General features: G+C 37.0%; 1 pseudogene; it reads left to right on the top strand.

The window, feature by feature from the left end:
* Positions 1–12,611: 12,611 nt before the first annotated feature.
* Positions 12,612–102,370, top strand: LOC148840822 (zinc finger BED domain-containing protein 5-like; annotated as a pseudogene).
* The last annotated feature ends 41,809 nt before the right edge of the window (positions 102,371–144,179 follow it).

Below are 144,179 nucleotides of genomic sequence, written 5' to 3' on the forward strand. Positions count from 1 at the left end.
TCCATGATTCTTCCTGTGTTTTTATGGGAGGGAGAACAATGAGCAGAATTAAGAAAACAATTTAGTACAACTGTATGCAGACAGCTGACCACATTGCTTTTGTAACAGTGACATTGAGCCTTTTGATGACTGGGGAAAAACTGAGAGCACACAATTGTCTGAGACCTCACAGAGGTCTCTCCATTTGCATAAAAATCTGTGAAAGAAATTGAACAAATAATGCATACTAGGCAGATGTACCTGGACAGATAAGACAATAGATTTGTGACAAAAACAGGCATAATGCACTTATTGTATCGAGATGGCTGCCTGAGCCATATGAAAAAAAAAATTCTTTGGAATTATTTTGAATATATTTTTTAAATTGTTAAAGCAGAGGTGAATGTAATTTTACTTTGTAAGTATTTTGGAAAAGGCAGTAGAGAGTGGTTAGCATTGTTGCCATACAGCACTGGGGCCCTGGCTTCAATTTCTGGGTTTCTATCTTTGTAGAGTTTGTATGTTCTCCCAGTGTTAGCATGGGTTTTCTCCCACAGTCCAAAAACATACTTGTAGGTTAATTTGTTTCCATTTAAAATTGGATTTGGTGGGAGTGTGTGTCTGTTTGTTTCTGTGTGTGCCCAGTAATGGACTGGTATCCCGTCCAGGGTACACCCTGCCTTGTGTCCATTGCTTGCCCAGATAGACTACAGCTTTATATTGGATAAAGTGAATAGGAAATGGATTGATATACTGTATTTAGGAGTTTAAATTGGGATTGTGCATACACCATTCTAAATAATATTATGTTTTGCTCTATACTCAATAGTCAATGTATCTATTATATAATTATGATTCATTTAATTTGTGATTTATTGACTTATAAGTAAAACAAGCTACTGGTGTTTGATGTGACAAAGTATCCCTGCAGGACTAGCTTCTTCCAAGCAAACCTAACAGGAGGTTTTTGGGCCTCGATTAACTTGTTTGTGGGCCCTAGCAAAATAAGCCCATCCTCTCCTCCTACACCATAATACAGTATAATACTGTAGCATTCCGGAAGTGGGCTGCCCCAGAAGCCTGAGGTATTGACCCCTAGCCCACCAACTCCAGCAGACTTACTTCTGCTTTTCCCCTTCTGTATAAATAGGGGGCCCTCTTTCACCCTGGGCTCATTCTTGCTCCAAATCCCTGACAGAACAGTTTGCTCCGCACACTTTCCTGCTTTTGCTACCTGCTTTTCTGCCCCTATTGACTAGTCCACCCCTGTATTATTAAGGGCAATAAATTAGTGAGATACACTCATGTCTCCTGCCCCTCTCTTTGCACTGCCATCGCCTTCATAGAGGAAAAATTTAGGGAGGACTGCTACAATTCATTTGTAAACCTCCAAAACCATGTGATCACCAGTATGTTAGCTTCGACAGTTCATCACACAGCATTTTTAAATTGTCTATTTCCTCTTAGTTTTAAGTTATGAAGCGCTGATGATGAACTATTAAGGTAGTACAAATTGACTTAGAGCAACACCTTTCACACATGGGTTTCAAATAAACAAGTTGGACGAGCGCCCAAGCAATATTACTGTTAGTGAAATTGAATTTGAGGTGGTATTCATGAGGAAATACATCCGAAACACAATAAAAGCATACAATAGTTGCAAACCAGTTGGACTAGAAATTATATTTGCGTTCACTAAACCACTGTTTTTCTTTCTTTTTACTTTGCTGTCTTCAATAACGTCATTGAAATCCAAGGAAGCTAAGGTAAAGCTGTTGCTCAGAATTGCTGATCTCAACATACTGTATTGAGTTTTTCTTCCTTGGAGGCATTTTTTCACACGTTTCAACAAGTTAAACAACAGTTCTCTAGAACAAAGAGCATACAGTGTACGTAGCTAGCTTGTGTACCTGTACATTCAAATTTGTGAGACCTGAAGAAAGCTCCACAGCCGATTTGTTGTGTTTTCTTTTTTCTCTTTTCAACATGGAATAAACCTATTACTTGTTCCTTTGCAGCCTATGCATGCTGACGCAGCTACCCATCTGAACTACTTCAAATACAAGCGTTCACATACAGTATGTCCCCAAGGCCTAGCTTGAACATAGTTGTTATTGATGTTTCTGCATTTCAGAACATTTAAGTGTTATTTTAAATGTTCTGCAACTAAACAGACCTCATGAACATTTAAAGAATTACATTTTATTTATTCTAGTTCAGTCATCAGACTGTCACAGATTGTGCCTTCTAATAATGGTTCTCAATGAATTTGGCAAGTTTTACACTTACTTGTTATTCTTTTTAGTTTTTGCACTTTGCTGCTTCTGAAAGAGACATTGCTTAGTGATAGTCCAAACTGAGTCAATTTAGTCAAATTTAGTGCATTTGTATTTGTAGCTAGCAGCATCAGCTAATGAACCAGAACTGTTAAAACCATCTTAGTGCGCTTCAGAGGCAGTAGACATAACATTACGAAGTTTGCATTTATGCGTAAATAAATTACACCTCTGTACTTAACACTTGGTAAATCAAATCCAACTTGATTTTAAATAAGATGCATAATTAGAAAATAAAAAAATGAACAAAAGTATATCTGACAGAGACCCTAAATGTTAGGGTCCCTACACTAATTTTCCTATGCTTTCATTCTGTGCTGGTAGCTATAGATTTCAGAAATACATTAACTGTACAGTATATCTTGGAAAACCAAGCACCTCCACGTACAGTAATATTAGCTCTAAAAGAAACTGATCTTCCAATGAGCTTGATGCTAATGAAGAAACTGGCAACAGAACCAGGACCAAAGCACAACCTGAGAAACTAACCAATCAACCTAAACCAACTAACTGCAAACTCTATAATTCTAAAATATACAAATCTACTACCACTAGTATGAACATACCTAAAAATTCTGCATAAATCAAAATGGTCATCTGACTGTTTGTGCAGAATTGTCAATATGTGTCCCAGAAAACTAACTATTTAAGTTATGAAACTGTCTGGACAAGTGGCAAGTGTGACAAGTACCATTCAAGGGAGAATACTATTTAGAACTGATGATTTATAAATCCATTCCCACCAAAATGGTTGCATGAGCACTATTTCTTACAACTCAAACTGCCTTCTCTTGGGATCAATTCTCTGCATCAATTGAATTGAAATGTAGGAGGTTTCATGAACAACCAATGCTACATCTGATTTACACATTACACATTACTCATTAGTTGCTATGCTTATTTTCTCACCTACAGTGGGTTGTAAACCTCTTGGTGAAAAATGAACATTTCTCCACAATAAAAGGTGTTTGAGACTTCCACGTCACATATTACACTGACAGGTCATTGACTACTTTGAGAATAATAGGCAACAATCTCTTCTTTGGGACTTTTATTACAAAAAGCCATAAAAAGCATAGGAAATCTAATAAAAACTATAGATAAACCTAATAAATCCTGCACACATGTGCATATTACAGATTTGATTACTGTGTTGTGTCAGTTTTTTTCACCTACACTGTATATAGCTTTTGACTGATATCTGTTGTGGTGTTTTTTTATTCATTTCAATTAACTTAGCCAGGTTCTTAGGAGTCAAGTTATATATTTTCAGTATCCAAAATCTGCCACAAAGGATTACAGCGATGACATTCAAATGAATTAATATTTTCCATACGCAATAACCGAGGGCATGTGGAACACTCTTTGTGCAACATCTGCCCCCACTGTACTTCTTTTATTAAAAGTGAATTAAAAGCACACTCTGCATGCCATGCCAGTTGTTGCTGTTTTAAAAATCCTGCACAAAAAATACTTTAACATGGCCTCCATGGCCACAGAAACTATTGTTTTGCACTGTGTGACCAGACTTTGAATACAGAGATGTGTTGCTTTTAAGAGATTTAGAAATGAATCCCATTAGCGCTGCAGGACATTTACTGGCTACAAGATATTTCCTATTGTTTTTGGTGAACAAATCTGTACATTGTTTTTGCCATTCTAATAACAAAAATAAAACTAAAATGGTAATCTAAAAATGTCAAAACAGGTAGCACATTCTAAAAATGACATTTAAAACAACTTTGGGAGGATGTCAAACTCTAATTTTATCCACCTCTGCCTACCTGTAAATGCAGTTAAAACCATGCGTCTTGCCTACTCGCATACAGTTTGTGCTTTGATTTTGCATTTGGAGTTTGCCTTTGCCAAAGACAGAAATTACCATGCTACGCTCTGTGGCTAAACTTTATATGCCTGCATGAAAATAACCCTAAAAATTCCAGCACTTCCACTTGCTCAGTAAGCAGCAGAAATCCAGCTGTTTTGAAATGAAACTAAACACAAAAGCAAAATCAAACCAAAGGAGTTGCTTTCTTGCAAGTGCTCGGTCTCACCACACCAGACTTCCATCTGTTCCTATCCTGCTGTGGCATTTTACTCCACTTTTCTAGCAGCTGAATCTTTCATTAATTCTTCTCTTCCTCTATCCATGGGAGCCCTTTTTCCTCCTGACGCTTGCCTCGCTCCTGAATGCCCTGCATCTCAGTCTGTATCATATCTGGATTCCTCTTTCACAAACCTCATTGCCCCTTGCAGTGATGAGCCCCAGTTTCTCCCTCTCCCTACATTCCTCGTCAGTGTCTAAGTTGGTGCGGTGTTATCCCTTGACTCTCGCACCAAACGTTGTCTAGAAAAGAGCCTTAAAAGCATACACACTCCATTTTGCATGCCAGCTAGAAGAGGCGTCTGTTCTATCTCAACCTCTCCATGCTTCACAGAAAATAACTAGCTCACCTTGATATTTGCCTTTCTCTTCCACCTCTTTGTTATCCCTCCTCTGAGTGGATATGTTATTCATCCCGTAACCTTTGGGCCATTTCCTTTTCTTTCCTACAGTATATGCCTATATCTTCTCTCCCCTCCTCTCTGTCTCTTTTGTGGTTTTAAACATATTTTGCAATCCCTGCCTAGGTTGCTCTCGTCCTTCTCTGTGGCTTAGGATCTGTTCCTACGGCTGGGAGGTTGCCAGATTCCTGCTTCACTTTGGATACCTGTCTCCTTTACGGGGTTCATTTGCCTAGCTCTCTCCTACTTTTGTGCCTTTGCCTGCCTGAATCATTGGAGTCATTATGCATACCGAGACTCCAGGTCTGCATCACTACCGACCCACACCTTGGATAGAAGTGCAGATAATGAGCTTTCATGTGACTGACAAGTTGCAATGCCTCACTGCACAAGCCGTATTGCTGGTCAGAAGGCTTAAAGCAAATTGACAACTTTTTGTGAAAGTACTGTACATAAGTATACAGTTTGTATGTTCTCCCCATGGTTGTGTGGGTTTCCTCTGGGTGCTCTGGTTTTCTCTAACAATCCCAAAATATATTGGTAGGTTAATTGGCTTCTGGAAAAATCCACCTTGATGTGAGTGTGTGTGTGTGTATCTACTTTCTGATGGACTGGCTCCCTGTCCAGGGTGTACCCTGCCTTTTTGCTTGCTGCTTGGCAGGATCGGCTTCAGCTCCCCTGCCACCCTGAATTGGGTAATGTGCTTAAACAATGGGTGGATGGATATAAGACAGCAGTCACTCTTCTCAAGGTTTGCCATTCTTTATAGTGCACATAACATGGATGGAATCCAGTTCCAAGTGCAGGACGAGTGATGATTATGAATGATGGTGTTTGTTCTAACTTCTTCTTCACCATCTTTTCCCTTTCTTTTCTTCTTCACTCCCTCTTGCTGCTCTGGTCTTTATTAATTACTGTACCTCAGTAGGAATGGTCCAGTCACTCTTAGAGTGGTTTTAATTACATAAAATGAAGTTAATTGACCTGAATACATGATAAGGACCATCCCTTTGATCATTAGTATGTCCCTCTATGTTAAACATTGAGAAGTCCAGCTAAAACTCAACTGATCGTCAGCCACAATGATAATTTATCTCCTATTTATAAAACTCAAAGAAAACTTTGAATCACAATGGAATGTCCTGATGGTTGCCAACATACAGTAGTAGCTGGTTTATTGTTAAGTTTCCTATATGTGATAACAACTTATAATTAACAACTACAAAGTCAAAATTGATCATCTTTTCTCTAATGACTCTATACAGTACATACAAATAGTTTTGTAAATAAAAAAAATATCTGAGCATATCAAGATATATGAGCAGAATGAGATTGCTTTTATACCATTATTAAGTAGTTTCTTATTCTTTATGAACAGTTAAATTAAAGAATAATAAAACTGCAGCATATAAACTGGACACGAATGAATGCGGGATGAATGAATGAATCTCCATTTAAGTACGGAGTACCTCAATGCTCAATTTTCTTTTCACAAAACAATATATTTTTTGTGTTCTTCCACCTGTGATGAAGACTTTCTTTGATTAAATACTCTTCTGTCATTTTAATTGAACTTTGACATGGGTTGTGATACAAGGTACAGCAGGCCTTTGAACTGACAGTGTACTGATGACCTCTGGGACATCTAACTACATCATTGAACTGCAGCGAACCACCAAAAAATGCTTACAGTTTAGACACAGATGAAACTAAAATACCTTTCTGTCATCAGCTTTGCAACTAAGCCAAGCAATTCTTGCTTCACATAATGAATGTCTTCAGTCGTGAAATGAAATATGGCTTTTCTTTCCAAAAGTTCAGTTTTGTGTACATTTCATTTGACCTTTAACTTCGAAAAAGACTAAAATGATATTCAAGGTTGGACATTGCCATGTTAAATTAGGGGTTTATCTCCATCCAGGACAAGGGAAGTAGCTGTAGGGAAGAACATGATGAATCACACAACTCTAAGTCAAGCTAGGTGTGATTAATGGTGTGCTACTTGGCACAACAGACCAGCTGTGCAATGAGATAACTACTACTACAAAGAGCAAATTATTGTCTGTGCTGTAGTAATTAACCTTCAGACTTTACTATGGTTAGAAAGCAGATTCTTATGAGTCTTGCTCTTCTATGGTATACAAAGGGATGTCTATTTACTGTACATTATGTTTCAGAATTTAATGTAATGTTAAAAAATTGAAATGTGTAACCAAACAAACTTACTGCATGTTGACTTGTAATGGCACCTTATTAGTGGGTACCAATTAACCAACTATACTATTTTCTAAGCTGTCATCTAAAAATTATATTTGCAATAATAAGTTGCCACTTTAAAAAAAATCCCTGTGATAAAAAGAATGTATTTGCAGTGTTTGTAACAGACAAGCTCTTGCATTTTTTCCACTTTATGCAGATCAATTTCTTACATATCAAAAATGGCTGCTGGAGTTGTTTTTTAGTGTAGTCAAATGAAAATGTAACCAAAGTTTTGAAAAACTTTAAAAACCTTTTTAAAAGGTTACTATAAATAAACAATAGCTATAAAGAAAAAAATAGATATAAAGAACATATTACATGAAATACATTGATATTTTGTGTAAATTACATTTTAGTTAAAGTACATGGAATAATTATTGATTTATTTAGCTGATGTTCCACTGCATACCATATAATCAAATTTTTATGCTGGTAGATATTTTACTGAAGTAATCTGAATGATGTACTGTACATTGCTTAAAGGAACAGCAGCAACATTGCCTCACCTAGAAATTGGAAACCCAACATTCTACATCTGTAATAATATATGACTATCACTGTTAATAAACAATAACTTTTTATGATTGAATTCTTGCACCATTCTCAAAATTCTGAAAAGTTTCTGAAATGCTTCCAAGTGTTTAAAATAACATGATATGGCCAATGTTCCATTTAATAAATACTAATAGGAATATAACTAGGTACTTTGCAGAATAAAAGAAAGAAAATGTGATGATGATAGCTGAGTTGGACCTAGGCCCTTTTACTGTATTACAAGATGAACATTTTTGTCATAGGAAGCAGGAATCACCCCTTTCTAATCTTCCACCTTCTCCATGGAGACAGCCTGGAGGGACCTCAGTACTGACAGTCCGTTATTGAATAAGTCGCTTCACTTGATTCTCACAAACTAACAAAACTCCCTTAGATAGGTCCATTTGTGCTCCACAACATAACAGTCTTGCTTTTATTCACTGCATTAATTCAATCAAACTAAATATAAACCCAAAAGTTTAAAAAGGTGACCTGGGTTTGTTGTATGTGAATATACAGTATTTAAGAATATATTTTTATCAGAAGATATCCATTTTCCCTTTACAAATATGTTTTCCTAACAATATGTACTGTATGCAGTATGCAATATACAATATATCAATAATATTTGTCAATAATAAATTATAACAGCGCTTGACGCACTGCAGTGTGAGAATAACAAAAATACATATTTTACTCCTCAAGCACGACTCTTTCAGAAACAGAACCACATCAGGGCAACACCAGAGAAATTCTATTTTGTCCTGCGACACAGAGCAACCAAAAATTCTCTAGGCATATTCACCCAGTGGTGTAGCCAGGGGAGTTGTTTGTGTGGTCTCAGTGGTTTCAAACCTAACACGCTCAAGCATGAAATGTCAATATGTCTGTGTCGTGTGAAAGACAAAAGGCCAACTACAGCTCTTAGGCTATTATGTGGTTGTTGAAGTAATTGTATGTTTGAAACATTTTTTATCCTCAAAAACCACCACCCATCCTGTGAAACAAAATGCTGGCTATACTACTGCATACACTTAAATGAACCAATAGTAAAAAAATACTGGAAAGATGCAATGTACAATATACAGTAATACAATAAGGTATTGAAATATGCTGATGTTCACGGTAAATATATCAAAAATCACTAGGAATGGTGAGAAAAATCCAAATTAAATTGCTGTGAACATTTCAGAAATTAGATACAGAACTTTGCAAATAGACGTTGAAGTCTGTTTCATGTACATTTAGTCAAGGCCTGCAGATACAGAACAATCTGTAAAAGTTATCTTATATACTGTATACAAGAAAGATTAAAATATTGAGAAGTCATTTGGAATATTTGACACACTTTTTCAAAGGTAAAAAAAGTCAACGCCCTGGGTGAGGGGATGGAAGTACCAGTGTGAGGTTAGCAGGGACCAAAAATAACACAAAAAGAGGTAAAAAAATAAACACAAAGAAAGTGTACCTCTGTGCCTCGTGACCTCCAGGCTGTGCTTACCCTATTAAGCGGGGTCTAGTATAAAATAAAAAGTGCGAAAAAGGAACAGCCTGCCCCGGTAGTACTGCACAGCAGGTCAAGCACAAAAAAAGAAAAAGAACACCTTATGCGGGTACAATCCCCCACTGGGACTGTCTGTATAAAACTCCCCCTTCCGGGGGTGGCCCTGCTTGTCCCTTTGGAGGGTGTACAGTGTGCCTTTATAGGACCTGCCCAGCTGTGGCTCATCATCCAGAAGCTGGGACAGCTGGGACTACAAAGGCAAGGCTCCGCCCTTCTACCAGGGCTCCGCCTACACACTAAGCATGCCCCCGCGTAATGCCCAAATGTAGTCAAGAAAATAGTTCACAGGATTAACATAAGAAATGGGTGAACTAAAAAGATTCTATTCATTCTAAAATATTTTGCTAGCATTTTATTTATTTATTTTCTTTTTCTAAAACACTACACTTGCAATTGTATAATATTTTGTATTAGCTAATATCACATCTAATATGAAAAATTTAAAGTTGGACAGGAGAAGTAAACACTCCAGCTGCTGGAAGAGTAAGCAACAAATGTCAGGTCTATGTCATCTAAAAGACAGTTGTGACCTTCACAGCATCCAGGCAGGCATTCGCAGACAACAGCCATCACAGACATGGCTGCCCATGCTCAGGGGTGAAAAAATGTCACGCTAATGAAAATCTTTCTCACAAAACCTTCAAATATTACAGAACTACTGTTCACTTAAACCACCATTGTCAAAAAATACAAGGCTTATCAGAACAGAGAATTTCCTGAAAAAACACCTCCAAAAATAGCTGCCAACTTTCATATTGTGGACAAACTTTTCCACGCAACTAGAGCTTTACATAAAAAAAACATATATTGCTCTGTGTTTTATATTTCTGAAATTTAATGCAAAACTGAGTGTCATACTGTTCAATCTGATCACTGAATACATGCTGAAGAGAAGATGAAAGCACATTTCAGGCATTGTGCCTTGAAGAAGACAGTGTGACAACAGTTCTGATGTACCTTGGAAGGTACCATATGTTGGAGTCTTGAACACAGATGTATTTACATGTATTTGACAATACAATTAGAGTAATAGTAACAGTATCAAATTGTGGTGAAGTTTCTGCATGCTGATAACAGTCAATCAAATTTAGTGGCAAAAATTCCACATTTTAAACCTTGAACACTTTTAATATGACAGATAACACTTAAAAGAAGGTAAGGCTTGTTAACAATGCACTAATTTAAAACCAGGCTTCACTTAATTTTACTGCATGTGTTGATTTCCATAATAGGCTAATCACAGACTCTGTGAAAGACTTTTCTCTAAATCTGAAAATATATAGACCTTCTCCATGAATTGTAGAGCTAAATATTTACACAGTATAGTTTATTTACTTAGTCTGTAGGGAATGAATCAATAACACTTTTTTGGAACAAAAAGAATAATAATCCAAATAGAAGTAGAACAGAAAATTGGATCTAGAAAGGTAGATCTTCCTTAACTATCTTGTTAGAGATATTTAAGGAGCAACACCAGTTATGCATACACATAAACACTGAAATATATTTAGTTGTTCTGAAAGTTTGACAAGTTCTAATGAATAATTAAGACTTACTGTATATTGCAGGCTATAGGCAGGAAATTAAGTGCATGCATTGTTATTGGATAGAAAACAGACATAGATAAATAGAGATAATGGGTAAAAGCAAAAATTGTGGTGATGTCTGTAGCAAATTAAAACACAGACCTCTATTAAGACCTCAGTGCTACTTCTAATTCATATCAATGGGTTGGATTCTGATATAATTAGTAAAATAGTCAAGTTCACCCATTATGCCAACATTGAAGGATTATCAAACACTGTAGAAGCTGAAAAAAGAATTTCCAAATTACTTTGACAAGCCCAAGACTTGGCAAACACTTAACAGTTTTAATGTAGACACATGCAGTGTTACATAAAGACCACAAAAATATCCAACCAATTTCTAACCCATTTCATCCAGTACAGGGTCGCAGAAGGAGACATACTGTAGCCTAACCAGCCAAGTAAGGGGTGCAAAGCAGGATGCACTCTGAAACAGACACCAATCCGTCATCCGTACAGATATGGACATGCACACACTCACACTAGGGCAAGCCAGTTAACCTACCAGCATACCTTTGGACTGTGAGAGGAAATCCATGCAAACATGGGGAGAACATACAAATTACATACAGATAGCACCCTAGGAATTAAACTCAAGGTCCCAGAAATGCTAGCCACTGTGGCATCATGTACAAACTACAAACACAAAACATAAAACTCTGAGCTTGAAAAAAAAACTCTAAAAAATTATGTTGACACATTATATACGTCTTTAGGGCACAGTTGGAAAGAAATTAAAATGCAAAATGTTGGGACATGAAGTTAAATGCAAACAATTTGAATCAAGGGATGTTATACAGCAGATCAATGATTATTCACTGAATGATAGTTCTGTTTTTATCATTCCATATGATGTCATAGACCGTGACATCATACAGTATTTGCCAACAATATTTTAATTCTCATTAAACAGGTACTATACAGTATTTTATATGCTGTATTAAACAAGCTGAAGTATACACTGTTTACAACACTCTCTGTAATTCTGTACTTTAAACAAGTATGCAGTCTTTGTGTATTTTTAATTACTCCATGAGTTTTTTTTATTCAAAATCCTAAAAAAAATCAATTTTACACTCACTTAGAGTTCTAAAAGGGGGAGAAAAAACAAGTTACTATAAAAACCTCAATTTGTTTAAAAAAAACTGGTTACCTCCATCTCCTCTATGTCACCAGAACTTTGTTGATTGACTGTATTACAATTGAATAATGCACTGGTAAGACTTAAATTTAAACATTACAAATGCATTACAAAAAAAAATACTTTTCTGTTCTGGAATCATTCCTGGAAAAAGTAAATGGGTTGAGTTTGTCTTGTAGGAATGTTCTACACCAGTGGTTTTGAACCTGCAGGGGGGCCATCAAATAATTCATAAATATAAAAGAGTCATAAATATATTACATAATATATATAATATAAATAACATAATATAAATATTTTAAAGATATAATGGTAATGTATTTTTAAATAGTTTGGTAAAATATAACACATCCGTTTTTAGCTAAATTGCCAGCAGCCATATCACTCTGCAACTCACAACTGGCAACCCACTGAAGTTAAGCAGCCGTGAGCCTGGTCAGTACCTGGATAGGAGACCTAAGAAAAACTAAGGTTGCTGCTGGAAGAGGTGTTAGTGGGGCCAGCAGGGGGCCATGTGTGTCCTACTGCCCCAGTATAGTGATGAGGACACTATACTGTAAACAGGTGCCGTCCTTCGGGTGAGATGTAAAGGCCCATCTACAAGTAAAGAAACCGCTTCAGTGTCTCATACAGATAACCAAAAATCCAAACCCAAACTAAAAAAGTGAAAATATAGCAGTGAGTACCTGGCTCTTGGCTTTACATGCATGGGAACTGAGAATGAGCTGCTGCTGCTGTGTGTTATTTGTTCAGAAGTTAAATGAGGCTTTAAAGCCAAACAAATTATTTCGACACCTGGAGACAAAACACAACGAGTATGTGTCCAAACTTATTGAGTATTTTGAAAACAGATTTAGAGAATACCAGAGCAAGAAAAAAATTATTGAGTCAGCTTGTGCGAGAAGTGAAAATACTAAAGCAGTTGAAGCTTCCTACCGTGTAGCACAGCTTATAGCAAAGGCTGGAAAGCCTCATACAATTGGGGAGAATTTGATTTTGCCTGCTGCTAAAGAGATGGTTGGTGTCATGTTAGGAGAGAAGGCCCGCAAGCAGCTAAGTCTAATATCACTTTCAGACAGCACTGTTGAACGAAGAATTAATGAGATGGCACATAATGTAACTCAGCAGCTGCTGCAAAGAGTGCGAGAGAGCTGCTTTTATGCTCTGCAACTGGACAAATCTACAGATATTGCAAACCTTTCCAACCTCCTTGTGTATGTTAGGTATGAACATAATGGAGAAGTACACAAAGACTTTCTCTTCTGTAAGCCTTTACTTACACATTCAACTGAAGAAGCCATTTTTGATGTTTTGAATGCGTTTATTGTGTCAAAATGGATAGAATGGTCAAAATGTGTGGGAGTGAGTACTGATGGAGCCCGAGTAATGACGGGGCAACACAACGGGCTCATTACGCGTGTGAAAGCTATTGCACTGCTTGTGACATCTGTACACTGCAGTTTACATAGGGAAGCATTGGCTGCCAAAAAAATGTCAGCAGATCTTAAGACTGTTTTTGATGAAGCAGTTAAAATAGCCAACTTCATAAAGACCAGACCTGTACAGTCATGCTTATTTCGAGTGCTATGTGAAGAAATGGGTAGTGATCATGTTCAGCTTCTTTTCCACATCGAGGTACGATGGCTTTCTCGGGGCAAGGTGCTTACTTGGCTTTTTGAGTTGCATGATGAAGTAAGAATATTTTTATCCGACTCAAAATTTGAGCTCTCAAATCGTTTCAATGATTTTGAGCAGCTCGCTAAATTGGCTTATCTTGCGGACATTTTCAGTCACTTAAATGGATTCAGCCTTGGTCTTCAAGGTAAAGCAGTGATGATTTTTCATGTCCAAAATAAAATAGAAATAAACTGGAAATGTGGGCCAAATGTATCGACCGGTGAAACTACGACTCGTTTGAAAATGAGTCAGATTTTCTTATGAAAGAACAAATGCAGCTACCAGCCTCTGTCACAAAGTTAATTACAGAGCACATGCAAAGTTTGAGGACCCAACTACGTGACTACTTCCCGGCTCCAGATGTTCGGTTCAGCTGGATTGAAAATCCTTTTGTAAATTTAAGCGAAGAGGCTCTCGCAAGTTTGAGCACAAAGGAGCAAGACAGCCTTGTGGAGCTATGCTGTGACAGTGCTTTAAAATTGATTTTTTCACAGAAATTCTTAACCAATTTTTGGCTTCATGTTACTTCGGAGTATCCTGATCTTTCAGACAAAACTGTGAGATTTTTGATGCCGTTTCTGACAACATATCTTTGTGAAACTGTATTTTCTGCGCTGGTGGCAAATATAGGAATAATCTTGATGTTGACACAGACCTCCACTTGCAGCTTTCTTCTCTGCAGCCCAACATTTGGTTTCTGTCAAACAGCACCAGCCCTCTCACTAAGCTAGCCGTAAAGAAGGTGCGCGAGTTTACTGCCAGGCTGGCTGTAGGCTATTGAGTAATTGTTCTGATAGTTATTGTGCATATTTTTTCTCAACGTCTTCATAAGTTCATTGGCACAAACCGGCTACCCCGCACTTCTGGAAAAATCTTCAGTTCGTTTTGATTCTGCCTGTTCAGTTTTGTTTTTGACAAGGCTAGCATTAAGTATGTGAGATATCATTAAAAAAAGAGCTGTACTGGTGCCTTAGTTTTTAAATATTCTTTTATTTTTATTTTAATTAATTTATTTTTTGTGAAGTGCTGACTGGACTCCTTCTGTAATCAATAAATGGTCTTTGTAAAGCCATGTTTGTAGCTTGTACTGTATATGCGTATTTTCTGATTACCAGTGTTGACTAGGCTACTGCTGAGGTATAAAGCGAGCCCATTTCAAAACGGTGAGGACAGCCTGGTCCTTGTATGGGCCACGGAAGTTTTTATGGTCGGTCATGTGGGCCACGACCTGTAATAGGTTGGGAACCTCTGTTCTACACTGACAAAGGTAGGAATGTAGGAAAAAAATTGAAATATTTTTGTCTTTAATAGAGAAGATGACAAAGGAACTTGACCCAAGTGAAAACCATGGGTAACCAAAGTATGTTGAAACTATAAAAAGGCAATTTTATACACAAGGGTCTGGAATAAACTACCTACCCAAGTTGCTGAAGCTGATAACCTGACTTTTTTTCAAGAAAAGGCAGAATCAATTAACTATAAGCGATCAAAAAAGTTAGATTAGCCACATGGCCTCTATGTAACCTTTCTCATCTGCTTATGATATTTGAAATTCTGTACAGTATATATAGTTAAATAAACCACAAGCAAATGTCATTTGAACTGAAAATAAAATAGATTTTTTAAATTGTGAAAAAAATCAGCTTTCACAAGATAAACTGTACATATATATAGGTTTATAAATGTCCTATTTTTACTTAATAGTGTTATAAACGCTGCAGAAAAGTCCTTTATATATTGAATAAGAATAATTTTAACATCTGTCTATACACAGATAGATGGGTATGGCATTATTTGCAAATTAATTTTAAATTTTATGTACAGTTCTTTCAATGTTTTAGGAAACTCCAGGAATAGTTATTGTAGTTTTTTTTTATTTCTTTGTATTTATTTTGCCTTTTTAAATGTATTTTAAGAGTTTTTTGTAATTAATCCTGATCAATACATTGTTTCCGCTGATGAGCAATATAACATTGATCTGTATGTATACTGCCATGGTGGGTTGACACTTTGTGATAGATTTATCTTATTGAACTTTTGACCTGAAGTGTGCTGAACATCCGCTTGTAATTTTATACTACACAGCGGGAGATATTATTCTGTATGTTGCATAGCAGTTCTTTTATTGTTCATTGCAATAAACCAGTGCTTCTTTCTGAGATTGTGCAGAAAGAAAAATAAAGTCTCTTTTGTAAGCTATTTTTAAATACTAAATACAACCACTGTAAAATGTTAAATGGTAAAATCATTGGCCAGTGTTATTTCAACTTGTAGGATATCTACCAGTAAAAAAATAGAACATTTTTTTAACAATGTCTGGTTAGCAACTTAAGATATTAATAGTTTTATTTTATACTCTATTAAAAGTATAATAAGATCTTTGTATAGCACAAGCAAATATTACAGCACATAAAATGTACACTATACAAATTAAACTCAAAGGCAAAAAAAAGAAAAGCAGATATAAAAAAGTAATCACAAAATAAGCATTCATAATCAATTAATTTGTTTGACTAGACTCTGAAACACCCAACAGGATTAGACGTGTTCCAAAACTTTGTGGTAATACAGAAGGCTTTGAGTGCGAACAGTGGAAAAACATAGTGTAAACTAGAATCAGGTAAGCGAGGATCAAATCAAAGAGCACTAAACATACACCTCATGTCAAGTTTAGTACCAACATAGTTTTGAGTATCATATGTATAGAAATGGTATGAAAGACCATGTACAGATGCAGCCATTCAAAGTGCGCGGTACAGACACCGCGGTACAGATACCGCAGGTATGATGACACGGGATACCGCGGTGCGTGATTGGTTGACCGACAGGGGCACTTGTGGTCCGTTGGTCTGTCGTAGAAAGACTTACTGTAAACGTCTTTACTGTGCCCGTTGTAGATATTGAATTTTACCACTGAAGGGAAATCTTAGTAGCTGAGCATAAAAAGAATAGGAGCATACTGTAACGCGTGTGAAGGCCATAAACGATATTAATTTTGGAAAATAAACATACAGTATATAGCTGGTCTTGGTACTTTAAAGAAAAAAATACACACCGGTATTCCATTTCTCCCTAAACATTGTAAGCTTCGAAGTCTTTAACTAACGTGATACCGGAGTCAACAAGCATACTTTTAGAATTTGATTAAAAGGGAATATAATATGGAATCGCGTATCTCAAGAATTTAATAACGGTATGATTATATCCGTGTACTGCGGCAGGGCTGTGTAGGGCTGTTTCGCCTGCCTGATCATGCGAGCTCTCTTGTAGCCTACTGGTCTAGGTGCGTGACTACCAACTGGCAGGTTGTGTGTTCGAATCCAGCTGGTGCTGGACTTTTATTTTAACAAACATTTCTTCGAAAAAATAGGTAAGCGATATTATGGACAATCAGTTGACAAATCCATTTCCTTTTTCTGATCACTCGCTTTCTGGCTACACATCTCACCTGTCCTGTTCTTTGTTTTCCTGGTTTGCTGATTATGCCTGCTGCGGTCCACTCCTACCCTCACACCTAAAGAAAACTATTTTAAATTTCTTGGCGCAGTTCATTAACCCTTGTATGTGCTGTCCGCGCCCAAAATGCAATTTTAAGAAAGTCAAAAACCGTGCTCAAATGCAATTTTCAAAGTGCAATGAAATACAATATTGTTGTTGCTGCTGTTCTGGTTGTTTTTATCCCGTAAAGCGTTTTGAGAAGCCACCTTTAAAGGCGATATATGTTGTAGAACCGCTGATTCTTATGGAATGTGTTCCGCAGGAGATTCAAATTTTTATTTATTTTTTAATCGCGTATCTAAGGAAGTCTCAGTATAACTTTGTTCATGAACAAACAGTGGCATGTTACATTGTCATTGTTTTTTTTAACAAGGCTCGCCAGCTAATGTGAATCGAAACCTGTCTTGCTAGCTTTTAAAGTCGTGCATGTGTAAACGACAATTGAAAAAGAGAAAAAAAGACCTGACTGACAAGCCGATACATACTCTTAGAGTTTGATTAATAGGGAATATAATACGAAAAAACCGTAAGGGACTTAAAAGCTAAAGGAGATGCTTCATATTGCTTGACTAATTTTAAAAACTAAGTTATAAATGCAGACGCTCCCTCGGTGACGCGCCGGGTGTAAATATCAAAGTATACATTCCCAACAAGAATTGTACCCATCTGTCATGCAAATAAAACACCTTGAGTTGAATTGAATTGAGGGAGATAGGGGGACAAATATACTGTAGACAGGCCTCAAGGCAAATAAGATACTTATGGGTACGCAGGCATTCAAGACAGCAACATACAAAACGTTTGCACGTACTGAGTTAAGTTATTACTTGGTTTTCAAAGTGCAATGAAATACAATATTGTTGTTGCTGCTGTTCTGGTTGTTTTTATCCCGTAAAGCGTTTTGAGAAGCCACCTTTAAAGGCGATATATGTTGTAGAACCGCTGATTCTTATGGAATGTGTTCCGCAGGAGATTCAAATTTTTATTTATTTTTTAATCGCGTATCTAAGGAAGTCTCAGTATAACTTTGTTCATGAACAAACAGTGGCATGTTACATTGTCATTGTTTTTTTTAACAAGGCTCGCCAGCTAATGTGAATCGAAACCTGTCTTGCTAGCTTTTAAAGTCGTGCATGTGTAAACGACAATTGAAATAGAGAAAAAAAGACCTGACTGACAAGATTTAATTAATGCAGATCAGTAAATCAAGGGACAAAACAACTATTGCGCCCGGGTCCTCAATGCGCTTTGACGTGCTAATGCGTTGGTTTAACAGTCCGGGTGTGGCAAGCCCCCAATGTCTCCCGACTTCGGCAAAAGGCACCCGCCTTTCATTGGAAGACAATGAACACACTCTAGCCGTACAGGTGAATATAGCATAAAAGACACCAAGGGATTGGGTGAGCTCCCATCGCAAAAAAAAAAACTGCGAACCTGCACTACAGCGACCATAGTACAGTATGGAGACCAAGACCTTTTACGGGAAGAGACGAGGTGCTTCTGCCGCCCCAGCTTCCAAAGAGTGAAGGGTAAGCAAATACAGCAGACTTCATCTGAAATATGCGATTACAGCGCATATTACAAGGTATTATTGCCGTTTTGAATTTTAAATTCAATTATAATTATTTCTTCGTAGCCTGTTCTTCAAGAAAACACCGCACGGGCGAAACGATCTACCACAAGGACAGTAAAAAAGAAAGCGGTAAGACGGAAAAAAAGAAAAGTTTATTTTGACTTCTGTTCCGCGACTGATGAATACTACTGTGTGACTTTATTTCTTACATGAATTATGTTATTTTGCCACAGGCCGTGGGTCTCTGCTCTCGGCCACTGGCCAGGGTGCCAACCTGTAGAAGCAGCACCTGTATGGAGACATTTCGGCAGCAGCGGGAGCAGTACGATGCATTACTGGGGAGGACTGGGAGGCTAGAGACACTCCTGAAAATGCAGAGGAAGGAGACAGTATGTTCCAGCAGTCAAACAGTTGAGCAGCTGTCTCCTGAAAAGTGCCTCTCCCCGCCGCGCAGGTTGCAATGCCTGGCGGAAGCTCTGCCCCCCGCAGAGCACACACCGCCTCAGGACACTCCATCCCGGCCTCTCAGTTCACCACCGCGCAGGACTCTGTTGATGCTGTCCCCGCCGGCTATCTCCCCCCAGGAAGCACAGCGGAATTCACAGATGCCAGTGGGACGAATAATTCTCCCAGATGTCCAACTGCTACCCATCACCCAGGAGATGGAGGGGGGGTTGTACTTGCAGTGCATCAGCATAGACGGGAAAGCAAGAGCCGACCGCTACGCCGCCCTCGTGTTTCGAAATCTTGTGACTTTTGAAATTTACTGGGGGTGGACCACGTCTGTAAATTTCGATGGGTCCAGAGGCAAAAGTGCCTTGCCTTGCAATCTCCGGGAAACCATTAGTACGATGGTGAATCGGAGATTCTCAACCCTTGCTGCGTACGACTGGAAAAGAATTCGTGATCGGATCAACGAAATGCTTCGTAGGAGGAGGCGGTCTTTTCCTCTTGTCTAACAGTCTGTCCACAAACAAAACATTCCTGTTAGACAAGAGGAATTGAAAAAAAAACAATGTTGTCAATGAAAACCGGTGTGTGTGTCTCTCCCTGCTGGATGTCCCTCTCACAAACTGCTGAATGAATAAAATAATTTTATTGAAAACGAGTTTGCGATTGTCTGGTCTTTAAATTCTGGAGATACGCGATTCCATATTATATTCCCTTTTAATCAAATTCTAAAAGTATGCTTGTTGACTCCGGTATCGCGTTAGTTAAAGACTTCGATGCTTAAAATGTTTAGGGAGAAATGGAATACTGGTGTGTATGTTTTCTTTAAAGTACCGAGACCAGCCATATACTGTATGTTTAAGTTCCAAAATTAATATCGTTTATGGGCTTCACACGCGTTGCAGTATGCTCAGGCACTAAGTAAAAGGAGATGCTTCGTATTGCTTGACTAATTTTAAAAACTAAGTTATAAATGCAGGCGCTGCTCTGGTGCGTCGGCTCCTACACAGTGCCTGTCTGCTGTAAGCGTTACAATATACATACCCAACACTGCTTGTACCCATCTGTCATGCAAATAAAACACCTTGAATTGAATTGAATTGAGGGGAGAAGGGGGGGATACTAAAGCCAATACTGGCTCAATGGGCTTTGACGTGCTAATGCGTTGGTTTAACAGTCCGGGTGTGGCAGGCTTCCAATGTCAACTCAACTCGATTGGAAGACAATGAACGTATTTTAGCCCTAAATGAATTAATAGCAAACATGGTTTACATAAAATACATTTTTCCAAGAAAGTTTATAATAATACGATCTATAGTTGAAATCTGAGCCTACTTTAAAAATAAAGGAAAAGCATTTTCAGAGAGCAATCACGCTGTGTTTATGTAGAAAAAGCGATTAGGTTTATAAGCAATCTAATTACCTAATCGCTTAAAACGCTATATAAAATAAAGTTTATTTAGAGATGAATGATCAGTGTGGTAGTTTAAATAATGTGAGTCAGGAAACTAACACAGCGCCACCGGATTTAATAACGCAATAAAAACGCTATAAAATAATGTGACACAGTACAGCACAGTACAATAATACTGACCATGACTTTAGAAGCATAAATTACCTTACACTCAATTTAAACACAAGCTGTCTTTCTGTATGAACCTCTAAGCTGGTTCATACAGAAAATGTAGAAATGCATTAGCCTGATTATGATTAAAAACACATAATTAAACACGCGTTTGCGATTTAAATCAGAACACGATTTAAATCAATATAAATGTTTATATTGTAACGCATACTGTCCAGCCTCCATTTCTCTATAAAAATTTACTGTTGCACACACACACAATAGAAGCAGGAACCGCTGTCAGAAGGGAAGATATGTTCAAAATATCGCAAATATCGATCATGTTGCGATATTTTGAAATATAAAAGTCAACTGATTGTCCATAATATCGCTTACCTATTTTTTCGAAGAAATGTTTGTTAAAATAAGAGTCCAGCACCAGCTGGATTCGAACACACAACCTGCCAGTTGATAGTCACGCACCTAGACCAGTAGGCTACAAGAGAGCTCGCATGATCAGGCAGGCGAAACAGCCCTACACATCCCTGCCGCAGTACACGGATATAATCATACCGTTATTAAATTCTTGAGATACGCAATTCCATATTATATTCCCTTTTAATCAAATTCTAAAAGTATGCTTGTTGACTCCGGTATCACGTTAGTTAAAGACTTCGAAGCTTACAATGTTTAGGGAGAAATGGAATACCGGTGTGTATTTTTCCTTGTGATATTTTAAGCTCTAGTTGAATGATAGGTGTCGCATTTTAAATCATTTTCGCAGCTAGAAATTATGAAACGCCCTGTTAAAAGCAAGGAAGTTTTTATGCCCGTTGAAGTAAAACAAAATGCCTGACAAAGTATGGCTTGGACAGATTCCAAGTGCTTGTACAAATGTGCTAAAGAAATTATACTTTGAGTATACAGCTTGTCCAAAGTCATCCATTATTAATACTATTAGTAATATCTTCAGTAAAGGCTTTGATATTTCTGATAAAGGTAGGTTGTGTACTTTTGTCCAACTGAGCAATCTTGCTTTCATAAAATATACCAACATTTTAATGACTGATGATTAACATGCTGTAATACACAGTTCAAAATTAAAGACTCAAATGCTGTACATGAGAGGTTAAGCTCCCCCTGGCGGTTTTACAAGGCGACGCCGGATAGTTAACCACGTGACACCACGTTAACTGCGTCATACCGCGTGATACTGTGACACGCCCACCGGGGTATGCCGCGAAATACCTCACGCATTTTGAATGGCTGCATCTGTATGTCTAGTATTTGTCACAGTTGTCATCCCTCCTCTAGAGGGTGCTCCTACCTTTCTTGTACTGTTCTTAGTTTCATTAGTGTCAGCTGTGTTTCATTCCCTTTCCCTTATTTAAGCCCGGTGTCTCCGTAGTTCATGGCTCAGCTTTGGAAGACGGATGCCCGGAAGCCCGCCTACCACCGGGCACAGGAGTGGCCCGAGGGCACAAGCTTCATCACGGCGTCAGAGCCCCTTGTCCCGTTATGCTTTAAACCTTTCATGTTCCTGGTTCCAGTTCCCTGTTCCTGTTTTTAACCGCCTGTTTCTTCGATGGATCTCCCGGTTTCTGGATTTTGGACTGCGCCTTACTATCCCTTTGGACTTCCTTTGGACTCTTTGGCCTGCATTCCCCCCCTCAGTCGCCCCCTTATTCCGACCTTACCTTGCTGTGCCTTCCCTGACGTCATCCTCCAGATACTTCTGTATTATACCGTTTAGGAGAAACATGCACGTATTGAAAACCAGAGGTTCCAGAATGTAGCACTGTGGAGCAGCTAATGTAACCATCCCAGACTGAGAACTAAAACAATCAAGGAAAATAAAATAAATCAACACTCAGTAATGAAAGATTTAAATAACTTGGGGGAGGTTTTGAAAGTAACAACAACATTAATGCAGCACTGAAATCTAAGAGAGTAAAAATAGTATGCCAGAAGATCATTAGCAGTGTTAATAACAGCAGGGAATGAAGGGATTTGAAAAGTTTATGTACAGTGGTATGACAAGTTGCACAGCATTGTACTGAAAAGGCACTTCTAGTATCTTCACAAGTTAGGTAAGCACTGAAAGTTATCAACAATATCCAATTTTGAATCGGATGCACCAAATAAGGATGAGATGCTTTGATCAATTAGCTGTGAAAAACAAATAAACAAACAAACAAATAAATTTTATTATAGTCTTAAGATCAGGGGAAAGGGGAGAAATCTATGTTGATTTTGAAGAAAGGAAAAAATGGAACTGCACCAGTTATGCATATTAGAGTATGTTTATTGCAGCACAGAAGTAAAACTATGTTTTTTATAAAACCTGTCAGATATGTTTATTAAAAGGAAATAAAAGGCAAATGGTTATAAAACAAAACATGGAAGGAGATATGAAGGTCACTACATACAGTATAAAGGATATTTCTATTTATGGTCCAAGAAAATCAAATCTTAATAAACATCCTTATAAAGACCTCTGTGCTGTCCAAACACTATGTTTTTTTAAACGTTGAAGGATCTTCTAATACCAGAAATTGAAAAATTGTCTGTTCATTAAGACAAAGAAGGACCTCCTTCAAATAAAAATGACTGTCAGTTCAACCATTCCTGAAACAGGAGTAGAATAGTTCTTTATGATGTACACCATGCTTAGGGCTATGTGTGAGCTATACACCTGAAAGACTATACTCAGAATTACAGAACTGTACTGTATATGTGGTAAACCAAGACACCTTACAAAAGCATATAAAAGCGAGACAGTGAGTATTTCATTTGTGCTTGCTAGTCTAGTGCCTAGAGCTGATGATAACACATTTCTGTTACCTACCTCCACCCATAATATACAAAACACAGAATCTGCACTATATATTTTTTGTTCATCTTTCCATTTTCTATCTGCTTCATCAAATTCAGGGTCATGGGGGAGATGAAGACTATCCTGGCAAGCAATGGGCGCAAGGCTGGGTACGCCCTGGATGGGACACCAGTCCACAGCAGGGTACACAGAGACACAGACGCACACATTGATACCAGGGCCAATTTTTCCAGGAGCTAATTCACCTACAAGTACCAGTATGTCTTTGGACTGCAGGAGGAAACCGGAGGACCTGGACGAAAAGTCACGTGAACATGGGGAGATCAAACTCCAAGTAGATAGTGGCTCAGGTCTGGAACTTAACCCAGGGCCTCAGCACTGTGAGGCAACAATGTTAACCACTGTGATAATATATTATAATATATTCTATATTTTTTCTATATTTCTATTTACTATATTCTATATTTTCTATATTATAATAATATTATATTACATCACTTTCCCTTGCAAAAGAGCTCGCTGTATCACCTGCAAGTACACATCTAATACCACACTCATTCAAGGCCCCTCAGGACAATTTCGTATCTCCCAGATGGCATCTTATACCTCCAGCAACCTTATTTACTGTATCTCTTGCAGTAAATGCCCAGCCATCTACATTGGAGAAACAGGAAGGAGACCACTTCAGAGAACATGTTAGGGCTGTGAAGATTAAAGATCTCTCCAAGCCCATTGTTTCTCATTTCGCCTCCGACGGCCATGACCACTCTAATCTCGCCGTCTGTTCTCAAAGACGGTTTTCCAAACTCATACATCAGAAAGACTACAGAAACCAAAATTATCCTGCAGCTACTTTAGGATCACACCTTCCCCCTTCTCTTAACGACAGACTACTTTTCTTCTAAATTCTCTCTATTCGTTGTAGGTTTCATTTCACACTTCTCTTCACCTATCCTGACTTCACACCTCCTGACTGGCCTCTCTTTCTGTCCCCTGCTCCCGCACCTCGCTCCTCCTCTCTCCCAGCTTTTGTTCTCTCGCTACATTGCCTTTGCTTACTGCCCTGTCTTTCTCACACCTGAAGAAGGCTCCACGGCCGAAACGTTGTGTTTTCTTTCTTCTTTTTTCAGCATGGAATAAACCTATTACTTGTTCCTTTGCAGCCTACGCATGCTTATGCAGCTACCCACCTGAACTATTATTATATTTGCAATATTTTAAACTGCCCAATGAAGGAAAAGAAAACCAGCTGATCTATAACATCTGCAAAAGTATTAACTATAACTTCAATACTGTACAGTACTGAAGGATTTTAGCTTCGTACCCTCTTTCAATGTTTTCTAAACTGACATTAATTCAAGTTTAACAGACTTCACTTTGAAGAATGAAGCAAGAATTGTAAGACCAGCAGACTTATTTCATAGTAGTACAGTTAAAATCATTTTCAAACATCTATCAATTTGGACATACAGTGTACTGTAATATTACTATAAAGATTGGTGACAACAGTTTATGTTTCATCTCATATTGATCAATTCTTTGCTAAAACAAAAAGATCTAAAGAATTCATATGAACGTTCTATAGAATACAGTTCTACAGAGGAATATTTGAAGTCTCTTCTTAAGATGTGCAGTAGGGACATATTTTGTAATACTGAAATTATCAGTGCCTTAAACATTTCAATATATATTAAGTGTAGAAGATTCAATTCAGCTTTGGCCACAGTGCTTAGTTCTCTCCACTGTCTACCCATGGTGTAAAAGAAACTGTGGTACTATCTCTCCTTATCTAATTGAGTTTTCATTTGTCCAAACATTTTGCGCAACACCCTGTGATAAAACGTGCCTGTAATAATAATACATGTAAGATAACTTAGCAATCTTAGCAAGGTGATTGGGGAAGAACTACATTCTTTAAATTATGGAAAACCTTGATTGGAGATAAGACTAGAAAAGATTTATATACTTATAGATTGGAAAGGTGACTTATTTTTAACAATATGGAACATACTGTTGTAACAGAAAGAATAAGGTTCTTGATCCCGAGATGAAGTAAAACAGATGAGTTTATTGCATGCAAGGAACAATGAAGCTGAAGTCTTGTTTCCCGCAAGAAACAACAAAACCGAAGTATTGTTCGATGTGCCGGTACAAACTTTTAGGTTACAGATGCAGCCATTCAAAGTGCGCGTTACAGACACGTACTTCAGGTGGCGTCGCGCATTGTGATGCAAGATGACGCGAGGCACCGCAGCACGTGATTGGTTGACCGACAGGGGCACTCGTGGTCCGTTGGTCTGTCGAAGAAAGACTTACAGTAAACGTCTTTGCTGTGCCCGTTGTAGATATTGAATTTTACCACTGAAAGGAAATCTTAGTAGCTGAGCATAAAAAGAATAGGAGCATACTGTAACGCGTGTGAAGGCCATAAACGATATTAATTTTGGAACATAAACATACAGTATATGGCTGGTCTTGGTACTTTAAAGAAAAAATACACACCAGTATTCCATTTCTCCCTAAACATTTCAAGCATCGAAGTATTTAACTAGCATGTGAAATAGCGTGTGAAAAAGTGGTAGTTTTAAGCTTTTCTGCTAATATAATATGGAATCGTGTATCTAAAGAATTTAATAACGATATGATTATAGTCGTGTACTGCGACAGGGCTGTGTAGGGCTGTTTCGCCTCCCTGTTCATGCGAGTTGTCTTGTAGCCTACTGGTCTACGTGCCTGATTAACAACTTGCAGGTTGTGTGTTCAAATCCAGCTGGTGCTGGACTTTTCTTTTAACAAACATTTCTTCGAAAAAATAGAATAGCGATATTATGGACAATCAATTGACTTTTATATTTCAAAATATTGCAACATGATCGATTCCAAGTCATTTTTGATAACAATGAATAGTCACCTTCTTCCCTTCTGACAACGGTCCCTGCTTCTGCTTCCTGCTTCTATTGTGTGTGTGTGTAATAGAGTAAATTTTTATAGAGGAATGGAGGCTGGACAGTATGCGATACAATATAAACATTTATATTGATTTAAATCGTGTTTTGATTTAAATCGCAAACGCGTGTTTAATTATATGTGTTTTTTTAATCATAATCAGGCTAATGCAACATAAATTGATACAGTATCTCTGTGTTATTTTTAGTAAATAAAGTGCATTTTTGCACACTATATGTGCAAACGTTTTATGATATGTCACTGTTGTGAATGTCTGTGGACATGTGCTGGCTGGACAGGAGGCTCCACTGTACACAGAGAGCTTAGAAGACAAAGATATCAATTTATTTTAGTCAAAAATTTATATATCACCTTTAAAAGTGGAATCTCAAAGCAAAGTAAATACCCAACACTGATTGAACCCATCTGCCATGCTAATAAAACACCTTGAATTGAATTGAATTGAGGGAAAGAGGGGGGGAGGGCGCGCGGCAAATAAGATACACTCCACAGGCATCCACAACAGCAACATATGAAACGTTTGCACATATAGTTAAGTTATTACTTGGTTTTCAAAGTCGGGAGACATTAGAGGCTTGCCACACCCGGACTGTTAAACCAACGCATTAGCACGTCAAAGCTCATTGAGGACCCGGGTGCAATAATTGTTTTGTCCCTTGATTTACTGATCTGCATTAATTATGGAAATCGAGTTCCTGCTCTGTGCAGACGACCTGGTCCCGCTGTCGCCCACAGAACAGAGGCTGCGCCAGAACCTGGCACTGCTGGAGCAGCACTGTCAGACCTGGGCGCCGACAGTCAATCTGGACAAGACCAGTTATGGTTTTCCAGAAAAAAAGCCAGACCCCAGGGAAACAGCTACAAATTCACACTTAACAACACATTAACACCTAACAACGGGAGCAGGGACGAATTAGGCCAGTACCCACTATTGTTAAACATACAGAAAAGGATATTAAAGTATTGAATATTAGTATTGGCTTTAGTATTAGCCATACAGAACATTAAAGTGCCCCTTTTCCATTCAGCGGGTGCCTGAGCCGCTGTGTCCTATCTTCTGACAGTCGCCGTTGTGAACAAACATTTCTTTGAAAAAATGAGACGTTTCCCTTGGTCAGAGATATAAATATATAATATATAAATAAATTAAATTTAACTAACATGTGAAATAGCGTGTGAAAAAGTGGTAGTTTAAGCTTTTCTGCTAATATAATATGGAATCGCGTATCTAAAGAATTTAATAACGATATGATTATATTCGTGTACTGCGACAGGGCTGTGTAGGGCTGTTTCGCCTGTCTCTTCATGCGACTGTACCAGGAAGAGGATTTCTTTCTATTCGAAACGTGTATTTTAAAAGTTTAAGAAGTAAAAACCTTACAGCGTACACAGATTTCTAAACTGATCAGGATCGTTATCTTTGTCTTATGTATAATAATGTTCACCGCTCTGTCCAGCAAATTAATAATAAACTTTATTTTATATAGTGTTTTAAACGAATAAGTAATTAGATTGCTCATAAACCTAATCACTTGCTTTTTCTTTTTATTTAGGCTCAGATTTCAACTATAGATCGTATTATTAATAACCATAATAACAACCAACCAACAAAAACAACCATATAAACATAATACCAATCAAAAACATAGATAACGACCACAATACAAAATCAAATATATCAAACCATTATACTCTCGCAAATTCCTCCAATTATCATAATCCCACCCCTTATGCAAAACCAAACCCTCCTCCCATCCCAGTTCCTCCTCTTTATCATAAACAAAATCCACCTCAATTTTCAACATAAAGCCTTACTGCTTACTGGGTTTTTGAGGTGGGGGGGGGGGAGGTGTCTTTCGCTGGAAATCTCGCCTGCTTCTACTTTATGAGTACAACCCCCTCTCTGCAGGAGTGCTGGCTGTGACGAATTAAACCGGTTTCACAAGTATTTTTAAAGTAGGAAGTACAGTGTTAACTGGTAGCTGGGCACCTCAATTAAGTCGCTTTAACATGCTAATGCGTTGGTGTAACAGTCCGGGAGTGGCAAGCTTCTAATGTCAACTCGACTCGATTGGAAGACAATGAACGTATTTTAGCACTAAATGAATTAATAGCAAACATGGTTGACATAAAATACATTTTTCCAAGAAAGTTTATAATAATGCGATCTATAGTTGAAATCTGAGCCTAAATATAAAGGAAAAGCATTTTCAGAGAGCAATCACGCTGTGTTTATGTAGAAAAAGCGATTAGGTTTATGAGCAATCTAATTACCTATTCGCCTAAAACGCTATATAAAATAAAGTTTATTTAGAGATGAATGATCAGTGTCGCAGTTTAAATAATTTTCGTAGGAGGGCTTGGAAAGATTCCAAGTGCATTTTTGCAATTTACGTTGTAATACAGTTTAGAATACAGTTAGTCTAAGCTTTATCAGCTTTATTTATGGGTTGCAATTTAGAAAAAGTCAAAAACCGCACTCAAAATGCAATTTAGAGCTTTCTGGCAAGGGGAGACACCCAAATTATAATGTAACATGCCACTGTTTGTGCATTAACAAAGTTATACTGCAATTTTCCTTAGATACGCGATTAAAAAAAATAAATTTTTTGAATCCCCGGTGGAACACACTCCATAAGAATCAACGCTTTTATACCGTATATCGCCTTTAAACACATATATTTAAACAATTCAAATCAATATAAATGTTTATTTTGTAACGCATAGGTGACTATTCATTGTTATTTAAAAGACTTAAATTCGATCATGTTGTGATATTTAGAAATATAAATTTGTTTGGTGCGAGTGAGGTTTTATTTAATCAATGACCAAGGGAAACATTTCATTTTTTCAAAGAAATGTTTGTTAAAAAATAAAGTGATACTGTACAGTAGTTCCATGGGATTCAATCACAGACCATGTGACATGGGAGTCAGGAAACTAACATACAGCGCCACCAGATTTGATAACGCTATAAAAACGCTATAAAATAATGTGACTAGGCACAGAACAAGTTTACAGCACAGTACAATAATAAATGCTGACCATGACTTTAGAAGCATAAATTACCTTACACTCAATTTAAACACAAGCTGTCTTTAGCCTTCTAAGCTGGTTCATACAGAAATGTAGAGATCCAGGCTCAGAACACACAGCTTCATTAGCGAATACATATGCAGGACAACTAGAGAAGACGTTTTACAGAGGATGGATTTTTAGAAACATCCCATCAGTGACATCACTGAAGTCAACTCCTACTATGGGTAACTGTCGTGTGGATAGTTTCACAAGAATCAGACAAAGGTTTAAGCATCGCTTGTTCTAGATAGAACTGCAAAAAAAAACAACAACCCATAATGTACTTCTTTGCGGCTCTGTTTGCCCAAATCATATATTCACAACGTTAAATTAGAAAATAATATTACGTAACCAAAATCCGCAATATGGAAACAGAACCTGTGTAATTGTTGACAGATGATGTTCTCGTAACATTTTTACAAGACAAACTACAACATTTAAAAAATGACTTGTATGTACTTGATATCTCTAATCAATCCACGGCGATATAGTTAAAGCAGCCCCCGCACAAAACGAAACTAAAACGCCCTGGGCATACCGTTTCGCGCTTCTTATCAGTTGCTCAAAAGTAATTTGACCGTATGAAATGCATAATATAAACCTAGAAACATATACAGTACGTGAGCAGTACTTACAGTACGTAGTATCGGTGTCAAGACATACCTCTCAAATACTGTAAATCAAGTTAAAAATATCTCAAGACCGATTCTGGTCATAATGAAAGCATGTTTCGTGTATGTTTTCTTTAAAGTACCGAGACCAGCCATATACTGTATGTTTATGTTCCAAAATTAATATCGTTTATGGCCTTCACACGCGTTGCAGTATGCTCCTATTCTTTTTATGCTCAGGCACTAAGATTTCCCTTCAATGGTAAAATTCCATATAAATATTCAATACTTAAACGGGCACAGTTAAGACATTAAATATACATATACATACTGTATACAGTACAGTTTGCATACGGTAATATGTTTATGTTCCTAAATCAATCTCTTTTATGAGCATGTGTAAGGCATGGTGAATCGATTCTCAAAAATTACTGTACTTTGCATGATTGGAAACAAATGCGTGATTGCGAAATGCTGTGGTGTTACTTTTACAAAGACTGTCAATGAAAAAAAGAATGTGGACCAGGGCAATACTTTGAGTTTACAGCTTGTCCAAGGTCATTTATTATTAATACTATTAGTAATATCTTCGTTAAAGACTTTGATGGCTACAGCTCAAACATGAGAGGTTGAGCTTTATTAGCTCCACCTTGCGGAAATTCCGGATACTATTATTTTGCTAGCGGTATTTACCGGTAACTTGCGGTATTTACCGGTAACTTGCGGTAGACTGCGTACAGCGTACCGGAAAATAATGCGGTATCGCCCGCGCATTTTGAATGGCTGCATCTGTATATAGTCCTTGCTTGCTGCTTCAGAAGTCATTCGGTGTTATGGTAAGGGGAGGGGGTCATGGTATTTGGCCAGTTTACGAGGTCCTGGCCAAATGGTCAGTTTAAGATTACACCCAGGGGGGTTCCTAGCTTGCATCTGGAATCCTTATCAGTTAACCCCCTTTCCTGCCATAAACCCCTGTTGCTTAGAAGTCTAATTTTCAGGCAGAACTGACTTAAGTTAACCCTTTTTACATCTTGTCTCTTACTTCATTCCCCCCTTATAAAGTATGGCATACGTCAGGACTGCCTATTTTACACATACAATGTCAGGGCAGATCTTTCCTTTTTAGATGTACAGGCATGCATTACCATGACATTGTGCGTTCCACGGTTACAACAAGATGTTATTGATGTTTTTGTACAAGTGATAGTTACAATTATACACATAAAACAATCCTAATCCTACAAATACATAAAGTCCTACCCCAGGACCCAAACGCAGACCTCAGCCATGTGGAATCGTCAGGATCCTGGAATAGCAATATTGACCCAACTCCGATTATAATTTTTTGGCTGATAGATATGCCAACACCCGGAATGTAGTGATACCATATCCCCAGTAATGCTCCTCAGGCCTAACAAGCACACTGTTGGTCTTAGGAAGCATCAGACACAGAAACGGTAACAACATCCTTCTTTCTGTTCGCTCAGTCTCTGGTGCCGTGGGTCGGTGAAAGTGCGATGCGCGGATCCAGCGATCTCATCCTGTCACTCAGATGGCACAATCAGTAGTTAGTGGCACTTGATATGGTCCCTCCCAGCAGGATTGCAACGTCTGGCAGGGTATCTCTTCTTCACCTACACCCATTTGCCAGGTATCCGGTCATGTCTCCCCTCTACTGGAGGTCCCCAAGCGTCCGGCACCTGTTCATGAGCCCTGTGCACCGCTTCAGTTAACAAACCTACAATACTTTAATAGAGAGTTAGTAAATTCATCAGTGCGTTAGCCAAACTTGGCCTCCAGGGTGTTTCTTTGGCTGCCCGTGATGATCTCAAATGGGCTCGGTCTCACAGTTCCGTTTGCTCCAGCCCGCAAACTGCACAGGACTGCAGGTAGAGCATCTACCCACGGTGTTCCTTCAGTTGATATTTCCTTAGTTGGTCTTTCAGACTGTGGGTGATGGGGGCAATGTGACTTCCAACTTACCCCTAGTGAGGCAATTACAGCCTGGCACACCTTCCCAGTGTAGTATGCCCCTAGATCAGTATCCAAGGGGCAGGGCAGTCCGTACCACAGGATCATCTTTGTCATACACTTGGGTATGTGCCAGCCCACATCCCATCATTATACAACCCCACATTCTTTACACATTTGTTCTAACCACTATTAAACATCTATTAAAGGCCTCAACCTGAATTCTCCCTTTTCCCCAATAGAGGTTTCACAGGGGTCTCAGACTCCCGCTCTCCCAGTGCCGCTCGTCTGGCATCTGCATCTGCATGGTTGTTACCTTGAGTTACTGGAATTCTTTATTTATTGTGTTATTTACACCTTACTCAAGCTGCTTCTGTCGGCAGCTGCAAAAATACAAATCAGTTCAGAGACAAGCCCAGTATTCTTAACTGGAGTCCCTGCCGTTGTGAGAGAATCCTATTTCTCCATAGCCATCCAGAATTGTGGCCTACATGCAACAAATACAAATACATTATATACATATACAGTAACCCTTTAACATCTTTCTTTTTACAATCTTCCATCAGTGCTCTTAACTGGCTTGCTGCGCTGAGGCAGTGGAGGGGCATTTTTCCGATTGTTAGCACCTCGAATTCTGTTGTAACGGCTCAGCCTGTTCTCTGTTTTCCCTCATGCATCAGAGAGGACCCATCAGTAAACAGTATTACATTTTCTTAAATTTTCACGGTCCCCCACCTTTTGGCTACAGCATCTAATGGTATAATAGTGCCTACCTCCATGCTCCTGCGTCAGCAGAGCTGCCCAGAACCCTTTGTCCACACTTGCATACAAAGGAATGGTTGATCCATCTGAGGAAACCCCAGTCTCAGCACCTGTAAGAGAGCTTGTTTCAAATTATTACAGGCGGCTTTTGCTGTTGGAACCAAGGCAATTTTGTCTATGTACTGCACTCCCCCCTTAAGCAGATCTGTTAAGAGTTGTGCTCACCCCGTAAAAACATTGCACCCAGGCCCTGTTAAAATTTCACAATGCTAGACACAAAAGGGCCTTATCATAACTGCTTCTATTAGACACTCTAAAGCTGAAGCAACTCAGACTTGTGGGTTTCCTCGTCAGGGGAAGCAAGCACTCAGAATACCATTAACATACTGAGTGATCACAGTCAGTTGAAGCCACGTGATACCCTGTTCTGGATAGTCATTCTTTGTAATGCATAATATTCCAACCCAATAGATCTGGGATAAAACCACCCATTAAAATCTGGTACTCGGCAAGTAAAACTTGCTGCCCCAATACTCCTGTGGCCTCCTGCCGCCTCCCCATATACATTACTGTGTTGAACAGAGGAGTGAAACAAGCACGACAGTAGTGCTCCAGTATCCCCTAACAGAGAAACCAACACTCCATTAACAGTACATTTTTATCCACTGGACTGGGACAGACAGGGAGGCTACAAGGGATTTACAGGATCTAATCGTTAGGTAAACAGATCTTCTCACAAGACGTTATTCTCCCCAGTCTCGATTCTAAACCTACAGCGTTTCAGCATGTCTGGTTTCGAGACATTCGAATAAATCCAAATTGTTTCCACTATTGCAACTAATTGTATAAAAATACAAAAACTGTTTATCTAACTACTTTTACGTCCACCTGTACTGTACTTATACGTTTCAGACGCTCTTATATTTTCCAATCTCCTTAAGTTGATTTTCGTCAAGTCTCTTAATTACGTCTCTAGCCAGTCCCGCTGGCTAAGCACACTCGCACCGTCATTTAGTATACCAAAACTCACAGTTACACACATACATGCAGGCACACAAATTCATAAAACACACATACACATCGAGAATATATTTTTCTCTTCGTACTACAATGTGCTGTATTCTTGTTTTACTTCTACATGAATCCTTTTAATTCCTGAAGTGCACTCCAGGTTCGCTGCATTCCTAATTTCGGGTGCGGTACTTTAGCCCACCGGTCAATATCTTCCGGTTTTGGATTTGATCGTATGGGGGAATCAGGGAAGGTAGGTGCACGTGCAGACCCCCTCGACGGGGTGCGAGACAGTTAGAGTGACGCCGTCATCAACAGCGCCAGCCCCCGCTACATCAGGCCCTCTCCCACTTAGGGTGAGAGTACAGGTCTGCGGGCGCCCTCCCTTTAAGAAGGGAGTTCCTGTTCCGTCTCTATCACACTCGTACCAGGTGTCATCCCACTCAGACCCCCTGTCTCCATATGGTCACTGTGGGAATTGATCCCAATTATTTTCATTTCCTGCCTGTCTGTTCCCCTATGGGAGAGCAAGATATAATTTAGTTGACTGTTGTAACCCATTAACTAGTGCAGTGCGACCAGGAACTAATTCTTCTTTTAGTTTCTGATTCTCCTGCACTGCCTCTTTTTGCTTTTGTTCATACTCTTTCGTAGCGAGTAAAGTATCTTTTCTTCCGGGTTTTTGTTTTCCCCGTAAACACACTTTTAAGAAGTCACATCCCAATTTCTTTTCTTTCTCTCATGTATCTGCCACCACTGGTGCCGGCCGTGCACCAGGGTGGGAGCTACATGCTTGTGCTTTTGCCAATCAATACGCATATGCTTTCTTTACAGGCGTCTTCGCCCCAAACTCCCTCTGACAAACTCAACTTTTCCCATATTTTTCTCCTTCGTTTCCGTCAACTTACACTTTTCCGATATATAAACGGACCCTTCCACCACTTTCTCAAACCATCAGTTAGTACACGTTCGGTCTCTTTTACTTTTGTCGTGTGTGAGGTAACAGCTCATACAGTAGGGGGATGCTTTCACTTGAAAAACCTGTGCATTCCTGCACTCATTCAGCCAAGGGCGTTTGTTACCTCCAGATCTAAATGCCTCTCAGAGACTTTAGAGAGGACTTACACCGCACTGTTCACAGGTAAGGAACGAGACCTCGAAAACCCCCTTTCTTGATCAGTAATTCACCATCCCCAGAATGCCAGCATCGCTGCTTTTGCCCCGGGGTGGACTTACACACTGAGCTCAATCAGGGCGATTCTCGGGTCTCAACGTCCTTTAAATCCTGCTACTTAATGCTTTGCTCTTTTATTATGAGGTGTGTTTATGTTAGTGTTGTGCATGTGTATATGTATTTCACAAACAAGGAAAACACCAAAAACATATATATATATATCTTTTACTTCTGTTTCCTTTAAAACAAAAAACCACGCCACGCCAATCCGTGCACGATCAAGGCGTAGCTAATCTCAGGACCCCGGGTGCAATTAAGGCCCACACCAATCCTGGATTATACGTGCATTTTATGCACCACTTGCTCCAGAACCCCGGGCGCAATTAAGGCCCACACCGATCCTGAGCCTCAGAACTCCGGGCGCAATTAAGGCCCAAACCAGTCCTGACCTTCAGAACTCTGGGCGCAATTAAGGCCCACACCAGTCCTGAACTTCGCGGTAAAGGTCCAAAACCCGTCGAAAACTCCACGCGCAATTAAGGCATACACCAGCTTCAAACGCCTGTACACAATACCGCAGACCGCCTGCCAGACCAACTTCTGGGCTTACAGCAAACCACCCATTACATACACCGGTGTCTTCCCCGGGCCAGAGGAATTCAGGAACTCACGTTTACTCCGTCATCTCGGGCGATTCTCGCAGGGAGCAGAGACTTCCCAATCGGTCAGAGAGAGTCTGGACTTTTTTTTTTAAAAAGAGGAGTCCTTACCTCTTAGTAATGTGAGCGCTGACCGTCTCTCCTGCCGATGGGAAGTTCTGCGCCTTCTGGAGCATCCGCCGACTACGCCAAATTTGTTGTAACAGAAAGAATAAGGTTCTTGATCCCGAGATGAAGTAAAACAGATGAGTTTACTGCATGCAAGGAACAATAAAGCCAAAGTCTTGTTTCCCGCAAGAAACAACAAAACCGAAGTATTGTTCGATGTTCCGGTACAAACTATTAGGTTATATAGTCCTTGCTTGCTGCTTCAGACGTCATTCGGTGTTATGGTAAGGGGAGGGGGTCATGGTATTTGGCCAGTTTACGAGGTCCTGGCCAAATGGTCAGTTTAAGATTACACCCAGGGGGGTTCCTAGCTTGCATCTGGAATCCTTATCAGTTAATCCCCTTTCCTGCCATAAACCCCTGTTGCTTAGAAGTCTAATTTTCAGGCAGAACTGACTTAAGTTAACCTTTTTTACATCTTGTCTCTTACTTCAATACCAATGTAAATATTTTCAATTGATACGCTCCTCAATGTTCTCATACTGTACTTTCATACAGCATATTTTGGCATATTTGTGTGATATCATTCTTGCATGCTTGCAAAATTAAATCTAATGCTGCATTACTCAAAATAATTGGTTAAAATGTCAATTGAATTATACTTTAAAATATAAAATTATTTACTGTAGTATGTACATTCTAAATAGTGAATAAGTTGTTTATAGGAGATGCAAATGAAAAAAAGTAAGCAATTCAGGGATAAATTCTATATTCCTTACTTGAAACAGTATTGTACAGGGTGCAAGTTTGAATCCAGTCCATTGTGGGAGACATTGTATGGAATGGAAGACTATTGGAAAAACCAGAGCACAATCCACATCAAAACTTAAGTCATACTGAAACCACTGAATGGTGAAATGTGGCGATGACAAAACAAATACTGGGCCTTAAAACTATTACCCAGCAGCTCTGTAACTACATAGCTGTCCAAATCTGTGCCCATTGTACATGCTATATGAAATTGTGTGGATAAACATTTTATGGCAGGCCAGTATTGCATTTGCCAGTGATAACAAATGTGATTGGACACAGGTGTCCTGTCATTGAAGGTATAAAGAGACTGCAAAGAGAGTTAGAGCAGAGTAATAGAGAGTGCTTTAATGCTCTGGGCACTCCCTGACTGTTTTATGGCAAGGTCGTAATGTGAATGTGTGTATTTCTCTAGGTTTTCACTTTTCTTGTGGGTATAAAGATAAGATTTTTATCATAGATTTTGGCCTGTCAATTACCAGCATTGAAGACTTTTTAGTACACTCGGATCATCTGTGAAAAATATACAATCTGTCACAAAGCTGGGACTGTAACATGATTGTTAAGAAATCCAAATTTCATATGACACCTCTGGAATGAGCTGAAATTAGAAACCATATTTTCCCTGAGCTCCCTGGGTTGTTGTAAAATAAGCAAAGAAAGCAAAGTGATTGGCTTCAAATATTGTGTGTCTAAATACATTTTCAAATAGGTTTTTACAGAACATTGAAATCAAAGGTGAAGTAATCTAGAAGATTGGCTTCATATTGTCTGAACTGTAAGATGAATTTGTTTAGAACTGCATTATGTAGTTCGTTCATAGATTTCTAAACAATTATTACTGTGTACTATACTGTATGTAGACAGTGAGTTCTCTATTTCAGTCTCTTTTACAAATAAGCATTTTATTTGCTAGTGTTTAACAATTAGCTTAACAGTGTTTTATATATGTCCTTATATATAAGTACTGTATGTGTAATAATTAACTAGGATGTTTCCTGAATTATTACAAAAATATTTAATATTGTTTCAAGAATCATAATAAAAAACTATGTACTGGTGTCATTTTTCCTCTGTCCTCTGTACTTCAATTTGCAAAAAAAAGAAATGTTATGCTTAAAGCATAAACCTCATGTCCACACATTTGAAAATAGTGGCACTAGAGACAAAGGCACATTAATTTAGACAGTCCTACAGGAAAAAAAAAATCCAAAACAATTTTGTGACTGAGCCTGGGGAACTACATATTTTAAAATCTTTGGTTAAAGATGCTCTCAAAATATTTCTATGATCAATATAAAGAAACCATTGAAAAACTCACTGGAGTTCTCATCCATATTCCATTCTTTATGTGTGTCAGTTCTGTTTTATCTGTCTATAGCTAGTTTACAATATAAACTGTAAATTACACATGAAATTACCTCATCTGATCATGCATTCTTAGTTTTTAATGCTATTGTTGAACTTATGAATCTTATGAATGCATATTACTGTAAATGTGTCCATACATTTCTTTCCTGATTTCTCAGTTCTGTTAGATTTTAAATAATAGTAATATAATGTTCAACTACTTCCAAAAACCTTAAAATTTCAAAACTGACACAATTGCTAATAGTTATTCAATCATTGGTCAAATATTATTGCTTATTCAAGGCCTGATTTTATGACATAAAAATAAAAAGAAGAACAAACATTGTTCTGCCTTCTCGTTTCATTATTAGTATAATAATCATACAATACATTCTAAAGTTATAGATAATACCCTTGGTATATAAAATTAATAATCTTGCAGTTTTATTTAAGATCAGTTCTGCTTCCGTGGAATTTTAAGAACAGGTAGGAAATTCATTACTTTTGATGATAACATCATCCGCACTAATGCAGGAAAAGCAATATTGACAGAAGCTAAGAGTAGATAGGAGCCGCATTGTATGCTGGGTTAATGACCTAGCTCCCCACTGAAACTGGGCAAGTCATTTCACTGGCTTTTGCTTCAGTTCCAGCGAACTGTAAAATAGGAAACAAGATCCCTGCTGAAAATATTGAAAGGCTTCACGCTTGGCTTGATTCATGAAACAGGGAGGAAATAAGAAACTATGCAATCATCATCAGCATGGCCAATTAGTTGCCGACATCCAGCAACACACATTCACTACCACTTTCCTCATCTTTAAATTTCTAATAGGAGCCCTTTACTGCAGGTGTCTGGACAGTTGTACTGTGCACGGTGATGAACTGGGATTACACATAATTATGCCTTTTGATTTATTTTTTCCTCACTGACTGTAATAGAAAACCAGCACAGGGGATATCAGTAGGATTCACACAAACTGCAATTCGGTTGTATAGGACTTAGAACATTATTCACAAAAGTTCTTATGTGAATGTTGTACACCTTATTGCCCAAACAGCTTGTGAATGAAGCCTTTAGACTGTACACTATATGGTCAGATTCCAAGTGTAATTAGTGTCCACTAGGAAACTGATAATGATTAAGGCCATGGTTCCATTTTTATACTTGGAAACAAGTGATTTGGTCAGTAATTACCACTGCCACACACTTTAACACCCTCTGTTTTCCAAAGGTCATAAATCAAAGCTTTAGGATGACCTTTCAACTAGAACATTCTTCAGACCCAACACATAACATTAACCACCTAATCTACAGTATGTAGTCTTCTTGTCCATTGTTCCCTAAACTGTCCACAGCTGCCATCCACAACAGATCCATTTTGCTGTAGCCCAACCATAGTTATCAACTTCAAATAAATATCTAGCAGCACATAGATACATGGCCCCTCTGCCCATGTCCAAGGGTATTGTTTTGGTCAATTCCATAATGTCTGGGTATTTTCATTATTAAAGTTATTTAAGTCCAATCATTCTTTAGAACAATGATTTGTTTAGAGTTTGGAGAGATTGTTGGCTTAACTTTTGGGGGGATTCTAGCAGTAAGAAGGCAACTGCGGGGCCTCACATGTGGCTCATCTGGTAAAGATGTGCAACCTAGTGAAGGCTGAGCTCTGTGATCAGGGGTTTGACTCTGGGTCCCATCAATGTGACTGGAATTCCCAGTCTTGGAATTCTTGGGGAACTCTTGGAATTCCCCGAGAGAGACAATTAGGCCACCAGGGCTTTCAAGGGACTCTAAGAAGTATAGTGAACCCTGTACTTAACTACCTGGGCACTTGAAGGCATGTGGTGATGTCAGTAAGAAATGTGCCTCTCCTCCAATTGACACTGAACCTCCGGAATGGGGTTGTGCCATCTGTTACATGTTAAAAGAAAAGTGGCTGAAAGTGCTCTCACCCAGAATAATTTCCCAAATCCTAGTGCCGTTTGTAAAAGACATTACTGTTTACCACACACTGTGCAAAACTCTTAATTATTTGTACTATATTCCAAAAAAGGGATACATAGGTATTTATGAACCAAGTAAAATGAGGACTCTATGTGGAGACAAACATTCCAAATAGCCATCGCTTTAGGATGTTACAGTGACTGCTGGTGTTGGAAGCTTTCTTATTAAACCTCTGTCAACATTATGTATTATACAGTACAGCACATGAACATTTAAGTGTGCACTAAAAAAAAAAATCAATTTAACTCATGAATGTAGTTTATAAGAACTACAGAATTTATTGAAATGTATTGTGAACTTCTTTCACAAAAAAAAACGTATGCTTTTCATAGGAAACAAAAAGGCAGAGATATTTATATCCCCATTCATTCAAGCAGCATTACACTGTGGTCAGTCACTGAAACAAATAATAATTGAAGAATATGTTTAGTGATGATAAAACAATGTACAAAATGTACTGGAGACAAAGGAAGTGTATAAAGAATCAATGGTGTTGGTTGCTAGAAGTCAAATTCAATATGTTTTTGACATTGATTTCCAATAGGATACAGCTGAATTGCTTCCATAAGTAGGCTTCACTTTCCTCTAAACCTTTTAGACAAGTGCAATCAATGGTACCTTCTGTCCCACAAAATTGGTTTATTTTCAAGTGCCTGTAAAATAATTACAACACGTATTATGTAGTGTGCAGGGAAGGTCGTTGGCATTAAGAGGACGTTTCCATCAATATTATATCTGAAAGTTACATTGCCTCTATTTTTCTAATCAATAGGTTATGATGAGTTTTTGTGTTCCTATGAGCTCTTACATCAGTGCTTATTACTGTTAAAATAAATATTGTCTCAACTCTGAAGGTTATAGTTTCTAATGGCAAACACTACTGAGAGACCATATCTTTCCAGAAAAGCAGAAAATGACTTTCACTGGCCATTTCAAATAATATTTCAGTGTAGCAATGTGATAATTATACTAATTTAATTATCTCTCGTTTCAAGTATTGAACTGATACAACAGCGGCTGTTTTCAGTAAAGATACACTGTAGTACATCAGTTCAGTTGCAGTTGTAGTACTTATTGCAAATACCTTATAACATGAAAAATATCACTGTTTACAGACTTATTTTATGCAGTCAAAGAAAGGTAGTCTGTATCTATCTAATGCTGCATAGGTATAAATTATTCTGTACCTCACTTATTTTCAAAATTGCACAAAGGACTGGGTTAAATGTAATCAACATTACTAATTTACCCCCACATTATTAGTATTTTATATAATAATACTTCCATGTTTTCTACATTCTAAAGTGTAAATGTATTATCAAATTGATGGTTGAGAACAGCTAACGTCTGTTAAACACATACTTTATGAAAAGGAAATGCATTGTGAAAATACAGGACAAAAACTAGCTTGAAGACCTTCTTACAATACAAAAGTACTAGGTCAATACCTTAATCAAGAACTTCAACCTTTAACCACCCTGGTTTAAACGTTGGAATATGTCTCTTATCAATCATGTTTTTTTTCCCACATTTGTCTACAGTCAGTCTGTTACTGTACATACAATAGATTGAATTGAAAACAAAAACAAAAAATTGACTAAAGTCTTTATCTTCCACAGAAAATATAATTCCTCTCAGGCCACTGTTTTATTGGTCCTTTTTAGTGGCCTTAATCTATCCACCTATCTCCAACCATTTGCAAAAACATTGTTTTTAGAGCGCCAGACAACTTTGACTCATCAAGCCCAATTACTGTACCACCCTCAGTCAGGAGGCCATTTTGCCCACTTGTGAACTATTTCTGTTTAAAGTGAAAGTTCAAAGTTTGCATTCCTTAAACTTACAAATAGGTTATTGTTTTTTTATTTGATTTTATTTTTAATGATTATTGTGGGGTGGACCTTTGAAATTAGTACACTTCAAATTATATTTTTGGACATCTAAGAGGCAACAGCAACTGAAAATTTCAAGTTCCCTAGATGTTCTTGCCAGTGCTAAATGTCAAACTTTTATTAATAATCCACATATGGCAGTTTTTATGGAATGTGATTTATGGTTCAGTGAACAGCCCATGCCCCAGGAAGGAGAGTGGGGTAGTTATTGAGGTCCAGACTCATTGTTTCTTAATGTTGCCTAAAGGTTACTGCAGCATGGTCTGATGAAGACAGATGTGCTTAATTTGAAATGCTGTATGTCAGCCACCTTGCCTTTAGCCCATGTTACCATCACGTTTATAGTTAGAAAAAAAGTAAAACTTGGCATGGCTCCAAAAGCTTTATGGCACGTAATGAAAAAAAAAAACACTGAATGGCACAATAAAAAATATGACAATACAGTATATGCATATGAACTTGGGATCTTTTTTTTCAGAAGTTAGTTTATATTAAAATATTTGGAGCATAATAACTGTGTACATGACAAATGGAAGAGAAATCTCAGTTTTTGAAGTGTTTATATAACAACTAACATTATGTTTATATAAAGTATAATGACATTATACATTCTCAGTAACATTTTGAATAGATTATAGATTGCATATAACCAGTACTTGAAATGGAACAGTATGGGACTATATTCTACATAGCATATCTCAGAACATGTGTACTGTGCATACTGGTGCCTTTTTGGTTTAGTTTTCTTAATGCTATTATTAATGGATACATAAACTGCCAAGTGAACGATGGATTAATTATTGTATGCACTGTCAAAGTCTACCAAATGAACTGTGAGGCACTGTGTTGCTGTCTTTTTAGAAAAATTGGGGGTATAGTGATTTATTTTATAGTGATTTTATGTAAAGACATGGTGTATCAATGCAGTGTACTGTTAATGCTAAATGCTGTTAACTTAGTTTGCTGCCCTGCCGTTTGCCCCTGAGGGTGCCCAGAATTCACTTTAATGTACAGTAACTCCTCTCCAGGACTTACTTACACTAGCACCTCTAAAGTTCCATTTTGAGATAACCCAATAAAAAGTAAAATAATTAAGTGGTTCTGGTACAGTACAATGAAACAAACTCCTGAAGAACAGAAACAAAACTTTTTACAGTATGACAATCTGATAAATTCACTTTTAACTGACAAACCTTCCACCTGTCGGATGACTTAATCAAACCGATCATACAGTAAGCATGAGTACCAACATGAAGCTATCTAGCTCATTTGCTTTTTCAGTAATTAATTACATGTATTTCAGGAATTGGTAGGGCTTGGAAACATTTATATACTTGGTAACCTTGCTACAGTAAGTCAATATTTGCAATATTTTTTGTGGTAGCTATGCTTGCTCAAACTATATTTATCAGAAAGCTATTGGGCTAATGGTAGTCCAAATGTTTGTTTTAGATTGAATATTATTGCCTTTTTCAAATGACACTGATAATTTGAATGTAAAAGAGCTGAGCAACATAAGTCCTAAGCATGCATTTGAGACCTCTGTTATTAAAATAAATTAAACAAGAGACTAAAGGAAAGCATAAAATAAAAAAATAACAGTATTAAAGAGAAACACCAATTTAAACATTGCCTTGGGTAGTGAGAATGGAGATTAGCATGCTGGATGTTCAGACTGGACTCATACGAACAGTGTAGTCTAAAAGAGAGATTTTCTGAAATGGGAAAATTAATTTTAACTGTACAACACTAGTGTTTCCAATAAATAAGCACTAAGACATCAGCTTAAAGAATTCAATTGTAGACTGGTTCTTAAATACAAAAATGACAAGCAAAAAGATTGCAATTTTCAATCACCCTTCAGTATTAAATTTATTCTGAAAATTGATGTTTAATACATATTTAATGTACAGACATTTACTACACATGCATCACAGAGGGCATGTTTCTCATAACTTCCAGACGATGAATACAGTAGCTTGAATGAATAGTTTCACAGGCCCAGGTACTGCATGAGCCCTGGAAGAAACTTTCCTTTCGATGTCTATGCTCAATCTGTTTCATGTAATGATCTCTTTTTACGTCTCCATAATTCCTGAGTTCTGCACCCTGGTGTCACAGTATGTCTATTTCTGTTTGGGTGTTGCCAACACTATCATTTTAATGCAAATGCTAATCTTAACAAATTCTAATTATTTGAAGAAATTAACACTCTATTGTGAAGAGTGTGGGCATATTAAACAACTCATCAGTGGTATTCATTAGCTTTTTCTAAATAGAGATCTATTACCATATTCATTAATTGAATATATTATTTGCAGATGACTATATCACAGTATTTTCAGCACACAGCATTGTTACAATCTGCAGTTTCTGAAAAAAATAATGTATGTAGGTACTACATATACTGTTAAATTTGGGGTTATCATGGCAAATGTATTATTTCCAGACTATCCAAAGCCATGTCAGTTTTTTTGTAACTGTAACTATCGGCATGTGACAGAGCTCAGGGAATTGTTAATGTGTTAAGAAAGAAGGGGTAAAGGCAGAAAAACGTGAAAGATATTAAACAGAAGGAATGGGGTTCAACAACCAAGAATGGGTTTCTTATATGATACCAATTCAGTAAGGAACTTTAATCCAAAATTCACCCCTTTATCCCTTCTGTGCACCTGGACATGAGGACTGTAGAGTTAAAATTGAAAGGGCGAAGTATAGTAGGACACCTACAGTTGTAATGCATTAGTTACTGTGAAGGTCTGTTAGGAGTATGTTAGGACCTTCATACTCAGCACACAGGGCTCTGGTCAACAAGTCCTCAGTGGAAGAAGGTAAAATATCTGGATTATCTCAACAGGTGATTGGGCAGGTGATGAGTAGATGAGTCTGCAGTAAAAACAGACTTTTAAATACCTTGGTTTTCATGCTTCTCGATCAAGGCTGATTAACTCCAATGGCATTTTTCACCTTACCAAACGCTCAAACCATGTACTGTTTTGCCACAAAAAATAGACACAAGACATCTGGAAAACATTCATGGTCCAAATGCTATAGTACTTGTTTATTAATTTTGTCAACTACCCATTTCTCCAGTATTTCTTAAAAATTGCACAGTCTGACAGTGTGCTGCCTTGGCCTTGAAATGTTGGCCAATTGACAAAACAGTTTTGTGCTGTGCAGATCAAAAACCTAAAAACATAACAGATTCTTGACTATAGGTTGTAATGGATATGAGTGTTTTCAGTCACAATGCTTAGCCATTAGTAATCAGTACATTACAATAGCAAGCTGTTTTTTCCATGCTTTAAAATCATTGACAACTGTGAAATGTAAGAATGCTCAGTATGTTCAATTTATTAAACTATCTAAGATATAATGAGCATATTTATGCATGTATTGCATGGTATTGTATGTGGTGATACATCTTTTTTAAAAGAAAGTGCAAGTGACTTAATTTGGATTCTGCGGAATATAATCCTTAATTGATATGTGCACCAACATGTTTAATAAAGTACTGTTCACATTACATTGTCATCTTAATAATAAACATTAATATTGTGTATTTATAAAAAGAATTCTAAAACAATTTTCTTACGTATTTTTTAAAGACATTTGTACAATGAGGTGTAAAATATGAAATATACAGTATGTTAACATAAATTGATCTTTGACCTATTACTGTAAGCTATTAATTAACAGCACATGGTTCACACACCACAGCATACTTGAGGAAGGTGATACACCAATACAACACAAGTTATTGTTGGGATATAGTGTAGCTTCTTTAGGCTCCAATGCATTGTCCTTATGATAAAAGACCTGGTTTGCTTGGTAGGGTTGTGGATTCACAGTTAGGGCCCCATTCATTGCACCACATCTGTAACAATTGTACATTACCTTCTAACGATCATTCATGATTTTCAGGCTCAACATAAATTGCCTGATATTCTATGAACTCTATTAATGCCTGTGATGTGCCTTTCAACATAACTCCTACACTTAAGATTTCCACATCTGGATGTTATATTCATAACTAATATGATCTCATTCACATGTGGTATTTACTAAACTTCACAACCATAACCGAGAAGGTTATTCATTCTCATCACACTCAATATTAGTTGTAGAGCAAACAAAATGTCAGCATTTCCTTTCCTATTATGAACTGGCTAGTTAGACAACTGATTCTTGCAACAAATATTTAATACACTTTTTAACATTTATTTAATTTTAAAGCAAATATTTATAAACTATTCATATATCATTTTTAATACATTATTTTAATCATATATTTGATAATAATGCACAGACAATGTAACGACGTTTTGGGTATTTTGTGTGTGCCTGTAAAGAGATTCCATGAAAAGAATTGAATATTGGACTTTCCTATTGGAGAACTCCAAGTGTGGTTTAAGAATGTTTTCTAAATCCATTTTTTTTGTCACTTTAAAATATAAAACTCTGCTGTTTATGTAATCTAAGAATGTCCCAGAATTCTAAAGTGGGATCTTGTTTAATGTAACTAAAAGTATTTAAGGGATTATTATCAAAGGCACAATAAGCCACTATTCAGTTAATAATGCAATGGAAACAAAAAATCTCAAACAAATAAAAAGAGTTTATGACAGTTTATAAATTGTGTCCCTTTATATTTACAATTTCTTTCCAAAATTAACCCTGGAAATTTGACATCACTATTTCTCTTATGTTAGGCTGTATATCATTCTTGGAAATTTAGGCCATGGCATAGTAGATGAATTATTGCCCTGCCAGTTTACAAAAAAGGACAACATACACATTTAAGGAAACTATGCTCCATTTTGAACACCAAATATAGGAAAGAAACAATTTAATGTATAATATCAGATGGATAGATGAATTGTAGGTATTATGTTTGTTAAAAGCTAAAATAATGTGATATTGTCTCTTGCAGGATTTACAATACAAGTGTTAGAAAAAAATCTAATATTATTAATAATAATGAATTATTTCACTGTAAATCGGGTTCACATTATATTATGTATTTACTGTACATCTACAGTATAAATGGGTGGAGTGGTGGCTCTGTGGCTAGGGATCTGCACCTGTGGCTGGAAGGTTACCAGTTTTTATACCCCACGGCCGGCAGAGGAATCCTACCCCGTTGGGCCCCTGAGCAAGGCCCTTAACCTTAGCTGCTCCACGGACACTGTATAAATGGCTGACCCTGCGCTCTGACCCCAAGCTTTTCTCCCTGTCTGTGTGTCTCATGGAGAGCAAGTTGGGTTATGCGAAAAAGACAACTTTGTAATACAAGAAATTGTATATGGCCAATAAAGTGATCTCTCTCTTAAATAATTAGGTATAAATGTGATTTTTGCAGTAAAATGTTTCAAACAGGTGAATTACCTGTATTACCTCATGCAGAGATGGTGACAGCTCATACTGTAACTGCACAGGTAGCAAGTCCAGATGTTCCATTCTGATAGCTTTAGTACTTGGTTCCTTTTTATCTACACTAAGGTTTTATTTTCAAATAATAATAATAAACTTTATTTATATAGCACCTTTATAGGTGGCTTCTCAAAGCACTTTACAGAACGACAACAACAAAAAATACACAAGATATACACAATGAAAAGGTTTTTAGGAACAAAGGGAAAGGTGAGCTCAGGAGATCCTAATATCAGCAATGTTACAGGGTGAACTGAGGGTTCATATAGTGGAAGGAAGGGGTCTGCAAGGGAAATTGGATAATGAGGGGCTAATTGAGGCCAGCTGCAGCCGTAACAATAGTTCTCTCTTTGCTAATGAAGTTCCAAAAACTTTAAATGTTTACCATAGCCTAGGTGTTAACCATTATATCTAAATTCTTAAAGACACTTCAGTAGTAACAATTGCAATATTGTAACAATAGATTTGCCACAAAATGATCTTTTAACTAAAAGGCAAGACTTGACACAGTGTGACACAACAGCTTTTAGTGCATGTTTGTCCATTTTGTTGAAGATGTATTTGATTTTTAGTTATCTATTGATATAAACTGCATTACAAACAAAACAAAAAGTGGAGGATTGTCTACAATTATTTTATTTTTAATACTGTAAGCCATTCAAAATTAAAATGATTTTAGAAATCACTTCAAAATAACAAAACTGCAGCAAATCAGACTAACATCTACAATGTCAACTTTAAGAGTTATACTGTAGGTTATTAAAGATATATAAATTACAAATAGAACAGTACCTTTTCCATCACCAAAGGCAAATTATTTTGTTTATTGGTATCAGGTATCATTGGTATCATGTATGTAAAATAAAAATGTATTAATCACTTTAGATAATTCTGGCAACTTGATGTACATGGGATACATTCACCATACTCCTGTATTATGAATAAGGTTTTAAAGCAATGGATCTTTACTTCCTCTATGAAAAAAGGTGAAGGTATAAAGTCATTTGGGAATCAGTTTTTGTAACCATAGAAGAAATGTCAGTGTGATGGAAACCATTAAAGCAAGCACTGTGGTCTGCCAATGATTAAATAGTTAAATACTTCAAATCCAATAATATAACACAATTTTGCAAAAAAAAGGTGAATTACTTTGTCAAGGTCAGCAGTTCACATGCGACTTGGGACGAATTTATGTTTGACTCTTTCAGCTCTCGTGGGATCAGTAAAAATAAAATTACCTATTATTGCCTGCAATTGTAACATTCATCAAAAAGCACTCATGCAAATGAGGATCTCTTAAGTTTTCTTTTTGGTTACCATCCTCCTAAAGGTCAAAAAGAATTTAAAATTTGACTTTGCTTTTTAATGGACACTTATGTTTTCGTTGCCACTTAATAATAATGAAATAAAACAGAAAACCTAACTTGAATAGACTGTACAGTGGTTCAGTGGTCAGTGGTTCCTCTCTTTAGTGACTTAATTTAAATGCTTTGACCCTTGCCTGCTTGAAATAAATACAAAATTAATGCAGTATCACAAATGGTATTTTAAAGAAATGTTTAAAAAGCACATTCAGATGATTAAAGCATTTTGTATCCTAATTGATATTGGTAAGAAGAAAATTTTATGTACCTCTATAATACGTACAGTACTGTATACTGTATACTAATACTGTATACTAACTACTAGTACTGTATACTAATTTCTCTCACGGGATCAATGAAGTACTGTATTTATCTATACTGTACAGTATATGCTTTCAAGACAGTTATTCAAGATTAACACATTTAATTAATTGAATACACAATTCTGTGAATTGAAATAATTTAAAGTAAAAGCAAAATAATCTATGAACCACAGAGTTTCATATACTATACAATGAACTCAGTTTGGACAGAGACAATCATTTTGTACAGCAACCACCACTCAAGTGCAAGGCTCATAGAACAGTTTAGTGCTGGCAGAGATTGTGGGAAAAAGGTTAATATGGGAGCACTGCATCTTGAAAAGATATGTTGATTTTATTTAGTAAATTTCAATTTCAGTTTAAAACAAATCTACACCTGTGATTCCTGACATTAAGGACAAAGCCAACTGGAACCTAGCTGCTTCTCTAATTTCACCAAACTCTTCAATCTTTTCAGATGTTTTACTGCTGTTCATATCCATTATAGAACTTTTTTAAAAATGCATGTTTGATTTATAACTGGTGATTGAGTTGGCAAGTCAATGAAGTCAAGATGTTCCACGTTTTCAAGGAACAACCTTCTTTGCTATGGCCATATGTTTTGAGTCATTTTCATGTCGCATGGCGTTATGTTACCCAATAAACATTTTCTTTTAAATAAGCAGACAAAATAGTTCTGTGAACTTCAGAATACATTTGACCACCATCATTAATTGCATCATCAATAAAGTTGAGTGAGGAAGCCATGCACAACCAGACCATGCCATTACCACAACTGTACTTCAGAATCTGCATGGAAGTAGAAAGGTGAGCCAGGGAAGTTAACAAATAATGTTTTATGGACAGATGGTACCAAGATAATCCTTTACCAATATGATAAAATCGATAAAGTGTGGGAAAAGAAATTAATTACAAATGTTTTAAAGAATGTCACTTCATCTATTCAGCATGACCTGGCATCATTCTTTTTCCAGAGATTGTAGGAACAACTGATACTGTAACTACATCCTTTGACTGTTTCCAATTTGACTACAATTGAATTAATGATTATACTATGCTTTGCGAAAGTATTAACTTCCTTCCAGTGTAGTCTCATTTTGGTGAATTGCATTAATTTACACATATTTAAACATTGATCATTCTGAAACTTTTTAAGGGTGAAATTAAATGTTAAGAAAAGCTGCACAGGAAAATCTAAAAGTCTAAAGCTGCAATGTTCATTACATGAGGATTTACTCCCCTGTGACAAGCAGGAATTAATTCAGATACCGAAATTATTAATTGAATGACCACTGTCCAAGTGTAATAAATGTTTTTCACGTGATTTCAGAATAAATGTACCTGTCTCTGCGAGAGCCCTCAATCAGGTAGTAAATTTTAAGAGAAGATTCATCTTCAGATTGATCATCTTCAGATTGATCATGAGGAGCTTTGAAAACAACTCGGGAATAAAATTGGAGAAAAGCACAGATAAGGAGAATGGAAAAAAATCAAAGAAACCAAAGATTACTTACAGTATATCATGGTATCAAATCATTGAATAATGATCAGCTGATCATTAAGAAGTTGAAGGTAAATCATACCACCTAGACACTGCCTAATGTAGATTAGGCTCTTCCTTCATACTGAGCAGCCTGGCAAGTTGGAATGCCACTGTGAGATTGATGGTAACTTTGAAGGAGTTCAATGGCAACAATAGAAGAAAATGTCCATGAGTCACTCTCCAAAGCTGCTAGGTGTGTATATTTTTCAATCTTTCTCATTCCTGTTATTATATTGTTAATATGAGTCCCTTGTTTATTTACACTTTGCATCTTAAAAAATAACTCATGCTGTGTTAGAACTTAGATGCCCCAACAGGCCTAATCGTTTCATTTTAATTGCTTTTCCCCTAGATTTCTGTGATACAGTATGTTCTCCATAAGATGTGTATCTAATTTTCCCTTTAATGTTTTAACTTTTCTGAACTGCTTTGACCATGTAATGTACATATAAAATTAAACATGTACAATAAAAGCTAAAGTGATGGAATTTATTTATGTTACCTGTTATACCTTTGTATTAACAATGATATAAGTCACCAGGAGTTATAGGACAACAAAATCATTATTTTTGTATTAAGGATGAATGACTGTTCATGGATAATTTGGATGTGTTTCTTTAGATTTTGTTTGTTTAAATGCTCAACAGCTGCAACCATCTGATGATACTTCACCTCAGAAATTGTATTTAGCTTAATGTTAGTTTGTTTATGGAAATATGTTAAATGAAGTAAACATGCTTCACAGATATTTCAATAAAGAACTAAGCAATTGCTCTGTTGAAGATGCATGATGCTCAAAGGCACTGGGGAACATTTTGTGAACAATTAGTTTAGTGAGGAGGTCAAGTGTTTCTGTTTAATGCAGTGTAGCTTATATTGTGTAATCTACTGTAGTGTGCATAAAACAGAGGTGATGATGTACAATTAATTTCAATCAAATGTGATACATTAAAGTTGGAGGCATACTTTATTTGTTAAACACTGGCACAGTTAATGTAAAACGTGTAACAATGCATGTTAAGTTTCTTTTTTCCACAGTCATTCACCACTAATCCTTTAGCATTTTCTTAGAAATAATCCAAATTCTCTGTTTCTATTTTATATCCCAAAATGTGTTTTGCTAAAAACTGGATGCTTTTTTATATACTAAGAACTTGTTTAATTGCTTCCTTCTTTCCCTCCTGTTTTATGTGTGACCTCAAACTCTTTGTAGATTTTCTTTTTTAGCATGTTGGGAAATAAATGTCTAAAGCCACAAATAAAAGAATCTTCCATGCTTGAAATTCTAAATATAGTTACACTGTTTTTTGGCAAAAAGCAGAGCATTAACATGGCATCCTTTGATTTCTTTACAAGCACAAAATAGGGCAAAACAAAAAAAAAGGAATTATACCCTACATTAAAGTTTGGAAGAATTTATGTTAATCTGTTTACTGTTTCCATTGATACAAACATTCCAACACATTAAACTAGTTAATATATAATTAAATGTTCATTTAAACTTAATTTTACATTGAATAGAATTAAATGGAATTAAGGTAATGTTCCTGTGTGAATGTTCTCATTCATCTCAGTGATGAGAAAAGAATAACACTGATATTGCAATTTCCAGATATCTTGTCTGATTCATGTGTTTATATTGCTAGGCAGATACAACAGCCCAGACAATCTGCTATATGAAATGCATAGTCTACAGGTGCATTCACTTAGAATTCTTGTGTGAGGCATTTTTCAATGGGTTGTACCCTGTCTGGACTCCCATGATGCATCTAATACTAATTCACTCCTGCTGCTCTTTTTTAGACACTAGATGCCATTGTCCACTGATTCATCCTAAAACCTTACATAAGTGAAACCTATGAAAATCAAATTCATATTTTCAAATTCATAGGTTTTTGAACAAAATGCTTTAAGCCATTTTGTACTGTTTTTAAGATCTAAGCAGAAAAATAAATTGTATTATATTATCTATGTTAGATTTGATAACTTATGTAACCTCTTTACTGAGAGATTTATTTTTGGATACTTTTTTTTTCTTTTGCAAGACCACAAAAGACAAAATAATGAGACTCTGATCTCTAATGGTGCTTGGGTTGTTTACTGGACATCCTGAGTTTGATATTCATTAAGTCCATGGGTTGGAAAAAAAGTATGCTAATTTCAAAACTTAAAGATATTAATTTCCTGAGATTGTGGTCTTTGTTTTATGTGAAGAGGTAGCTTTCAGGTTTTAATGCTTTTAATCTTTCATGCCAGGAGAATTTTACAGGATTCTGTGCACATATTTAGGACATAAAATAGGCCAAGCAAGTGACTGTTTTATTCTGCAATAAACCCTGTACTGTATTTTACTATCTCGTGTTTTTTAATCAGGAAGCACTTTCAATTATGCATTATCTGTTCACACCTCATAAATGCATCAGCTACAGATTTTAACCGTACAAGACCTGTGTGACTTTTTAGACGGTGGTAATGAGATTAGTTCATTTTAGTTTCTGCTATTTATCACAGTTAGGTTACAGGAAATGTATCCCTAAAGCACTGCAGTCTATTCTTAGATGATTAGGCAACAAAAAGAAGTGTTTTATAATGAAAAACTAATAGATATTTACCCAGAGCAGCAATGTTTAAACTTCAAACTGTGACTCTCATAATATATAATATCTATTGTGTGACATTCTAATTTTGCACACTTTGCTCCATAACTACTCTCTAAAAACTATTTTTAGAAATCAAGATGAAATCAAAGATAGAATATTCCAAGAATCAATTGGAATATCAGTCAATCCAAAATTGTAAAAAATATCTGATATTTCAAGACTGAGTCATATATCAACAAATAATGAACTACTGAAAACACACATCTATTCTTTCACCATAATACAAAAAGACAAAAATATCCTAATTCCTAAAAAAGAGACATTTACCAACAATTAGTAAAACAACTTTTACTAATTTAATATATTGTATTTATTATTTAGCTTGATTACAGTAACTTATGTGAAATCTTTTTATTTCAATTCAAATCAATGTGAGCATTTTGAGGTCAGTATTTTGAGGGCATTACACTGCTATTCATAGCTTCACAACAATAACCAATAACTGTTCAGACATCTCCACAGCACAATTAAAACTTTAAAAAGGTTGTTTTTAAGGTCTTACTAAGAACTTTTAAGAATATGATTTAGCACCGATTGAAAGCAACTAAAAAAGCCAAAGAATTTCATGTCAATATGGGAAAAATAAAAATATTATTCTTATTATATATTATTTCTTTAGTTTAAGAAATCTGAAAATGAAAAAAATCCAGCAGTAATTTTCAAATTCAAATCATAATACTGTATACTTTTGTAACTTTACTATGTTGCTCTTATGATTTACAACACCTACACATACAGTAGATTGTAAGAATTCAAAAACAAATAAAAGCATAAATAAACACAGAAACACAAATCTATGTATTTCACAGACAGTACACAGAAACTACTCAGTCAATCCATTGTGACCAAAAACATTAAATGGATGTCAAAAAGCACTTTCAAGGATTTCATCATTCTGGTCAGATCCCCCTCTGACACAGACAAATACAGTACAACATGGTCACCATTTTTGTAATAGGAGAGTGTTTTGTAATTTACACACAAGAGAACCTAATTAGCTGTTTTTCAATTTAGGATGGAAATGGGAATCCAGAATGAGGGAATCCCCAAGCTAAAAGAAAATGAAACAAATTAATAAAAACACATATGTTAATTTGAGCATTTACTGTATATTAAAACGTTTTGTTTTAGTAGTTGGGTTTGGATTGACAGGTCGTGCAGAAGCACACTAGTAGATAAAAGACAATAGTAAAGATTATTCCTATTTATAAAAAGAATGAAATTTGCATGCCCTTGAAATTAATAGCACTCCCACATTAATAATAGACAATTTATTATTCTAAAACCAACTACAATGGATACGAGAAGTACTTTATTCTACAGTATACAGTATGTAATTTATGTAACATTGATAGCAAAGTCCTATGGCGTGCTGGAAATCAAACTTACCATAGGTTCAATGAACTACTTAAATATTCTAGAGAGGATTTAACGCTTTATAATCAAGGTAACAGAAGTATTGTCAAGAGGATCTCTCTTTATTCTACCTAAATTGGAGCCAAAAGTACTGTAAACATAACATTCTAAATTTGCACTTTACAGTCTCTGGCACTGGAGATTCTAAGCAAGCTAAACATTTGGGTGTGAAAGCTTGATTAAGTCGATGGCTTTAGCACAGTATATGTATAGACATGTCTGTCCTCTACAATAATATGACTGGACTGTTTTAATTAAGCAGACAATGCATCAGGCCTTGAAAGAAGAGACTACTGGATTGATTTTCACTTAATGTACCATATTTAATAATATGTGAAGGAAGCTCATTTTCTTTCCCATTTCAAGGGATGAGATAAATAGATTTGTTTAGAGAGAAGAATTACAAAAAACAGCCTTCAAATTGAACATAGGGTAAACATAATCTTGGCAAGAGGATAAAATATTGACAAGACAAGACTTAATAGCAAGTATATGAACACATGAAATAGTACAAATGAGATTGGGCCAAGAGATACATTAAGCTCATTTGGTAGCTACTGTATTAGTTAATTGATCCAAGGATTTTATCCAGCTGTTTCTTGAAAGAAACCAGGGAACCATCTTCAACAACATACTGTGCCTTGCAAAAGTATTCACTCCCCTTGGACATTTTCACATTTTATTGTGTTACAGCATGGAACCATGATGTATTTAACTAAGAATTTTTGCCACTCGTCAGCACAAAGTACTCTATGATGTCGAAGTGAAAAAAAAATCCAGACATTTTACTAAATTAATTTTAAAAAAGTATCTGAGTATTGTATAATTGTTATGTGACTGATTTAATTTACAAGATAGACCATAAAATCCTATAGTTCATGCATTTAACCATGATATAATTCCAGTCTTTGTAATCTCTGTGTGAATGATCAGCCATTTGTTACAAGGCAGATTAATTCACATATTACGCTTGTTGGTTTTCTGTGTTCTGTTGTATTAATAAATTAATTAAACATATTATGTATTTTGAATCAATATGGTGTTATTGCTTTTTATTCTGTGCAATAAATTATCATCATTCCTATAGTCATAAAGCACCCTCGCAATTTACTGTTACAATTTCTAATTGTCCCAGTAAATTCAAGTATTGTATCAAATCACTACTGCATGTTCTCTTTGCTAAGTAACCTATGCACAATACTTCCACCTTTTTACTTCAAAGTAGGTGCAATGCTCTTTTACCGCATTGTTCTGTCTGTTTTTTAATGTTCATTTTTACTAAAAATATTAATTTTGTTTATCTAGATGGCTAATACAGTATATGTCTAAATACATCTATGCAAATAAAATGAGAGTCCTGGTATCTATAGTTTAGTAGGCCCATTTCGTGCTGACCTGGAACAAAGGTAATTTTTGTTAAGATGCTGCCTCAGTATTGACAAGAACCCCAGCTTAGATAAGGAATGACTGAAAATGATGTCACCTTCAGGCTCTTAGGGACCTCAGTGGTCATTATCTCAATGCCTTATGTAAAATCTTTTGTTTATACTCTCATGTCTCTATGGATTTAAAGTTTTGCCACTTCTGAATGATATTCTCTACAGAAGAACCTGAAACACTAAACCATCTATTACCAGCCTTGTGTGAGTTAATTATATTACTTAGAATAATTTAACAATTAATTTGATATACACATACTGTACAGATAGTCAAATCTACCAAATCAATTTGATTTAACCTTAATACAGCTAAAGTTCCTAAAATGAATTAATATTTTTTATCATTATTCATTGTCAACAATCTACATGATCCATGTGACTTTTAATCTGTATTGCTTCAATGAAAGTTACTATATTACAATAACTGTATACAGAAAGGCATTAAAAACACAATAAATGTTGTTGCATTCAATGCTCTTTTGTTGTTGTTTTTAATACCTCCAAGTATATTATCTGATTTTAAGCAGTGGAATAAATATTTATTTTTAATAAATTATTTTTAATAAAAATGTATACATAAATGGAGTTTATAACAAAAGTTCAGGAGGGATGACAACAACCAAGTTCAATCAGACTCAGCTTTGAGTAATTAGCAATCACTCCTGACAATCCATTCCTCTCCCAAATATTATAAAGACCTACGAGATCTTTATCTCTCTCTCGCACGTCTCTTGCATCCCACCTCCACCCTATTTCCACCTCTACAGCTACCACTTGGTCACCCTGCGTGGGGGTCCTGGTCTCTTTGTCCTACGGCCAGGACGGCCAAGCGGGTTAAGCCACAATTTCACTCCATGACACTTTCATCTTGGGTGTTGTCATTCTTAGTAAATACAAAATATATAAATTGTGTTCTAAACTTGCATATTAGTGGTGTCTTTTTTGTTAATCTTCCTTATGAAATCATTATTAATAATGATTATTAATCATAATTCACTTTTAATTCTATTTGCTTTGTATGATATTAATTTGTACAGTATATAATCTTTCAAAACTGCTGCAATTTCCTAACATTATTTCATACAGTATACTGCTCAGTGATTTTCCAGTATGCTACCACATGTTTCTGGAGGCATGTTGGTAAATGTGTTTTAGTTATAAGAAACACCTGGTTCTACTGTTTCAACATTATTGTTTTTGTACTTTTCTGTACTGCAACTTCAACCCAGAGTAGTAATAATACTCCTTATTATGACTGGTGAAAAAAGCTCACTGATGCTTGTATTGAGGCTGCATTTTGAGGGATAGCAAAAAATAAATTAAACCAAATAAATAGTTAACAATGAAAGTTCAGGAGCAGTCAACTTGAGTTTCACCTCAGCTGTTCTAAATCATGATCATTCCTGACATAATTTCTTGAATTTACAAAAGATCTACTGTATACATACCATATGTAAAACTTTTTTTTTTCCCTTTGCATTTGTTTTTAACCCCAGCTGCACTCACTCTATCTTCAGCTATGCTGCAGCCCCTTTGGTTAACTCCTTAGTCTGACTAAGAACACAATAAAGCTTTTCAAATACTTTAAATTCTTCTGTGTTTTTATTCCCCAAGAATTAAAACTAAACCAGAAGCTGCTATATCATCATTTTTTTTCATACTGAAAACCAACCATCACCATACCTTTAATTCTTTAATTCTCAGTTCTCTCAGCACATACAGTATCTGGTATAAATCTACATTTTTTGCATGCTCTCTCCATAAATCCATTTTTACACGTATGTCTTCACCTTAGAAATAATTTAAAACATTCCTGGGGTATACCCAGGACCAGGTACTATAAAAGGATCTTTATGTACACAAACAGGTGGCTATGGATGGCTGGTCACTCATCATTGCCTTCTGGTCAATATCTGGTCAATTTATTCAATTTTTTGTCAGTAATCATTGCATCACCTAACAGAAACATTTCCAAAATAGCCACAACAAGAATTTGAAGCAAATGTTTATGAAGAAAGTGGAATGTGCTACCACTTCCAGCTATATAAATATATTATATTTAAAATTATAAATTAATATTGTTAATGACATTGAGAAAATTATTTTTCTTTTCAGCTACCAAAATTTCCTTTAGTTACACGATCCCTTAGTAATATTCCATATTAAGCGGATTTAAAGACATAAGACAGATTCAATGAAGCTAATATCGCTAATATCTAATGCTCCACGAGTGCCTCTTATTGAATGTCTTTGGCCATTGAAGATTTTTGGGCTGTGTACCACAGCATTGTAAAGTCATCTTGCACAGTGGCAATGAGTTTTGACATGCATCTGCACAGTCTTGTGAAAGGTTTTTCAGTAATCAGCTGCTTTAAAAATGTATTTTGTTAAGAACAAACAAATTTGAAAATTAGAGCTATAATATTTATATTAAAACTACTTGATTTAGATTGCTGGAGTCTCTTTAAACAAGAAAGATTTTCAAGTATTGTAGAATATAGAAATGCATAATTATGTATTGCTATGCTTAATGTACTTGTTTATTGGCCTAGTAATCAAGGAATAAAAGTAAGCTTATTTAGATTATTTAACCCCACATTCATGCTTAGGGAAACTTTCTGGAGCCAATATTTATTCTCAGTTAATAAAACATGAATAAGAGTTTAATAATAAACTAATAAAAAAACATGCTTAGTTTAATATGGATTCTGTTTTAATTTCTGATTTTATGGGACTGTAAAGGCTCCCATAAAGATCACACAATACCTGCATTGCAGACCAAAGTCACTGATTCAGATTTAAAAGAAAGCTTTGTGTATGTGTTTTCTAAATTGGCTGTTTGTGCCTTGAGGTTTTCAACCTTTGTGCATTTTTTTTGTTGGTTGCCCAGGCCTGGATATGACTTCACTTTGCTCATTTCTAATCCCCATTCTGTGCTTAGTTGCCAAGTTTACCCAATGTATTTTTCATTTCCCTAAAGGAGAATCAGTGCAAAAGCTTTTGAAACATGTGGTGCAAAAACAATCCAGCTGAAAACCCTTAGTCCTTGAGGGAGAGGTCTGAATAGTTTCTGGAAGCGTTACAGTAAAGGATAAGGTCCCACGGGACCACGAGATTCTGCAATAATCAAAACTACTAATATTTGTTCCTAGGATTTGTGAAGTGTTCCTGCCAGGGTCTTCTTCAGAAAATGCTATAAAAAAAGATTTCACAGATTTACAGTTTTACTTCTTGGCTCACTAATAAAACATATCTACTGTAGTATAGTTTACTGCAGGAAAAATGATAGAAATAAAATCTGAGCAAATGTTATGTATATTTCTGACTGTTTAGAAAATACTTTGAGGGTGTGCTCTTCAACAAAATAAACAAAATACCCTTTATAAAAAATACATATAATAATGAATATCTGCTGAAGCACCATTATCATAAACTCACAGATGGTAGCTTCGCACCATTGGCTCCTCAGTGAAACACATATACCAAAATGTCTGAACTGTTGTTCCTCTCATACTGTGCAGAACTTTGTAACATCATCAGATAGCTTATTCCCCTATAATATTCACATTTCTAATAGTATTTTTTAAAACTGACAATTAGAAAATACTATAATTCACACATCCAAATCCTCCTTTTTTCCACAATATCTATTCTAAAGAAATGAATATTTAAGATATAATCTGACAGATATAATTATGCTCTTAGGTACATATGCTATGCAGTGGGAAACCAAGGACTGAGGCAGATAGGTTTCGCAGACATCTGCTTTTTATTCTGCATCTCATAGAACTGACAGAAAATGGCAAAAACCCATCAAGGCAGCTTAGTGCCATAATGTAGTAACAAAGACATAAGCACAAGAACATCGTAAGCACAGGCACTGTTTGCCAACATAATGGTATAAAAAGGAAACAATGACAAAGAAACATCCATTAGTTTAAATTTTATAGGAGGTTGTTATGTGGTTAGAGCATGTACCTATGCCTCAAATTAAATATACTGATAGAAAAAAGAAATGCAACATTATCTGGAATGAGAATACTATAGTTATAGCTTTTGTACTTTCACAAAATGCTGTCAATTTGTTTTAAGCCCTCTCACCAGCAATACAGCTTGTGCAGTGAGGCATTGCAACTTGCCAATCACACGTAAACTTGTTAGGTGCACCTTTACCCAACGAGGTCTAGGTGGAACAATGCATGATAATGTCACTTTTAAAAAGGCCTTAATTCAAAGCTTATGTCACTGCAAGAAAAAGGCCACACAGTTTTCTATGCATTCCATAATGCCTCGATTGTTACCAGAAGCAAGGGAGAGGGCCATTGGCATGCTGCAAGCAGGCATGTCATGTGCCAGCATTGCCAGACATTATGGACTAAACTGCTCCACTGTGTCCCGACTGCAGAGAAGGTTTCAGCAGACTGGCAGGCCAGATGACCGTCCAAGATCCGATCGCCCTCAAGTAACCACACCAGAGCAGGACCGACACATCAGACTGGTCTATTTGAGAGATCGTTTCAGATCAGATCAGTGAGGCTCCGTGCTGCTGGTCTTAGAGCAAGGCGACCTGTGAGAGGCCCTCTGCTCACACCTCCTAGACATCATACTCGACCGGCTTGGGCCAGACCGAGTCTGCGATGGACTCGTCAGAAGTGGCATCAGGTCCTCTTCACGGATGAGTCACTCTTCAGCCTGTTCCACGCATATGGGAGGGCCAGATTGTGGAGGAGGAGGTGTTGTGTTTCTTTTTCCCATTAGTATAGGTCTCAAATTTAAGATCAGAACTTATCCAAGCTAAAACTAATATTATATCCTGAAGTATATTTTAAGGGAGCTCAAGACCTTTAATTTCCTTGAAAAGCACACTGCTGATCATGGTTGAAGCAACATAAATCAAAAGTGTTTTACCATTTCTGTAACTGGAGCCAGTTCAGACTCCCATGTAGAGTGTATTTAGGACCCTCTGCAGATGGTAAAATGCAGAAGAGACTGGAGAAGGGCAACAGGGAAACACGACAGGATCAGGACGGGATGACTGACCAGCAGTGTTCCGGTGCTCGGGGGGTGTGGCGCAGGCTAACACGTCCAAAACAATCTGAAACGGGAAACCAGGAAGCAGTCCAAAAGTCCATAGCCGGGAGATCCTTCCAAACAAAGACAGGAACGGGGACGAGGAATCAGGAACTAGGAAGTTAAAATAATTACAGTGTCGGGTGCTCCGAGCCTCGGACCCAAATGGTCAAGACCTGCCCTCGGGCTACCTGCAAGCTCGGGGAATAGGCAAGCCTTGTGGCATCCATCTTCCAATACTGAGCCCAGAGCTTCAGAGGTACAGTACAGGGATTAAATAATACACACAGAACAAGGGGTAGGTGAATGTAATAATGAAACTAAAATACAAAAAAGGGTCGGAGGGCCCTCTAGAGGAGGGACGACAATCGTGACAATTTCAGAATCTAGATACAGTGATGGTTAACATTACTGCTTCATGTTTCCAGAGTACAAGGTACCCTGCAGACAGACTTGGGAGTGTGTCTTACTCTACTGCACAGTGTTCAGATGGGTTTTTGCCAGGTTCTTTAAATTTGACAAAAAGTTTTCTCAGATTATATGTTACAGTTAAGGTACAGATAAGACAAAAGGTAATGGTCTACTGGTCATAAATTGATGTTAATTGTTCAGCAAATCTTAAACACATCAAAAAATAAAAGCACCAGTAACAGAGTGATCAGTTAAACATTTATACTGAATTTACCAATGCCTTACAAAATGTTAACTGCCTCATACTCTTTGATCAATGAATGAAGGATATTTTATTATCAATCTACAAGTAAACAAAACTGTCATAGCCCATCCCATAGTCCACAAGGATGGACACAGCATTGCCTTTTGACTGTTAAAGGTTCTGGACTCTGTGTGGTCTTGGATCAAAGTCTTGGATGAGATATTTCACTTCACTATAATTGCTCAATTAAAAGTATTGCTGCTATACAAGTGGGTGCTGTAAAGGATTATCATTGTAATTGAGAATTTATTTTCAATTGACTTATCTGGTTAAATAAAGGATTAAAGTAAAAAACAAATCTGCAGAGACTGTATTTATTATTTATTTGGTTTTGAGGGAAGATGCTACTAAATTTTCAAAGCCCAGTTTTATTCAATGAAATGTGTGCTCCAACATGAATGTATGCTTCAACATTCAACTTAAATAAGTACTGCCACTCATTTTAGCTCAATATTATTTGAACATTTGAATGTTTTTTTTTTCAAATCAGCTGATGTCAGTCTAGTGCCTCTTTGCTATCCATTAAACAATTCAAATATTCACTTTAGTGACTTTCCCCAGAGCAACTAATAAATCTCTAATAAGCCAAACTCACAAGGTGTCCATCTGCTACTGCACTGCTGAGTTTGCCCTGAAAAAATAAACTTATAGTCTTAACACCAACGTGCTCTACCAACGCTGTTTTAATTTCTGGTTCCGATCAAACTTTTTTCTCTAAATCTAATCTGAGCTCCAATCTTTTTAATTTTCTTATTTAAAACTGTGACATTTTTTAAAATACAAATCTTTTAGTTCATGAAAATGTACCCAGGAAAAATATGAATACTATGAAAATATTAAAACATATTGTTACAAAAATACTGCACAGGAAATAACTTAGTGTTATGCATTTGTGTTATTTTCATACTTTGGCACAGCTCTGATGATAGAGTAATAAGCAGGCTATAACTCAGTCAAGACAAAGATATTTTATGACAGATACTTGTACCATAACTATACAACACAGATTAGATACGGATATGCAGTACACAATCAGTTAGTCCTGCTTATTTTAGACCTATAAAATTCATTTCAAGTTTAGACCTAACCAGAAAAAAATAATAACCTTCTGTATTTTCCTTTCTGTTTTTGTATATGTAAAAACTACTTATTTGTGTAGTTATATAAGCTCCCTGTTATGCCTGAATGGACTGTTAAATGTTGTATTCATATTATGGTTTAAGCGTCTTTTTGTATTGGACGTGAGCCACCAATAAACGTGAGCCCTTCCTTTTTTCCCCACACGTGTTTGTTGGTCGGTTTTTGGGATCATTGTTTTTTTCAAGGTTTTTGAGAACCACATGTCCCAGCAAGCACTACCCATGCAAGTAGACATTGTGTGACAGCCAGCATCCAGTGTCATATGTGCTGTGTGTCTATTCTGCCATCTTTTGTAGGGGAAAAACTTTAAGAATTTATAAGGGAAAGTAATGGCCCTCGAGGACACAGCCCTGCAAGGCATCACACTGTTTAAAGATTCTTAATTTAATTCTTAAATTGCTGACTTGATTATTTGATTCAACTCTCTTAAAAGGTACTGTACTACAAGATATAATACCATCTTAAACTTGGATTAGTTCTGATCTTTAGAGACATACCTGTATTTAATTTGAGAAATGCTGTAATCTCCTATAACATTAAAATGAATGGATATTTCTTTCTGATTGTATCTATTTTTTTCTAACTTAAGAGCATAATTATATCTGTTAGTTGACACCTTAAGTATCCCATTCTTTAGACTATAAATAGAGGAAAAAAGGAGGATTTGAATATTTGTATAATAGTATTCTCTGAAATTGTCAGTTAAAGAAGCCAAAGAGAGAAAGTCTGTGTAGTAAAAAATCGACGGTGATGGTGATGATGATGAGTGATGTGGTCTGTTCTCCCTTTTATTTCCTCCTTTCTTCTGAATCATCTCTGCAGGAATGACTATATCATTGTTGAATGTTTATTCTGTAATATGATTGCCTTAACATTTACTGTGAAGTTATGATTAAGCTAGGCCAAGGTCAACTACAGTATGTAAATACTGTTTAACAATATCCATTGTTCCAACCTTTATGAGTAAGACAATCAATGTGGTAAGTGTAAATGTTGCTAACTTTGTTGACACTCAGTTGACCCCCCCAGTCAGAACAATACTTATGCATATTAATCTATTCATCTTTAATCATATTAATCTTAAAGGTAAAACTCATATACTTTATGTTTATGTACTAAATAAACATATCTTTATGTTCAAAATATTTTGCTGTCATTATAGGCCAGAGAAGCCAGTATGGCCTCAAGCCAGGATAAAATGGACATACAGTAAACAGGGAGATTAGTGAGTAGGAGAGGAAAAGGAAGAAGGAATATTAAATTATAAGTAAGTGTATCATGGAAGAGTTTCCTTCTCAGCAGACTAAGGAACCAGAATCTGTGAAGAGTACAATACTTTTTAAGAATGAGACTTCCTGTATTGTAAATAAAATAATAATAAAAGTTTTATATAATCATTATTACATGCACTGTATATACAATATAGAGTTTAATTTAGAAAATAATAATAATAATAATAATAATAATAATTGCTTACACTTATTGCTTAATATTGCTTACACTTACACTCTGGACACTCCACTTAGAAGCTTACCGGGTAAAGGGGGCTCCCCACAACCACCAATGTGCACCATCACCCATCTGGATCATGCGATACTGTGCACAGTATGCTCACCACACATCAGTTATCAGTGGAGAGGAGAACAGAGTGATGAAGCAAATTCATAGATGGGGATTGTTAGAGTGCCATGATTGGTAAGGGCCAATGGGAAATTTGTCCAGGATGCTGGGTTAACACTCCTACTCTATTCGAGATACACCCTGGAATTTTTAATGATCACAGAGAGTCAGGTCCTCAGTTTTACGTCTTATCTGAAGGACGGTGCCTTTTTACAGTATAGTGTCCCTGTCACTACACTGTAGTATTAGGACCCACACAAACTACAGGGTGACTGCCTCCTACTGGCCCCACTAATACAGCAGGAACCTTAGTTTTTCCCAGGAGGTCTCTCATCTACAGTAGGTACTGACACCTGCTTTGCCTCAGGTGGTTGCCAGTTGTGATTTGCAGGGTAATATGGTTGCTGGCCACAATTACTTTGTATTTACATATTCTGTCTTTCAATGTATACATGTATGGAAAAACATTGGATTTTACCAACAATTGGTAAACTATGGCCGCTTATTGTAGTATTACTATGCAACCACCCCCAGTTGCTTAATTATCAGTCAAGGTTAATAAAAAGGTGGATGATCTTAAATACAACAATGAATGGAAGTGAATGGACTAGTGGATGTTTTTTTTCTTCTCATTTTTTATACATTGAAAAGCAGAACATGTAAATGCACATAATATTCTCTAAATGGATTAGATATGAATTTGAATTTGTGGAACTTTTTAGGAGTCTTTCTTACTATTTCCTCAAAATGAACATAATTATAGAAATGTTTTATGCTGTAAATATCTCTGGTGTTGTGTAAAATTAGTCTACACTGAAATGAAATACAAATGGCATTATACAACAAAAAGTACAAATAAAATTGAACTTTTTATCAGAGGGAAAACGACCTAATAAGTCACACTAGTAACATTTCTAATTGATTTTGTAATTAGTATAGTATAAAACTGCTCCTATGTGTCATCTATGCTTTTAATTTGTCCTACCATATACAAATGTTTCTCTCACTTTTCAGTGCTTTACCCGGCACTGGATTTTAACACAACGGTCAAAGTTAATTAAAGAGAATATCATCTTAAATTGGTAATCATGTAAAGATTAATTTAGAGGCTGATACCCATAAAAGCAGAGTAATAATGTGCAACTAAATTGTCAAATTTTTACAGCTAATCTCTGTGTTTTCAAAATTTCATCATGAACTGTGTGCATTCACAAAGTCACTTTAAATATGCAGTAACATCCCCCCCCCCCTTCTTTTTGCACAGATGGCAGTGTATTAAGAGAAGGAGGAGACTGGAATTGTAGCTCATTACTTTATTGCCCTTTTCAGGTACATGGGTGTGCTAGTCACTCAGGAGGGAAGAGACAGGTAGGAGGCTGAGAGGACAGAGATAGAAGTTAATGTGTACAACTGCTCAGCTTGGGGGTTAATCATGACAGAGGGAAGGGAAAGGGACCTCTATTTATTGAGGGAAAATTAGTCTTGCACTCAAGGTCAAGTGCTCAGACTCCAAAGCAGCCCACTAGAATACTGTTACAGCTAGGGGGTGTATCATTTGTCAGGCACATTTTGCTCCACTACTCATAGCTTTAATCAGACACTAGGTTTCACTAAGGTGTTTGCTTAGCTGCAGTTAAGTTTACAGACAGGTGAACAGAGAGGATCAAAGGCAATTTTCTGGTCTACTCTAGTTATTCAATTTCTCTATTAAATCATTAGAAGTTTCAACACAGAAACAGAATAAAAAGATAGAAAGGGACAGAGCAGAGAGAGGGAAGGAAACCACAAGGAGGGGAGGAGAGAAACAAAAATGAAGACAGGAAAGACAGACAGAAATAAAAGAACACCTTCTTTTTTAAGCTTGTACATTGTGAGAAGACCTTGTTCTGAGGTCAGAGGGCTAAGTAATTTTAACCATGTTGTAGAGAGTTTGCTTTCTCATTTATTTAAGGAAATTCTGATATTCTTTATTGTGGAATCCTCAAGCTAAAGATGTTCTCTCTTAAATGGAGGTGTATTTTTAGAATTGGGAGATAGATTCCCATTCATCTTTGGGCATTTGTTGTAGGCAGACAGATTTAGTCTTGGGACATATTCTTTTATTTATGACCTGGGTATTTATTTTGATGGCCTGTGATGGCTTTGCACAGTATTTTAGTCTATGGGGCTAGGGTTCAGTTTTTGTAGGTCTGTAAAATGTAGCCCCTGAGACACAGTTCTGTATGTAGTGTAACTGGTATGTGTTTTTGTGTTATGTTTTGATGGTGTAATTATAATAAATTACCCGAAGAAGGCTCCACAGCCGAAACATTGTATTTGTTTCTTCTCTTTTCAGCATGGAATAAACTTTTACTTGTTCCTAATTATAATAAACATTTGTCAGGAAATGTGGATATGATTTTATTACTCTTTCACATTAGCTGTCTCAGAGAACGACAAATTCATAAGCCTCAGATTATAAAGATCACTCTGGTTTATTTATTTTAATTATTTTATTTCTTGAATGTGTATGTGCTCTGTAGAAAATTCAAATGTAATATTTTCTCTACAGTAATCTTAAAATTGAAAGACTGATTAAATTAAAATATCTGGATTTTTTCATACTTCCCATCTGTAATAGACCATTTTTTAAGAGAAGACATTTTTTTCACTGATCACATAATAAGGAATCTAATAATGAAATTATAGAGATCTACTGTACATTATTTGAGCTGCTGAGTAATATTAAAGTTCTGACTATCATATATACAGTATATTCAAAATTTGAACAAGAAGTATTAGAAAGACATCAGCCAATTAGACCCAAAAATAGTTATAAGACAAGTTTGAAACGATTTTAAACACATCATAAAATGGTTGCAGATTTTCAAGACTTTCTATCTCTATGGTAAAACATTGAAGGTCATAAAACACATAAATGGGTAATAAATACCAAGTTTTAACTTTAGAACAATCTTGCACAAAGTGATATGGCTTTTTTTCATAAATATAGCAGCAACTTCTGTTAGGATAATTGCATAGTCTTTGTGGAATGTTTTCTTTTGTTGTATTTCTGGAATAATTAGTTTACATTTTTAAAAAATCCAACATTTCATTATACTGGAAAAATCACATCAAAGTTTAATTAGAAATTGACTCTATTTCCGAGTTGCCCTCACAATTTGAAAATTGTGCCCACATTAAGTTCACATTCTTGGTCAAATGTATCCAGTACCACTAATTGTTCTTCTTGAAGACCTGTTTGACAAGTTGACAAAAAAAGTAGCAGATATGTTTTAATTTTTGTGTCCGTTCAATTAAATGTGATGATGTAAGTTTACTGCATGAACCTAGACAGCTGTCAGACTGTGTATTTTATATCAATATTTTGTTCTCATATTTTTGACTGGCTCTGTTCAAAAATGATTTAAGTATTTTGTTAAAATTGTGGCTGACATCATCTTGGCACAATGGGATTCAGTTTTCCAAAATCAGATCCTACTGTACATAACAGTCAACTACATGACAACATTTAAATGGATCAGCTTGTGAGAACAACTTGAAAATGCTACTATTCAAAAGTATTCAGCTCTGAAATAGTTAGATATAAAGTTGGGAAAAGTGCTATTAAAAGACAATATAATTGTACTGCCAGGAAGCCATAATGGTTCTCTGACTACCATTGGCCTTTTTCATTGTTTAAAACATTCAACATCAGCATTCAAATTGCTTGTAGTTGAATTCCGTGTAATCATTCATCTTCAAAACTGGCAGGCATCATACTGGTCTTTACTAATTGACATTTGACAATAATATTGCTGCTATGTCAACCGTAATGGCACCCTGAGGTGCACTTCTGAACATTCCTTCTAAGTCATCTGTGTCAGTACCAGCAAATTGATTGCTTTGAAGCTTGATATAAACTAGGAAAGTCCAGAGCTTAAACTTGTCTCAGTCCTACTGTAGGATAAGGGTAGGGTAGTTTCCAGTGACTTCTGGAAAATTGGCCCTGGTGTCAGTGTATGTATGCTTGTTTCTGTGTGTGCCCTGCAATTGAATGATGTTTACATTAAACCCATTGCTTACTGGAATGGGCTCAGGCACCTTTGAGACCCTGAAATGGATAAAGTGGTTAGAAAATGGATGGATGTTCAATACTGCACTCTTTATTGAAACAGTAAATAATGATATTTCCAAAACAAAAAAAGTAACAAATACAGTTGAGCTTTTTCTGCAATCCCAGACTGCTCCTATTGTAAATAGCTCTATATATCTGCAATATTTTGATTATTATTGTATTTAATTAACATGTGTAAGGTATAGTAACGTGCAAAATCATCAGACCTTTGAAGTTTTTTTATTTTGTTGCTTTAAAGCTTATGTCATGAAACTTTTAAATAGCAATTTATATTTTTACACAACTTACTGTGCATATTCAAAATAAAAAAACACACAAAGTAATAAATGGATAATATACATGAAAGAAAAATGGAAGAGTCATAATTCCATTCAGAAATGCAATATAAAAAGTAAAATGAAATGAAATAAAATGAAAGTATTGCAATACTTTGCTGTGACAAACCTAAATTAATTTAGTTGTGTAACATTAGCTCTGTCTGTGTGCAGTTATAGTGGTTCACATGATTTCACAATACATGCATCTGTCTCTATAAAGTCCCTCAATGCAGACCAAGGAGCTTTCAAAACAACTCAGATAAAAAGTTATATAGAGGCACAGATCAGGAGATATTACTAAATCAAAAAAAGCTCTGTGACATCGGTCATTAAGACGTGGTACAGTATGTGTATCATACCATCCGGATGCTGTCCAGATCAGGCTCTGCCTCCAAACTGAGCAGCAAGACAAGGACAATCTAGTTAAGTATGCCACTTTGAGGCCATTGGCAACTTTGAAAGAGTTACAGAGTTCAACAGTTGAGGTAAGGGAAAATGTTCATGGGTCAATATTTCGATCATTCCACAAAGTGGGCTTTTATCAAATTGAAAAAAAAAATCCTCAAAACTTATCTCAAATCTAACATGGGGTTTACAAATAAGCACATAGATATTGCTACAAACATGTGGAAAACAGTGTTGTGGCCAGACAAGATACTGTATAATTTGAAAGGCGAAGTGTAATATCTGACACAGAACCAGCATAGTACATCACTTTGTCAACACCAATCCCTACTGTCAAGTATGATGATGGAAGGATTATGTTATAGTTCTGCCTTTCATCAGGAGGGACTGGGAAGCTTGTTAAGTCTAATGGGAACATAAATTGAGCAAAGTACTGGCAAATCTTAGCGATAAACTGGCTTCAGACCTAAAAATGGGGCAGAAATTCATCTTTCAGCAGGACAATGATCCTAAGTACAAGGACAAAGCTGCACTGGAGTGGCTTAAGGATAAGAAAGTAAATGTCCTTGAGTGGCCTAGTATAAGCCCTAAATGAAATCCTATAGAAAATCTGTGGAAAGGCTTGTACTCTGGTATCCATAAGTAGTCACCAAGAAACTTGAAAGAGCTTAAGCCGATCTGCAAAGAAGAAAAGGGATAAATTCAGCCAAGTTGGTGTGAAAAGCCAATATTAACTACCAAAAAAGTTTCATAGTTGTAATCACTTCCACAAAATATTGAGGTCAAGGAGAAGAACACTAATGAATTAAATGTATTTCAATTTTTTTTTCAGTTTTCAGAAAACATTTACAGTAGCTTAAAAAATATGTGTGTGTGTCATTTTGCATTTTCACAAAATATTACACTAGAGGAAGGGTCTGAATAATTTTATATACTATATATATATCATTTAGTGTCTATCTATACTAATAATGATATAAGAATAAGTTTCCGTTTCGGTAATGAGAGGAGAAGGAGGTGGAAATGATTGATGGGTGTCAGGGCAACAGATGTTGAGAGGTTGTAGTTCAGAGGTCTGCATTTATACTTTAGAGCTGCTAATCCCAAGCCCTTATTATGTGTTCCATTTCAGAAAATAAAGACCAATAATGCAAGTGTGGAAAGAACGTTTACTGAGATTCTAACATTTTGATTTTAATCCACTTTAAATGCAATTTCATAAATAAGCAGCTTAAACAAAGACAGTAAATATGTTCCACATGCTTTGATCGAGTTTTCTGCCTATAAATGTGTGCTTACATGCTGTTGTAATGTAGCCTCATTGCAGCTGGAAACTCACCAGGCAATATGCACAGTAAGGAAAGGAAGAAGTTAGAGATTTGCCATTTATTGTTCAGCTCCCTATTGTTGTTAGAATTGTGTAAATTTATGATAATTGGGTCAAGCAAACTTTTCGAGATTTATATACTTTTCAAGTTGATTTAATTTTCTACTGTCAGGTTTTGAAGAACAGTTAGTGTTACGATGTGCATGGGTGTGTTTGACCAAGAAGGTGAAGATCTGATGGGGAAAAACAAAAACCATGACTGTGTCAGAAGTATCTAAAAATAGTAAATAGTGCATCATTTTTTAAAGCAATGGAAAGGTGAAATCATTTCAATTAATTTCATAGAGTATGTCTTATTAATAAGTTAGCCAAGTAAATAGTGGATGAATAATTGCATCCAGTCACACACAATTATCAGTGATTATCACATAGAGTGGAAGTATTTGGTGGTTAGTGGAACATTCCACTTAATGTTTTGTTTAATGATAGAATAACAATAATTACTATATCACCATTTAATGTTTTCTGTCTTCAGTATTTATCACATACCTAAAAACAATACTTTACATTTTGTATTTTCATCTTTAACTAAAAGACTGATTTGCTTTTCCTTGATTAAAATGTATGATTTTATAACACTGATTAATTATTGTAGGTATTCAGGTGTAGATGTTCTGATATGTTTCTTACTGAGGCACAAAGCGTGCATTTCAGCCTTACACCACTTTCTTAAAATTGGTAGTTTTTGTGTATGGAATACCACTGGGAGTTGTGATAAAAAGATATGGGTTGAAAACCAGTAAGATCAAAATAATTTAAAAAACAACTCTTAATAGTTTTTCTTGTGAAGTAAAACAGCTGTACACATTATCTTGAATAGTAAACTCTTACAATACTCATCATAAATACGGAAACACTTTTAAAAATGCAGAATTATAGATATGCATTAGACAGGATAATGATACTTGGGAAAACAGAATTACCAACATTAAGATATCAAAAATAGGTCTTCTAATGCTAAGATGAGTTGCATTAAATGTCAGTAAAAACAAAAAAAAAACATGTTGATTGCTTTGGCATCATTATTAGCAAAATTACTAATAAAGAAGCCAATATAGATGCTTAATATAGAATGATTTGAATGTAGGGAGATGAAGTTGTTCTTGATAAGTAGCATCTCCAAGGACAGCAACACCAACCAGTACCAGTACTCTGCATGATGAAAGTCATGCTTCCTGGTACCTGGATGTCTGGCAGAGACATACAGTAGTTGTATCTTTATGATAGTCTTAAAGTCAGAGGTTGTGATCAGGTCTTAAAGTCACAGGTTGTGATCAATCATCCAAAAGGTACTTGTTGGACTAACCAACCAGGTACTTATTAGGGTGTGGACACCCACTCCACTATGTGACATTTTAACTCAAGTTCAAGTTCAAGTTCAAGTTCAAGTTTATTGTCATTATACTCATATACAGGTATATGGTATAACGAAATGCTATTTAGCTAGCTCTCGGACATAAGTAGTACAAAAAAAACAACAATACAATTGTATAACAAAAGAAAGACAGAGACAACAGGCAGTGTGCAAAAAAACAACAACAGGCGATGTGCAAAAACAACAACAGGTAATGCGCAAAAACAACAACAGGCAATGTGCAAAAAACAACAACAGGCAATGTGCAAAACAACAAAAAGGTAACAGGTTATGTGCAAAAACATGCATCAATAGAATGAAATAAAGGGATAGAAATTGTGGGGAGTGAGCTTTTGACATGTACTGTATGGTAGAGGTAGATTTTCAATGTGTGTTTGGGTTTTTGGTAAGAAAGAAGGCACTCTGAGGTTCCGATCATAGGTGAGAGGTGAGGTGAGAGTGAGAGAGGCTGGGAGTTTAATAGTTTGTAGTCTGAGTAGTCTGAGTCTGAGTCTGGTAGTCCGGGCCCAAATGCTCCGGTAGCGTTTTCCAGATGGTAGCAGATCATAAAGTCTGTGGCTGGGGTGTGTGGGGTCTTTGATGATGCTTAGAGCTTTCCTCAAGCACCGTCTGTCATAAATGTCCTGTATAGATGGGAGGGCAACCCCAGTGATGGACTGGGCTGTTTTCACCTCCCGCTGTAGAGCTTTGCGGTCAGCAGTACTGCAGTTGCCATACCACACTGTGATGCAGCCTGTCAGTGTGCTTTCTGTAGTGCATCTGTAAAAGTTAGTGAGGATCTGGGGACTCACCACCAACTGTACAAACATACTTACTCTGATTGCTTTCATGTACACAATTTACTGTATATATCAATAAATGTATTCCATGTGTTGTGAATCAATATGCAGACTACATGTTATTCTGTGGATAACATTGATTCCAAATAACCAATGTTACAACTAAATTGTGCCAGTGAATTCACACAAACCCCTTCAACAATCATACATTCTGTTTTGGTAAGTCTCATCTGCCTTTTAACACTGCATTTTTCACATTGGCTTTTTTCCCTATTTATCTTGCAGATTTGCTCAGACTCTTTCAAGTACCTTACCGATGGGCTTCAAGCAAATACTTTGAGAGGGACATCAACTTTTTTTTATTCTTAAGTCACTACTGTATTGCTCTGGCTGTTGATTGCTTGTAGAGCAATTTGTCATTGTTCTTCCCAAAGGTGAATTTTCGTTCCAGTTTTACATCTGAAAGCTGGCTCATCTTTAAGATTTGCTAGTGCTTTACTGCATCTTGATTTCAATAAGTATTGAAAGCTTCCCATGTCCTCTCTGATGAGATACAAAATGCTAATATAGTGCTATCACTGCCATGCTTGACAGTAAGTAGGGTGTTGACTGAGTGATGATCTATGTTGGGTCAGATGTAACACTTTTCATTTGGACTAACAGTTTCAATCTTGTCTTGTCTCATCACAGATACAATTTGCCACATGTTTGCAGTATCACTATGGACCCTAAGCAGAATTTAAATATCAGTCTCCTTTTTTAGAGTGACTCATTGACATCTCAGCCACTGAACACTGTGACATCCTTAACTAGTTCTACCCAATGTTTGGGTACCTTGCACTTGTTGGGGCACTTTTTAATGATCAAATTCACCATACTCTAAGAGATCTTTGGGATACTCTAGGGATCTATGAAGTTCTTTTATACCCTTCTGATCTGTGATTTTATACAACCTTGTCTTTATGCTCCTTGGTCTTTATGGTTGAATATTTGCTTGAAATCTACTACCTAATTCAGGGACTTTTTTTAATGTCTACTTGTGCTATCAAGTTTTTGTTGTACAAAAGTTATTGCTGAGAAGTTACTGATATGCTATACTTTTATTGATTTTTTTTTTGGATTTTGATTAAAAAAATTATTTAGATTTTTTATATTATTACTAAGTAACTAAGATTGTACGCTAATTACATTATACAGTATATCTATATTCTGGGATCAACTGCGATTTTATTTTCCCTTATTACAGATGCAGCCATTCAAAGTGCACGTTACAGACACGTACCGCAGGTGGCGTCGCTCAGTGTGACACAAGATGACGCGCGGCACCGCAGTACGTGATTGGTTGACCAACAGGGGCACTCGTGGTCCGTTGGTCTGTCGTAGAAAGACTTACAGTACAGTAAACGTCTTTGCTGTGCCCGTTGTAGATATTGAATTTTACCACTGAAGGGAAATCTTAGTAGCTGAGCATAAAAAGAATAGGAGCATACTGTAACGCGTGTGAAGGCCATAAACGATATTAATTTTGGAACATAAACATACAGTATATAGCTGGTCTTGGTACTTTAAAGAAAAAAATACACACCAGTATTCCATTTCTCCCTAACGATTTTAAGCATCGAAGTATTTAACTAGCATGTGAAATAGCGTGTGAAAAAGTGGTAGTTTTAAGCTTTTCTGCTAATATAATATGGAATCGTGTATCTAAAGAATTTAATAACGGTATTCGTGTGCTGCGACAGGGCTGTGTAGGGCTGTTTCGCCTGCCTGTTCATGCGAGCTGTCTTGTAGCCGACTGGTCTAGGTGCGTGACTACTAGCTGGCAGGTTGTGTGTTCGAATCCAGCTGGTGCTAGACTTTTCTTTTAACAAACATTTCTTCGAAAAAATAGAATAGCGATATTATGGACAATCAATTGACTTTTATATTTCAAAATATCGCAACATGATCGATATTTGCGATATTTTGAACATATCTTCCCTTCTGACAGTGGTTCCTGCTTCTATTGTGTGTGTGTGTGCAACAGAGTAAATTTTTATAGAGAAATGGAGGCTGGACAGTATGCGTTACAATATAAACATTTATATTGATTTAAATCGTGTTCTGATTTAAATCGCAAACGCGTGTTTAATTATATGTGTTTTTTAATCATAATCAGGCTAATGCAACATAAATTGATACAGTATCTTTGTCTTCTAAGTATCTTAATAAACTTTCAGCATAGCTTTCTACCCGTCAAGATTTATATTTCTTGGGATTTTGGGATCAAATGTGGAAGGATTAGATTATAATCGTTTTTATTTGTCAAATACGTGATTGTATTTCTGAATGTTATGTGACACCTACAGTAGTTCACTGCTTTAAATACATCGAATTAAGTTATGTGTAGCACTTTAGAACTTTTTTCTGAACCAGGGAAAATCTGATCATGTTTCTCTATAACAATAATAAAAAACTTTATTTTACATATCGCCTTTAAAAGTGGCATCTCAAAGCAATACAGTAGATCGAAAAACAGTTAAAAGGGACCAAATTAAATACCAGACAATCGCAAACGCGTTTTCAATAAAATTATTTTATTCATTCAGCAGTTTGTGAGAGGGACATCCAGCAGGGAGAGACACACACACCGGTTTTCATTGACAAAATTGTTTTTTTTCAATTCCTCTTGTCTAACAGGAATGTTTTGTTTGTGGACAGACTGTTAGACAAGAGGAAAAGACCGCCTCCTCCTACGAAGCATTAATCGCGTATCTAAGGAAAATTGCAGTATACCTTTGTTCATGCACATCATTATACAGTACAGTATCTCAATTTGTATTTCGATTAAAAAAAATCGTTTGCCCAGCCACTACTGTTGTTATTGTTTTTATCCTGTAAAGCGTTTCCTTTTTCTGCGTTTTCCATTTCCTTTTTCTGATCACTCGCTTTCTGGATACACATCTCACCTGTCCCGTTCTTTGTTTTCCTGGTTTGCTGATTATGCCTGCTGCGGTCCACTCCTACCCTCACACCTAAAGAATACTATTTTAAATTTCTTGGCGCAGTTCATTAACCCTTGTATGTGCTGTCCGCGCCGAAAATGCAATTAAAAAAAAGTCAAAAAACGCGCTCAAAATACAATTTATAGCTTAATAAGATACACTCCACAGGCAAATTTAATTGTGTGTTAGTTTCCTGACTCCCATTATTTAAACTGCGACACTGATCATTCATCTCTAAATAAACTTTATTTTATATAGCGCTTTAAGCGAATAGGTAATTAGATTGCTCATAAACCTAATCGCTTTTTCTACATAAACACAGCGTGATTGCTCTCTGAAAATGCTTTTCCTTTATTTTTAAAGTAGGCTCAGATTTCAACTATAGATCGTATTATTATAAACTTTCTTGGAAAAATGTATTTTATGTAAACCATGTTTGCTATTAATTCATTTAGGGCTAAAATACGTTCATTGTCTTCCAATCGAGTCGAGTTGACATTGGAAGCCTGCCACACCCGGACTGTTAAACCAACGCATTAGCACGTCAAAGCCCGTATTGGTATTGAGCCAGTATTGTCTTTAGTATTCCCCCCCTCTCCCCTCAATTCAATTCAATTCAAGGTGTTTTATTTGCATGACAGATGGGTACAAGCAGTGTTGGGTATGTATATTGTAATGCTTACGGCAGACAGCCACTGTGTAAGAGCCGGCGCACCAGAGCAGCGCACCGAGGGAGCGTCTGCATTTATAACTTAGTTTTTAAAATTAGTCAAGCAATATGAAGCATCTCCTTTTACGTTTAAGTCCCTTAAATACATTGAGCACAGCTTTCTCATCACTTAAGATTGCTTTTGATACCATCCTTACACAAAGCAGAAGGGAGATCTTAGTGCCTGAGCATAAAAAGAATAGGAGCATACTGCAACGCGTGTGAAGTCCATAAACGATATTAATCTATCGATCTATTGTGACATCTACTGTAAATTACAGAAATGTTAAAAGTAAACAAAATAAAGTAACTAAAATGTGGTCTGAAATCACCCCTTTAGACACCCCTTTTACTTCACTGGTGTCAGATATGAAAGGCAATAGTCTCCCGTTCTGTCTGCTGTGTGTTGCAGCAGAGGGACTCCCTGCAGCTGAAAGGGGCAGAGTAACTTGCATGCCCTCTTACTAGAGTGTACAGTTTACACATGCACGACATTAAAAGCTAGCAAGACAGGTTTCGATTCACATTAGCTGGCGAGCCTTGTTAAAAAACGAATGATAATGTAACATGCCACTGTTCATGAACAAAGTTATACTGAGATTTCCTAAGATACGCGATTAAAAAAAAAATAAATAAAAATTTGAATCTCCTGCGGAACACATTCCATAAGAATCAGCGGTTTTACAGTATATATCGCCTTTAAAGGTGGCTTCTCAAAACGCTTTACGGGATAAAAACAACCAGAACAGCAGCAACAACAATATTGTATTTCGTTGCATTTTGAAAACCAAGTAATAACTTAACTATACAGTACGTGCAAACGTTTCGTATGTTGCTGTCGTGAATGCCTGCGTACCCATAAGTATTTTATTTGCCTTGAGTCTGTCTACAGTATCTCTGTCCCACTACCCCCCTCTCTCCCTCAATTCAATTCAATTCAAGGTGTTTTATTTGCATGACAGATGGGTACAATTCTTGTTGGGAATGTATACTTTGATATTTACACCCGGCGCGGCACCGAGGGAGCGTCTGCATTTATAACTTGGTTTTTAAAATTAGTCAAGCAATATGAAGCATCTCCTTTAACTTTTAAGTCCCTTAAATACATTGAGCACAGCTTTCTCACCATCCTTACACAAAGCAGAAACTGTCCGATGACTCACAGTACAAGTGGAAAGATTACAGATTTTAATCGTCTTTAATTTTGCCTGTGGAGTGTATCTTATTAAGCTATAAATTGTATTTTGAGCGCGTTTTTTGACTTTTTTTTAATTGCATTTTCGGCGCGGACAGCACATACAGATGCAGCCATTCAAAATGCGTGCGTTATTTTGCGGCATACCCCGGTGGGCGTGTCGCGGCATCACGCAGTGTCACGCAGTGTGACGTGGTTAATCGCGCGTCATTTGACGCTCTGCCGGAAACTATCCGGCGTCACCTTGTAAAACCGCCAGGGGGAGCTTAACCTCTCATGTACAGCATTTGAGCCTTTAATTTTGAACAGTGTATTACAGCATGTTAATCTTCAGTCATTAAAATGTTGGTATATTTTATGAAAGCAAGATTGCTCAGTTGGACAAAAGTACACAACCTACCTTTATCAGAAATATTTATGCATCAAAGCCTTTACCGAAGATATTACTAATAGTATTAATAATGGATGACTTTGGACAAGCTGTATACTCAAAGTATAATTTCTTTAGCACATTTGTACAAGCACTTGGAATCTGTCCAAACCATACTTTGTCAGGCATTTTGTTTTACTTCAACGGGCATAAAAACTTCCTTGCTTTTAACAGGGCGTTTCATAATTTCTAACTACGAAAATGATTTAAAATGCGACACCTATCATTCAACTAGAGCTTAAAATATCACAAGGAAAAATACACACCGGTATTCCATTTCTCCCTAAACATTGTAAGCTTCGAAGTCTTTAACTAACGTGATACCGGAGTCAACAAGCATACTTTTAGAATTTGATTAAAAGGGAATATAATATGGAATTGCGTATCTCAAGAATTTAATAACGGTATGATTATATCCGTGTACTGCGGCAGGGCTGTGTAGGGCTGTTTCGCCTGCCTGCTCATGCGAGCTGACTGTAGCCGACTGGTCTAGGTGCGTGCCTGCCAACGGGCAGGTTGTGTGCTCGAATCCAGCTGGTGCTGAACCTTCCAGTTTTATTTATTTATTTTTTAATCGCGTAACATATTACCGTATGCAAACTGTACTGTATACAGTATGTATATGTATATTTAATGTCTTAACTGTGCCCGTTTAATTGAATTTTAAAAAATTATTTAACACGAACATTAAGCTGTTTACATCTTCCGCCTGAGAACAGTCACCCGTTGCTACCCAACGCAGAATGGTGATTGGCTGACACCATCTGACACCCCTCTGATTGGAGAAAAAAGACGTGCTAGTTTGCTATACATACTGTAACAGGAAGAGGATTTCTTTCTATTCAAAACGTGTATTTTAAAAGTTTAAGAAGTAAAAACCTTACAGCGTACACAGATTTCTAAACTGATCAGGATCGTTATCTTTGTCTTATGCATAATAATATTCACCGCTCTGTGCAGCAAATTAATAATAAACTTTATTTTATATAGCGTTTTAAACGAATAAGTAATTAGATTGCTCATAAACCTAATCACTTGCTTTTTCTTTTTATTTAGGCTCAGATTTCAACTATAGATCGTATTATTAATAACCATAATAACAACCAACCAACAAAAACAACCATATAAACATAATACCAACCAAAAACATAGATAACAACCACAATACAAAATCAAATATATCAAACCATTTTACTCTCGCAAAGTCCTCCAATTATCATAATCCCGCCCCTTATGCAAAACCAAACCTTCCTCCCATCCCAGTTTATCCTGTTTATCATAAACAAAATCCACCTCAATTTTCAACATAAAGCATTACACAAAATCAATACCTCAACACTCCATACTCAACAACGATAATTCACAAACAGCCAGAACATGTAACTACACATTCCCAAACAGACCTAATTTCCATAGCCCCGCCCCTTATGCAAAACCAACATCCCTCCCCTGTTCTCTCTCTCCCCTGGCGGTTGTAATTGTTTTTATTTTCAAATAAATTTTAGCAAAGTCATGCATTTTAAAAATCTTAAGATTTTTATATTTATGTCTTTATTTAGTGGTTTCATTAGTGACAAAGGCTAAACTTTCTTGGAAAAATGTCTTTTATGTAAACCATGTTTGCTATTTATTCATTCAGGGCTAAAATATGTTCATTGTATTCTAATGAAAGAAGGGTTCCTTTCGCCGTAGTCGGGAGCCTAGCCTTTAACTAGTAAGTACTGTACTTACTGGGTTTTTGAGGGGGGGGGGAGAAAAATCGTTTTCCCAGCCTAACAGTATTGTTTTTAACCTGTAAATTTGCTGGACAGAGAGGTGAACATTATCACACAGAAGACAAAGATAGCGATTTACGTTGCATTGTGTATCGTGCTGCTTTAATACAGTTTTAAATAATTGGAAGTCTAAACAGTATCAGCTTTATTTATGGGTTTTAAATAAAGGTGATTTAAACGCGATTTAAATCAATATAAATGTTTATATTGTAACGCATAGGTGACTATTCATTGTTATTAAAATGACTTAAATTCGATCATGTTGTGATATTTAGAAATATACATTTGTTTGGTGCGAGTGAAGTTTTATTTAATCTCTGAGCCATACTGATTCTTCTGGAAGCCAGTTTCCGCCAGGGAGTAAAAAAAAACACACTATGGTATTCTCTCCAATGCAGTGCAGTTAAAAACATACCTCTGATGCTGCTCCTAAATGAATATCGTTTATGACCATCAGAAGCTTTATGCTCCTTTTCTTTTTTCCAGTGGATTGAACAGGGAGAGGCATTTCATGATGTACTTTTCACTGATGAAACAACAGTGGCTCTGGAACAGTTTTCAACCATGTCGTTTTATAAAAAGGGGAGATATGTACACGTTACTGAAGCTAAACGTTTAGCCTTTGTCACTAATGTAAACACTAAATAAAGACGTATAGAAATCCCTACGTTACAGACTGTATATGGCTGGTATTGGTAGTTTAAAGAAAAAATACACACCAGTATTCCACTTTCTCCCTAAACATTTTAAGCATCAGAGTCTTACATGTGGTTATTTATTGTATAATTTAATTTTGAAAGCCACTGAGACATCAGGTACTACTGTTGTATGGTACAAGTGTGGTACTTTTAGGGGTACCACGGTACAGAACACTAGTTATTTAAATATGATTGATAGATAAATAGGCCCACTTTATTCATCCTGAAGAAGATAGAAGACATCCTGATGTCTTAACACAGATACTACAGTGCTTAAGTACTACTCACGTATATGTTTCTAGGTTTATATTATGCATTTCATACGGTCAAATTACTTTTGAGCAACTAATAAGAAGCGCGAAACGGTATGCGTTTTAGTTTCGTTTCGTGCTGGGACCCGTGGATTGATTAGAGATATCAAGTACATACAAGTCATTTTTTAAATGTTGTAGTTCGTCTTGAAAAAATGTTACGAGTACATCATCTATCAACAATTACACAGGTTCTGTTTCCATATTGCGGATTTTGGTTACGTAATATTATGTTCTAGATTTCACGTTGTGAATATATGATTTGGGCAAACAGAGCCGCAAAGAAGTACATTATGGGTGGTTGTTTTTTTTTTGCAGTTTTATCTAGAACAAGCGATGCTTAAACCTTTGTCTGATTCTTGTGAAACTATCCACACGACAGTTACAGTACCTAGGAGTTGACTTCAGTGATGTCACTGATGGGATGTTTCTAAAAATCCATCCTCTGTAAAACGTCTTCTCTAGTTGTCCTGCATATGTATTCGCTAATGAAGCTGTGTGTTCTGAGCCTGGATCTCTACATTTGTGTATGAACCAGCTTAGAGGGCTAAAGACAGCTTGTGTTTAAATTGAGTGTAAGGCAATTTATGCTTCTAAAGTCATGGTCAGCATTTTTGTACTGTGCTGTAAACTTGTTCTGTGCCAAGTCACATTATTTTATAGCGTTTTTATAGCGTTATCAAATCCGGTGGCGCGGTGTTAGTTTCCTGACTCCCATGTCACATGGTCTGTGATTGAAACCTGTAATACCGGTTTAATTCGTCACAGCCAGCACTCCGGTTGTAAAGTAGAAGCAGGCGAGATTTCCAGCGAAAAACACCTCCCCCTTCTTCAGGTGTGAGGGTCTTCTGCTCAGAATGAAACGCTAAAATGTAATGTAAGCTCTGAATGGGTTCAATTGTGATTTGGGCTTGATTAAGGTCGCTGCCTTTCATCTAAAACCCTACTTGAATCCTTCTAAACTAAAAATCAGTGTTAGTGAGTTCTAAATAAAGAGGTATCCAGGTAACAGTGAAACGGGCGGACAGTCTGGGGAGATCGCCCGTTTTCCATGTAAATAGTTCCCTGGTTCCGCACCCCTTGGTGTTTCTCTCGCTCTCTCTCGGGTCACCTGATCATTAGCTCGAAAGATTTGAGTGCTTTGTGTATATTCTAATGGTAGTGGGGGCAGGGTGTGTGGGAACAGGTTTGGTTGAAATTGCATTGGAGATCTATGTTCTTCACACCTGAAACATTTTCTCTGAAAGCATTTTCTTCGCTGTTTAACCGATCTTGTTACAGCATGTTACAGTTTACTATTATTAACCATATTAATTTTAAGTGCTTAATGTAAAATCTTGTAAAAATATATTTTCATTGTTCAAATATACATTAAGTCTGACTATCATATAATAAGTTAAATACAAAACTAAAGAAAAAATAGGGTTAAATATAATTCAAAATATTTTGCTAACAATGTTAACTGTTTATGAATAATAAAATGTATTAGCTAAGGAGTAGGATGGCACAGTTGTTAGTATGTTTTTTGTTTTGTTTCTTTTTCATAAATACAACAGTAGTACCTGATGTCTCAGTGGCTTTCAAAATTAAATTATGCATGCAAACCTGTGAACTAGAAAGATAACTAAGATATTCATCCATTTATAATGGTGGCAAAGTGGTTAGCATTGCTATCTTGCAGCACTGGGGTCCTAGGTTCAATTCCTGCCATCCTGTGTGTGTGGGGTTTACATGTTCTCTCTGGGTTACATGGTTTTTCTCCATATGTGTGATATGACTCCCTCTCGCACTCCAAAACATACTGGTAAGTTAATTAGTTTATGGGAAACCTGGCCCTGGTCTGTGTGTGTTTGTGTCTGTCTGTCCTGTGATGGACTGGCACTATGTCCAGGGTGTATTCTGCCTTGTGTCCGTTGCTTACTGGGATAGGCTCCAAATCCTCTGTACTGGATAAAGAGATTAGAAATGGAAGTAAAGGCACTGTGTGGATGGAACTATACACAGTGTTAGAAACCCACTATGAAATGGCAGCATCTCACTGAGAATAAAATATTTTATACTGCTGGCTTAAGGAAACAGCCTTTCCACCTCTCTTGCACATCAGTATCCATACCTAGTTATTTAAACAAATTGCCTCTAATTATAAACATCTTAATATGCTGGCTCTGTGGATCCGCATCAGCTATGTTTGCCCATTCCTTCAATTCATGTGCATCCAACACACAGTTCAATGCCAGCAACTACACATAATCTAAAATACAATCCTTATTTCAGTATCTATGTAAACATATAGTCTGTTAACTTCATCATCTTCATCAAAAGTATGCCTAACCCCATTAGGAAGTGTTCTTGTTATAAGTGTATTCCTCAGCTTTCCCCAAACTATCTTCTTCTTGCCAACATCTCTAGTCTTTTATCCTGCAATAACTCAGCCAACACTTCAATCTCCAAAAGCTGCTTGTGTTAATTTCTTTAAATCACAAATATCATGTGTAAATACTGGCCATGTAATACTCTGCATTGTGGAATAATAGTTTATTTTAAAGGGAACTAGAGAAACTAAGAACTAGAGAAATCAAGAAAGGCTTTTTTTCTAGAATTAATAAATGCACATCCTGTTCACTGGGGAAATTAAATCCACACTGAGCAATCTTCAATATGTTCAGAATATGACAGCAAGAATCCTATCAGGGATGCATTACACCTGTTTTCAAGTCCTTGCACTGGTTACCTATCAGATTTCGAGTCAACTTCAAAATCCTTATCCTCCTTATATACTGTCCTACAACTGGTATTATTGATCTCCGAATTATTGTACTTGACATGACTTCATTCAGCCTTTCCTGAACGTCTATGACAGGCAGAGAGAGTGCTGTTTCTGGTGCGATCTTTTACAGCTGACATTTCACTGTTTTAAACGAACAAGAAATTAGATTGCTCATAAATCACCTATTCTATATAAACACAGCGTAATTGCCCTCCGAAAATCTTATTTTTCTTGTTCGTTTTAGAGACCTTGATCGAAACTGATTTTAGATGTCAGAAAGGATTTATTTTCTCTGTATTTCCTACATTGCTTTGTCGAGATTTTAACTTTATATCTAACTTTATATCTAGGCTCAGATTTCAACTATAAATCGTACAGTAATTAATAGCAGTAAATACTGATGTTTATACATAAAAAAGTCATGCCTTGGAGTATAGACCCCCAAAGGAATGCCATAGACTCAAACTGCAAAATAAACACATACAGAAAGAAAGTATTTGTATTGTAATTGCAAATCCTGGTACTGTATGAGTGATTGGTATGACTTTCCTCATTACAAATCTCTTATTAGAATTTAAATTTCTCTGTAACTCCAGGTCAGAACAGAGAAAATGTAACTGCCTTAAGGAGTTTACGATTATGAAAAATAGAAGGATAAGCATGATACGTATGTCTTCTGTCATTTTCTAAGTCATGTTACTGAGCACCAAATCTTATTGAGAATATGAATCCATTTAAGGTTTATACCATTAAAGTAACGGTTTATTCCATGCTGAAAATGTTTGTACCAGACTTTTTTGAGGCCTGTTTAATTGTGTCTGAAGTCTGATGTTGTAAATTTTATTGTTAAAAAGATCCATGAAAATGTCACTACTAAAGTTAGCTGGTACTGTTGGTACTGTAAGTGGCAAGTAGAGCTCATATTTTAGATTTTGTGTAGTTGCTAGCGTTGAACTGTGTGTTGGATGCACATGAATGAAGCGACGGACACAAGGCAGAATACACCCTGGACATAGCGCCAGTCCATCACAGGACAGACACAAACACACACACACCAGGGCCAGTTTAAATCTAACCTCAGAACCTTTCTTTTCAGAAGACTTAGTGTCTGTATCTGCTTCATTTTCTAATTTTGGTAGCACCTCTACCTGCTTGTCTTTCTTATATGCATTTACTTTGTAATCTGTGGTCCTTTTATCTGTTTTTACATCTACTGTATTGCTTTGAGATGCCACCTTTAATGGTGATATATCAAATAAAGTTTTTTATTATTGTTATAGGGAAACATGATCAGATTGTCCCTGGTTCAGAAAAAAAAGATCTAAAGTATACTAGTTTGTCACTCTTCTAATTCCCTTTGCTAAATGACTTTTCATACTAATCTGATCAATCTAACTGCCAGTTTTCTGTGCTTTCTCTATCCTGCTAGATTTGCAATTATTCTGAAAATTTTCATCTTGAAATAACTCATTTCTAAATACCTTTTTCACTGTTAACATCTTGCAGCAACTCTGCGACAAAATATACACTCTGACAGTTCATCCTGCTACCAACATTAAATAAAACAAATCTTAAGATTTCTATATTTATGTCTTTATTTAGTGATTTCATTAGTGACAAAGGCTAAACTTTCTTGGAAAAATGTCTTTTATGTGTTGCGGAAAAAACTGACTTGCTTTAACAAAATATGTTTACAAATCCTTTCACCTGCCATTTTCGTAGTTAGAAATTATGGAACGCTCTATTAAAAGCAAGGGAGTTTTTATGTCCGTTGCAGTTCTTTTGCAACATGAATATAATTATATCGTTATTAATTTCTTGAGATACGCGATTCCATATTATATTCCCTTTTAATCAAATTCTAAAAGTATGCTTGTTGACTCCGGTATCGCGGTAGTTAAAGACTTCGATGCTTAAAATGTTTAGGGAGAAATGGAATACTGGTGTGTATGTTTTCTTTAAAGTACCGATACCAGCCATATACTGTATGTTTAAGTTCCAAAATTAATATCGTTTATGGACTTCACACGCGTTGCAGTATGCTCCTATTCTTTTTATGCTCAGGCACAAAGTAAAAGGGGATGCTTCATATTGCTTGACTAATTTTAAAAACTAAGTTAGAAATGCAGACGCTCCCTCGGTGCGCTGCTCTGGTGCGCCGGCTCTTACACAGTGCCTGTCTGCCGTAAGCGTTACAATATACATACCCAACACTGCTTGTACCCATCTGTCATGCAAATAAAACACCTTGAATTGAATTGAATTGAGGGGAGAGGGGGGGAATACTAAAGCCAATACTGGCTCAATACCCTCGATGGGCTTTGACGTGCTAATGCGTTGGTTTAAGAGTCCGGGTGTGGCAGGCTTCCAATGTCAACTCGACTCGATTGGAAGACAATGAACGTATTTTGTGATATTTAGAAATATAAATTTGTTTGGTGCGAGTGAGGTTTTATTTAATCTCTGACCAAGGGAAACGTTTCATTTTTTTCAAAGAAATGTTTGTTAAAAAATAAAGTCATAGTTCTATGGGATTCAATCACAGACCATGTGACATGGGAGTCACGAAACTACTGTAACACACAGCGCCACCAGATTTAATAACGCAATAAAAACGCTATAAAATAATGTGACTAGGCACAGAAAAAGTTTACAGCACAGTACGATAATAAATGCTGACCATGACTTTAGAAGCATAAATTACCTTACACTCAATTTAAACACAAGCTGTCTTTCTGTATGAACCTCTAAGCTGGTTCATACAGAAAATGTAGAAATGCATTAGCCTGATTATGATTAAAAAACACATAATTAAACACGCGTTTGCGATTTAAATCAGAACACGATTTAAATCAATATAAATGTTTATATTGTAACGCATACTGTCCAGCCTCCATTTCTCTATAAAAATTTACTCTGTTGCACACACACACACAATAGAAGGAGGAACCGCTGTCAGAAGGGAAGATATGTTCAAAATATCGCAAATATCGATCATGTTGCGATATTTTGAAATATAAAAGTCAATTGATTGTCCATAATATCGCTATTCTATTTTTTCGAAGAAATGTTTGTTAAAAGAAAAGTCCGGTACCAGCTGGATTTGAACACACAACCTACTAGTTGCTAGGCACGCACCTAGACCAGTCGGCTACAACACAGCTCGCATGAACAGGCAGGCGAAACAGCCCTACACAGCCCTGTCGCAGCACACGAATACCATTATTAAATTCCTTAGATACGCGATTCCATATTATATTCCCTTTTAATCAAATTCTAAAAGTATGCTTGTTGACTCCGGTATCACGTTAGTTAAATACTTCAAAGCTTAAAATGTTTAGGGAGAAATGGAATACTGGTGTGTATTTTTTTCTTTAAAGTACCAAGACCAGCTATATACTGTATGTTTATGTTCCAAAATTAATATCGTTTATGGCCTTCACACGCGTTACAGTATGCTCCTATTCTTTTTATGCTCAGCTACTAAGATTTCCCTTCATTGGTAAATTCAATATCTACAACGGGCACAGCAAAGACGTTTACTGTAAGTCTTTCTACGACAGACCAACGGACCACGAGTGCCCCTGTCGGTCAACCAATCACTTACTGCGGTGCCACGCGTCATCTTGCGTCATACTGAGCGACGTCACCTGCGGTACGTGTCTGTGACGCACACTTTGAATGGCTGCATCTGTACAAGGGTTAATGAACTGCGCCAAGAAATTTAAAATAGTATTCTTTAGGTGTGAGGGTAGGAGTGGACCGCAGCAGGCATAATCAGCAAACCAGGAAAACAAAGAACGGGACAGGTGAGATGTGTATCCAGAAAGCGAGTGATCAGAAAAAGGAAATGGAAAACGCAGAAAAAGGAAACGCTTTACAGGATAAAAACAATAACAACAGTAGTGGCTGGGCAAACGATTTTTTTTAATCGAAATACAAATTGAGATACTGTACTGTATAATGATGTGCATGAACAAAGGTATACTGCAATTTTCCTTAGATACGCGATTAATGCTTCGTAGGAGGAGGCGGTCTTTTCCTCTTGTCTAACAGTCTGTCCACAAACAAAACATTCCTGTTAGACAAGAGGAATTGAAAAAAAACAATTTTGTCAATGAAAACCGGTGTGTGTGTCTCTCCCTGCTGGATGTCCCTCTCACAGACTGCTGAATGAATAAAATAATTTTATTGAAAACGCGTTTGCGATTGTCTGGTATTTAATTTGGTCCCTTTTAACTGTTTTTCGATCTACTGTATTGCTTTGAGATGCCACTTTTAAAGGCGATATGTAAAATAAAGTTTTTTATTATTGTTATAGAGAAACATGATCAGATTTTCCCTGGTTCAGAAAAAAGTTCTAAAGTGCTACACATAACTTTCTTAATTCGATGTATTTAAAGCAGTGAACTACTGTAGGTGTCACATAACATTCAGAAATACAATCACGTATTTGACAAATAAAAACGATTATAATCTAATCCTTCCACATTTGATCCCAAAATCCCAAGAAATATAAATCTTGACGGGTAGAAAGCTATGCTGAAAGTTTATTAAGATACTTAGAAGACAAAGATACTGTATCAATTTATGTTGCATTAGCCTGATTATGATTAAAAAACACATATAATTAAACACGCGTTTGCGATTTAAATCAGAACACGATTTAAATCAATATAAATGTTTATATTGTAACGCATACTGTCCAGCCTCCATTTCTCTATAAAAATTTACTCTGTTGCACACACACACACAATAGAAGCAGGAACCACTGTCAGAAGGGAAGATATGTTCAAAATATCGCAAATATCGATCATGTTGCGATATTTTGAAATATAAAAGTCAATTGATTGTCCATAATATCGCTATTCTATTTTTTCGAAGAAATGTTTGTTAAAAGAAAAGTCTAGCACCAGCTGGATTCGAACACACAACCTGCCAGCTAGTAGTCACGCACCTAGACCAGTCGGCTACAAGACAGCTCGCATGAACAGGTAGGCGAAACAGCCCTACACAGCCCTGTCGCAGCACACGAATACCGTTATTAAATTCTTTAGATACGCGATTCCATATTATATTAGCAGAAAAGCTTAAAACTACCACTTTTTCACACGCTATTTCACATGCTAGTTAAATACTTCGATGCTTAAAATCGTTAGGGAGAAATGGAATACTGGTGTGTATTTTTCTTTTAAAGTGCCGATTCCTGGAATCTGACTGGCTGACACCCCTCTGAAGTGGTTCCATAAAATCTGGTATACGGAAAAGAAAGCGTTGATAAATACAAGTGTCTTTTAATACACTCTTTGCTGTGCTCTTGAGGATCCTTGTGATATTTTAAGCTCTAGTTGAATGATAGGTGTCGCATTTTAAATCATTTTCGTAGTTAGAAATTATGAAACGCCCTGTTAAAAGCAAGGAAGTTTTTATGCCCGTTGAAGTAAAACAAAATGCCTGACAAAGTATGGCTTGGACAGATTCCAAGTGCTTGTACAAATGTGCTAAAGAAATTATACTTTGAGTATACAGCTTGTCCAAAGTCATCCATTATTAATACTATTAGTAATATCTTCAGTAAAGGCTTTGATGCATAAATATTTCTGATAAAGGTAGGTTGTGTACTTTTGTCCAACTGAGCAATCTTGCTTTCATAAAATATACCAACATTTTAATGACTGATGATTAACATGCTGTAATACACAGTTCAAAATTAAAGGCTCAAATGCTGTACATGAGAGGTTAAGCTCCCCCTGGCGGTTTTACAAGGCGATGCCGGATAGTTAACCACGTGACACCACGTTAACTGCGTCATGCCGCGTGATACTGCGACACGCCCACCGGGGTATGCCGCGAAATACCTCACTCATTTTGAATGGCTGCATCTGTATGTGCACTATAGCTGCATTCTCCTTTTCATAGAAACAAAATATCATTAAAAAATTGTAAGTAGGTGAGATTTTATTTATAGATGGGAAAGGCAGCACCTGAGAGATTATTGGTATGTTCTAACAGGTATCAATTGGGTATCACATCAAGAAACATTTCTACAAAATTTAATTTCCAACACCTTCTCTCCTATTGAACAGACACACAGATGGTTTATTTGCACATCTCCATGGGTGAGGACCTTCCCTCTGGGTTCAGTATCATGTCCATAATCTTATGATTAGTTTCTGCAGGTTGGAAGCAGATCTGCCCTGATGGTAAGACCATGACCATTTGATCATCACTTTGAGTTGGATTAATATGGTAAAACATACTGTACTGTATGAGGGATTTACATTTTGAGAGAAAAAATGATGACTAAAATGCCAACAGGGGTATTCTCAAAGCATTTGCTCCTAACAAAAGTAATTATAGAGGCATGAAAATGTTATTCATGCTAAGAATCAACATACTTTAGATGTGGAAAAAAAAAATTAAATGAAACATAATATTGGGGATTTTTAATGTGCTCTGAATGGAGAGAGAAAATGTGGGGCAAATTCTGCACTGGAACAAACAGTACAGAACTATTAGAAAAGAATATTTATACTTCCAAGTGTGGTTTTCAGAGAATCCAAAAGAATTCTTGGTATAATTTTTGTTTAAATTAAGAATTAGAAATTATTTCTGTTATCTCCACAAAATGTGGTTTAGCTATTTTATATTTTACATATCTTGTCATGTACAGTAGCTACAATCTCCAAGACCGCTCACAAAGGAGAATAAGATAGCAAAGGCAGATTTGACTTTCAAGTCATTTGTATTTCAACACTACACAATTGGTGGAAAAGTGCATCCCTCACCACCAGCATAGCATGTCTGAAAATGCCTGAAATGCTGCAGGGATGACTTTGTTCCTGAGAGTTGAGAGAGCCTTTGTTGACAAATCCCATCCAACCCTTGCAATCAGGTTAGTCAATTGTACATCAGCACTTGGGGGAACTCAGTCACAGTCAGTGTCACGATCCTGTTCCTGTTCCAGATCCTGTTCCGGATTTTAACATTGTTTCGTCTTAGATGGATCACCCGGCTTTGGATTTTGGACTGCACCAGGATTTCCCCCTTGGACAGTTTTTGGACTTGTTTGCCTGTGCTCCCTCCTTGCACCTGATCACTGTTGGCACCACCTCCTGTGTGCCATCCCTTCTATTCCTCATCGTGTTTTCCCTGTAGCCTTTTCCAGTCATTTCAGTATTATACCTTCTGCATAGGGTCCTTAATACACACTACACAGGAGTCAGGACCGGCTCTCGTTACAGTCAACAAGTGACATGACCCAGGCTCAAACCCTTGACTATAGAGCTCACCCTGCACTCAGCTGAAGTTAATATATTATTAAAAATAATACACTGTATAAACCTTCAATTAAATCACTTTACAGAATGTACTTGTTACAAAAGAAATATTAAAAATGTACAACAAAGAAGGGTAAGGGGAAACTACTGTCGCAGATGCAGTAGGCTCTAATGGCTGTAATTGAGCAAAAACTAAAATTGTCCGTTCCTTGATAAAGTTTGATATTTCTGGCTTTTTGTTGATTGAACTTTGAAAAAAGCTAACAATTACATTGTCTAGAATTAAAATTCTAGAGAAATTATTTGCAAACAGGTAATCACATACCTTGTCTAATATTTACAATAATGAAAAACAAAATTTATTTTGAAAAAATAAATTAAATTCCAATTTCTTATGTAATTTTCTTTTAGAATCTGACCAGAGTTGACCCAGTTGTAAAGTACATACTATTAGATAAGCTTTCGTAAGAAAAATAACTGTATCAGGCTAGCAGTAACTAGGGTAGGGTAGTAATTTCAGTTGATGTGCCACTAGAGGTCGATAGGGTCTCTATTGTTTATACAATGGTTCACAGGTGGTGCATTAATTGATTGATTAGTTAATTGGTAAAAGCTGAGAGCCAGAATTCTCACATGGACTTCATTTCGATTATCTTAGTATACAGTAAAAAAGGATTCATGGGGCTTGCTGGTATTTGGCTGTTTAGAGTAGAGCTTTAATTTGTATATATTAAAGAATGTTGTTATAATAAATCCTCCTTACACAGTATTTTGCATTCCTTTGTGATTTTTTATGTGCCCTGGGCTCATGAGCCACCTCCTGAGAAGCAGGCTAGTCATGGTAACAAATTAATACAAATAATTAAGTGATTAAAAAATACCAGTAACTACTCTATATGAATTGTTTAGTTAAGTGTCATTAGTTCCATTTGATTGGATTGTTTAAATATTGTTTAGATATGCAGATTTGAAGCACTAGGCCAGTCTCTTCAACTAATTGCAAATGATATAGTACTGATGTGTACAGTTATTATTATAAGAAAAGTAAGCTCTTCACTTTCTTTTAAAAATATACATTAAGCAGCAGCTACTGGTTTTGCAATTTATTTCTGTGTGTTTAATGCTAATAGTAATGATACTGGGACTTGGAGAATATTTCAAAAATTGTAAATAAAACATCTCACTTTTGTACCAGTGTAAGTTTTAGGATTAAAACTAGTTTAGGGAATCACAGCAAGATACCAGAAATACAATCTCCCCTAAATACTCAAAACTGTCGACCACAAGCTCTACCAATACCAAAATTGCATCATATTTTTAAATTTTATAAAAGCTACAGTAAATGTTATGCAGTGGATGAGAAAGCTACAAAGCCAACACATTCTTTCATTATTACATCTTCTCAGTGTGGGGTTAACATCTTCTTGCTCTTAATATTATGCACTGGTAATTTTGACTGCTGCAAAAATTAACATCATTAAAAACATGCACACAGTTATCACACATTTTTTGTGAAACTAGCACATAGTTTCTTATAGTATGAGAAAGACTAAAATTGTTTCTGGCCAAGCTGCTACAACCTTTGGGTTAAAATTACATTAACAACCTCCAGCTTGCTAGACATGTGAAGTTAAAAAGTATGGGAATGTGGGCTACAATACATATATGCAAATCCTTCATACATATTTGTAAAGAAAAAAACAACAACTTTTAGGTAATTATACTGAAAGAACAGCAGAAAGGTAATTGCAAATATGTTCAGGTGGGTAGCTGCATCAGCATGCGTAGTCTGCAAAAAAACAAGTAATAGGTTTATTCCATGCTGGAAAGAGAATGTATTCTCTTTTATTTATTTGCAATATGTGTAAGGGTAAGGTTTTATCTATTGCAGTGACATATCTAAAAGTAAATGACATTATAACTGCAATATACTGTATACATAAAAGCTTTTTGCCTCAGGCAACACACAGTGTGAATCCATTTAAGCCTTATCTGACCTAGATGGTGAAGCCAACAAAGTGGACATGCCAAGAAGTTTTAAAATTAAAATGTTTTGAGCATTAAATTCAGAGCCTTGGTGGGAACATAGCCTGCTGAGAGCATAGAGTAAAGCTCCAGGAAACTCAAATATATCAAACTAAACCAATGAACAAAGACATTAAATCTGTTGTATTGTTGGCATCCATTGCTGCTGAGGTAGTTAATTACACCTTATGCATGTAATCGTTGTGCTAATTAGCCTAGATGGTGGGTCCACATCAGTAGTCAGCAGAGAATATATTAAGCTGAAAAGGACTGCGGAGACAAGCCTTCTCTCCCCCTCCAAAAAAAAAAGCAGAGCTGGGCTGTGCGATAAAGCAAAGGAACACAGGAAAGATACAAGATGAAAAAGCAAAGGAAAGAGATACAATATTAGAAGAATTAAATGTGGGCTCTGGCACAGCGGTTAATTCATATAGTGAAACGACTGAAAGTGTCTGTAAAAGACTATGAGCACTATAAAAAAGCCAGATCAGAAATATTTCCTATTTAGATGCAGTGTATTTCTCCTGGTACTTAAAATCCATGAATTTATACTATTCTATATATAATTGAAAAAATATACTGTATAACGTCATGAATGAGATTATGCAGCCATTAATATGTCCTTAATAATTATTAATTATTTTTAAATAATTTATTGAAGTAAACTTTGTATTTAGCTTCAAAAGTCAAGTGAGCTAGATGGACAAATTTGCATTGTGAGACCATTAATTAAAATCACAGATAAAGGTTTATATAATCATTATTACATGCACTGTATATACAATATAGAGCTTAATTTAGAAAATAATAATAATTGCTTACACATACCTGTATATAGCACTGTTCTGGACACTACACTCAAAGTGTTTAACAGTTAATGGGGACTCTCCTCCAGTTTCACCAATAGCTTTTTGAAGTAAATTAATTTTTTACAAGAATCTCTTGATCTTTACCAGACACCACTGAATATGATTTGAATATAACAGATTAAGAGTTACCAAAATGCTATCTTGACCCACTTGAGACAATTCTTGCATTTACAAAGATGATAAAATGCAACTGAATGGCATATGTATCTGTAATAATAATGAACACTACACTCAAAGGGCTTTACAGGTAATGGGGACTCCCCTCCACCACCAATGTGCAGCCCCACCTGAATGATGTGACGGCAGCCATAGTGCACCAGAACGCTCACCACACATCAGCTATCAGTGGGGAGGAGTGATGAAACCAATTTATAGATGGGGATTATTAGGAGGCCATGACTGGTAAAGCCCAATGGGAAATTTGGACAGGATGCAAGGGTAACACCCCTACTCTTTTTGAGAATCACCCTGGGATTTTTAATGACCACACAGAGACAGGACCTCAGTTTTACATCTCATCCAAAGGATGGCGCCTGTTTACAGTATAGTGTCCCCATCACTATACTGGGGCATTAGAATGCACACAGACCGCAGGTTGAGCACCCCCTACTGGCCCCACTGACACCTCTTCCAGCAGCAATCTTAGCTTTTCCCAGGAGGTCTCTTTTCCAGGGAATGACCAGGCTCACACTTGCTTAGCTTCAGTGGGTTCCCAGTTACAGTATATTGCTGCTGGCTATATAATGGACTGAAAAGTCCATTATTTAGGTGGATATATACAAAATATTATTTTTTCATTTTCTGTGGTCTGTTCTATTGATTGGGACAACATTAAAAATACATGTAAAATCATGAAGTTATTTGTATCAGCAATGTATTGATAGCTAAATAAATAACATTGGTTGATGAGACTAAACAATAGATAAGGATTAATGAGGCTGATTTTTATGAAAGGTTTATTGTTAATGTCTGGATATTAATTGTATTAATTGATTATTATTTAACCTAAAATTATTTGCATTTACAAAGTTGTTAGTATAAGAAAATAATGGACCTACAGTAAGGTTGAAGTGTCAGTAATTTAATGTATTATCACCCACTGTGAGACTATTTACAAAGATTAAAAGTTGTGTAGTGGCCTCTAGTGGCAGCCACTTTATAGAAAGAGTGGCAGCTCTTTCTATAACTTTCTCCACCAAAGATACTTTCACTGTGTCCTTCAGGATGTCCACTGAGAACTGACGATAAGTGACAAAAATGCATACAGGATATTCCTACATTAGCATTAGAAAGAACATATATGTCTGAAAGTATGAAAGGGTGCAGGCTGTACCGAATTAGTTGAATCAAAGATGCTGAACTATGATTTCTTAAAGTGAGGAAATTGAACCATTTCCTTAAGGGAATGCATTAGATGACTGTGATATGTTAAAATGAGTATTGTTTAAGTTACAACACAGATATTTTTTATTTTATACTTCTGGATGATTCTAGTGACGAAATAAACCACATATATATTTTTTATGCTCTTTATTTGGAAATTTGGGGCCTTCATAGCTCCCCACCACCAACTCACCAACATCAAATAACTCCCATGTATACATGCACAAATATAATGATAATTCTAATTAATTTAATGGTGGATAGATTCCCCATTCACACATCAGCCATAGGAATCTGGGGGTCACACCTATCTTTCGAGCCACATGTGAAAAATGTTAAGATTAAGACATCTTTCTTTCGCCCTAGAAATATTGCCTGAATTAGGCAATTTTATCAATGTTCAGTGCTGAGTGCCTGATTCGTGCATTTATAATATCAAGGCTTGATTTGTTCAACTCTTTACCTTATGGGCTTCCTAACTTTCTTCAAAGCAAGTTGCAATATGTTCAAAACTCTGCAGCTAGACTGCTTACTCGCACAAGACACTGGCAGCAAAATCACTCCTACACTCACGTCTACATTGATTGTCTATAAAGTCACATATTTAATATAAGATCTTGTTACTGACGTTCAAGGTTCTAAAGAATCTGGCTCCGTCATACTGTACATCTCTAAACTCCTCCACGTTTACACTCCCCCTGTAGGCTCTGTTCAGTTGAGGCTGGTCCTCTACTCTCTGTACCCAGGACTAAATCATGGACTATTGATGACCATGCCTTTCCTATCGCTGCTCCAGTCCTGCCCAATGTCCTTCTTCAGACTTCAGACTTCAGACCTTAACTCTAAACTCAAAACTTACCTTTTTACCAAGGTCTACAGTATGTCTGATTGCCTACAGTCAATCTGTCAAAATCTGTATGATCTTGGTTCTTCATTTCTGTTTATTGTTATTTTTGTTTTGTTTTTTTCTTTAGTTGTGGTGTACTGTATAGCGTTCTTAGGTTTGGAAGGGTGCTTTATAAATAAAGGTTATTATTATTATTATTTTCTTGATCATAGATGTAGCTTAATCAGGAAAGATTCACTTTAGAAGCAAGGGCTATAATTTTGTGATATTGACATTATATTCATTTCAGAATAAATGTGATCTTGAATGTAAGAGAGTAAATAATGAAATGCAAATTCTAATCAATGTCCAGTCTATTGAACTGCTGGCAGATGAACTCATGCACAAAAACATATGGAGGCCTGCTGTGCTTTGATTTTTTGTGAGAAGTATAGATTCTTGCACAAAAAATCTGTGCAGTCTTTTCATCTGTAACTCTTTGCATCAACATACAGTATCAGAATGTATGTCATTTAACTAGGTTTGTGCTTGTTTTCCTATTTTTGAGAAGCACAAAAGAAGAAAAACCATGTGAGACTGGGCCAAACAGATGAAAAGGAGGGCTCAAATTAAGGCAAATCCAAGGGAAAAGTGTGAAAAGCTGAAATCTGTAAATGTACTGAGAGGTTCATTAAAAGGTTTGCAGCTGAATGTGGTTCCTGTAATCTTTCTGCAAAAAGATTCCTGGAAATCCTGTAAAAGCATGCTGACAAAGAGGTCAGTGTAATCATTGCTGGGAGTGGTAAAATGGGAACATTCTGGAGGGACCTTTAATCCTCACTACTTCAATGTGTTAGTGAAAACAGCTGGCCAGTCTTCTTCGAAGAATAGTTATTTTCTGTTTAATAAATGTTTTCTTTTAATAAATGTGAAAACCAAATAAATTTCAAATGCCCAATCATCCAGAAATATACAATTATTGTGCCGCAGTGTTCATAACTGTTTGACCATAACAATCATAGTACTAAACCATTTGAACAGAAAAGATGTATTTGTCTCCATGGTTGTCATTATCTGCTGAATGCCTGTTGCAAACCCTCTCTTATGATCTCTTATGAGGCCTTTGATATTCATTACTTACTCACCCGTTTATCTTCATTGTCATGTGGGGCTAAAATCATCCATTCAAACATGAAGAGACAACTGTAACAAGAAATAGTAGAATAGGTTTTTTATCCCAAACGTATTATTTTTTAAATTAATGTGGCAAAATTGCTTCACAGCCTTAACAATAAAAAGAAAAAACACACACATACAAGGACAAGAAATACAGTAAATACAACAGGAAAAATCCTACAAGATACATCATACAATAAAAACCAAAGAAAACATAAAGTGAAGTCTAACCAAGTTCACGTATGTGCTCTGGTGAAACTGTTATTAGTATCTAGTATTGCTATTCAGAATGGTGTATAAGTTATTACTTTTTGTTATTGCATTTTTATATTACCTGTTTTGGATCCAGAATATTTTTCTTGTTTCCTGTCTGGTGCACCATTTTGTGCTGGATGGAGACCTTGACTCACATTTGGCTTAAAATGGAGTCTTACATACCCATTAAGAGGAGCCAGGAGTGGTGCTTACTGTATGTAACTTAATGTGGCACCTATTATATACAGTTAGTCTATTTTTCTGATTAGTGATTCTTAGTCTGTGTCTCAAAAAGCTGTTATCCTGGAATTCTCTGGAAAACTATAGTACAGGGTTAGTCAAAATGCTGTCAACAACTTTGACAGTTTATTTCAAATTAATTACAAGGGTTACTGTGACAAAAAAGGTTTCAAACAAAAGCTTTGTCACGGTGGGACTGACTGCGGAGGATTGGGATCCTATGCGGTGCTCTTCGGAAGAATAAACGATAGACGAAGGCGGTACAGAATCGGGAGACGAAGGCGTAATCGAGGAAGCAGGCAGGGTTCAGGATCCGGGAAGGCGTTGTAGAAGCGTCGGTATAGAATCAGGAGGCGAAGACTTCATCAAGGAGGAGAAGCAGGGTCCAATATCCAAGAGAGTGTAGAAGGGGCATAGGTACTAAGTCAGGAGGCAAAGGCATAGTCGAAGAACAGCATGGTCAAGATCCAGGAGTCAACCAGTAGTATCGCAGAATGAAAACTAGGAACGAAGCTCAGGAAGAAAATCTCAATCGTGAGCACTGAAAGGGGGTCTGGCGAGGGTTTAAATAGAGAAAAGATTGGTGCGTGCATGTTTGGTACGGGAAGAGCTGGTGGGAATGCGGGATCACTTGCCTGTGTGGGAGCGATTCATGACAAGCATAAATATCAAAATGCTTGGACGACCTGTGGTTTTGCCCTTGCAGATGCATCTACGCTCCACAAACTGCCTGTACCACTTAAGGATGGAGTCTCGCATTGGTGGATGTTTGTAAAATTTAGTCTGGAACGATTGCTGCATGGAAATGCTTGATTTTGTATCATGATAACAGAGAGCACAAAATGACTTTGTGTACAGGTGACGCCATTGTGGATACTGTGCGACTGCAGTGCCATCTGTGGAGGAGAAAACAAAACTTTAGTAAAATAATTGGCATTTATACTTGTTGGCACCATTTTGACTAACCTTGTATTAATACTTTTTGCTATATTGTACTGTCTTGTCTTCTTCTGTTGTATATTTTTCTTACACCAGGCCACTTACGTAAACAGTCACTTAGACTGTTTTTACGGTTTGTTTTTTGTGTCTGTTTATGACTTCTGTGACTATCCCCTGGACTTACTGCCAGATGGTTTATTCACACATTACATAGCTCTTTTCAGTATAAAAAGTCATGAAAGTTGCCTCAGAATGTGTAGCAAACAAAAATAAAGTGAATGGAATTTTCCAATATCAGTGGTGAGAGACACTTTCCAAGGTTCAAAACGATAAAAAGTCATATCCTGTATGTCAACACAATATACTAGTGTCTTTCTTTTTTAAAGAAATAAATCTGTAATTGAAAAAGTGTACACAAATAGCTGCACACTATTTTACACTATTTTGGGGTTTATGATAAAAATACATTTATAAGCTATCAAATGTGTTTCAAATGTGTAACACATGGCATGTCATGCACTCAATGTAATACTTTACCTCTGGTCTAATTACTGCTCACATCCAGAATCACAACCTCTTGGCGATATTACATTCTTTTCAATGTCTCAAATATTAAACAGACAAACATCTGATTTGTTGCAAAAGCAACAGCAAAGCACCTCTTTGATCATGGGTCTCCTGTAATGCAGTTTTGCTCTTAATATTACTATAATAACATGAATACTTTGAATGTTTGCTTTGATTTTGTTTACTGTCACCAAAACTTTGATTTATTGTTTTCAAATTTACTTTTAAACAAGCTCTTTGTTAAAACTCATTTGAAACTCATTAAAATGGATTCTTATGTGATATTTACTGTAAGTGTAGAAAATTAAGAAGTGTAATCACAGATCACACTGCAGTACTTATTAGTGAACCTATACCACGACTTTAATTTCATACAGTAGTTAATGATGTTAGCTCTGAATGTAATCCATCCTTGATCACTTGTAATCCGACAGTCATCTGTAAATGGATGGCACATTGGATACGTCAAAACTAAAGGGAAAAAATCCTGATTTCTTAATTGTTAAAATGAACTAATGTTTAAAACACAACAGATAATAAAACTTTAAAGGAAAAACCCTTTAATGAAAACATAGTTTAGATTTAAATAACATTGAAATTAGAATGTTTATTGTCCCACTGTTCCATTGACAATATTTAGATTTTTGACTGCACAAATGCATTCATTTCTCACAGCAGAATAATCCATATGAATATTGTTGGAACATATACATATAGATAAAAAGTAAATAATTCACAAGATAGTTTGAGTTACAGTACATACAGTTTCTACATTGTAAACCACTTAGAACCTGAGGCTTATATTTTTATTTGGAGTGGCGGGGGAGGCTGTCAAACACATTGAGGCAGCAATAAAATTGGAAATAAGTGATTCCTGTGCAATGGTAAATTTTATAGTAATGACAAAACCTACTCTTTATGTCTTGTTCACAAGAATATCTTCCACTATATATTTTTTATTTTTTCAGTTTCCTCATTTACTGTGCTTTATTTGTGTTCAGTTCCTCATAAATGAGCTTTGCCACAGCCATGTGGAGCATATAAATGCAGAACTGCAAGAATGCACTTGTTTTCCCAGCTGAAGATCACTTGCCAATGTAATTTTTTTAACTCCTGGTGAATCAGACCAAATTGAATTTGTTCCAGTTCCAAAATTGAGAGTACTAGTGTACACCATTTATGAACTCAGTGGTTGGGTTCATAAATGGTATACATTTAAATGGTTCCAGGTGCAACTGGAAATGCACATACATAGCTCATATTTATAATTAATCATAATTTTCTTTAAAATGCTAATGTTCTTTGTACGGGACATTGAGGAATGTAATACATATAGAGAACACCAATTTTGGGGGGTATTAATAAGATATTTTATTCCAAAATAGGCCCAAAGGATAAGGTATTTAATTTTTGTATGCATTTTGTAGATTAAGAATATCATACAAGAGTTACAAATATACTATATATTGCATCAGAACAATAAATTAACACATTATATATTATATTTATAATTAATACATATATTAATAACACTATAATTAGTGTTAGGGCCAAAGATAATCTTAAACGGAGAACAGACTTAACAGATCACAAAATGAATAATCTCGACTGAACAATGCATGAAAACAAGGGAAGCCCTATGATTAATACCTGTACATTTATGGGCAGACACCAACTTAGTTACAAGCTATTAGAAATTCCATCCTGCCATGCCATGATGAGCAGCCCAGAGGCAGTACAGCTTATAAGGTAAAACTCTCTCAGCTAGCAGTTGCACTGAGAAACCTTCACATTCCCATGAGGGCTCATGATTTTCTAGGGCTTGTTGCACAAACCAGGTCTCCTTCTGGTAATTTGTTTCAATTAACAATTATCCAATTCATTATTTAATTCTCCTTTGAATTCACTCTGCACTGCAGTCCTCTGTTCCATTTTGCCCTGTCTCCAGCTCTGGACTTCACTTCACTTTGCACTGCAGTGCCCTGTTTCAGTTTGCACAATGGCTCCTGTCCTCTGGCCTGGAACCCTGGACTCCTTTTCGCTGGCCTCCTTCTCCTGCAGTTCTGGCCCACTTTCAGGAGGCAGCTTCGGTGTCTAGGACCCCGGGGCTCTCCCTGTACAGCCTTTTTCCCTCTCTTCCTAGCAGCCCTGTTATAGTTTTGCCCAAGCACTATAGTTTTTTTTTCTCTGACTGCCCTCTTTTTTTGTCACCTTTCAAGTTTCTCTTTGAAGTGGCTTTTTCTCCAGACTCAGGGCTCTTTTCTTTTCTACACTTTTTTCTCTTGAGATGTCTGGTTTACTTTTCTTTCTCTTTCCCCAGTCTCCTTCCAGTGACCCAGCAGAGCCTTCTGTTTCTTACTAGGGAACCAAGATTCCTGTTCTCACTCCTTTGGCCTGAGCTCCCTGAGGATTCCTAGTTCCTGCACTCTTGACTGGGACTGCTCCTTGCAGATGTGCTGACCCGAAATTCTGGGAATTGAGAGGGGATTGAGGATGGGTCCACTGCCTCCTGTGCATCGCAGATGTTTCCTCCAGTTGGTCCAGAGGGCACCTGGGTATCCGAGCCCATTCAAGCTGAACCTGGGAGCCTGACCTGACAGCACACGCCTGACAGACCTCCCCCATAAGGGCATGTGCCTTGAATCACCGGCTCCTAGGCCCTCTGACTGGACCACTCTATGGAGGTTCCCTGCCTCACTGGTTCGGTAAGACCCCTCCTCTCAGTGAAGCCTACGGGGCAAAGCACAGCTGTGCTCTGAAAAGGCTCCTACTTTCTCATTTCTCTCCAGTGTGTTGGCCCGTTGGCTTGCCATCCTGCATCCCTGACCGTTTAGACCCGTGCAGCCCCTCTCTTCCTGGGGGCTTGGCGGTCAGCTCTGCCCTGGAGCCGAGGGTCCCAGATTCCAGTCGACGGGCTGAGATCAGCAGTTAAACTTGGGGCTGGAGCTTTGCCATGCTTGCTAGACATAAGTGATGTAGAGAGCCAGCAGGTAGCCCCAATCAGCTGGGTCTCTTCAGGTGTTCCACCACTCTCTGGTCACTTCGGTTCTGACTAATCACCACCCACCCAGCTGTGTCCTGCCACATCATTACAGTAACAATATACTGTATGTGTTTATATCAGGGGTTGGCAAACTACGACTGTTTGAATCTCGAGGGTTGCTTTTTGCATCAGATATTGAAAATCTTCCGCCATAGGCCTCTGCTTGTTAGCTCTGTTGCTCTCTCTCAGCACTAACGGTCAATTGCAGAACAACACCTATTGCATGATGTATTTTACTTTTAACCTATCGGATGTCAGCTTTAGCCTAGGTTACATACACCTGTGCTACAACTGATTCTTACCGTAAATTCATTTGGATTTTTGTTCCCTACTGTGATTGGTTCATTCATGCAAATGACGTCTAGTGTGTGCTATCTTGTTTGAAAGCAGGTAATGATTTCAAATGGTTCTAAAAGCTCTATCTGACTATAATTATAACTATAACTGACTATAAATGGTCAGAAGAGTACTTTTGTGTCCCTTTTGTGTACACTTTAGGGAGAAAACAGAGAAAGATTGGTAAGATCTAATTCCCATGCAAGAATAATAAAAACACAGGACGGTGTAAATAGAAAGCTACATTTCATGCAAAATATTTATTGAGCTCAGACAGATTTAGGAGCATGTCTAAAGTGTCTGTCATACAGTAGATCTATCTGTAAGACTACACAAGTGTAGAGTCTGGTCAAGACTAGACAGTTTCATGATATAGCCCCAGGTTAATAAATATTTGCTTTCAATTAAGTCATGCAATAAATATGTTGAAAAATATTTCCTTAATAGAAGATACTGCACACCATCAGTGACATGTGAGAGTCAATTTTGGGCAAGGGCAGTAGAACAAAGTATTATATTACAGATACTGTAGGTGTTTGTGAATTACAGGCTTATTGCATCTTCCTAACACTGTGACTTTTCACTGAAACAAAATGTCACTTGATAAACATGCATTGTAAGTATTCACTGCACACAAAAAAACCATTTTCTCACCAGTGTGAGGACTCTATGCTTGGTTAATTTCAAATAAGCCCTTGCCTTTTATTCTTTTGCTTGATGTCAGTTAAAAAGTGGGTCTTCTCAAGCATATATAGTCTTTATTGATTCGCTGCTGAATGAAGGCAGTGATTCTTTCTACAGGCTTTTGTCTAGGGTAATCTACTTCAACTCTCTCCCACAAACTTAAAGGAGCACTCCATTTTGGTTGGTTTTGGTCACCTGGGATCTGATTCAGGATTTTCTTTGTTCAGAGCTGCTCTTCTTGGCATGTGTCTGACCCATTGATATTTTAGGCTCTTCGTTTTTGCAATAGTGTCACATACTCTTTGTCAGGGAACCCTTTTATTTTGTTTAATCTTTTCCTTTTATTCTCAGCACATGTACTGAACAGTATTTCCATATTTGTCTTTATGTTATCTGGAGCTTCTGTACCATATTTACATTCAGGACCCAGTTTTCAAATCAGTTTCCCATTCAGAGTTAAACATACACTCTGGCCCAGTTTTGCTTTTGCATGGTTGACATTGTAAAATTCTGCATTTGCTAAATATCACATCAGTTATTTTAATCAGTTCTGACACTAGTCTGCATAAAACACACATACTGTACATCCCCACTGATCAGGGAATTCTAGGTGTGGTCATATGGCGTCTTTAGTTTTTTGTATGGTGGTGGATGAATAAACAGGCAATAGTTTATAATATATTTCAACAAAACTATCACACAAAACATTAAACTCATATTTAGCATTGGAGTGAATACTCTGAGCTCAACACCTCATATCCAATTTTCCACACTATTTGATCACTCTAATACACTCAGACGTGGGCATAAATCTTAAAAAGACTGCTTTCATAAAATAATCGTTCACAATTGAGTCTGGCATTTAATCCATGTTAAAAAGGAGTCATCCTTATGTCTCTAACATAATTGTATTCAAATATGTAAAAATAAACAAATCTCTAGGACATTACAGCATTCTATCAAATTGTACTGTATGTATGAAACAACAGATGTCACTCACTAACCATTAACTAAATTCTTCCAGCAGTCTCTTGAGATACTGTAGCGATAATATCCACTGACTGGAAAATGACCCATACATTAAAAAGGTGACAAAAAGGGAACAAGGTAATTACAGACTTACCTCTATTACATGTGAGGTTATGGAAACAATAATAATATTAACACAATAATAACACAAAAGTGTAAAGGATATTATGCATCCATTTAGAAAAGGCTGATCTTGCTTATCATGTACAAACTGATTTTTATGGTATTATTAGATTTTCAGGAAGATTTTGAGAAAGCTCCTCATAAATGACAAATTCTCAAAATGCAGGTGATAGGCATTCTAGGAAAAGCACATGGACTTGGATTTTTTAATTAAGGGCATTAAAGGCAAATGCTCAGATTGGGGTGGTGTAATTACTGGAGTACCTAGTTTTTGCAGTAAGTTTTGCAGATCATGTTTAATGTAAATAAATGCAGGATGGTGCATGGAAACTGTATACAGTGTGAACAATATTGAGTGTAAACATGCAAGTTGTGAGAAGGCCTTTATTCTATTGGTTCTGCTTCTGTTTTTCATGTTGGGAGGACTTGGTGAGACAAAGTGTTTGACAGACATTTAACAGTATATGTTTTAAATCAATTGATTTTATGTTAGAAAAGTAAAATGCACTAATAAAACTGCATATAGAATATTGTGCACATTTTGGTCAGGATGTTGCTGCTCTAGATTCAGTCCAAACTAGAACAACCTCTAATAATCCAGGACTGTTACGTCCCAGTGTGTGTTCTGTGTGTGTTTTTTCTGTTATGTCCACACTGCTGACCCTTGATTGTTCTCCCTTCCCCATTGGCCCACCATTACACCACACTTTCAGTATGACATCATCATCAATCAGCTCTCAGCCAATCAGAACACATCTTATTCAGCATATAACATGAAGGTTTTCAGCAAGGAAAGGCCTTTCGTTTGACTTCAGTCTGTTTTGTTTTGTTTTGCTCCAGCTTTGTTGTTTTGTTGGTTTTCTGTTAGTTTCTTTGTACTTTTGTTTGTTTGTGTGTTTATCCTTGTTTTGCCATTACCTTGCCCTAACGTGCTACATGTTCAACCTTTGTGTTCTTTTGTACCCTGTTCCTGTTGATTACTCCTGTTTTCCCTTATTTGTCTTCCTGGTTCACTTGTGTTTTTGTGTGAACTTTTGTATATAAGGTTAGTTTAGGTTGTTGGGTACACTTTACACACTTAGTTGACTTTGTATTAGTAACACTAGTTTGGTACGGGTGCGTGCCCTTTGTCTTGTATGGTTTTGGGTAGTCAGTAGTGGGTAGCTAGGGTGTTGAAGACACCGAAGACCATGTGTTTCGGGTTTTCTTTTGTAGTCAGATTAGCTTTCCCTCACTGTCCTAGCCAGCTCCATTTTGTTTATTTTCTTTTCTTTGGCACCACTCTAGTTCCTTACCCTTGTTATCACACTTCCTAGTCCCTCACCAAAACCCACCTGCTTCCAAAAGAATTATCCTAAATGTTACTCCCCTTTACTCCTAGACACTTGGGGTCGTAACAAGGACTCAAAGTAATATTCAACACTGCAACACTAAAATAATGGAAAATTTTAACTCCAGAAATAGATGAGATCCTTGGCTCATACTGTAGCTAGGGAAACACTAAACTTAATTTTAACCATTCTTATAGTCAAATAAAAACAAATGATGAAATACTATATACAGTGCAGTCTGTAAGCATTTGGACAGTGGCACAAATGTTGTTGTTTTGGCTCTGTACTCCAGCACATTGGATTTGAAATGAGACAATGACTATGAGGTTAAAGTGCAGAATGTCAGCTTTAATTATAGGGTATTTACGTCTTTATTGGGTGAACCATATAGGAATCACAGCCCTTTTTATAAATAGTCTTCCCATTTTAGGGGACCAAATGTAATCGAACAATTGGCTGGTCAGTTGCTTCTTGGACAGTTGTGTGTTGTTGCATCATAAGTTCATGCACAAGAGAGCTAACAAAAGGTCTAGATTTGACACTAGATGTGGCATGTTCATCTGGAGTCTGTTTCTGTTGTCTCTCAACATGAGGGCCAAAGACGTGTTAATGCTATTAAAGTGGGCCATCATGAGGCTGAAAAATCAGAATAAATCAATCAAAGACATAGCTAAAACATTAGGTGTGGCAAAATCAACTGTTTGGTACATTGTTAAGAAGCAAGAATGCACTGGTGAGCTTAGTAATTGTAAACAACCTGGTAGACCACGGAAGACCACAGTAGTGGATGACCGAAGAATACCTTCAATCGTGAAGAAAAAAACCTTTTCGACTGTTGAACAGATCAGGAACAGTCTCCAGGATGTAGGTATAGATGTGTGAAAGACCATAAAGAGAAGAATACAACAGCATAATCTCAGAGGGTTCACCACAAGATGCAAACCACTGGTAAGAAAGGCCACAGAAAGGCCAGGTTACAGTTTGCTAAAAAGTACATAAAAAAGCCTCTAGAGTTCTGGGATAAAGCCTTGTGGACAGATGAGATGAAGATAAACCTGTACCAGAGTGATGGAAAGAGATAAGTATGGATAAAAAATGGAACTGCTCATGATCCAAAGTATACTACCTCATCTGTGAAACATGGTGGAGGTAGTGTCATGGCTTGGGCATGTATGGCTGCCAGTGAAACTGGCTCACTTGTCTTTATTGATTATGTGACTGCAGACGGCAGCAGCAGGATGAATTCTGAAGTTAACAGAAGCATCTTATCTGCTCAGATCAAACCAAATGCTTCAAAACTCATTGGATGGCACTTCACCTTGCAGCAGGCCAATGACCTCAAACATACTGCTAAAGCAACTATATAGTTTTTCAGTGTCAGTCACCTGACCTGAATCTCATTGAGCATGCATTTCACTTACTGAAGACAAGACTGAAAGTAAACCCCCCCCCCGAAACAAGCAGGAACTGAAAATGAGTGAATTACAGGCCTGGCAGAGCATCACCAGGAAAGGTACCGAATGTCTGGTGGTGTCTAAGGGTTGCAGACTTCAGGCAGTCATCAATGGCAAAGGATTTGCAAACATGCCAAATTTTATTTAAGATTATGTTAATGTGTCCAATTACTTCTGGTCCACTGAAATGGGGAGGACTATGTATAAAAAGGGCTATGATTCCTATATGGTTCACCCAATATAGACGTAAATACCCTCGAATTAAAGCTGACATTCTGCACTTTAACCTCATAGCCATTGTTTTATTTCAAATCCAATGTGCTAGAGTAAAGAGCCAAAACACCAAACATTGTGTCACTGTCCAAATACCTATGGACTGCACTGTATATCAGAATTGAAAATGAAACTTAAATAAGCCCCCAAAACATTTCACTTAAGTTTTCAATGTCTAATGTACTGTATTTTGGTTCATGAAGGAGGAACCCATATACAACAGGGCTCTGTAACGTGACAAGCTGAAAATCTGTAACATGCTCTCGCTTGTGTGCTCATTTTCTTTTTCATGCTGCATTCATACTTAATTTTCTATTTTAGGTATTTAGACCTCTTGCTTTTAAATATATCACATCATCACACAAGCTACTGGTCATTTTCTGTCCGTTTAAATGCCTGTCATTTTCGCCAGCCATTCTGGCTGGCCTTTCACCAGCCAGAATAGCTCCAGAAAATGAGGAACCAATTATTGCCTGTACTTTTAGAATAAAACATTTGCTAACCTCTTCTGTAGTTTTCTTTTTGTATGTAATTTAAATTCCTTTTCATATCAGTTTCTTACTCACATATACTGAATAGAAATTGAGCAAATTCATGTTTTACTATATTTTTTTTTCTACCACATATCCTGATACTGTTATTAACAAAAATGACATAGGACAATCATTATGCTGATTAACATAATTAACAGAGTTGATCAACAGGGTGTCTGAAATTCATAAGTTACTACCATGTATAGTTTCCATTGGAAACAATACATCAGATATGCATGCTTTACATGAGGTTGCACTGTCTTATGAGATTCTGTCCCATTTCTCTCACATTATACAGGACAACCATTTGCCTGTTCTGTTGTCTCTGAGCCCTTGAGCTCTGCAGAGTACGGAATCCATCTTGCAGGATATACTGTATGTTATTAAACAAGCTGCATGCTGTAGAGAATTCCTACTAAGAACTAAACTGGAACCTTTTGGCCAAAATGCAAAGTATTTGGCACAAACCCAACACAGCATGTTACCTAAAGAACACTGTCCGTACTGTGAAGAAAGGTAGTTGACAGCATCAAGTTACTGGGGTATTTCTTATTGGCAGCACCTGGGACACTTGTCAGGATAGAAGAGAAAATGAATGGAGCAAGGTACAGGAAACCTGGCTGATGAAGTTCATCTTTCAGCATGACAAAGACCCAAAGCAATAGTGAGGTTTTTAAAGTACAAAAAGGTAAATGTTCTCAAATGGCTCAGTCAGAGCCCTGACGTCAATCAAATTGAAAACCAGTGGAATAACTTGAAGGTTTTAGTCCATCAATGGTTCCCTTGCAGTTTAACTGTACTCGAACAGTTCTATAAGGAGGAATGTGCGAACATTGCCAAATTTAGGAGTGTACTTTACGGTACAGTCCTATCAAGCAGACTTTTGGCTGTTATTCAAATCAAAGGTCTTCTACCATGGTTTTTATTTGCACTTTTCACAATGTTTGACCATTTGTTTTTCACTTAGAGGTTGAGTGTTACAATGTGTAAATTCAAGCAAAATAAATTCTGATTTTATGTGTCATGATTTCAGGGTTTTAGACTAAACAAATACAGTATGTTACTTTAGAAAGGGTGCATACACTTTCTATTGGCACTGTATGCTTTAGTTTCCTAAGTGAATACATCAATATAAAAATCAATTCCTATTGATGCTCAATATATGCATTTTATATTTTCTTAAAATGTTGAACAGATATGTATTTAGTCATTGCATTACTGAAATCCTAAGATGTTACTGCAGATTTCTGAGCTTTTACCTGATGGGAGCTAAAAGTAGATAATAACATGATAAGATATCGCGCTGAGACCAGTATCACCTGTTTACCAAAATTACTGTGGATAAGCCTCACAAATTACATATAACAGTGGAGAAGTTTTTTTTAGGAATGACAAAGAAACTTATTAGCTAATTATAAGGAAACGGTTTAAATAGGTTTAAAGGCCTAGTGTCAGGCTAGACAAAATCAGTTGAATTAGATTAGATTTTGCTTGTATTTACATTTCACTTTGACTAAGAAATGTGCATCATACTGTATATGTAATCAATGCATTTAGCAAGTGTTTTGCAGGAATAGATAACCCTTGTAGGTGGCATAGTGGCACAGTGGTTAGCATAGCTACCATGCAGAGCTGGGGCCTTGGGTTCAATTCTGGACCCGGGGAGCTATGTCTCTGGAGTTTGTATGTTCTCCCCACCTTTGCATGGGTTTCGTCTGGGTGCATACTGGTACTGTAGGTTAATTGGCTTATGGGAAAATTAGCTCTGGTGTGAGTGTGTGTGTCTGTGTGGACCCTGCAGTGTTCGGATGTCCTGTCCAGGGTGTATCCTGAATTGTGCCCGTTTCTTGCTGGGACAGGCTCCAGCTCCCCTGCAGCTCTGTACTGGATGAAGTGGTTGGAAAATAGAATGATGGTTGGGTAACCCTGCTCACTGTTAGGAAAGGTATGTCTAGGTTTTCATTCCAGCTCAGCCTATAACAACCTGAATCAGCTCATTACTGGTTTAATGGAACAAGTTCAACAATAATATCTTTCAGTCCATCAGATGCAGGTGCTTTGAAGAGACCAAAAAAACTGAACACACTGTATACCTCCAGAACCAGAATAGCCTCTCCCTCTATTACTGCATGCAACTATAAATGCAGTTTATTTATCATAGTTTGGAAGGTAATTGCAAGGTTATTTGTAATCATATAAATGCCTGAATTATTTTTTCATTGTAATTTCCTTTCTAAGTCTGCAGAAAGAATCCCATCTCACATGGTCATATGATTGATGCTTTCAACAGGGTTGTGCCTACCACTTAGTCCCACTTACCACCGACATTGTAAGATTAGAAGGGTTTTGCTGAAGGGTCCTTAAAAGCAATTTAATCGTATATACTGTACCTGAAATATTTTTTTTTACTAAAGCCAACCCTGATTCCATTACTTTTAAACCTTTACAAATAGAGTGAAATAAAAAATAAAAACTGTTTTATACAGTATATAACTATTTCTTTAGTACTTTTTTAAAGCTGCTTCCTAATATTAAAACAACAACAACAATACATATAATGTAAAGACACTGCACTTGCTGTACATGCCTATTTATTTCTTTTTGTTCATATTTCAAAACCTTTCCTTTTGGAAAGGTATTTATGAGCACTGGTGACAAGCCTAGTGCTGTTCTCCGTCTAATCTCTATTATATTCATTATGTCTGGCAATTATATATTCATTATTTTTGGATAAATAATCCTTTTTTGGCCTCCATATAATTATTACTTTGGTACCATCTACTCAATCATTATTCCACTATTTAAGAAGTTGATTTTGGACCAACAAAGTTTTGGATGTAATTCCAATCCAAAATGATTGCAGTAATGGAACATGCTGAAGGGTGGTATTTACTGAAAAAATAATGAATCTATTTCAACAGGCTTTCCATCCTGTAATAATTAGATAGTAAAAGCAGATTTATTGATATTTCTGAACTCTCGGTCAGTTGCTATTGCAATATCTTTAAACACCTCAGGGACATATTAGGCATTAGCAAAGCTGTTCATTGTTCCTTGTTTGAGTTACACTTTTGTAACTGGACAAAGGTTGGTGTTTTATCTAAATTAATGAATGTCAGAGGTAAGGTCCATAAAGGCTTATTATGGTTTATTTTTAAATCTGTAAAATTGCATTTAAACAATTATTTGGACAATATGTCAATTATTATCACACTTCCACATACTGTATACCACTGACAAATCTGGACACTGCTCAGTTTAAATTCTTGTACTTAAAAGACACATTCTTGCTTCCTGCCTGTAATACTCTTTTTTGTTCACAATAAATTTTATTTACTTAGTCCTGAATGGCCGCAAATTCATTTTGTAACTCCCTCAGGGGAGTCTGAGGGTCAGCACGATGACCAGCAGCTGACCCTGCTTATGTAAATAGAGTTATGTTAGTTTAAGTGTCCTGTGTAGCTTTGTAAGTGTATAGTCTTCTGTTAACGAGTTACCACCCTAAACCTGTGTACGTGATCCGTCGGTCCCCTTATGTGTGTGTAAATCCTATGCTTGGTTTTGGTTTAAAAGGAAAATAAAAGCAGTTGCTTAGTTCATTATCTCGTCTCCACTTGTCCTTTGTCCTGCGTGAACTCAGAAACACTACAGTATAATTAGGGGCACCTGAGGTCTTTGTTCTCTGGCACGGGTTTGGTGAGAATTGTAATAAAATGACAAAACACGTTAAACAACACTCAACATAAGTTGTCGCAACTCAACACGAGACACGCAACACACAAGTTATGCTATTTACTAACTTACAAATCAAGTGTCTACAAGGCCTACAACCTGCCCAACCTGAAAATCTCAGACGTCTACCAAGTTTTCAAATCCTATATAATACCTACTGTACATAGGCCAACAAGAGAGATAAAGCTGCCTTCTAAACTGAATGACCTACAGTATTGATAATCTCTCTCTATGTAAATCGGTATGCTACAAAGTGAATGGGAACCTATCTCCTTATTCTAAAAAATGCATCCACTAACCAGATAAGTCTGCTTTTAACCTAGGGAGTCTCTTTACAGGAAATCATTTTCCTAAAAACAACAGAATGGCATGCTCTCTTAAAAAGAATTCTTAACTCAAATCTGGTCTTAAAGGTTGATCGGAACAAGGAGCTTCTGCCTTTCGTCTTCTTCTCGTCTCTCCTCTCCTCTCTCTTATGCCTCTCCCCTTCTGTCTTTCTCTCTCCTTCTCTCTGCCATCCCTCTATGCAATCTCCCTGTCCTCTCTTTCTTGCCTCTACTTTGTCTGTCTTTTTATGATGTTTTCCTGGGCTGTTGATGACACTTAATTATTTACCCATAACTTAATTTAACAAGGTAAACCAGAAAATGCCTTTGATCAGTATGTTTCAGACCTAATCCAACTCAGTAAATGTCCCAGTCTCTTTCTTGCCTTGAAGCTCCCTGATAACTTCAAATGATAACACTAGCCAGGTATTATTGTCTCTATAGATTCTTTAAATACTTAAGTAGTAACTTCCAAAAACCATAACATTATTAACAAGACAATGACACAAAACTGAACAACCGAAATGTTACGCAACATAGAACATATGATGCTATGATATTTACAAAGCAAGGTGTCTCAGAGAACTATGGTCACTGTCCCAGAAAACCTAGACAGTTAATCCTGTCATCTCAAGTCCTACTTAAACATGCCAACAAATGAAATAGACTGCATCCTAAACAGTCCTAAATATTCCTTCCTATAACCAAGACGCCCAAAAGTCAATGGTAATCTATCTCTCTATTCTAAAAATGCATCACCAATTAGGAGAGAATGTATTTAGCCTGAATATTCCATATTAAAGGATTAAATAAATGATAATCAGAATTTCCTTCAATAACAGGATGCAAGCTCTCTTAAACAAAGTTTGATTCTTAAACAAGAATCTGGTCTCCAAGATTTATCAGAAGAAGGTGCTCTTGCCTGGCATGGTTCTATTTCCGTTCCTTCTCCCTCTTCCCTTTTCTGTTCCCTGTCTCTTTTTACTCTGTGCTCCTGTATGTTGATGGAAACTTAAATGATTTACCAAGGAGTTAATTAACTTGAGTAATTAACCAGAATATTCCCTTTGATCCTCTGTCTCTTAGCCCACCTACAGTTCAGTAAACACCTCAGTTTCTACTCATTGTTTTTTTTAGGCTGTGTGAACTGCAAACATTAGATTTTTACCTCTATTGTAACACTGTGGTTACCACCATGTTTGTTTTGACTGCAAATAGGATTTAAATGATAAAAGCAGTGAGTCTATCACTACTCCACTAATTAACACACCACAATTTGTTACCCTAATTTGTCTCCTCAGTGTTGCTCTTTTCCCAGCCTGTGAACCATTTCCCCAAAAATATTTTACACTGTTAAAAATTCCACAATTTTGCCGACTATATCATCAACATCATTATCATAAAAGATTATTTTATAATCTATTTGTTTTGCTCATGGATTAGCATATACTGTAACAGATAAATTATAAGATTGATCTGTTTATAGTGGCCTATACTTCAAGATGGCGATATCCAAGATGGTGCCGTGTTAGTGGCAGCCTGCTACAGCAGCTCTGTGTCTTTTTGTTTCTTTCAGTTAGTTAATGCTAGTGTGTTAGTGTTTTTTCTTCATACCTTTGCTGGCAACTAGATTTGCGATCACAACATGATGGATACTAGGAAGCTGAGAAACTTTTTCTTGTTTTTTCTGATACTTGGACCTCTGTGGCTATCGAGTTGCAATGCCGATAGCCACAGAAGCATTGTCTACACGCGGGACCAGCTGATCGCGCTAGCGCGTCCGGCTCTACTCACTGGAGAGAAGCCATCGGTGCCGGAGGAGCTGAGGAGGAGAAGCCGAGGCTGTAGGGCTGGTGCGACGCGAAAGGCGAAGAGAAGGAGATTTAAACCCTACCTTCCTTCGATCATCATGGGAAATGTGAGGTCCTTAGTGAAAAAGATGTACGAACTGGGAGCATTGGTGAGAAGCCAGAGGGAGTATCGTGAATGCAGTATCATGTGTTTCACCGATACGTGGCTGCAGGAACTTATTCCGGACTCGAACGTTACCATCGGCGGCTTTCAGACGGTGCGGGCGGACAGAAACACCGAGAGCGGTAAGAGGAAAGGAGGGGGACTCGCGGTGCTTGTAAACAACAGATGGTGTAATCCTGGACATACTCATGTTAAGGAGCGCGTCTGCAACCCGGACATCGAACTGGTAGCCGTAGGACTGCGTCCGTACTATCTGCCGCGGGAGTTTACATGCGCCATCTTTGTTGTTGTTTACATCCCACCTACGGCAAATGCAGTGGTAGCGTGTGACGTCATAAACACAGTCACAGCCAGGCTACAAACAAAGCACCCAAGCGCTTTTATAGCTATTTCAGGGGACTTTAACCACGTATCTATTTCCACCACTCTGCCTACTTTCCACCAGTTTGTTAAGTGCCCGACCAGAGAAAACAAAACACTGGACTTATTATATGCCAATGCTAAGGATGCATATAGTTCCACAGCCCTTCCCCCCCTTGGCAGATCAGATCACAACCTTGTCTTGCTTACACCACTGTACACGCCTATTGTCCAGCGCCAACCTGTGACCATGAGGACTGTGAGGAGATGGTCTCAGGAGGCTATGGAGGATCTACGTGGTGCTTTGGAGGCCACCGACTGGGATGTGCTGTGCGAACCACATGGGGACGACATAGACAGCATGGTGGACTGTGTCACTGACTATATTAACTTCTGCGTAGATAACACCATCCCCACCAAAGACGTACACTGCTTTTCCAATAACAAACCCTGGATCACCAGCGACCTGAAGGCTCTTCTGAATGACAAGAAGAGAGCCTTTAGGAGGGGAGATAAGGAAGAGGTCAAGCGTGTACAGAGGGAGCTAAAGCAGAAGTTAAGAGAGAGCAAGGACGCATACAGAAAGAAGATAGAGGACAAGCTGCAAAGGAATAGGGTGAGAGATGTATGGAGCAGCATGAGAAAGATCACTGGCTTCAAACAGGCTGGGGGTGCAACAGAAGGGAACCTGGAGATGGCCAACGAGTTGAACCAGTTCTTTAACAGGTTTGATTCTGGGTCCTCTGTGGCGCAACACCCATCCCCCCACAGCCACACGCTCCCTAACCCTTCACAGCTGCGACTGCCCAATACCTCCTCCATCCCCCCACAAACATGGCCGCCTACAGCCACAACCCCCGACGGCTACTCACCCACCCATCCCCCACAGCTGCCACTCTCCAACACCTCCGCCATTAACACCTGCAGCACTGAAAGCACTATGAGCACCATCCCCCAGACCAGGCTGACCATCACAGCTGACCAGGTGAAGAAGGAGCTGAAGAGGCTGCACGAGGGTAAGGCCACAGGACCAGATAACATCTGCCCCAGAGTTCTGAGGGCCTGTGCTGATCAGCTGAGCGGAGTGCTCCAGCGACTGTTCAACCTGAGCCTGCGCTTGGAAAGAGTCCCGGTGCTCTGGAAGACATCATGCCTGGTCCCGGTACCAAAGAAAGGGCGCCCCTCTGTCCTCAACGACTACAGACCAGTTGCACTGACTTCTCACATCATGAAGACACTGGAGAGGCTGGTCTTATCCCACCTGAGACCCCTGGTCAGCTCATCACTGGACACCCTACAGTTTGCCTACCAGCCCAGTGTTGGTGTGGAGGATGCGATCATCTACATGCTGCAAAGGGCCTACTCACACCTGGACAGGGCTGGCAACACTGTAAGGATCATGTTTTTCGACTTCTCCAGTGCCTTCAATACCATCCAGCCCTTACTTCTAAGGAGGAAGCTGGAGGAGATGCAAGTCGATGTCTCCACGACCTCGTGGATCACTGACTACCTGACAGGCAGACCACAGTCTGTGAGACTTCAGAACTGTGTGTCTGAACAGGTAGTGAGTAACACAGGGGCACCTCAAGGGACAGTTCTTTCTCCATTCCTCTTCACCCTCTATACTTCGGACTTTAAGTACAACTCAAAGTCGTGCCACCTGCAGAAGTTCTCAGATGACTCTGCAATTGTGGGATGTATCAAGGGTGAACAGGAGGAGGAGTACAGAGGACTGGTCAGCAGCTTTGTGGAGTGGTGTGGGGTGAACCACTTGGAACTGAATGTTACAAAGACAAAGGAACTGGTGTAGATTTCAGGAGGAAAAAGGTCAAACATACTCCTGTCTACATCCATGGGAGTGGCGTGGAGATGGTGGACTCGTACAAGTACCTGGGAGTGCACATCGACGATAGACTGGAATGGTCTAAGAACATCGAGGCCATCTATAAGAAGGGACAGAGCCGACTCTACTTCTTGAGGAGGCTCAGGTCCTTCAATGTGTGTAGTAAGATGCTACACATGTTCTATCAGTCGGTGGTAGCGAGTGCCATTTTCTACGCAGTGGTGTGCTGGGGCTCTGGGATTAGAGCAGTAGATTCCAAAAGGCTGAACAAGCTCATCAGGAGAGCAAGCTCTGTCATTGGGTTTGACCTGGACTCCTTGGAGGTAGTGGCTGAGAGGAGAATGATGTCCAAACTAGAGGCCATCATGGACAACTTCTCCCATCCCCTCTATAACAGGCTTGCAGGAATGAAGAGCACGTTCAGCAATAGACTGATTCATCCACGGTGCGACAGGGAGCGCTACAGGAGGTCATTCTTGCCGTCTGCCATAAGACTGTACAATGCATCCACCTTGCGTCTTGGCAGAGGCAACATCGACAGTGACCTGTTTCTGGACTAAACGCATCTACACATCTACTGCTACATCTGTTCTCTTTCTTTTTCTTTTTCCCGTTTACAACCACTTTTTGTGCAATATATGCCAGGGACCTGTGCAATACATTTATATTTATATCTATAGTTACATCTATATTTATATTCATATGTGTGATATGAGTGTGATACGATTTTCTGTGTACTGTTCTGTTCTAGTTTGTTCTTGTGCGTCCAGACTGTGAGTAACTCTTGTATTGTATTGTATGTATTGTACTAATATTATATAATTCGTTACACTGTGGCTGTGTTGTGTGTGTTAAGCTGCTGTTGCACTGCAATTTCCCTCACGGGATCAATAAAGTATCTATCTATCATATCCAGATTACCTATAAAGGGTGTACCTGTTGTAACAGTGTGGAAGTGGGAGTATCTGCAGCGCACATTGGGGCGGAGGCACTGGTGTGAGGTTAGCAAAAACTGAAAAAAGGGAAAAACCAACAGCAAAAATAAAAATGTGCCATTGTGCACCACGGCGTCCAGACTGGACTTACCCTTACAAATGGGGTCCAGCCTAGGAAAATGAGTCACTTGGCACAGCGGTATCCAGACTGGATTTACCTTATTTAACATGGTCCAGTTGGGGAAGAAAAGGGAGCGCAAGGCCAAAATAAAAGGAGAACAGTGGGAGATACACAGTGGGACAGGAGAAAAACCTCCGTGGACGTGTTCAGTGTGTTTTTAAAGGACGCTCAAACGTGTAGCTCCTCCTTAGGTTTCAAAGGCAATGTTTAACCTTTAATCCAGAGCTTTGCCTTCACACTGAACCTGCCCCTGCATAATGCCACATATCCCCCCCCCCACCAAGAGGGCATCCATTGGCTGACCAAAGATCGGCCAATTCCAAAGGCTACTTCTCCCTCTGTAAAACAACAACAAGGAGAGGGTGGGTGGGACAAGGAAAAAAAATACCCCTTTCTGAGAAAAAAAGATAACAAAACAATAAAAAAAAAGAGATAACTGCTTCTGAGATCCTGGACCACACTGGACAGAAAAAGAGGGCCACTTTTGAAAGTGGGGCCCTCTGGATAGCAGGAAAACAGGAAGCCACCTTTGACAGCAGGGCTGCTTTGGACAGATGGAAAAAGGGGGGGTCACTTTAAGCAGTGGAATCCAGCCTGGACCAGAGAAAAAAATAAAAAGGCCTGAACCCTGAAGCAACCAAAGTGAGAGAGCTTTAGTTGGGCTTGATTGCCACCAGCTGTGGTGCTTGTGCCTCATTCTCACGTGGCAGCACAAAAAGGAAAAAAAAAATGCCAGTTTGCTAATCTCTTCAACCACAGCAAACATTGATGCCCTGTCTGAGGGGGCAGAGGCACCAGTATGAGGTTAGAGAAAACCCCCAAAAAAGGGAAAAACCAAAAGTAAAAAGAAAAATGCACCAATGTGCACCACGGTGTCTAACAAAAAGAGAACTCAACCTGTCCCACTGGGAGATACATGGCAGGAGAGGAGAAAAAAGAAAAACAATGGCCTTACACTCTTGTCACAATCCCCTCTGGGAAAGTCACTGGACAGTTCTCCCCTTGCATGAGAGTTCTACTTGTCCCTCCAGGGAGGGGCTGTTCAGTGTGTGTTTAAAGGGCTCTCACAGCTGTGGTACATCCTTAATCAGCCAAGGCAGCAGTGGTTGCTAAGGCAACGCGTCACCCTTAATCCAGGGCTCCGCCTCCACATTGAACACACCTCCCCATAATGCCCCTCTGTAAAAAACATACAGTATCAGAACATTCCAGTATGTTTCAGTCCTTCCTTATCTTATTGCAGAAGCAAAGTGAAATGTCTATATTTTTATTTTTATAAAAAAACAACACTTATTTTCATTATTTTTAATTTATTTTCATTTAAATGGCTTCCTATAAAATTGATTTTAGATATAGTTTTTGACTTAAACAGTTTTAAATGTCTTTCCTTTGTTTTCATAAAAACTCCTATTCTTTTACTGTTTTTTATAAATCATTAAAAAATCCTTGTATTTACTTTGCATGTTTCATCCCAAATGATCCAAAAGTACTTAATATACAGGAGGAGACACACTTCTACTATTACATATTACTACACTATAATGTACCAGCAGCCCCACTACAAATCAGATGAGGTAGTGAAGCTTCATCAAAGCTGAATTAAGAGAGAACATGAGAAAGGCCAGTTTATTCGAGCACAGACTGTAATTGAATAACAATTAAGTTAATACTCTTGGTGTAGCTTTTCATCAGTAGAGGGGCTCCTCCTGCAGCTCAATGGAACTCTGGTATTTCCAGAATAGGAATGAGGTAACAATGATAAACAATTGGTCACTTCCTGGTTCACCAACACCCTTTGTAACAGGATTGTTTTTCTTTGGAGGTCCGCAGTAATTACGGGGACTAGATGGTTATGGTCTTGCAAGAAGTGAAATGCACTTGCCTTCAGAAAAATTTCAACTTATGCACAGGTACACAGACTGTGACTATATTAAAATTAATTTCTATTATTGAAAGCTTTTTATACAACACTGAAAATGGTCACAAAACAGATATAAAATTCAACACTCAATCAAAAAAAAAAGATTTAGGAATGTTGATTTTGAACAAATCTATTTCTCTTCATAGTCAGATTGTCTAATTTTCAACAAGCCTATGAATCATTTTTTGTACCAATCAAAACAACCAAAATATGAAACAACTCTAATGAAACAACTGTTGTTGACTGTTATTTTTTATCTAACTATGCAAAAGGCAGAATTAGAAGTCTCTAGATGGTTCACTTTCACCTTCAGTATTGTGAAATGGCACAGGCAACTAAAGCTTCACTCTTTTTATATCATGGCACATACTGTATACAGTAGTATACATGCCAGTTTTACTGGCCACAGCAAAGTATGCCTACTGATCAGTCTCAAAAGAGAAGGTAGAAGTTTTTACCTAAAGCAATAATTAGGGAGTTTGATTGCTGACAATTAGTTCCTGGTGTGATTGGTAGTAAGCTGTTTACCTACAGTATAAATCATTCTTGTTTGTACACATTGCAGCTTTAATAGTGAAAAGATTTGATGAAAACAGACTAAATTAAACAGGTTAGCTGTTTTATTTATCAGAATTAATTTTTAAATTCTATTCATTATTTCAAGAGGATTACAGTGAAATTAATCTATATTCACCTAAACAGAGGAATCAGGAGACTCTGAGTAGGGTGAAAATCCAGTAAGGCTGCAGGGCCTGATGGGATACCACCCTGTGTTCTTAGGACATGTGCAGCCCAGCTGAGCACAGTGTTTACAGACATCTTTAACTCCTTCCTAACACAGTCCATTGTCCCCACCTGCTTAAAAAAACACTATTGTTCCACTCCCCAAAAAGACAAAAGCGATGTGCCTGAATGATTTACACCCAGTAGCGTTTACATCTGTGGTGATGAAATGCCTGGAGAAGCTGGTGTTGTCACACATCAACTCCTCCATCACAGAGTCCCTGGACCCCTTGCAGTTCGCCTACCAGAACAACAGATCAGTGGATGATACTGTCTCCCTAGCTCTATATACAGCCTTGGAACACCTGGACACTAAGAACTCATATGTGTGAATGCTGTTTGTGGACTACAGTTCAGCATTCAATTCCATCATACCCAGCCAACTGGTGACAAAGCTCAGGGGACTAGGACTGTGCAACTCTGTCTGCAACTGGCTGTTGGACCTCCTGATCGAGAGACCACAGGTGGTACGGATAGGTAATAATACATCAACACCACTCACCCTGAGCACTGGAACCCCACAAGGCTGCTGTCTGAGTCCAAGGCTGTACTCCCTATTCACTCACAACTGCACAACAAGACACAGCAGAAACCGCATCATTAAATTTGTGGATGACACCACTATAATAGGCCTGATCAGCGATAATGACAAGTTCACTTAGAGGGATGAAGTCATACAGCTGCTGAGGTGGTGTCATTGCAATAACCTAGACTTGAATGTGAATAAAACAAAAGAGTTAATAGTGGACTTTCGGAGACACGGGCCCACTCAGTATTGATGGAATGGAAGTGGAAACAGTCAACAGCTTCAGGTTTCACATTCTAATGATCCAACCTGGACTGTGAACATGGACTCTATCTTGAAGAAGGCTCAGCAGCACCTCTATTTCCTGAGGTACCTCAAATGATGGGGGATGCCAGTACCTGTGTTGGTGAACTTCTACCGCTGCACCATCAAGAGTGTCCTCAACAAATGTGTGGTACGACAACACCTCTTCTTGAGAGAGAAAGGCACTGGAGAGAACAGTGAATGTGGCCCAGAAGATCATCGGACGTGGTCTCACAGAGATTAAACAGCTCTATGAGGACCACTGCCATGGCAAAATACTGGCCATCACAGAGGACAGTCACAACCCCCGGCATCAGCTCTTCACCCCACTGCCCTCAGGCAAGAGATACAAGAGCATACGGACACTTGTACCGGTTACATATGGCAATAAAGTTCAAGTTCAAGGAAGAGAGTACAGAAGGAAGCAATTGCACTCTTTCTCTTTTCTTAATTTATTTTGTGTTGGTATTATATTTTATGTCTTTCCTAAATCTTTCAGTTTATAGAAATCTGTCTGTATTCAACCAGCTATATTCAACTGGTTGTATGTGATTCATTCTACAGAGATTACGTAGAGAATCACAGCCTTGTGTGTGAGCTTGAACTATGGAAGATAGAGCTTCATCACCTGTATACAAATGTTATTGATTGCTAGTCATGAAAGTCATTTCAGTAGTGTAAAGGATATATTAATGTAACTACTTTCATGAGGAATTTATCAATGATTCTTTAGGTTTATTTTAGAATTTGTACATTTTTATGCTTTCAATTATATTTTGTAATAATTGGTGAAACATTTTAACATAATGTATACTTGACAAGTATATTTGATTTTACTGAATGTAATTTTTATTTAGATACAACTGGAGTATGTCGTGTTTTTATTTATAGGATTTGTGCATCATCATATTTGCACACAACTATGAACAAAATCTTATTGATATTTTCTGATGTACAACTGCATCAGAATAACATTACAAATTAGATTGTAATAAAATTAAATACATATAAATAGTTAGTATTCGTATTCTAATATTATATTTAAATATATTTATAGCCTATAAACAGTATACTGTACATAATTAACATTATTACTCTCTATTCAAAATTGCTTGTTTCTGCAATTTTTCCAAAAGATTCAGTCTGAAAAATGAACATCATTTTAATGACAGCCATTAATGTTGTTTTGTTCTCTTTGTCCTTCTTGTAAAAGGCTTGAAAAAAATCTTACGGACAGCCCTGTCAATTTATGAGCACCATTTCTTTCAAGTGATGCAAACAAAATGATTTCATAAGGGGCTGTACAGAACTTTCTGCCAGAAATAATATGTTATTTATAGTGGCTTTAAATTAATAAAAACTGTTAAAAGGACAATCATTACTTGGTAATTTTCTTTCTCTTCAATCCACTTGTTTGTGATGGATTTGTAATATGCTCCTAAAGCTTCAAGCAGAGTTAGAGGCCATGATTCCTTTCAGTCGTGCTCGTGAAATCTGTCTCCTATTCTCTGTGAGTTAGGGAATTAGAGTTAGATGTTTTTTTTTTTATTGTCAGGCCTCGCTGATTCTGCTTGAATGAAAAACACAATCACACAATAACTCATGATGATGCCGATTGCTTAAATAACATAAAACAGATTGAGTACTTTAAAAATAAATTTTAGTTTACACCATGTTCAATAACAGCATTGTTCAACGTGTAAAATAAGAAATGCAAATCAAAACCAGCTTTTGCAGAAAGTGTAAGTGGCATTCAAAAACAAGCAATGACTGATTAAAATCAGCACTGATTCATTTCTTGGCATCTGTTGGTCTGCCCTAAGGGCAAACCTTAGTTATGGCTATTTTAAGATAATAATGCTATATGTTAAAAAAAATCATTATTTTTAACCAGTTCTGCTTTTTTAAACTTTTTTTGTGTGTGTTATCACAATGCAGCAATTCAGTTCCTATAAAAAGCTAAATATACTGTATAATCGAGGCTGGACTAACCCATTGAAAGGTCCAAGACACACAAGTGCTTTGTCTCACACCCCACACTGTTATGCAAATATATTTTAAATCGCCACAAACATGTCTCTAAACTATAGTTACTGTAACTATGACAAAATTTCAAATTGTTTAATTCTCAGGTTTAATTCAAATGAATTAAAATACAGAATTGTTAAATTCCCAATTTTGAGCATGTTACACATACTCATACACTGTAGTCTATTGTTGCTCTTAGATCAATTAAATTGTACATGGTTGTCAATGAGGATATTAATCTGCTACACATTAAATTATACAATAACTGCAAAAAAATGAATTAGAAAATATATCTGCACTCACTTTAAAGCACCTTTTGCTTTTCTTTTCAAAAAACCCTCAGTAACTTAATGAAAATCCAAGAATAGCGTGAAGCTGTTCTCATTCTCTAAGGATGCCAGCACATTTAGTTTCCCTTCCTTTGCTGTTGGTTGGAGGCAGTTTAGATACTTACTGATGTATTTTAAATGTAATTTTGATGTAAATTACTAAGTATAATTTAAAGCAAATAGAATTTACCAACACATCTTTATTATGCAAACTATTATGTTTAATAGTTGCATGTTGCATGATCTCTACATAGCAAGACCCAGAGTTCAATTCCTCGGGTGCTATCTGCATGGAGTTTGTATGTTTTTCTTGTGGGTCATGGCAGAGCCAGAGCCTTTCCCAGCAAGCAACGGGCATAAAGCATGATATACCCTGGACAGGATTTATGTCTATCACAGGTTATAAACAGACCCAAACATGCACACAAACACACTAGGGACAATTTTCCCTGAAGCCAATTAACCTACCAGTATGTCTTCAAACTGTAGGAGAAATCCAGAGCACCTGGGGAAAACCCACAGGAACACAGGGACAATATACAAACTACATACAGATAGCATAATGCAAATAAAATATTTAATTGTATAAAATGTTAAAATATATGAAACAATATTATTTTTTAAAATAGTTCAGGTGGGTAGCTGCGTGGGTCAGGCATGCGTAGGCTGCAAAGGAACAAGTAATAGGTTTATTCCATGCTGAAAAGAGAAGAAAGAAAACACAACGTGGAGCCTTCTTCAGGTGTGAGAAAGACAGGGCAGTAAGCAAAGCTAATGAAGCAGGAGAACAAAGATTGGGAGACAGGGGGAGCAAGGGGCTGGAGCAGGGGACAGAAAGAGAGGCCAATCAGGAGGTGTGAAGTCAGGATAGGTGAAGAGAGGTGTGAAATGAAACCTGCAATGAATAGAGAGAATTTAGAAGAAAAGTAGTCTGTCATTAAGAGAAGGGGGAAGGTGTGATCCTAGCTGCAGGATAGTTTTATTACATTATTTAGTTCTATTACAAACCCACAGATTTACACAACTATCTCCTGTATAGCTCATTTCACCCCAAACACACTAAAAACTCTCTTCCTTTTTCACAGTTCCTTCAGATATATGGATTATGCAGCGACAACATCGATTTCCAGAACCAAGCCCTCAAAATGTACTTCTTTTTCATTAACAGAGGATACCCTAGCAGTGTTATTGACAGGGCTCTTGCCCGAGCCAAAAACACCCCTCAGACCATCAACTCAATCAGGAACTCCCTCTGTAACAACCTCATTCCTTTGGTGCTTCCCTACCACCCCAACACACTTCCTATCCCCAGGACTATTAATGACAACTTTTTCATCCTACAGGATGACCCCTCCACTGGGGCCCTCTTTTCTGATTGCTCATATCGTCAACCCCCTGATCTGTGTAACCTTCTTGTTCACAGCTCCCTTGACCACCCTCAGCAACCATCCACACCTGGCACTTTCCCTTGCAACAGAGCTCTCTGTATCACCTGCAAGTACATATCTAACACCACACTCATTCAAGGTCTCTCAGGACAATTCTGGATCACCCAGATGACATCTTGTACCTCCAGCAACCTTATTTACTGTATCTCTTGCAGTAAATGCCCAGGCATCTACATTGGAGAAACAGGAAGGAGACTCGGAGACAGCTTCAGAGAACATGTTAGGGCTGTGAAGATTAAAGATCTTTCCAAGCCCATTGTTTCTCATTTCACCTCTGACGGCCATGATCATACTAATCTCTCCTTTTGTGTTCTCAAAGACGGTTTTCCGAACTCATACATCAGAAAGACTACAGAAACTAAAACTATCCTGCAGATAAGATCACACCTTCCCCCTTCTCTTAACGACAGACTACTTTTCTTCTAAATTCTCTCTATTCATTGTAGGTTTCATTTCACACCTCTCTTCATTCCTCTTCACCCTCTATACTTCGGACTTTAAGTACAACTCAAAGTCATGCCACCTGCAGAAGTTCTCAGATGACTCTGCAATTGTGGGATGTATCAAGGGTGGGCAGGAGGAGTACAGAGGACTGGTCAGCAGCTTTGTGGAGTGGTGTGGGGAGAACCACTTGGAACTGAATGTAACAAAGACAAAGGAACTGGTGGTAGATTTCAGGAGGAAAAAGGTCAAATCTACTCCTGTCTACATCCATGGGAGTGGCGTGGAGATGGTTGACTCGTACAAGTACCTGGGAGTCCACATCGACGAAAGACTGGAATGGTCTAAGAATATCGAGGCCATCTATAAGAAGGGACAGAGCCGACTTTACTTCTTGAGGAGGCTCAGGTCCTTCAATGTATGTAGTAAGATGCTACATATGTTCTATCAGTCGGTGGTTGCGAGCGCCATTTTCTACGCAGTGGTATGCTGGGGCCCTGGGATTAGAGCAGTGGATTCTAAAAGGCTGAACAAGCTCATCAGGAGAGCAAGCTCTGTCATTGGGTCTGACCTGGACCCCTTGGAGGTAGTGGCTGAGAGGAGAATGGTGTCCAAACTAGAGGCCATCATGGACAACATCTCCCATCCCCTCTATGACAGGCTTGTAGAAATGAAGAGCACGTTCAGTAATAGACTGATTCATCCATGGTGCGACAGGGAGTGCTACAGGAGGTCATTCTTGCCTTCTGCCATAAGACTGTACAACGCATCCACCTTGCGTCTGGGCAGAGGCAACATTGACAGTGACTTGTTTCTGGACTATACACATCTACTGCTACATCTGTTCTCTTTCTTTTCCTGTTTACAACCGTTTTTTTTTGTGCAATATATGCCAGGGACCCGTGCAATACATTTATGTATAAGCAATACATTTATATTTATATCTATAACTATATTGACATCTATATTTATATTCATATGTGTGATACAATTTTTCTGCGTACTATTCTGTTCTAGTTTGTTCTTTGTGTGTCCGGACTGTGAGTAACTCTTTTAGTGCACCCCTCACTGTACTGATTGTATTGTATGTATTGTACTATTATTATTATTGTATCATTCGTGACACTGTGGCTGTGTTGTCTGTGTAAAGCTGCTGTTGCACTGCAATTTCCCTCTCGGGATCAATAAAGTATCTATCTATCTGACTTCACACTTCCTGATTGGCTTCTCTTTCTGTCCCCTGCTTAATTCCTCCTCTCTCCCAGCTTTTGTTCTCCTATGCTACATTACCTTTGCTTACTGCCCTTTCTCACACCTGAAGAAGGCTCCAAGGCTGAAACATTGTGTTTTCTATCTTCTCTTTTCAGCATGGAATAAAGCTATTACTTGTTCTTTTGTATTCTAATTCAGTTCTAATTATGTGGAAATTCGAATCTAGTTTGATACTAAGTCATGAAAATGTTTTAAAGTAAATATATAAAGATAATTTTTATTGGAAAATTAAAAAGTACGATCAGCGTGCCTGACAGGGCCCCTCCAAACATCTGGGCTTTAACCATGTGTTTAGTTTGCCTATGTCTTCATCTAGCCCTTTCAACAATACATGAAACTAAAAGACTGAAGCATTCAAGACTCAAAGTGAGGTTGGATAAAAATCAGAGGCCTCTTAAAAAGTTTACAAAGGCTACACACACAATGAATGTTTACATAAAAGAGTAACTAGCCTACATTTTAAAAACAATTGTTTTAAATGATATATACAATTTCTGTTTATATTTTCTCTGTCCATATGTGGTACAACATGATAAAATACTCCTATCAAATGTTTTTTTTTCCAGTAGTTACTTCACATATCTTTCATACTGTATGCCTGTAGTTTAAAAGCATGGTTCCCAAAGAAGAATTTAATGACACAAATACCTTGAAACTAAAAGTTAGGGTAAAATTAATTGCATTGCCTCTCACCAGGCCCATCCAGGGGAAGAATTGCTTTCAGGAATCAGAAAGCCTTTTAAAGGGTAGATACTAATCTTGCACACTTCTGCTCGCCTGCAAATATGCGTCCCTCTCATGCTCTTCCTCCACAATTTGTTTATACATTGCTGTTGGAAAGGGTTTATAGCAACATACTACATATAGTGCTTTCTCACTGGCAGCAAACTGTAATTTGGAATTTGATAGTCATTTGATTTGCAATTTTTCCAGAATAGGACGATTATCTGTTGCCTAATAGTATCCTACTGCACCTCCACCCCTTATTAAAAAGTACCACTTAAATCTCTAAATATGTCTGATAATAAAATATTTAAACTTAGCATTCTGGAACTATTCAACAGATTTTGACATTATCCTTTTTTTGTACGCACATGGCATACACGTCATGTACCGTATCTGAATACAGCAACAGCTGGACAGAGATTATAAATATATAAAGTATTTCCAATCTCAAACAGGTGCAGGAGTGGGTGTTAAGTCCATATGACCTGAGTGATTGGGTGCTCTGGATATACCACACTGAGGCAGGCATATTGACACACAACTGAGCAAAGATTCAGAAACAGCCACTCAACACTTCATCTTTATCATTATCATTATTAGTAGTAGTATTGCCATAAATATGTCCTAAAATTATTTAAAACATATCTCAAAACCCAACTAAAGTAAAGTATTCTTTACTTTTATGAAGGTGAGACTTCAATTAAGTATGTGTTTCGGTTCACTTTCACACATTGGATTTTAAAGCTTAGTATCACACCTTTGGTGTTTAACCTTTGAGTCTTCCTTCCTACAGTGTAATGTGATTTTTGTCATTTGGAAGTTATAGCACATCTCAACACTTTGTTGCATATGTATTACTTTTCTTAATCATTTCACCTAGAAATATGTGAGAAAATCTTGATTCAATTAATTTTGAATTGATGGTTCCCATTAAGTATTTGCTCCTGGATATTAATATAAACACAGAAATTGATATCTTACAGAGATATAGCACAATAAAATACTATATAACCCCCTAACACAAAACTTGCTTATGGTGCATTGCAAATTCTAATGTTGGAATCACTAAATTATTTCTAAATTTGTTTTATATGAATTATATGGAATGATTTGTTTGAATGTTTTCTTGTTGTAATCAATTTTATTAAGCTTTTTCAGTCTTCTTTTTATTAAATATCATACAAAGTAAACAGATATTAAATCCACACTGAAAATTAATTAAAAAACACTGTTTCAACTGTTAAACTTTCTTCAGGTCATCTTTAAATTGTTTAACAACTCTTAATACAAAATAAAACCGACTGTTTGGAGTGATTATGTCTGGTATAAATAACTGGACATTTTAATATAATGACTGTACAGACACATCTTATCCACTATTCATCCCTTTGGCCTGTGTTTTGAATTTTTTTGAATGTGTAATCCAGCATCACTGCAGAATACCACCTGTTGCCATCAGTTATTGTCCAGTCTCAGAGAGTAAAATCCAGGACTGCGATTAGTGACAGAGTCATATGCAAGAAATCAGGCTCTGAATGTTATGAAAATGTGTCTGAAGGACGTCTCTGTATACAGCATGTGAGGTTCATTCCCACTACAGCAAAATACATTCTCTTATCTGGATGAAGAACATAATATACTTGCGCAGTTTTTATTATGATTTCTGTTATCAGACCACGTGTAATAGTAGATTGTTACATCCAGTAGCCTATTTTAGAAATATTCATTAACATAACAACCCCCACGCAGGTATATAGATTTATTTCAATGGAGCTACTAGGTGTAGATAGTGATGCTGTTGAAGCATCATTCTTTTGGGACGATCATTTAATACAGCAAGTACATTTTTATTTCATATTTGACCAAAAACTTAAATATGCATTATATCCTCCATTATAGCAATGATTCAATAAAAAAAACAGACTTCCAGAAAACATAAAAAAATATTTTTTCTCCCAGAAATGTGTGCATCAAGTAAAGTAAGAAATGCATTATTTTGTGTTTGCAGAAAACCATTAAGGCATCTTAAGATATTTATATTTGATGTCCTTCATGGATTTTACTAGCAATCCAACGAACTCATCCTCTCAATACTCGAGAACACATTGCACACAACACTGATATAAAAAGTCGAAACATGTTTGTTTTAAATTAAGAAATAAAATAGATTTGACTCTTTAGAGTTTTGTAATTGGTTTAGAATGGGATCTGTGCTGGGTTACAGTATTTATGTCAAGTTGAATTTGAGAGTTGCTACAGTCTCCTTTGAAATGTTGGGTTACTTTGGGACAAAACAAAGCAGAAAGCAAATGATGTCATTATTCTTATTTTAAAACAGACATGATGAAAAATAATGATGTTGTTTCCTTTACCAGGAAGTCAAACAAACGTTGAGAAATATATATTTTTAAATATATTTATATGCAGCAGTATAAATTGAACAAGGCCAACAGCCATATCACCCTGCAACTCACAACTGGCAACCCACTGAAGCTAAGCAGGTGTGAGCCTGGTCAGTACCTGGATGGGAGACCTCCTGGGAAAAACTAAGGTTGCTGCTGGAAGAGGTGTTAGTGAGGCCAGCAGGGGACCCTCACCCTGCGGTCCAGGTGGGTCCTAATGCCCCAGTATAGTGATGGGGACACTATACTGTAAATAAGCGCTGTCCTTCGAATGAGACGTAAAACCGAGGTCCTGACTCTCCGTGGTCATTAAAAATCCCAGGGTGTTTCTCGAAAAGAGTAGGGGTGTAACCCTGGCGTCCATGCCTCCTAATAATCCCCCTCTATGAATTGGCTACATTACTTTGTTCTCCTTCCCCCCACCCTCCTCCCTCTGACGGCAGGTGGAGCGACGTGCCGGTTGGAGTATTTCTCGGTCGCAGTTAATGGCAACGTCAGCTCAAAGATTTGGTTCAAACCACCAAATGGAGACTGGTGTGCCGACAAGCGGACCCTGCTGATGTGGGATTAACGCTAGGAAAGAGAGAGTATAAATTGAACACAGGTCTTCTGGGCAAGAGGCACACAATTAGCCCACTGTACCAAAGCACAGCTCAATAATATGCAACAGCTGAAAGGAACATGTCAAAATGTTTCCAAAATAATCACAAGTGAATGAGTCAAAGAAAATGATGGAGATGTTTCCTAAGAAAAGTGAAAACGGTACCAGCTCTATAAATTTATTATATTTAGATGAATATCATTATTAATTTTTTAGTTAGTTAATAGAATCCCTATTAAGCGGATTCTAAAAAGTACATGTTTTTTAACAGTATCGAAGCAAGTATTCGTATAAATGGTTATACAATGGTTATACGTATAAAAGGTTAAAACATTCTAGCTTTTTATGAAGTACTGTATACTGTATACATTTAGTATAGTTAGAATGAGCATGTCAAAACATTTCCAAAATAACCACAGTAAGTGACCAAGATAAAGACTTTAATGCATACAATATTTATAAAGAAGGTAGAATACTGTTGGGGCGTTTTTTGTAGCTACCATTACCAGCCAAATAGTATATGTATGATATATTTATATTCCTAAATTAATATTGTTTATGATGCTCAGTGACATTATACTCCTGTTACTTTTATGCTCAGCTACCAAAATTTCCTTTAGTTGTAAAATTCCATATTAATATTTAAGTGGATTTAAACATTCGCAGCAGAGAGATTAAAAGAAGCAATCATTTCACTAACATCTAATGAACCACAAGTCCCAACTATCGATCACCTTTGGCCAGTGAATTACATACCCCAACCACTGCATTACTTTTACCATAGTTGGAAGAAATACTGCGTGTTCTGAGTGCTTCGCTGCATCTGTAGTGTTAGCGTTGTTCATGCAAACTGCTTTCATCTAGATACCATTACTCATACCACTGTTTTGCAAGCAATCATTAAAATGATATTAAAATATTTTGAGTAGTGCATACAGTACCTCAATGGCAAATTACAATATTAAAAATTTAAATATATTGATCTAAATACAGTGCAGACTTATGTGACTACAATGCATCTTACAGTATTAGACAGTCATTCAAATCACTACTCAAAACTTTTATTATTATTATTTTTATTTTTACATATTCATTTGCTTTTAAATACAGTGTTTTTAAAGCCTATGTATAATTTATTTGTATAATCCAGATCCTAACTAAATCGCCTGTTTTCTATTACTTTTTACACACTATTAATAATAGTTCTGTATATTGTATGCAAGTAAAAAAAAACAATAATTTTATTAGTGTTACAATATATTGTGACATACAGTATCTCGATTGGAGTTGAGATATGTCACAACATATTGACAACATCCTGTCTCATCAATGTAATCATTCTATTTGATTAAATTGTTTGTAGCTATTACAGTATGCGTACAGTATGATTAGTGCAGGTAAGTACGAATCGGTTAATAAACATTTAACACCGTACTAATTTATCTGACAACCACACACAGCTGATGTACTTTAAGAATTCAATGTTCCACACAGCAGTTTTACAGAGTAGTGCATCAGATTATTTGAAAAAATAAAAAGAACTTAACATGTTGCTTTCCGTGGCATTGTGCTTAATACAGTGGCATATCAATTGACACCTAAGCTTCCCGTTCTGCAAAGCACTGTCTGTTAATGTAAGTTTGTTTTCACAATTGAGCTGTTTGATCTAGTTTTGTGTGTGTGAGTTAAATCACCAGTGTATCTCCATTATCTTATAAGACATAGATAGTAGTCTGACTGTAAAGACTGTAAAGAATAAACCTTGTGGGCTTGAATCCTGTCCTTTCTCTGTTATTGACATAATGGTTGCTCGCCTGATAATAGAACCTAGTAGCTTGGGAAACCCCCACACTATAAAAGGGAGAGGACCTTATCTTCTATAATACTAGGTGGTATAGTCAAAATATATATATTTTTTTCTTTTAAAGCAATAGTGTAACAGGTTCAGATGTATTGAGGGACTAAATTGAACTAAAAGGGCTTAAAAGTAAGCAGCAGTTATTTTGAATCTTATTCTGAACATGGAGCCAGTGCATGGAAGCTTAAACAGAGAATTCATAATTATGTATGTTAATTTCTGTTAAAAGCCAGGCAGCCAAGCTCTGAACTGTCACGATTGTAGTCCCTCCTCCTTAAGGGCGCTCCGGCTCTTCCTTGTTTGCCCTATTCCCCGCACCTGCCCCTTGTTCCAGTCTCCTTCCTGTTTCCCTTTAAAAGCCAGACGCAGTTGCCAATCGTGGCTCTGCATCTGATTTCCACATCGTGCGAGCCCGGGACCTGGTTGCGCCTTGCTCCGTTATGCTTTTAGCTTCCTGCTCCTGTTCCTGTTCCCCCTGCTGGTCCTGACCCGGCACCTGTTTTTAATCCCTTGTTTTGGATGGATTCCCCAGCTATGGACTTTTGCTTGTTTTTTGGACTCTCCCTTGGACTTATTCTTTGGATTGTTTGCCTCAGCCACACCTCCCCGGATCACCAGCACTGCATGGACACACCCCCCTGTTTTCATCCCCGTATTCCTGCATGACTTTTTCCCCAGTGTTTCCTCACAATTCTGGAATGTGTCATCCGCATAGGGTCCGGAAAGAACTGTTCGTTACATGAACATGCTGCATCTTTTTTAAAAAACATGTTTAAGTAAATCAGCAAACACTCCATTACAATAATCGAGACTGGAAAAGACAATAGCATCCAGTAGGTTTTGTGCATCAGATAGGGTGAGATGTGTATGGATACTTTTATATGATGGGAAATACACCTTTACAACAATTTTATTGAATACTGGTTTATTCTCACTAGTAGTATTGTAAAATTTACCAGTTCAGAATTAACCAAGAAACTAGAAACAAGCATTGAGATTCATTGCCTGCATTCAGGAGTAACTGTGGATCAGTAGTCACCAGGGGACCATGTGATAGATTGCACAATGCCATGATTATGACAACCGCAATAGACCTTATGGGTCAAATTCTCAACATAGTTTTTAAAAATTTCCTGAATGTTATTGTACAATCCACAATTGCCATAAACCCCAAGCACAGATACAGCAGTGCAGATGACATCACTGATGGCCCTAGGGTTACAGTACATATATTATTTCATTTTAGTCAGGCTTCATGCTAGGTTTTTCTAACATACTGTAGCTTTGATAAGATGCAGAGTCATATTGAAGGATGTTATCAGCCTCCTGCAATGGCTCCTTGTGACTTATCATGATACAATATTACAAAATTGAGGTGTGATAAACTATGGCATATGGCTGTTATGGACTGTGTATGTTTAAATAATGTTTTATCAGCTCCGTTGTACACAAACATTTACATTATCATTAGTCAGAATGTATAAGCAACTTATTTATTTGTTCCCATTCATTGGCAAGTTCAGCGATCTGCAACAGATGTAAAACAGCTAAACCATGCAACAGAAAAATAATTTTGCATTTTTGCACTAAACCTAACAGTGCTAAATTAAAACCTTATGACAAACCTGACAGATCATGAAAAAAACATTGTGTCCAGAAATGTATTATAATGCTATGTTCATTTAAAAATATATGAAGTCATAGGGCCCTACAGTATATTCAGAATGCTTAGGCACTTAAATCCCCATTGTTTCCTGTGGGGAAATAAGCATCTTAGTGTTTTGAATGCAGAGCCTTTGGTGTACTGTGAACAGAAGGATATATTTAGTTGTTGTTTTTTAATGAAAAATATTATTTAAGAGAATGAAGAACTCCTACAAAAATATAACTTGCATTTTACTTTCTTTTTTCAATAAACACAAATAATATTATTACAGATTGAAAATTGTTTATTCTTTTACTTAAAAAAGCATTATAAAGCTGCACAACAGGAGTAACATAAGTACCTTGCAAACCTATTCACCCACTTCCATTGAATTACCTTTTTCTTGAATCATATGTTTTTTAATATTTATTAGAAGAAGGTGAATACGTTTTCAAGGTATTTTATATACATTTTAAAGGTATGTACATTAAAATTTCTCTTTCTGTTTTAGATATCTGTTGTTATAACATAACTTACAAACACTTGCTCATCCTATAGGGGAATTGTTGATGTTAGACAATTTTGATGAGAAGTGTACTAACTCTATACCTGTCACACACTGTCACACACTGTTCATGTTGAAAATGATCATAGAAATGCTGCAGAAGAAGAAGTTAATTTTGAAAAAGACTTCATTGTTTATGTTGACACATCCTATACAGTACCTGTTCTAGACAATGTGAGGAAGAAATTAAAAAAAAACAAACACAATATTTGTATATATACAATAACAACAACAACAACAACAACAATAATAATCCAATGATGCTGTACATAGTTTTAAAAAAGAAAAAATAAATAAAATGAAACAAGAACATACTGAACATACTGTACATGATGAAAAATAAGACAATCAGACATAGGCCTTTTATGGAAAAATATTGTTGATCTGGAATCATTCCAGTTAAAAACAACAAGATAAGTTCCAAGGCTTAAGTGAATGTTTTATACTACAGGCTTAAAGAACTGTATGCTTTCATTATTGAAGAGGAAATTATTGGGGAACCTAATACCTAATTGAAAATCCTTAGTGGCATAGACAAAGATAAACCAGTGAATTTCTTCAGAATGAACAGTGAAACACGAACCAGATGGCACAAGTTGAAACTACTGGGAAGTGTATTAAAAACCAAGAAGAGTGGGCACTTTTTTATGCAAAAGGATGTGGGTGTATGGAACATACCTCCCAGCCACTACAGTATGCTATTACTACTGATACCACTGGCTTCTGTCATGAAATAGCTGGATGAGATTCTGGGCTAAATTAACTTGTAACTACCAAAGGGCTTTAAGGGTTGAATTACCTCCTCTTGCTCATATCCTTTCATACAGTATGTTCTTATAGCAAACCAAACACTAAGATAAAAAATGCAATTGGTAGTAAGTGTCTGTTCCCCTTGTTGAATGAACACCTGGTCTTGTGTGAGGCACTCCTGTGAAATGTCTCCTATAGTTCTGACAACCTTAAAACAGGCTTCCCAAGCTGGAGGACATCCCATCCCTCAGGTTCACCTGACAAGCTCTTTAGAGACATGCGATCCCAAAGTAAGCCACATTGATGCTAGCTTTGGACTAAATGATAAGTAAAGTCACATGAAGAGTTCAATATTGGAAGGACACTCAACATTCTTCCAAGATATTTTTTGTTTCCAAATAATACATCTGATGTCCCTTTAACCCTTGATAAAATTCATTAACATACTGTTTGTGTTTTTGCAATATTAGCTGAATGTGTCCTACAGTTCGTGATTGACTTGGACAACATTATAACCATTAATTTTCTACCTGCTTAATCAACAATATTATTACAAAATTTACAAGTTTGAAATACATTCACTCAGTATCCAAAATATTATTTCCATACTGATTAACGTGTCGGAAAGTTACAAGATGAAATTCCACCATGAACAGGACATACAGTACTAGCTTATTTTATTTCAAGGTAGTATTTTAATGGAAATTGTGATGGTAGATTCTGAAACCATAATAGTTTTCACACTTAGGAAACAGTAAACATCTGTGTTACGTCCCAGTGTGTGTTCTGTGTGTGTTTTTTCTGTTATGTCCACACTGCTGACCCTTGATTGTTCTCCCTTCCCCATTGGCCAACCATCACACCACTGTTTCAATATGATGTCATCATCAATCAGCCCTCAGCCAATCAGAACACATCTTATTCAGCATATAACCTGGAGGTTTTCAGCAAGGAGAGGCCTTTCGTTTGACTTTGGTCCCATTTGGTTTTGGTTATCGCTTCGCTTCTGGTTATTGCTTCGGCTTCGTTTGTTGGTTTGTTTTGCTTTGTGTGTGTGTATTTTCGTATAGCTTCGGCTTTGTTGTTTTGTTGTTTTTTTTGTTAGTTTCTTTGTATTTTCGTTTGTTTGTGTGTTCATCCTTGTTTTGTCATTACCTTGCCCCAGTGTTACATGTTCAACTTTTGTGTTCTTTTGTACCCTGCTCCTGTTTATTACTCTTGTTTTCCTTTATTTGTATTCCTGGTTCACTTGTGTTTTTGTGTGAACTTTTGTATATAAGGTTAGTTTAGGTTGTTGGGTACACTTACACACTTAGTTGATTTTGTATTAGTACACTACTTTAGTGCAGGTGAGTGCCATTTGTCTTGTATGGTTTTGGGTAGTCAGTGCAGGTTAGCTAGGGTGTTGAAGACGCCGAAGACCGTGTGTTTCGGGTTTTCTTTTGTAGTCAGATTAGCTTTCCCTCACTGTCCTAGCCAGCTCCATTTTGTTTGTTATTTTCTTTCCTTTGGCACCACTCTAGTTCCTTACCCTTGTTATCACGCTTCCTAGTCCTTCACCAAAACCCCCCTGCTTCCAAAAGAATTATCCTAAATGTTACACCCCTTTACCCCTAGACACTTGGGGTCGTAACAATCTGTCAACATCACTTTCTGAGCAAAAGTTTCCTAAGGAAAATAATCAAGATTTTTTCATAGCTTGTGTCAGTGTACAGTAGGGCAAAGTTTTTTATCCAGTCCTGGGGGGTTGGTGTGTCAGCAAGTTTTTATTCTAACTCAGATCTTAATGAGCTAAATCAGCTCATTAATGGCTTAATTAGACCAATGTACTAATCTTTTCCCAGGTCTTCAGGTGCTGTTGCTTTCAGGAGATTTAGAAAACCTACAGACAGGACCAGAGCTGCATGCCCTTTAATTTTTCATTCTCTTTTTTAGACTTCTGTACCCCTGTCCAACAGAAGCACATGGGCAAATACAAGCCAACAGGAAAATAATCCTAATTACACAAATAATGCCTTTTCGCAGACATACAGAGGCAGCAAAATGATGAATGACAAGATGAAATGTCAAATATTAGATCACTTCAAGTTTTGATTACTCAAACCAATAAATATAATTAAAATAAAACAAAACTGTTTCTTAATGTTGTTTTATCCAGAAAAAAAACATTCCTGACCCTGTTATTAATGTAAAAAGTAACCTAACATACAGTATTTACTGGTTAATATGCTTATGTCTGTCCACAGTTGTTTGTGGACTACTTATTAATCAGCCATTTACACAGCTCTGCATGAAATGTTGGTAGCAGTTCATATTTTTCTTTGGTTTTCTATGTTTCTTGTTTTTTATTTGTTTTATCTACTAGCTGTTAATCCTTGAGACTGCATGAATTGCTCTTGCCTTCAGTCATGAGTCAGAGGCACATGCACCTTGTGAGGTCACATAAATCTTTCTTTAATTTGTTGTCAGTTACTGGTCTGCTATAACTTTACAGTTCATGTGCCTGGCCATTCTCTCTAACTTGTGCCAGCAGCCATATCACCCTATAGATCCCAACTTAAATGACACAGAAATAGCAGTTAAAAATCATAATTTACTATTTCAAACCTAACACGCAGCTAACACCATGAGGCCCTTTATTTCCCAAAAAATACGAATTGCGTTTATGTAAGAAAATTAATTCTGTACCCTCTCATTAATTATTCAGTTCATTGATTAATATTCACCCATTGTATCTATTTACAGTAATTAAAGGCCTTTACTGGCCTTTTGCAGCAATTTCAGTCATTCCTACCACAGCTTGCCACAGATGATAACAAAGAAAACATCTTGTAGCACACAAAAATAAACTGCTTCTGCATACTGTATATCCATACAAAGATGATCAGATTTATTAATTTATTAAATACACTTCATATTCACAAAATAAATATTTGATCAAATCTAATGCAAAATACAGACTGATATGCTTTAATATGTTGTTGTTTTGGAGAATGGAATTTGATTTTATGGCATATTGCTGATTTTGACTCTTACGTAGTGTCATCTGCTTTTAAGCACTAAATTTGTTTATTTTATTTCCTTTGTTTTAGAAGCTTGCAGCACCCTTTAGTCTGTGGGATGGACCCCTTCACATATCCATAACAATTTAATGTACTGTAGCTGCTATGGTACTCTTCAGTGCTAAAAGGGTGTTTAATCTATATACTCTTTTATTGTCATTAGAATTTCTGCATTTATTGTTGGATGATGGCATCCCTAAAGAGTCTGCACAATTTCTATTTTTAGATATTTATTTTTGCCCACTTTGCACCAGCAAAAGTCACATGTCAAAACTCTTCCAGAAATTCTCATTTTGCCTTCTTGCAAGACATCTTTTCTCATGGTTGTTTCCTGATCCTGAGAGCTATTATAATATTTTTTCATCCAATTGTGACCCATATCACTGTTACATCACAAATATTCCCTGAAGTGTATATATCTAATGCTTGAAGGTATTTTGGAGGCAGTCCATTTCACAAGAGGGCCATATGTGCTTTGCATGCATGAACTCCTTTCAGTGGTGAAATATATTTCCTCTGGACAATAAAACATTTCTCAACCACATGGGAAGCAATAATACAATAATTAATGTTAAACTGCAAAATATTTTTCAATTTTTTAACTGCAGGGAAAATATAAATTTACTGTGTTTATTTAGCTGAATTTCATTTAACTCCTCAGTGCAGGAATTCAGGAAGATCTCCCAGTTATTGATGGTAAAAAAGAATGGTGAAAAAATAGAATCTTTACAGCTCTTTGCATTACTTTTATTAATAAAATACATAGACAATATTTAATTCTTTTTTCTTATAGTTTTACAGGTTGATAAAAACACAGATATTTAACTAAGTGTTGTTGCCAGTATAGTTGCACCAGGATTATTTAAATCATTCGTCTATTTCAATGGTTCCATTTTAAAATAAACTTCCTGACAGGAAAACATTTGCACTGGTTTGCATGTAGTGACTGCAAGTTATCTGAAAAGGTCTTAATTCAAACCTTTAACTTACTATTGTTCAATTTTATGTTCAGTTATTATTTTTTCTTTTGTTTTTCCAATACTCTTTACAAAACGTCCCTTGTACACTTTTAATAGGTTGAATTTTGGAAAGACATTTGTACTTTGTGAGAAGAGCATGAAATATGTCGGGATAGTAGAATAGCGTGCTTTGAAAAATGTCAGAGAATGGGCCAAGAAGAAATATTCTAGTGGTTGTTGTAATCTTGATTTACAAAATGGCCACTATTAGCAACTGCTGTATCAAATACCTTTACAACTATGTTGAATAATTTAATTTAAATTCTTACCAATATATAAAAATATATAGTTTGGCCAAGGATTTTGATTAGGATCTGATTAGATTTCTGGTGATTTACTTTTTTCAGGATTTAGGTGATTATAACTAATTCAAATCATGTCTGAACTTGCCTTTCCTAATCATTCTGTTGTTTGGCACTACCTCTTGTGCTGAAGTCATCTAAGAGCATCTTCATTTTTTTTTCTTTTCTTGGACAGATGACTTAATTCTTCATGGATGCCCCGGGCTACCTCATTATCATAACTGTATGTTGGAACATAAATTGTAATCTTTTTGTATTTTGGCAGCATTTGGAGGACATTTTGGGCCAATGTGTCTGAGAAGCTGCTGAATTTGATTATCCTTTAAGTGTGTCTTTCAATGATAAACCCACACAAATGGTTGTATCAGTGTTTGGTTGTTTTTTGGTTGTTCTGTAACAGGGAGATCACTTTTTCTGCACAGTCAGTGCACAAATTAATACTGATAAAAGTAGCTAGATTCAAACCCCTGTTCTTCTGTTTTCTTTTCTGGACAAGGTACTAAATGAAAGGTCTTCATGTTGTAATGTACTTTGTTCTCTGTGTGACAGGGACAACAACTACTGTAACTTTTACTGTTGGGAAAAGCCCATGTCTGGTCAGTGTTTCTGTCACGGAATTATGAATTTAAGAAGCGAGGAAGGCCATTCTTAAAATGGAATGGAAGAAGGCTTAAAAAAGAGAAAGCAGGTCTAAAATGATTTGGTCTTGATTTAAGGCATACATTAACAATGATGCTCGCTTTTCTTTCTGTATTCCTCAGTAATCAGTAAAGAGAACAGCCACTTAAACTAGTGGTAATGAGGTTCTCAACCAGTGTTCCATAATCAACTCCATCTTTCTTTGTAGGAATGCATATATCATGAATCCACCAATGGCAATGAAGAACTTTCTTTTTCCTCTGGTAGTCATTTTTACATTCTTTAATTTTCTTGCAAAAAACGATATGTTAAAATTTGCTAAGTCAACTTTAAGATGTTATAATGTGAAACACAGCATAGCATAAAATATTTAACTGTGTGAAAACAATTGTATAATGCAGTGAAGGTAAGGTTTATGTTATGATGACAGTAATAAACTCACCGCTCCCAGGTTTAAACTACTATCTCAGGTCAGGGGAGGAAGTATGTATTTGCAGTTTCCCAAATTTAAGAAACTGTTGGCTTGATGCTCCCTCCTTAACAGCTTAACTTAATCTTTGACTCGTTGAGTCTGGTTCCATTCATTAATTTCTGTACCATGAACAATCTCTTCATACACTCTTTCTTATTACCAGCTTCTCATACTTGCCTTTACACTGACCAGTAACCCCAGCCTGCCTCTAAATTGACAGACTTGTAAACCACTCTTAGGTCAAGTTAATCTAATAAATTGGTTCAGGGCTTTGGAATGTTCAAGTGTGGTTTAATTAAGGCCAATATACTTGAGTGGCCTTTTTATGGAAAATGAATACTGAAGTCTCATCTCTGACAGGAATTGAAGTGTTTCAAAATTTGAATGAAAATGACTCTACAAGGATCTAAGGATAACTGTTTCACCGCCAGTAGTGAAGCACCACCAGTGCTGAGAAGTGTATCCAAAATGGAGGGTGAAAGAAGCTGTGGAAGATGTAAAATTTCTATCTACCCCAAGATGGCAAAGAACAAAGCCATTGGAAAAGACATAAACACACAAAGCTTGTGTCCCTAGGCTATGTGGGGTGAATGGACGATGTGGGAAAGTATGGAACGGCATACAACTGGACAATTGGAAGAATCTGAGACCAGTAAAACAAAGAAGGATCAGCTTCCTGTCACGCCCTGTACACCTAGAGGGCGCTCTACTTCTGTCCTGTTCCATGTTCCCTTTGATTTTTCATGTCTTTCTGGTGTGTCTTGATGTGTAGCCTATTTACTTCCTGTGTCTGCTCTGCTCCTTGAGGGTATGGATGTCATGAGACTAGTACCAGGTTGCCCCATGTCCGTGGCCTGAGGGCATAGGTTTCTATACCGACATTGTCCGACCTCCTGAGCCTGGGCTAACCTCCATGTTGCCCCTTTTGCCGCTACGCATAAGGTCTCTTCTGCTCTCCTTGTCATTCCACGGCATGCCCTTCCGACATCCGTGACACTTCCTCTGGTTCAAAAATGCAATTCTACATTACTACATGCTTTTTTTTCTTGGCAGAGCTAACTAGGAGGAGGGAGGATACTTTGAATGACACTGTGTGAGAAGAAGATATGCTGACTTAGCAGTGTAGCTGGGAAGGGGGATTTGCAGCAAACTCTATGATGACTTTTTAAAGAGACTGGATTTAATGAAAAAGCATTACAGAAAGTATTGAAATCTGTATTTCCACTAAGGAATAAAAAATAAATTGAAGACAGCAAGGCTTTAATACATTGTATTGAGCTGGGTGGAGAGATGGATGACTGTGATGCTGGGATGCTTGCTTCAAGGCTATCTGAGCTGGGCTAGCTGACAAAAACAGTCAAGAAAGGAAGTGACCACTTGAAAGCTCCTGTGATTGGATGGATTTCCTATCCATTTCCCTTTAGACAATTGTCATGTTAATATGCCAAGGAAGACCACGCCTTGTTTGATTCCTGAAGCCAGTATTAAAGGCAAATATGTTTGCTGGTTTGCTGATGCACAGGGGTGGAGGGGATGGGGGCAGAAACAGAATTATCCCAAGAGTTCCATCACACTTCATCTATTATCACTGGGAGAGAGGAAGGAGTTTAACAGAAGGAAAGTGCCAAGGTCAGTTAAATACATCTTGGCTTGCATTCACTGTAACTTATGTTGGAAAAATCCAAGTATAATATAAGAATGAGCAGAATAATGAACCATGATGTATTAAATGAATTCAAGCATTAGGTGTTACTTAGACATCTGTCTTTTGTTATTCTTGTTGTTTTCTCCTCAGTGAGCATCACTGCAGAGGCTTGTGTAAATTATCATAAAAGGACTCAGTTTTGATGTTCAATATTCTAAAAAAGAGCACTTTCTGACCATAACCTGTATCAGTAAATGTGTACATAAGAACAAAAGAAAGGCTACAGATAAGAAAAGGCTCATTTGGCCCATTTGGAAATACAGCTGTAGTTGAAATTAGTAGTTATGTCTTTATAAATAAAAGCAATTAGTCTGGCATTTTATAAAATACTTTGCATTTCACAAGACAGTGGTTTGATTCAAAGGCCTTAGAAACTACATTACTGTCAAAATGACTGCATTTTGAAGATTATGATTGCACTGACTGCACAGGGATTTTGCCTTATCCTTCTTTTCCTCCCACTATTCCCATATTCAAATAGAATGTACCGTACGTATACAGTACATCCCCTTTTTACAGCAATTCTGTAAAAACTGTACCACTTATGCTGTGATCTGGTGCTCTGTTTATTCCTTTTCTTGAGCTAGTGATCCAGGTCTCTGCCACTGAACGTTCTGGACTGATTTTCCCATGACCTATTGTATGGTTTGATGGAACTTAATTATTGTAAAAACATCATCATGATTCCAATTATTACCATTATGCTAAATGTACATTTGATAATGAAAAAGAATATGTTGCACTGTTCACTTTTTGATACTTCCTTTTTCTCATTTCTAATATACTGTAGATTTCTTTACACAATCATCATACTGGCTGTTATGGCTGGGCTTGAACTGACTCCCATCCTGCTGTTGCCAGGGAAAACCCAAACATTCACACAAGCTTCACACAAGGAAGAATAAGCAGTCTTCTTCCTGCTGGAACATTCTCTGCCTCATTTAACATTCATTCTCCTGCATTCATCATCCTTTCACCTGACCTCAATTACACCATCAACACCTCCCTCTGACTCTCTGGAAAAACCAGAAGAAGCACCCTGAGTTTTGCACTTGGGCTTTGACAGCACAACAACATAACAAGTGACATAGTTAATGTTAAAAAGTCAAAACCATAATTGTAGGAATAAATAATATGTCTGGAAGGCTGGTTTAAGAAGGGGCTTGTCAGATATCTAAAAGTGGTGAGTTATAGGACCCCTGTGCGAAGCCGTGAGGAAGAGAGTTAGAGGAAAAGAGTTAATCCAATATTCCTTATCCAAATCGTTAGACAGGAGCAAAGTCGAAACTAGGAGATCCAGGTCGGGTAGCCAAAGGAGTCAAGTCGGGAAGAATACTGTATAGCATGCACAAGAGAAAGCTGTGGGAGACTTCTGAATAGTGAGCGTAGGTAAGCCAGTGAAGAGTGTTTAAATATTGAAGGAGAGGGATGTGGTTGGATACCTAGTTCCTGGGTGAGCATGTGTGGAATCTACTATGCTTGGGAATGCCAGGGCAAAATGTCAGTTTACAACAACGTAATCTGGGAACAAAGAAAATTCAGCAAATACATCCAAAATATTGTATGGAAAATTTAAATGTAATTTTCATAAACTATTACTGAAAGGAAAATGTAAACTATGGAATTTTTTAAGGAAAGAAGGGAAGAAAAGTATTTGACCATGCTGTAAGACCTTTTGTAGTAGCAAAATATAATCTACCCTTACAAGTAGATTAAAGAGTATTAGTCTCCTTCCAACATTATAAAATAAATGTTTTGGTTATCAGTAGATTCTAATCATTCTCTCT

Source organism: Atractosteus spatula, chromosome 1 (genome assembly GCF_055471065.1).
Source record: "Atractosteus spatula isolate fAtrSpa1 chromosome 1, fAtrSpa1.hap1, whole genome shotgun sequence".
Lineage (NCBI taxonomy): Eukaryota > Metazoa > Chordata > Actinopteri > Semionotiformes > Lepisosteidae > Atractosteus > Atractosteus spatula.